Raw genomic sequence first — 107,459 nt, forward strand, 5'->3', positions numbered from 1 at the left:
CCTGGAGCAAACATTTTCACGTCAGCAAGGCAAGTTTTTTTTTACAGTCACATTTGGAGTGAAAAGGCCTTTAGGGTGAGTACATAATGAGAGATTATTTTAATATTTTGGTAACCTGTACCTTTAACCTCTGTTGTGACTAACTGCCACAAAAAGGTAGACTTTGATAATATATATATATTTAAAATTCACTTACAGTATGTGGTTTCTTTTAAAAATTACATCCCATGGACACAGAGGTACCACAGAACTGTCAGAAGATCATGAAGTGTCTGATCTTTATGTTTTTCACAGCAGGGTGCTAATTATTTCATTAAAATGTGGCCAATATACTTGAGAAGTTTCTTGAATTTTCTGTTTGATGCTTTCATCTTTCTGATAAAGAAGGGGTAGGAGAAAAGCATTGCGTCTGTGATGCCAAAAAAAACCCTGCAATTCCTGAGAGAATCCAGGTGGGGAAGACAAACCATATAAATTGGAGGCCCTCTCTTTCATAGTGTTCAAATACACTTTTAAACATGGGTAGTTGTCAAGAAATACTTTCTAAGATGTCCTTGTGGTGTGACATTCTACTTTGATACTATTTAAACAGCATTTTGCGTATTTTATATTATGCATGCAGTTTATATAACATATTTAATTGAGAGACGACACAGAATCTTTCTACCTTTAACAAGCATTTTTCACACAGGAAGTCTATTAAAAATGAACTAGTGTATGCAAAAGTGATTTAAAAATGGCCAAATAAATGTTGAACTGTCACAGAACTTAAAATCTACTCTTTAACTTACACATTCATGTGCTAATAATTTAAATCTAAGTCTTAAATCTTTATTTTGAAAAATTAATGAACATGTTCTGTTCTTGGTCAATTATCCACTTATTTGTTGTCAATGTTTCACCTAGATATCCAAAGTGCTGGTGCTGGGATCTGGAGGTCTGTCAATTGGTCAGGCTTGAGAGTTTGACTTTTCAGGATCCCAGGCTGTCAAAGCTATGAAGGTGAGATTGTCACAAAAATGTTCCCTTAATTTTTGTAGCATAGAGTATATCGGCTTATCTCTTTTAGTGACATAATACCATCATTTGATTCATAATGATATTTTTGGGTAGCTCAGTGGTAAAGACACTGGCTACCACCCCTGGAGTTCGCAAGTTTGAATCACAGGCCATGCTGAGTGACTCCAGCCAGGTCTCCTAAGCAACCAAATTGGCATGGTTCCTAGGGAGGCTAGAGTCACACATGTTAACCTCCTCGTTATCTCGGTAGGGCGCGCGGAGAGTTGTGCGTAGATGCCACGGTGGATGGTGCGGGCCTCCACACACACTATGTCTCTGTGGAAACGTGCTCAAGGAGCCACATGGTAAGATGCATGGATTGATGGTCTCAAATGCGGAAGCCTCCATGAGGACTTAGAGCAAAATTGGGAATTGGACATTCCAAATTGGGAGAAAAAGGAGGAGAAAATCCTAAAAATAAATTAAACCTTTTTGATTAAGTGTTACCAAAATTACATTATAATGACATTAATTGTGAATTGCTAACATTTATTTGTATTGAAAACTTTTATTAATAATTCTGTTGTCAATTTCAAAATATTTCTGTTTCATCATTGTGGCATATTGGTAAACATAAACCATGAGAGCACCACACACAGCAGGGATACTTTCAAAAATAAGAAAAATATATCCATTACAAACTGTATAATTGCTCCAGTGAGAAATCATATAATATCTATGAATATCTGTCTTTGGCGTCTTGTTGTTACACAAATCACTAATTAAGTCAAGTAATTTTTTTATTTATTTAGCGTCTTTCACAACACACATCGTTCCAAAGCAGCTTTACAGAAGATCAGGCATTAACAGACGATAAAACTGTAATGTCTATAATTCCTATGAGTCATCATTGTGTAATTAGATAAAATATGATTGTGAATTGTGTTTAAAAATAAGTAATTAAATAATAATTGTATTTATAACCCCAGAGAGCAAGCCAAATGTGACTGTGGCAAGAAACACAAAACTCTGTAAGATGTTTGTGTAATGGAGAAAAATAATCTGTGGAGATACACAGACTCACTGTGCGGGCCAGTTCCCCTCTGACTAACGTGAATATAATATCAATATTACTTATGTATAGTGCAAGTCATGGTTTAAAATTATTAAACTAAGTAAGTGTTAAGGGTCAGTGTTTAAACATAGATTTTGTATGAACTGTAAGATTAATGACTAATGTCTTTTAAGTCCATCCTGTATTAACTGCAGAAGTTCACATAGGTGCAATTGTCCATGTTATTTGGCTGATAAAGGCTTTTGTTCTATGTATTCCATTATGTGTAGTCCATCATTAGACCGAGGTGATGCAGGCAGAGATCAGTGAGGTACATTGCAGTTCAACCTGGCCGATAATGTTTGTGAGTTCTATCCTAAGTCCAAGGTTCAGGCAATGGCATACTTCCGTACACCTCAAATAAATTATGCTGCACTTTAGCAATAAATAATACTCTAAAACAAGTGAAGCACTTTAACTCCCTTACACTGGTGCAGAAACCCGGGAAGGAGGAGGGATGCTCGTAGCAGAGTCCTCGACACAGCCGTCCAACCAGGGGAGTGCCGCTGCCATCACCTGGAGGACAGAGTTGCCTTACCGCCTGGACGCGAAGAATGGCCACCGTCCGCGGGGCGAGTGGGGACTAGATTCCTTGACCGCCTGGCGCGATGGAGCCGCAGCCAGGAGTGGAGGATTGCCCTGCCGTCCCCCAGAAATGTGGAGGGGTTGTCTGGTTGTCCCAACTCATGTTACATCAAGTGTACTCAGATTTGAATTTGTGTTTTGGCCACACCTGTGGAGTCCATCATGGCCACTGAGGACCGGCAGCTAATTGCAGATAAACTAATGGAGATCAATGAAAAGATCTCTCCCAGTTTGCTGTTAAAATGGTGAGATGGACACCCGCAGAGTGTGGCACTGTTAAGTCTCTTTTGAGATCAGCAAAATGCTTTGAATATAGATGCTGCAATTGGGATGTATATGTTTGAATAGATAGTTGTAGGTAATTATGTATGAGCCTGTTTGTCTGACAGGTGGCAGATGCCTTGAAGGCAGCAAATGAGATTGTCTATCCTGTCATGTTGAGATCAGCTTATGCCTTGGGTGGTCTTGGCTCTGTTCTCTGTGATAATAGAGAGAAGTTAGAGGACACTGCTTGCAAGGTGTTAACTGTAAAATATCAAACATTATTTTAATTCCTTACATACATTTACATATACACATTTCTCAGATGCATTTGATATATTTACTTATTAAACACAGCCTTTTGTGATTCACAGAGCTATCACATGTCTTCAAGTGGCTTTGAATAAATTACACGAGTCATATGAACAACTTTAATTGTGTTTTTATGGTTCTTTTATGTAATTTTTTTAGCTTGACAGTAACGGACATGACTAACACACAGTATCGGATTTGAATCAGGCTAGTCGGACCGATACCCGATCCGTCTAAATGCTTCAATATCGGAGCCTATACCGATCCAGGTATCGGATCAGTGCATCCCTACTAAATACGGAGCAAGGTGCAACTCTAAGGGCCGATCTTTCTATGCAACTAAGTGCATTCACTCCTAAAATCTGACCAAGAGTTCAGTTTCAGGCTTCAGATGATGTTTGGACCACTCAACATGTTTGGTAGACTTGGGACAATGATAATCAGTATATAGATTCAGAATTGTATAATGTTAAATTTTATTTTAACATGGTTGGCAGTGAATTGATGATGCTGGCCATTACTTTTAATAAGAAGAATTTCTATAGCTTGGTATTACTAAAAATTTCACAATTTAGTCCCGCTGTCCACATATGCTGATATAAATTTCAATGCTCTTGAATTATTACTATTTGTTTATTTTTTTGCTTGTTTTTATGTGCTACTAGTTACAAATCAAAAAGGGAAATGGAAAATGCACACAGCAGTCACGCGGGGGTCTCAGAAGGTTAATACAAAGATTGCATTTCTAAGAACCTTACAATGGTCTTTAAAATAGATATTTCAAATATTTCACCTTTTCATCATCTCTGACATTTGTCTTTGACCCCAAACTTTCAAATTCAAAACTCATAAAATTGTGATTTTAAACTGTTACATGCATGGACTGTTTATGACATTGTAGATTTGTAAGAGATTCAGTTAATATATCTATCTTGTCTTCCCATAAGGTGACTCCATTGTAGTAGACAGACTCTGTCCAATGAGGAGATGGCTATTAAGGTGGTGCGTCATCTAGGCATTGTCTTTGGCATCATAGTGTAATATCCAGTACGCCTTGCATCCGTCTTCTCTGGTGTACTGTATCATTGAGGTGAATGCACGCCTCTCTAGAAACTTAACACTGGCATCCAAAGCCACAGGTTGAGACCTGTACACACTGGCACACAGTATTATTGTGACATGGAAGACCACAGAGATACAACACAAATAGTTACACTACCAGTCAAGTTGGTGACTACTTCGAAGAGGCTAAAATACAAAATAGTTTTGATTTAACATTTTTTTAGTCACTTCATAATTTCCAAAATTCCATTTGTGTTACTTCACAGTTTTGATGACTTTGATAAAAATAGGTTTGTCCTAACTGACTGGTAGTGTATGTCTTTAGGAACCTCACTTTTATTTAAATTAATTTAATCAATGTACACACAGATTTAAGAGTGTAAATAGTTTTGGCTTTGTTTGAGTTTTACCTGCGAAACCGACGTTTCCTGGTGCTCAACTGAAGGTGTCAGTTGCACACCGTCTTTGGTTTTGTGATTTATTTTTTTTTGTCACCAAAATATTAAGAAGTAACTGCAGCCAAAGTTCTGGGTTTGTCAAGAGCCAGACTTTAAAAACACCCACCCACCACTCTGTCTGTTCAGTGTGAAAATGATCCATAATATCCTGTGAAATATGAAAGCACTGATCCTGCATGCTCTGTTTGAAGAAAAACAAATTGCATGGAACAGAACAGATTTTGTTATGAAAGATTGGTGTGAAAAGGCAAAAATAGTTTTAATACCTTGTGGGGCAACATTTTTGGAGAGCATTTTTTTGGGTTGTTCTGGAGGAACAACCCAAAATATTCTGGGTTCAATACAAGTTAAGGTCAATCTACAGCATTTGTTGCATAATGTTGATTTGCTACAAAACATAATTTTATTGACTCATCCCTCCTTTTCTTTAAAAAAAGCAGAAATCGAGTTACAGTGAGGCACTTACAATGGAAGTGAATGTGGCCAATTTTTTTAGGGTTTAAAGACAGAAATTTGAAGCTTATAATTTTGTAAATTAACTTGCATGAAATATTATGTTAAAACCCTTGTATTATTTGAGCTGTAATGTTGTTTAAATTGTAATTTTTAACAGTCATTTTGGGGTTGTAAGGTTTGTTGACATTACATCGTCATGGCAACGAGGTTGTAAAGTTGGCTATAATGTTAAACAGAAAAAGTTAGTAAGTGATTGTAATGCACTAAAATCATTTTTACACTCATGTTATATGTTTTGTAGCTATATTTAAAAAAAAAATGTATACTTTAATTTTTAAACATTGGCCCCCATTCACTTCCATTGTAAGTACCTAATTGAAACCAAGATGTTTGCTTATTTTTAATGAAAAGGTTGGGCAAGTCAAATCAAATTTTTGTGGTTGTCAACATTATGCCACAAATTCTGTAGATTTAGCTTAACTTGTATTGAATCTGGAATATTGTCTTAACATTTTATGGCTCTTTCATAGCTCAAGAGACATTGTAATGGAGATTCCCATTGTTTTATTGAAGTATCAACTGTCTCAGATGTTTCTCTTTTAATTCCTTCAGAGAAATAAACATATGCAATAATAAAATATTATTGCAATAATTGTTGACATAAACATGATGTGTTCTTGTAAGAATTTAATGAAAAATGTTCATATGTGAATTGTGGTCAGATGTACCAAGATGCCATTGTTGCAATCGCTTCTGAAACTTACAGGAGAAATATCTGAGTTGCAGGAGAGTAAAGCAAAAGCCTTCATTTAATCTCATTGCAGGAGAAACAATTGAGATATTAAGGAGATCTCATTTGGGATGTTTCTGTCCTATGGGTCTAGTCTTCACAATACACAGTGTTGACCTTTCAATGATCGCAAGTCCCAGTTACTATTATTTTTGTTGCTTGCTAAATATAAGCGCTATGTAGTTAACATTAGCCTAATTGATCTCTATTTCTCAATAACTCTTTCTCAATAGGTACCCACTAGCATTTGTAGCTGCTAAACTGGCACTAGGCATCCCTCTGCCGGACACTGGGATCTGGACAACTTTCATGGAATGCCTCGGGATATCGCAGTGCCATGAAAAGCTTTGGAGAGGTGCGGGAGTTGCCATGGTGACTAAACACTGATGCTTTCTAGCAAAGACTTCAACTAATCCTGAAAAATGTCTTTTTGGCAAGGCAGTTCAGTTGGCGGCCATATTTGGAATGCTCCCGTGCAGCTATTACAACATACTTGAGTGCAGCTCCTATCTACTTGAATGGGAAAGTCCGAAATCTCCAAAATGGTTGGTCAAGATTACAATCAAAGGACATATTTCAAATCAGCAGTAAAATCTTACAACATTGGTGTCATAAATTGTGATTTTTTTTTTACATAAGATTATGCAAAAAAAAACAAAAAAACAGCATGTATAACTAATGCACATGTACATTCTTGAGTTGATTGACAAGCCAATATTGTATCTAAAAGTGGATTAGCAGTTCAGAAAAGTTTCTATATTAAGATTTAACAGCATAATACTTGTAGCTACCTTAAATCGACTGTTTGTTACACAATCATAGCCTGTGTTCATTGTAATGTTACCATTTTCATTTGTGTAAAAACGGGTTAATCCTTTTCTAACAATTATTTCTAATATATTAAAAAGATCTTAACAGACTATGGAGCGGAGGGGGGTGGGGCCGGGTCGGAATATCGCGCGCCCTGTCCCCAATCGGCCTGATGACGCACGAGGGATAAAGGCGGCCAGAGATGATGGTCCGAGAGAGAGAGAATTACGGGCATGTCCGTCGTGTGTGTGCTTGTTTATGCTTTTGGTTTAAGTTTGCATTAAAATTATGATTTATGTTGACAAGCCGGTTCTTGCCTCCTCCTTGCCCATACTTTATCTGTGTTACACAGACATTTATAGATTTACAGATTATAGATTTTTTAAAGATTTATAAAGTACATAGCCTCTGAAATTACATCTAAACTTTACCTGAATCTGATGCAAATATCACAAAACAATTCAACAAAATGTGCTCCAAGTGATCAAGGGCTTAAATGGTTAGTTCACCCCAAAATAAAAATTATGTAAATGTTTACTCACCCGTGTGTTGTTATTAGACAATATGACTTTCTTTCTTTCTTTCTTTTTCTTAACACAAAGGGAGAAATTGTGAAAAAAATTTGTGCTCAGTAATGTCATACAATGGAAGTTTATGTTGACAACCTCTTCAAGCTTCAAAAGGACACAAAAGTATTATTCAGAAGTCTAATAAATTATTCCATGAGACTCATGATTGTTATGAAAGCATATGACGATGTTTGGTGAGAAACAAACCAAAATCTAATGTATTATTGAGTGAAACTGAGACTGCAGGAGAGCAAGTTCAAACAGCCTTCACCCAAAAATGGGAATTCCTAGTGAAAACCTGTTTTGTTGATCTATAAATGGGTGCTCCACAGCGATATAAACAACAGAACACAACACAGCTTTATATAAACTAGAAAATGTCTTGGTTACATCAGGGAACGAGATGTTGTGTTGATATAGCTCTTGAGAGCCCCGAACACCTCTATTCTTTACCTCTATAAACCGACTCAACCCAGAGATTGTAAAATATTGCAAAGGTTTTGAGTGTAGCCCAGTACGCTGCTCTGCAGATGTCTGCTAGAGAGGTGCCATGGGCCAGTACCCACGAGGATGCCACACTACTAGTAGAGTGTGCTCATATTCCCAAAGGGGCAGGTACGGCCTGGACCTAGTATGCCAGAGCAATGGCATCCACGATCCAGTGGTCAAGTTTCTGTTTGGAGACAGCGTTCCCATTCCGCTGTCCATCGAAGCAGACAAAGAGCTGCTCAGAGTATCTAAAGCGCTGTGTGCAATTCAAGTAGGTGCGCAAATCATGCACCAGACACAGCAATGACAGGGTTGGGTCTGCCTCCTCCTGGGGCAGCACTTGCAGGCTCACCACCTGATCCCTGAAAGGGGTCGTGGGAACCTTGGTCACATAGCCCGGCCGGGCTCTCAGGATCATGTGAGATTCTGCCGGACCGAACTTCAGGCAAGTGTCGCTGACAGAAAACACTTGCATATCCCCAACCCTTTTGATGGAGGTGAGTGCAATCAGGAGGGCTGTCTTCAAGGAGAGAGCTTTCAGCTCGACTGACTCTAGCAGCTTAAAGGGGGCTCCCCGAAGGCCCAGGGGGAGGACCGCGGACAGATCCCATGAGGGTAAGAGGCGTGACATGGGAGGATTCAGCCTCAGGGCACCTCTGATGAACCTGATGATTAGGTCATGCTTCCCTAGGGACTTACCGTCCACTGTGTAGTGGTGGGCCGCTATAGTGGCTACATATACCTTCAAGGTGTATTCAGCCTCTCCTGCTGGAAGGAAAGCACTGTCCCGACTGTGCATCTCTGGGGGTCTTTGACTCAGGAAAAACATCAATTTGCGAACAAGCGTCACTTCAGGGCATAAAGCTTCCACATAGAGGGAGCTCTGGCCTTAGTGATCATGTCTACCACTGCTGGTGGTAGGCCATTTAAATCTTCCGCGTCTCATCCAAGGGCCAGACGTGGAAGTTCCAGAGGTCTGTGCGCGGGTGCCAGATGGTGTCCCATCCCTGAGAAAGAAGGTCCTTCCTCAGGGGAATCTGCCAGGGAGTTGCTGTCGTGAGGATCATGAGGTCTGAAAACCAAGTCTGAGTGGGCCAATATGGGGCCATGAGGGTGACTCGTTCCTCGTTCTCCCTGACCTTGCACAGGATCTGTGCAAGTAGGCTCTCTGGGGGGGAATGCATATTTGTGCAGGCCCCGGGGCCAGCTGTGTGCCAGTGTATCTGTCCCGATGGGGGATCCCATCAAGGAAACCAGAGCAGGCAGTGGGAGGATTCCCTGGAATTGAACAGGTCTACCTGTGCTTTGCCAAATCAACTCAAAATCAGCTGGACCACCTGGGGGTGGAGTCTCCACTGAGCATCGCCTGCCGCGACAGCTTGTCCGCTGTAGCGTTGAGGCAGCCCAGGATGTGCATAACCCACAGTGACTGAGGAGGAGATGACTGGCGATTTGCGACAAGCAAGGAGAGTGTACGCCGCCATGGCTATTTATGTATGGTACTGTCGCTGTGTTATCCGACCGGACCAACACATGCTTGCGCCGGATAAACGGGAATAGCCTCCACAGGGTGAGCAGTACAGCCAACAACTCTAGGCTGCAGCCCATTACACACGGTGCCTCAGACCAACTTGGAGGCTTCTGTGGTGACCAAGACACATCTGGACACCTGCTGTAGGGGAACTCCTGCCCGGAAAAACATGAGGTCTGTCCAAGGGCTTAATAAGTGGTGGCAGAGTGGTGTGATAGCTATGCGATATGTGCCGTGGTGCCATGCCCATCTCGGGACTTGAGTCTGAAGCCAGTGCTGAAATGGTCTCATATGCATCACCCGGCGGCATGACCACCGCTGAGGAAGCCATATGCCCCAGCAGCCTCTGAAATTGTTTCAGTGGAACCGCTGTCCTCCGCCTGAATGACTTTGTACAGTGCAGCACTGACTGCGTGCGCTCGCTTGTGAGGCACGCTATCATTGAGACTGAGTCTAATTCCATACCAAGAAAAGAGATGCTCTGAAGCGGGGAGATCTTGCTCTTTTCCCAGTTGACCTGAAGCCCTAGACGGCTGAGGTGCCCGAGCACCAGGTCCCTGTGCACGCACAGCAACTCTCAAGGGTGTGCTAGAATCAGCCAGTCATTGAGTATGCGAATGCCCACTTCCCATAACGGGGCATGAGCTACCTCTGTGACTTTCGTGATGACGCGAGGGGACAGGGTGAGGCTGAAGGGGAGGACCTTTTACCGATACGCCCGTCCGTCGAAAGCAAACTGTAGGACGGTCTGTGTTAAGGTTAAACAGAGTTGTAAAAGTATGCATCCTTTAGGTCTACCGCCGCGAACCAATCTTGATGCCAGACGTACGTCAAAATGTGTTTATGCATTAGCATCTTGAACAGGAGTCTGTGTAAGGCCCGGTTCAGAATTTGTTGATCCAAGCTTGGCCACAACCCACCGCCTTTCTTTGGTACTATGAAGTAAGGGCTGTAGAACTTACCGTCCTCCTTGGCGATTTATGTACGCTACTGACGCTGTGTTATCCGACTGGACCAACACATGCTTGTGCCGGATCAACGGGAATAGCCTCCACAGGGCGAGCAGTACAGCCAGCAACTCTAGGCAGTTGATGTGCCAACCCAGTCACGGTCCTGTCCATGAACCAGCGGCTGCATGCCCATAGCACACAGCGCCCCAGACCAACTTGGAGGCATTTGTGGTGACCACAACGCGTCTGGACACCTGCTGTAGGGGAACTCCTGCCCGGAAAAACATGAGGTCTGTCCAAGGGCTTAATAAGTGGCGGCAGAGTGGCGTGATAGCTATGCGATATGTGCCGCGGCACCATGCCCATCTGGGGACTTGAGTCTGAAGCCAGTGCTGAAACGGTCTCATATACATCAAGCCGAGCAGCATGACCACTGCTGAGGAAGCCATATGCCCCAGCAGCCTCTGAAATTGTGTCAGTGGAACCGCTGTCCTCTGCCTGAATGACTTCAGGCAGTTCAGCACTGACTGCGTGCGCTAGCTTGTGAGGCACGCTATCATTGAGACCGAGTCTAATTCCATACCATTCCACGCCAGTCATCGAGGTAGTTGAGTATGCGAATGCCCACTTCCCATAACGGGGCATGAGCTACCTCTCTGACTTTCATGAAGACACGAGGGGACAGGGTGAGGCCAAAGGGGTGGACCTTGTACCGATACGCCCGTCCGTCGAAAGCAAACCATAGGATGGGTCTGTGTCGAGGTAAAACCGAGTTGTGAAAGTACACATCCTTCAAAATGTGTTTCTGCATTAGCATCTTGAACAGGAGTCTGTGTAACGCCCGGTTCAGAACTCGTTAATCCAAGATTGACAACCCAATGCCTTTCTTTGGTACTATGAAGTAATTGCTGTAGAACCCTTACCCCAAACGCTACCTCAGTGTGATCACTGCCCAGCCTCATTTGTTTGACCCGAGTACTCAATCAAACAGAGAGATAGAGTTAGCAGGAATGTCTCGTCTCCATTCTGAATCCGCAAGCATTTGTGACAGACCTCCGACTGAAGAGATCAACACCTCAGTGAAAACATTCAGTAGGCGTAATTTTCACTGCCAAAATCAAGTCGTTTTTAAATGGCTAGTGAGATACTGGCTTCAATATACTGTTATGAAAATATTTTTAGAATTGTGCCAGTTCATAGCAAACAGGGTTTCCCACCACAATACCTAAAATAGAAACCAAGCGATCTACTGAATGTACTGTTGTTCATCACAGCTGATTAGGGAAAAAACACTTTCATAGAAATATACCTTTTTTCATGTGTCGTTTGCCATCAGGTTAGGACACAGTGTGACTTCAGCTGCCTTCAGCCTACTTTGTCTATCTCTACAGTTTGATTGAGAGCTCAAATGAATAAGGCTGGGTATACAAATGTATATATTCTCCGACTACAAACTCATCAGACAATTTTAGCAATTTCGGTTCTCTTGTTTGTGTGCAGATGTGTGTTGTTCTGTTTTTTTCTATTGCTGTGGTGGACCTGTTTTTAGATAAACACGTTTTTGCTTGTACGCCCCATTTCTCGAGTGGAGGCTGTTTGAACTTGTCCTCATGCAGTCTCATGAATGTGCAGAGAACAATGGGCAGTCAACAGTTTCACTAAATAATGTATTAGATTTTGGTGTGTTTCTGACCCATTATATGCTTTCCTAACAATCGTGAGTCTCATGGAATAATTTACTAAACCTCTGAATAATACTTGAATGCATGACTTTGAAGCTTGAAGAGATGGTCACCATAAACTGCCATTGTATGTCATCACTGAGCACAACCTTTTTTAACAATTTCTCCCTGTGTGTTTGGAAAAAGAAAGTCAAATTCCAAATCCTAAATTCAAATGGTGTGATTACAACACAGGGGTGAGTAAACAATGACTACATTTTTATTTTGGGGTGTACTAACTCTTTATGATGTTCCAGTGCACAGGTTCTGTCAGTAGTAGGCACTTGCGCAACGTAAGCAGTGACGTACTGTACATCCTAGTCCATGAAACGGGGCGAAGTTAGCAAGGGAAAGGCATACAAATTTGAAGTGGAACCTAGACTAGTAACTTTATGGAAAAAATAAGTCAAGTCAATTTTATTTGTATAGCGCCTTTCTCAACACACATAGTTTCAAAACAGCATCTGAATCTGAGAGGGGACAAGGGGAGAGAAACAATGATTAGAATAAGGGGGTACTCCCTGTAACAGTGCAGTACCCCCAACAAAAAACTTTTAAAATTTAAAAGAAAGGGAAAAGGCCAATTACGACCCGGCCCCGCCCTCCACCCTGTCACATAAGCTTAATTCAAGATTTATATCTGAAAATAAGGCTTAATATAGTACACATTTTTGCTTCTCAAATTGATCTTGTTTTAAGGACGTTTCAATATTTTAATTGGAAAACTAAATACTGACTACTGTTAATTCAGTACCATTGATTTAAACATCACAAAAACACAAGCATAGAATGCATCCTCTAATTCTTGCTTCCTCCTCTCACAGGTCATTGCAGTTGGCTGCACCTTTGAGGAGAGCATCCAGAAGGTTTTGCTGATGTGCCACCCCTCAGTGGATCGCTTTGTACCTCATCTGCCTCTGAAGAGAGCCTGGGCAGAACAGCATGACCTGCAGCAAGAGCTCGCCATGCCTTCAAGTACTGACATCTTCTCTCTCACCCAGGCATGTGATCTGAAATTAATGATAGTTCTGATTGTGCTCAGCTCAATGTAGCTGCAATGTTTAATTCAGCCTTTTGTATTACGTTTTATAAATCAATGAGTTTTTAAATTTGTAGTCCTTTGCGTCCGGGATAGATGTGTATGTGTATGATATAGTCTACTGTACTCATTTTATAATACAAATTTTTTATCCTGTTTCAGCTACAATTTTATATACATTTGTATAGAGGTCAAATTGTGAAAAATAAAATTTTCCTTGATCTTTATGGGATAAAAGAGTTTAAAAACATTCTGTAACTTTTAAAACATAAAACTTCCTTCTAAAATGAACATTTAATGAAGCTAAGCTGCAGAAATGTCAGAAACCAGAAAATGTATAATATGACTTCCAAAATGTTGAGGTCATGTGGAGGAAGTGGAATATATATGATTATAACAATATAGATACTATACAAATAGATATATACTGATATATTTGAATAGTGGTGGTGGCGTAGTGGCTAAAGTGCAGGGCTGTTAATCAGAAGGTTGTTGGTTCAAACCCCACGGCCACCACCATTGTGCCCTTGAGCAAAGCACTTAACTCCAGGTTGTTCTGGGGGGATTGTCCCTGTAATAATTGCACTGTAAGTCGCATTCTGCCAAATGCATAAATGTAAATATACTGTACACCCCCTGGTCCTCATTATTATATTGTATAGGATACTGTACCTTTATACCAGTTCATTTTGATGACATTTCCATTATATTCCATGACAGCCTTTTCATTAGTTTGAGTTTACTAGAATAGAATAGAATCGAATCCTTTATTTTGGTCACACATTATACACACACAGTTTTTTGCATATATACAGTGAAATGTATTAGTGTTCACATATCCCAGCTAAGCTGTGGTGCCATGATGCAGCACCCCTGGAGCAGATAGGGTTAAGGGTCTTGCTCAAGGGCCCAACAGTGGGTCTTGAACCCCCAACCTTCTGGTCAGTAACCCTGAGCCTCAACCGCTGAGCCACCAAAAGTTTTACCCTACACATCTTTAGCCAATATGAAATGTGTAGAGAATAAATTACTATGTTCAGACATGGAACTCTGAAGGGTGCAAGCTGACATGTATTATTTAACTTGTTATCTGTTAGCCAATCAGTTCACTCACATGTGATATGTCATACCAACTGGCTCACATGGTGTAAGCTGATATGTCCTGTGACGTGTAATTGTGTAGCCAGTCAACTTGTGTATTCTCTCTTTGCCTAATATTATATTTTCATTTTGCAAGTATGCCAGTTCCACTGCAGTGCTCTGCAATAGTTTTCTCTGAAACCCTCCTCCTCCCCAGCTTCACATGTCTAGATCTGCTACATGGTGATTGTATTTATGTCTAATTATGCAGCAGTATGTCATACATGCTTTATGCAGCATGTCTTGTGTTTTTCTAATGGTGCAGCAGCATGCCCTCATTAACTCAGTATGTCTGCGTATGTTCTAGTAGTAGTAGTAAGTCTCCATAATTTCTCTGCTGCAGCAGCGTTGCAGATTTAGTCTGCCAAGACCAATATCCTATCAATACTTGCTCCCCCCTACATCCGCGACCTCCTGACCCCGTACACTCTTTCACGCTCACTGAGATCCTCTGACCAAAATCTCTTGGCTATCCCTCGCTCCAGACTTTCAACCCTGGGTGGCAGGTCCTTCAGTGCATTGGCCCCCAAACTCTGGAACAGCATCCCACAACCTCTTCGTGACTGTGCTTCTCTTCCTTTCTTTAAAGCACATCTCAAAACCTTTCTGTTTAATGATCATTTCTCCACAACAAACTCATAGCATCATAAAGATAACATGTCTTTGTTGAATTGTTTTGGTTTGTTTGCAGTTGTGTTTCATTGCCTTTCCACTATGTAAAGCGACCTTGGGTTTGTGAAAGGCGTTATATAAAATAAACGTATTATTATTATTATTATTAATATTTCATACACATATTAGCACACTAAATCTTTCAGAGAGTTGTCATGTATGGAAAGAAATTGGTACTTTTATTCACCAAAGTGGCAGTCAACTGATCACAATGTATAGTCAGGACATTAATAATGTGAAAGATTACTATTACAATTTGAAAAAAGTACTTAAATTCTTAAAATACATAAAAAATTGTCTCGGGTTACATGTGTAACCCTTGTTCCCTGAAAAAGGCGGAACGAGATGTTGCGCTGCTAAGCGCTACGGGGGAACAGCTTTAGCTGTGAGCCGAGCTGAATAAATGTGTGGAACACGTCAATGAACACTGACCGGAATTTATAGCCTCGGCTGATGTAATCATTAGATGCACCTGAGGCCAGGCTATAAATGGATACGTCACCAGGTGTCGTCAGATACTTCTTTTTGAAGAGCAGTCCTGGGACTGCCTAATTCGGCAAAGCAGTGCAACATCTCGTTCCGCCTTTTTCAGGGAACAAGGGTTACACATGTAACCCGAGACGTTCCCTTTACAAAAGGCTTCACTACGATGTTGCGCTGCTAAGCGCTACGGGGAACGCAACACCCACACCGCCTCACTTGGGGCTGTCCGGACCCCTACGGTTGTGCAGTGTACTCACAAAAACGCGAGAGGTCTCAGACATGAGCTTCAGATGTCGACTCAAGGGCATAAGAGCCCGGAGTAGCATAAACATCTAAACCATTCAATTTTGATGAATGTGTGCGGAGAGGACCAGCCTGCCGCATCACAAACTTGTTCAGGCATGAGCTGAGATGTCGACTCAAGGGCATAAGAGCCCGGAGTAGCAAAGCATCTAACCCATAAAGTTTGATGAATGTGTGCGAAGAGAACCCTATCGCAACACAAACTTGTCATAAAAACTGATGAATGTGAGCGGAGAGGACCAGCCTGCCGCATCACACACTTGTTTAGGCATGGGCTGAGATGCCGACTCAAGGGCATAAGAGCCCGGAGTAGCAAAGCATCTAGCCCATAAAGTTCGATGAATGTGTGCGAAGAGAACCCTATCGCAACACAAACTTGTCATAAAAACTGATGAATGTGAGCGGAGAGGACAAGCCTGCCGCATCACAAACTTGTTCAGGCATGAGCTGAGATGTCGACTCAAGGGCATAAGAGCCCGGAGTAGCAAAGCATCTAACCCATAAAGTTCGATGATTGTGTGCGAAGAGAACCCTATCGCACCACAAACCTGTCATAAAAACTGATGAATGTGAGTGGAGAGGACCAGCCTGGCGCATCACAAACTTGTTCAGGTATGAGCTGAGATGTCGAATCAAGGGCATAAGAGCCCGGAGTGCAGAACATCCAAACTAAAAAGGTGCAATGAATGTGTACGGAGGGGACAACCTGCCGCATCACAAACTTGTTTAGGCATGGGCTGAGATGTCGACTCAAGGACATAAGAGTCCGGAGTAGCAAAGCATCTAACCCATAAAGTTCGATGAATGTGTGTGGAGAGGACAACCTGCCGCATCACAAACTTGCTGCAGAGGGAGACCTCTAGCCAAGGTTTTAGAGGAGGAGAGCATCACTCTGGTGAGAGTGCAGCCAATCTGAGAGAGACCCTATTAGAGCCTGAAGCCTTGACCTGCTGACGCCTCGTAGGCCCGGGCAATAATGAGGATGCCTCTTTGAGGGCACCCCGCCCACCAAGCCATGGCAAACTGCAGTGGCCACATAGAACCTGGCAGTGGCGAGGCAAGTGCCCGCTGACAGTTCTTTCTACAGAAAATCCAGAACTGAAACAAACTGGCAGTTAGCTGGTTCTGTAATAAGAACTTTAGTATAAGGAAATGCATGCAGGTGCATTTGCGTTACTACGTTCAGCCCCTCCCAAGGGGGAGGGGGAGGGGGGGACTGGGCGACTCGGGGAGAAGTAGAGGAGACATTGCGCTATCAACAGAGGCGAAGAGGTCCTCTTCTGCCCTGTAAAATCTACCCAGATCAGTTCCAAGTGGAGGGAGTCCTAGCACTTGAAATGGTCTCGATAATCTCAAGAGAAAACCCCGTGAACCTCATTTGGTACCCTTAGGGGCCAGACATGAAAGGTTTCACAATTCGGGCCGGGGATGAAATATCGTCCCCTGTGCCTGAGACAGAAGGTCCCTCCTGTCCGGAATCGCCCAAGGCAAGCCGTCGAGGAGAGATATAATTTCTGAGAACCAAATCCTGTTCGGCCAGTAAGGCGCTATCAGTAAGAGGCAAGACCCTTGCTGGCGAACTCTGGCTAAGACTCCCGGGAGCAGAGAAACAGGGGGAAAAGCATACCGACACATTCTGGGCCATGTATGCGCCATCGCTTCCAGACCCAAGGGGGCTGGGTGACTCAGAGAGAAGTAGAGGGGACATTGCGCAGTCTCTTGAGAGGCTGAAGAGGTCCACTTCTGCTCTGTAAAATCTCTCCCAAATTTGTTGTACTACCTCGGGTGGAGTTTCCACTAGCCCCTCGGTATGTTCTGTCTGGACAGCAAATCTGCTCCCACATTTAGGCGTCCAGGGATGTAAATTGCCCTGAGTGACAGGAGCTTGCCCTGGGCCCCAAGGAGAATCCGGCGTGTCAGAAATACAGCTGACAAGAGCGTGGGTCTCCTTGATGATTTATGTAAGAGGCTACCGCTGTATTGTCCACCCGCACCAAGACATGGCAGCCTCAGGAGGAGGTATTTCAGGGCCAGAAATACAGCCATCAACCCCAGACCTTGACTGTGACAACCGAGCTGACGACCCTCCTATCCCCTTAAGCTGGACGACCACTTAAGGCCGCTACCCCGCCCGTCAGGGAGGCGTCTGTCGTTAGCAGTCTGCGACAACAAGACGCACCTAGAGTGGGACCCAAGGCAGAAAACCGGGGTCTGAACCACATAGAAATGGAACGAAGCCTGAGGCGCATAACCCTATTTAGCCCAGGGGTTTTGGCCCTTGGAAGAAATCCCCTGGCTTTTGGCCACAACAAAAACGGTCTCATGAGCAGAAGGTCCAGAGGGATCACCGTGGACGCGTTCAGCCCTGAGACCTGGAAATCGTTGATACTGATAACAGTGCAACCTAGCCTGACTTTGCTCAGGGTGATCTGAATGGACTCAATCCTAGCGGGAGACAGTTGTGCCTGCATAGTGATTGAACTCCATATGATGCCCCGATAGACAGTGTTCTGAGTGGGAGAGAGGACGCTTTTCTTGGCGTTGAGCCTCAACCCCAGAGAAACAGATGAGCTAAGGCGATGTCCCTGTGCTGAACTGCCAGTTCCTGGAACTGCGCTAGGATCAGCCAGTCGTCTCACGTAATTCAGAATGCAGATGCCCCGAGTCGCAAGGAGCCAGCTACATCATGCATTGTGAATGTGCGGGTAAAAAGGGCTAGGCTGAGTGAAAGAACCTGACCCTGGAAGACTTCAGCCCCGAAGTGAACCTCAGGAACTTTCCATGTTGTGGCAGAACTTCTAAATGAAGTATAGAAGTGCGTCATAAGATCGATGGTGACCAGCCAAGCGAGTTGTAGGGCTTGAGACACGACCGTCTTGACAGGCATCATCTTGGACTTGAACACCCACGGGTAGTTCAAGCTTTAGATCTAAGCCAGACGCCACCCCTCACCCTCCATGGGAAGCGGGAAGTATTTAGTGTAATAACCTAACTCTCTCTCTGGAAGGGGAACACATACCATGGCCCCTTTAACCAGGAGATTGAGAGTTTTTTTTTACAAAAAGAAATCCAGTTAACGGTAGTGAGAACACGCCGTTGAAACACGGAAAAGCGGCGAGAGAATTAAATCCTGACGCCGTTATAAGACCCACAGAAAAGGATATATCCGGCAGAAGTTTCCACGCTGCCAGGATCTCTGAGATGGGTATTATATTTTAACACTTCCTGTTGAGGGGTTGTCGGGTGTTTCGCGTCCTGAATAAAATGCAGGAACAGCGAAAACACCCAATTTTGACAGAAGCCTCTGCAACCCGAAACACCAAGAGGTGGCGGGAATGGAGGGGCTTCAAGGGGGTACCGGGAGGGGTGAAGTGACGACGCGTGCCCGTCCCGAGGGAGCTACCCCTAATCTAGGCGCAAGACCGTCAGGGTTTTCTCTTACTAGAATTTATAGTCCTGAGGGCTGGCAAGGGTGGCGAGACTGTCCCCAATCCCTGGGAGGAGGAGCACGACTCACCACGCTTTGCTTTTGAGCCTCCCTTCAGTCAGGACCGAGGTGGGTCTGAGGCTTGCTCGTCAAGCGCAGAACCCACACTCAGGTCGTCCAGGAGGTCAGCCTGGTATGCCTGAAAAACAGCATAGTGTGCAGAGCAGCACCAGCCTGACCTGCTGCTTGATAAGCCCTTCCCACTAAAGTGGAGGTTGTCCTACAAGGCTTTGAGGGGAGAGAGCTTCTTAAGTGACGATGTCGAGCCCGGCAGAGATAGCCCACAAGCGTCTCTTCGACCGGCGGCATCACTGAATACCCCGTGCCTCAGCACCCACGATAGTCGAATATAATGACGTTGAGGGTATGTGAACACGGAAGAATATATATATATATATATATATATATATATATATATATATATATATATATATATGCATATATGGGTCCCTTATATATATATATATATATATATATATATATATATATATATATATATATATATATATATATATATTTTTTTAGGGGTTCTCCATGAGCCGAAGAAGCTCTTCAAGGAGGTTATCAAAGATAGGAAGGGACCCATGAGGCGTTCCCTTTCTTAGACTGGAAGATAAAATCTATCCCCTAATTGGAGCGCTTGGGGGTCTCTTTTTCGCGTGGCAAGTCCAATCTGGCAACCGCACGAGTAACAACATCGAGCAATTCCTCCGTAGATTTTTTATCGCGGACGGAAAGCTCGGAGGCGGAAGAGAATAGCGATCCACCTCATGATCCGAAGAAGCATCGGAGCAGCCGAGATCATGTGAAGGACCAGCTGGGTTTGGGGAGAGAGTGAGAGAAAGGGATCAACCCGTCTCTTGCTCCTCAGCCAAATCCATGCACGCAGCCCCACGAACGATCTTTTCGTGAGTGCTGACTCCGGAAGCAAGCGAGGCGAGCACGCCCTGCTGCAACGCCAGAGCAGCGTGCTCTACCCCCAAACAAACAGCAAAAACTGATGTGTGCCGTCTTCAGCTATAGAGCAAGAAGAGGGGAACACGCACCGTTTGCTTTCAGTCATTCTCTCTTTCTTTTTTTTTTTTTTAGAAATATATATATATATATATAAAATATTTTCTAAACAGAAGAGAAAAATAGAACAACGTTCACTGCACACTGCCTAACTGAATCTATCTCCTAACAGAGGAAAGAAAGTTTTGACAGGGTGTGTGAAACACACAGAAACAGAATCAGCTCTGAAAAAGAGTTTCTGGCGACACCTGGTGACGTATCCATTTGTAGCCTGGCCTCAGGTGCATCTAATGATTACATCAGCCGAGGCTATAAATTCGGTCAATGTTCATTGACGTGTTCCACACATTTATTCAGCTCGGCTCACAGCTAAAGCTGTTCCCCCGTAGCGCTTAGCAGCGCAACATCATAGTGAAGCCTTTTGTAAAGGGAACCTCCATGTGCAACAATGACAGCTTTGCAGATCCTTGAAATTCTAGCTGCCAGTTTGTCCAGATACTCAGGTGGCATTTGCCATAGATGTGGCTGTCTTGTCAGGCACTTCTCAAGCACCTTACAGTCTAGCTGATCCCACAAAAGCTCAATGGGGTTAAGATCATAACACTCTTCCAATTATCTGTTGTCCAATGTCTGTTTCTTTGCCCACTCTAACATTTTCTTTTTGTTTTTCTGTTTAAAAATTGGCTTTTTGTTTGCAATTCTTCCCATAAGTCCTGCACTCCTGAGTCTTTTATTTACTGCTGTACATGAAACTGGTGTTGAGCAGGTAGAATTTAATGAAGCTTTCAGCTGAGGACATGTGAGGCGTCTATTTCTCAAACTAGAGACTCTGATGTAATTATCCTCTTGTTTAGTTGTACAGTACATATGGCCTTCCACGTCTCGTTCTGTCCTTGTTAGAACCAGTTGTCCTTTGTGTTTGAAGACTGTAGTGTACACCTTTGTATGAAATCTTCAGTTTTTTGGTAATTTCATGCATTGTATAGCCTTCATCCCTCAAAATAATGATTGACTGATGAGTTTCTAGAGAAAGCTGTTTCTTTTTTGCCATTTTTGACCTAATATTGACCTAAAGACATGCCAGTCTATTGCATACTGTGGCAACTCAAAAACAAACACAAAGACAATGTTAAGCTTCATTTAAAAAAACCAAGTAGCTTTCAGCTGTGTTTGATATAATGGCAAGTGATTATCTAGTACTAAATTAGCAATGTAGCATGATTACTCAAGGATAAGGTGTTGGAGTGATGGCTGCTGGAAATGGGGCCTGTCTAGGTTTGATCAAAATGACTTATTTCAAATAGTGACAGTGCTGTTTTTTACATCAGTAATGTCCTGACTATACTTTGTGATCAGTTAAATGCCACTTTGGCGAATAAAAGTACCACTTTCCTTCCGAAACAGCTAAATCTGTACATTATTCCAAACGTTTGGCCACCAGTGTGTATATACATATTGAGATTTTTTTTTCTCACATTTTAGAATAATAGTAAAGTCATCAAAACTATGGAATAACTATGGATAAAAAATCCAAAATAAATCAAAAATGTGTTATAAATTAGCATCTTCAAAGAAGTCACCCTTTGCCTAGAATTTGCAGATATGTACTCAACATTTTCTCAACCAACTTGAGGTATCACCCTGGGATGATTTTTAAACACTGAGGAGTTCCCAGAGTGTCGCCATTCTTGTACAGCATTTCCAATGCTAAACAACTGTTTACAATACCAGTGAGTCATGGATTGCACTGGCTTTGCTACTAAGCGAGTTTGTATGAGAGTAGGGCTGTAACGTTTTGTCAGTGTTATCGACAACGTCGACAATAAAAACATTTAGTTACCGAATAGTCGTTTGATCTCATTTAACATAACACAAGATCACATTTAACTCTAATAATGGCTCACGAGAGCAGCAATGCAGCTTGCGTACATTTTCTTTAGCAGCTATACTGCAGAAGAATTTATTTTTTTTTCTGAGAATGTTGAATATAATATATAAAAAACAAATATTTTTTTAAATATCTAAAAATCCTTAAAAAAAAAGATGCATTCACCTGAAAAGCAGCATATAAGATATTTAGACTTGCTTTTAGAGAATAGATCTTCAATATAAGAATATTTTGTCTTGACTGCACTTGCAGAAGTATAACCAAGTGAAAAAATACACTTATATACAAAATACAGATAGATTCTCTTAAAGCAAGTCTAAATATCTTAAATGTTGCTTCACCAGTAAATGTATCTTGGTTTAAGGATTTTTAGACAACTTGATACCAATAGGATTTTATACATTGAATTTCTTTACTGAATTAAACTTAATAAAAAAATTTGTTTTCCCCTTTAATTCAGTGAATGTCATTTAGAGGTATTTTTAAAATATGATTTAGTTCTCTTAATTGTTATTAAGCATATTTAATTATAAGTCTTTAAATATTGTCATCTTATCTGATGTAGTTAACCAATGTCTTTGTTTTAATTGGTTATTTTGTTGTGGTATAGGGCTCTTTGAAATAACTTGGCGAAATGATATGGAACTCTTATGCGGTCAAGACCTGGAACTACTTCATAGCCGTGCATTTATTTGAAGAATAATTGCACACCTTAGAACATCCGTACACCAATCAGAATCAAGCATTCAACAGAATGCATTCAACATATATGATGTTATTTGATGTTTTCTCTTTGTTAATCTCCTGAACATTCATTGAAATTGCCTTTCTTAAGAAAAAAATCAACCTACATTTCTTTGAAAAGGAATGTCATATGGGTGTCAAATGAACATATTGATGCTGGCAGATTTAGGAGGATAAAATTGACCAAATCCTCGCATGACATGAGAAATCAAAAACTCTCAAGACTGGTCTTGCAGTTATCTTACTGGAGTTTGATGTTGGTCTCCAGACACATCATTTAATTCAGACTCCTATTAGGCAGACAGGCCATTAAGTGCTGTGGCCTGATCGGCTAGAAGTCCCCAGTCCCCTAGTGATACGGCAACATCAAGTTACAGTTCATTGGGCTTTGCTCTGTATTCAAGAGACAATGTAAGCTTACAGCCAACAATCAAGAGACATTATTTCTCATTTAACAATGACCCAACAATTTTTTTGTATCTATATTAAGTTCTGTTGGCTAGTTTAGGGACTGCATTGCAAAAATTATTTTCTAAATAATTTTAGTTTTTGTTGTTTTCCAGTAAAATTATTTAAATATAAGACAAGCAAAACTATGTAATATATTAAAGGAAAAGATCATCCAAAAATGAAAATGCTGTCATCATTTACTCAACCATGTTGTTCCATACCAGTATGACTTACTGTACTACTTTAAATTTAAGTCTCAATCACCATTCACTTTCATTATATGCAAAACAAGAGGCAATGAAAGTGATTGGTGACAGAGGCTGTCAGTACCTAATATTCCATCTACTTTAGTCTTCTTCGGAAGTAAGTATTTTTTTTTTTTTAAGTTTAAAACAACATGAGGGTTTCACAATATCGACAGCCATCGACAAACGGCTATTGCACAAACTAAGGCACATTTCTGAAATGGAGCAGCACCTGGGTCAGTGTAAGTGTTGAGAGAGCTTGATAGATGCATTCAAACACTCATGACTGAATTTGTCTTTAAAGCACTATGCGGACGTGGGGTAATGTAATAATTACCAGAGCTTCTCAGTAATTTTAATCATGTGTGTTTTTTTAATCAATTTATCTGGATTTGCGTGCTCACACTCCAGTAAAAATTACAATATGTTTTACGTACTATAAAATGGCCTGTAAAAATAACCCCAGCTAATATTAATCCTGTACGAATTGAAATTAAGACAGAAACACACACCACTTGACCACAAAACTTGTAGCTGAAATGAGCAAATAAGCTAAAATCACCACTAGATGGTGACATGGAGATGTTTTTGAGTAATATTTTAAAGGTAGCCTATTAGTGACGGTCAGATGACCTGTAGTAACAGTACAAGTGGGGTAAATCTTTCAAAATCTGTTAAAAATGGTTATAATCAAAATAAGAAAGAAATAAGATATTCTGTATTGGCTAAAGAAATGTAAGCCTATTTTAGGACCATTAAGATTCTTTTATTTTTGTATTTGTTACATTATGTTCATGATAGCAACTAAGCAAATCTGCTACTTGTTTATTTACTGAGGGCTTACTGTATACATTTTTGAAACTCAAAAATTAACTTTCAATAGTTAATTTTTTTTTTCTTCAGATCTTTACCATTAGTATTTTTACTAGATTTTTTAAGTTAGAGACCACTGTTTTTTAGATTGTTATACATTATCTGGCTAAAGTTTGGTTGCACTAAATTTAATTTATTTGACTTTCTCATGATCTTAAAAAATTAATTTTTGATCTAAAGTGTTATGATTAAATGCTTGAAATTAGTTTCGTAGCCAATTATAATCTGTGCCTAGATGAATTTCTTAAAAAAATAAAATAAAACTTGCTCAGGCAAGTGTCCAGTATACACTGGAAGTCCTTCAGTACTCTTTTAAAAAGCATCCCATGTGGATACGCCCAAAGTGTGCAGAGCTGCATTTAAGACAAAGCGTGGCTATTTTAAAAGGATTGTTCACCACAAAATGAAAATTCTCTCATCATTTACTCATGCCAACCCAGATGTATGACTTCCTTTCTTCTGCTAATCACAAACTTGGATTTTTAGAAGAATATTTCAGCTCAGTATGTATATTCAATTCAAGTGAATGGTGTCCAGAATTGTGAAGCTTCAAAAAAGACATGAAGGCAGCATAAAAGTGTTACATACATACAATTCCTGTGGTTAAATCCATGTCTTCAGATGTGATATTATAGGTGTGGATGAGAAACAGATCAATATTTAAGTCCTTTTTTTTTTTTTAATACTGAAAATGATCCTCCCTGCTCTGTAGGTGGCAATATGCACAAAGAATGCTACTGGCCAAAAACAAAAACAAAAGAAGAATGTGAAAGTGGAGAATAATATAATAAAATTATATTGAATATAGAATATTCAACATTATAGAAATCAAATATAAGATAGCCTTGATTTGTTAAAAAATGTTTAACCACTACATAATTCCAATATTTGTATTATTTTATAGATTTGATGACTTCACTGTTATTCTAAAATATGTAAAATAGTAATAATTAAGAATGAGTTGGTGTGTCCAAACTTTTGACTGGTAGTGTACAGTAGTATGTCCATGCAGAGCTTATAAAACATGAATGTGAAGGGGAAAAATCCTCCAGTTTTTATTTAATTTCCCTTTGATCTCTGTCCAAATGTTGTATTGATTTGAAAATAGTCTTTAGCAAGGATGGTGGTTGGAGACTTTTTGGGAGTTTGTATTTCCACCCATGTTCACAAAAGTTTGAACTATCTGATGATCAAAGGCCCATGGATTGATTTTTATCTTAAAAAATACTTTCCCTCTGATGATTTTGCATATATTTACCAAAAACAATATTTACCCAAGCAGTAAAGAACAATACTTCTATCAGGAAGACTCGCAGACAGTGAAATTTAAGATGAAATGTATTTGATGAATATGAAACAGAAATGTAATGTCTATCTTTGGCATAAGCCCAGTCTGGTGGTCCGAAGAAGTTGTACTCGGAACTGTCATATCCTGCAGGAGATAGGAGGCAGGGGCGAGGAGCCTACCCCTGTGCAGGACAGGACTCAACTGGTGGCGGTGGGGTGGTGGAGGTTGCTGTGTTAGCACACTGAAACAGCAATGTGATAGATTGTGAGCAGATTTATAAAGCGATGGCTGAAACGTGATTGGCTAGGAATTACCCAGCTAATGGTGTGATGATGTACAGCTGCAGATTAATCTTGGTTAATGTTCATTTCAACATTTTGAATGATGTTAAAGAACCAGCTGCTTGGGTGGAGTTTGGCAGGTCACTCCACTAGCAAGGAACAGTTAATGTGAAAGTCCTGGACAGTGATTTTTTGCTTTTGAGTGCAAACTTCTGGAGTGCGCTTAGACCTGAAGTATTGAGTGTAGATGGGGGGGGGGGTGGGTTGCAGAGCATGTGGTTGTTCTGTAAGCAAGCATCAATGCCTTGAACTTAATGCGAGCAACCATTGGCAGACAATGCAGTTTGATGAATAGAGGTATGATGTGCGTTCTTTTGGGCTCATTGAAGACCAGTCTCACTGCTCTGCACTCTGGATCAATTACAGAGGTTTGACTATACATTTAAGAAGGCCTGCCAGAAGTCCACGGCAGAAGTCCAGCCTGGATAGCACAATCGTCTGGATGAGGAGTTGTGTGATTCAGAAATATCAGACTGGTCATCCGGATATTGCGAGTCATCTTTCCTGCTTCTTGGATCATTGTGCGATCTCTACAAGTTAACTAATAAAATAATTAATGTTTAATTTCCATTTATTTATTTATTTGGCAAGTAGTCTTGTAATAGGATGGATAATGAGGAGTCAAATGGTAATTTTCACAAAATAAACACAAACAGAACTCCAACACAAACCAAAGGTGGATTTCAGCCATTCCTGAATTATTTGTTTTCACATACAGTAATTACATAATGTGATTTGAGATGAATCAGATGAAGACATTACACTTTTTGGTTTTAAGCTAAAAATAATATGGAAATCATAAAAAAGACAAGGGTACAATCTGTATACTCAAAATTTATAGCTGTTGACTTCTACTGTAGTCATTGATTATAATGATGAAAACAATGTTTATATATATATAAATAGATTGAGTTTCAGGTAGTAAGACATTTCTGATTAGTGAATCACTCTTCAGAACTCTAGTTCTTCACTGGAAATTTAAAACAAATGACTATTAGAATTCTTGCACTCTATTGGAACTGTTGCACTCTATTGAAATGACTGCACACTATTGAAATAGTTACACAATATTGAAACTGTTGCACTCTATTGAAATGGTGGCACTTTATTGGGATTGTTGCACTCAGTTGAAACTGTTACACTCTTTTAGAATGTTGCACTCTATTGGACTTTTTCAGCTTATGATCACAATTGTTCTGTCCCGCTCAACAGGAGCATGACCTGGATTTTATGGATCCTGGTATTATGTTTTTGGGCTGTGATCCTTATCACATTGGTGAGCCCGAGTCAGGATTCTCCAGCAGAATATTTCCTGTCATTGCCTTTCTTTTTATCTTAACCATCCTCTGGTTTTTATTTCAAACCAACCCATTCATGTATTGTTTTCATTAGTTTTAATGAGCAATTAGTGCAGGAGTGGGTCAGGGCAGCGTTCCGCTCTACTCCCCCACAGGCAGCAGTATGGAGTTTGACTGGTGTGCTGTGTCAAGCATCCATGCCCTTAGACAGATGGGCAAGCATACAGTGGTGGTGAACCATAACCCAGAGACGGTCAGTACGGACTTTGATGAGTGTGACCGTCTGTACATCGATGAGTTGACCCGGTAGTGCATCCTGGACATCACACAGCAGGAGGTGAGAGGTCAAAGTTCAACCCATACACCTGGTGCCTTTGGGTAACTGAAAGTTATTATTTTAATTTCATGTTTGACAAGGGCAACTTAATGATATGCCGATAGTGGTCCACTTTCTGAAAATGTATCTATGCAAAATTTCCTATTAGAAAATGGTTGGTTGTTGCTAGGACTGGGAATTGCCACAGACCTCCCAATTCAATATTACAACATAGCGATTCGATGTGCATTTGTGATTTTTAAAGTATTCTGATTCTGTAAGTATTGGGTATTTTTTAACTCCTTTTTGTCAGAAAGAAATATCTGTTGAAGAACAGTTTGAAATGACAATTATTTTTGCAGGTAAAAGATAGGGATGTGCAAAACTACCAATTTAAACATCCAGTTGATCAGTTGGTGTGTTTTCTGGGCTATTAGTCGACTAGTCAGTGTTAAGGAACTCATGTACTGTATAAGGCCATATGTTACCCAAACAGATGTATTTAATAGGGACATCTGGATGCTAAACAAGTCAAGTAATTTTTATTTGTATAGTGCCTTTCAAAACACACATAGTTTCAGTCCTCATTGTGTAGTTTGATAAAATACAATTGTGAATTGTGTTTAAAAATAAGTAATTAAATAATAATTGTATTTATAACCCCAGTGTGCAAGCCGAAGGCGACTGTGGCAAGGAACACAAAACTACATAAGATGTTGGTCAATGTAGAAAAAATAATCTAGGAAGAAAGCTGGCTCAATGTGGGGGCCAGTTCCCCTCTGGCTAACATCATGAATATAATGCCAATATTAATTATGTATAGTGCAAGTCATGGTTTAAACTAATTAAGTGTTAAGGTTCAGTGTTTAAACAAAGATTTTGTATGAACTATAAGTTTAATGTCTAATGTCTGGATTAACTGCAGAAGTTAACATAGATGCAATTGTCCTTGTTAGTTGGCTGATGAAGGGTTTTGTTGGCAATTAGTTGACAGTCTATGTATTCCATTTCAAAAGTGTAGTCCATCATTAGACCGAGGTGATGTTGGCAGAGATCAGTTAGGTGCATCACAGTTCAACCTGGATGGTAATTTCAGTGAAGTCTATCCTAAATCTAAGGTTCAGGCAATAGCATATGAACATGTCTTATGGTTGGAGTTGGCATCATTTCATCCTCTGAAGTCCACCGTAATAGATGTTTGGCTGGCACCAGCTGCTATTTGTCATCATCACTCAGCGACATGGAGCAGTGGAGTCCAACATGAAGCAGGAATGGAGCTAGATCCAGCCGGTTGTGGTGACCTCAATATAGGAGTCTCGAGGTTGAGACAGGGAAACAAATAGAATACCATTCTATAGGCATCCAATAGTTTATAGCTGGACTATTTATTAAAGCAGTGTCAGAAAGAATGTACAGAATGACTCCTGACAAATACTCTCCACAACACATCACAAATGAAGCAGTGGATTATGCATCATAACAGAAACATTGATCACAGCAGAGGATTTTGAAGTCTAACAGTGAACAAGCGGCACTTTGATGGCTGTAGCAGTGATGCATTACAGGACTAAATGTCAAAATAAAAGAGATGAAACTTCTCAGAGAGAAAACCTGTTAGTTGGAAACTCTGAACAATATAGCTTCCTATATTTTTCTATCAATCATTGTATAAGCATTAAGCTAAACATTGAATTTGTATTTGTTAAATTGAAAATTTATATTTCTTTCGGGAGACAATTTTAAATTCTATGTCTCAAGAATCGATATTTATAACATAATAGTTTTTTTTCCCCCACCCCTAGTTGTTGCTGTGATTGGATGAGCAACACTCAAAGCCGTAAAATAGCCAATACCTGTGACCACACATCTGTTGAAGTCTTTATTCCTGTAAATGTGTTAGATGTACAGAAATTACACATATTGAAGGATCTAAGCAGACCTTTTGGTGAACACATCCCTCATAGAGATGCAACTGATGTCTACACTGAAAATGCAAAATGTGACCTCTTCAACAGCCATTGACTTTTCCATTCAGACACATTATAATTTAGGTAAAGTGGTGATTAAAGCATTGGTTCATGAAGTGTTTGCTGTTTTGGAGGGGATGTTGTGCTCCAAGGTTTTAATAATTCCCCCAAATAAGTGTTCCGATTTATTAACATCACATTAGTTTGCTCAGATAAATCTGAAGGGAGCAGCAAAGCTGGTGTATGAATGATGAATTGGGCATACACGCAGTTGCCATAAGAATACAATACATGGGATCAAAAGGTATATGACGGAAAAATATGCCGTGTCATGTTTCACGGTCTGCTCTTGGGACCAGAGCTCATCTCAAAAACATAGAGAGAGAGAGAGAGAGAGAGAGAGAGAGAGAGAGAGAGAGAGAGAGACATTATGATCATTATGACAGTGTGTAGTTTAAATAATGCCTACAAAGAAAGAAACAGTAAATCATTGTGAATTCATGCAAAGCTTATAGTAATTTATGTCAACACAGTGCTTACTTTGATTACAACATTCTGTGCCTAAAACAAACCTTCTTACAGATTATACTATATCTTGAAGCTAGCTTTCATAAACAACATAATTTCTAGCATTTGTCATTTGTAGTATGTAGTGTATTGTACCATATCATATATTGCATTGACTTTTATGCACAGACTTTAAGTTGGAGTTTTTAAGAATAACTATATCACTTGTCATTTCACCATACCATTGAGACCTAATTGGTAAGAAAAATGTGGTTTTAAAATTATATTTTGGGTTATTTACAACTTAATGTCTATAACCACTTGGCCAGTGTTTGTGGCATGGTGTTGATTACCACAGAAATGCATAGCAGTTATACATTTAAAACGGGAGCAGAAATATGAAGCTTTACTTTACAGCACACACATCTTTCAGTGTAAAATGTTTAGATAAGCTGTAACGTCTATATTCTCTTTTTGAGGTGGGACTATTCTTGGTAGATGAACTTCTGGTTATACGTTTCTGAAATATTTCCTGGAGATGGCGCTTTATGGATAGTTATATCACATCCCTTCCTGGTATCACTTATACTAAGTAAAAAAAATAAGGAAACAGTTTGATAGCATTGTATCTGTGGGTGGGCAGATCTCCAACAACATGCCCCTTCACCTGAATGGAGTGCAGATTCTTGGAACCAGCCCCCTTCAGATCGATTGTGCAGAAGAAAGATCTGTATTCTCCTCCATTCTGGTCGAGCTGGGTGTAGGCCAGGCAATGTGGAGGGCTCTCAGCTCTTTGGTAAGGCCAGTTCCAATTCAGTCTCTTATACTTAAAAAACACTGAATATGCAGTTTCTTTCAGTGGAGATGAAAAGACTATTCACAGTTTAAATGTTTTTATCGAACCACTGTAAAATCAGGATTAAAGAGCTGGTATTTACTAATGTTTGTTGATATAGGTCAGTAGAGTAATATGAATGAGATGTAATAGTTTACACTGAACTATGTTACTTATTAATTTTCTTAATATATCATTCAGTACCCTGTTTATCCCAAGCTTTAATAAATTGTTCACTTGCTTGTGTATAGACGTACTGTATATTCCTTTATTGTTACCAAAAGTGTGTTAATTTTTTAACTGTACAATACTGCCTTATAAAGGCAAAACACAGCAACTACACAAACACTGACACTAGTTTAATTTTTTATTTATTTTAATGTCCAGCCAAATGCATTGTTCATACACACATGGTGATGCACTGATTAAATATGTACATATCTAAAACAAACCCGTCTGTCACAGGATATATCACAGTCTAAGAGAACCAATTTTGGTCATAACTGATTTTTTGACAAAATGTGGAATTAATACATCTTGCCTTTGCATGGTAGAATGGATCAGTGAATAATCAGGATAATAGGGTTGGTGTGTGCTAGAGCTTGTTGATTTAGGTCAGCTGAGTAACATGGATGTGATGTACTGGTGGACACGTCCTTACTTATTCATTTTCTTGTTTAATTAATCATTCATTAATCCATTCATTCCAAGCTTTCAAGATATTGCCCACTCGCTGCTCACCATGAGGATGTTTTCCTAATATAGTTACATTTCCCGACTTTTCACCTTTACACATGCTGGCTTCACCCTAAATACTCCAGAGGTGTGAGAGTGCTTTCAAACAGCAAACATTAGAAGTGCTGAAACATGTTGTCTAGGAGCATGCTTGCTCAGCCGTTAGCTACATCCAGCTTTCTTGCCGCTGGCTATGGAAGCGAAGAGCTCAAGTCAGTGTGATGAAGGGGGGAGAGAGAGGGCATTCTGCCTCATGGCGCTGCCCACTCACCCTCCACTGGCTCGCTGTCTCACTGCTGTGGGTACATACAGCATTTAAATAGTCTCCCTCTTGTTTAAACAAGCCAGGAAAGCAGTAGAAATCAGCAGAAACTTTTGGGAATCTGTGGTTCGCCAAGTGTGCTGTTTTTGTGCTTAGAAAAGGTTAGGAGAGAGGAAACGGTTGCTTCCTTAAGCTACACAGCATTTTCCTCCTTAGTTAAAATCAACATGAAATCAAAATATACCCTGCAGTGTAGGAACGAGCTTAAAAGTGGGGTATAGGGACACATTAAAAATCTTTTTAGCATGCATCCTGAATATTCATCAGATGATTTAATGTTCACCCAGTAGTCATAACTGATTTGCTGAAAATCCTGTAATTATATGGCTGGATACCTTTTTTTTTTTTCTTTGTACTTTGAATTTTGCCTGATTGCCCAAAAACCTTTCACTATCCAGTCAAATGCTGATGGATAAAATCACAGGTAAATGTAAATTAAGACTTGATCTCATTCACTTATGTCATAATCAAATGCCATATCAGATTACGGAAGTAAAATGGGTTGCAAACTGCATTTTACAATAACGTTAATATTTGAGATTTTACTGTAAGGGGAGAAATTCTAACGGGGTTTAACTGATTCTCCATGAATCAGAAGAGAGCACATTTGAGTATCAATTTGTCCATTTCATTCATTCATTCACAGAACACAACAAATTCATGTTTACAGATTTAAAGAACCATTCTGTAAAAGAAAAGGACCTCCCAGAAGCCAAGTCCTGGCTTATAAATAGGGCCCTTAAAGACACATAATTAGTACTAATAACATCACAAAATAATCCACCCACCCAGTACCCATCCACAACAAACAACAACACCATTCACCACAAAATATCCACCCCCCAACCAGCATATATCACGCATCTCATCCAACCCTCAAACAAAATCCGATAGTAGGGTATTCGAGAAAGCCAGATACATTAATAAATATGAATGAAACCTTCAGCCTTGTGGGGTCTATCATGCATAATGTTGTAACAATTTGTGTTTAAGATACTTTTTAAATATATCGAGATAAGGTAGTTCCTTTATAGAATTGTCAATCTCATTCCAGATCCCAGGACCCCTACATGTTATACTAAAGCTGGTACACTTCAGCTTACGCTTTTTCCCTCAGTAATAAGGTTCTCCTTCTAGTGTTGTGGTCATGAATAGATGAGGTAACTGGAATGAGATGGCAAAGTTTTGGATGCAATTTATAAACTACATTATACATAATACATGCATTTTGAAAACTGTTGCACTCAGCTGAGCTTCAAAAGCTTATACCTATAAAAAAGCGGATCAGAGGGAGCATCATGCTTTGCCCATGATATTACACGTATAACTTTCTTCTGTAGGATCTGCAATTTTTCAAGATGGCTTGGATACGTGTTACACCATATAATATTACAATAATTTAGATGTGATTCAAAAAGGGACCGGTACAGTGTTAGAAGAGCAATAAAAGGAAGATCATATCTCAATTTATAGAACAGACCAACATATTTTGACAATTCTTTTGTTAAACTCTCGATATGTTGTTTAAAGTTTAAGAACTCATCTAAATAAATACCTAAAAATTTGATGTTCTCTACTCTTTCAATTACTTTGTTATGTATTTTAATTTGTATCCTTTCAATGTTTACCCGGCTTCTATTTGAACGAAATATAATAAATTTGGTTTTAGATACATTCACTGATAATTTGTTACATGTAAACCAACTATCTACTTTAACTAATTCCTCATTAACAAGCTTTTGTAAAATATCTGGATTTTTATGAGACAAAAAAGATTAGTGTCATCTGCAAAGATAACCTGATGAAAAAGATTTGTTGAACTTATAATGTCATTTACATACAAAATAAAAGAAGTGGACCTAATATGGAGCCCTGGGGGACACCACAAACGGTACCTGTGCATTCTGAATAACTATTGTTAATTTGCACAAATTGCTCCCTATCAAGCAGGTAACTTTTGAACCAGCAGAGTGCCTTCCCTCTGACACCATAGTGTTGCAATTTCCCAATTAGAATTTCTAAATCAATGGTGTCGAAGGCTTTTGATAGATCTAAGAATAGACCAATACCAATCTCACCATTATCTATAGTGTCGTTGATTTTTTCAATGAGATCCAGCATTGCCAAACAGGTAGAGCTCTTTTTCCTAAATCCGTATTGAGATGGGATGAGTATATTCATTTTATCCAGGTAACCACTAAGTCTGTTGTACACAACCCTCTCAAATACCTTGGAAAACGTTGGTAAAATAGATATAGGTCGATAATTTTGTAAGTTATTTTTTCCACCAGATTTATAAATTGGTATAACTTTTGCAATTTTTGTCATTTTTGGTACTACTCCATGAGATAGCGAGAGGTTTATACAATAGACAAGTGGCTCTAGAATTTCATCTGCAATAGATTTAACAATCTTGCTACAAATATCATCCACACCAGCAGTATAAGAGCTTTCCATGTTCATAATAATTTTCCGAACTTCCATTTTGTCTGTAGGTGTTAGAAAAAAAGAATTCAGATAATTTCCTTTTTAAATATTGTTGGTATGAAGCTCCCCCTGGAGGATTTATAGATTTCGAAAGAGTCACACCTATAGAAGTAAAATAGTTGTTAAAACTTTTAGCGAGATCGTCATCATTAAGGTAGTGGTTATCATTATATTTGATATTGATTTCTGGAAGGACAGTTGCTTTTTGATTCGGCTAAGCACAGTATTTAGTACTCTCCAGCAACGCTTTTGATCACCATGAGAAGCCTTAATTAAATCAGTGTAGTAATTCCGCTTCCTTATTCAGTATTAACTTTGTAAGTTTATTTCTGAATATAAAATATTTTTCTTTATTTTCATTTGTTGGATTTTTAATATAGCATTTGTAGAGCTTATTTTTTCTTTTAATTGATTTTAGGATTCCCTTTGTAAGCCAAGTATTTTCATTGCTTCTATCTCCTTTAACAAATTTTTCCGGTATTGTGATATTTATACTGTTGGTTAATTCATTGATAAAAGCACTATAGGCTTCTTCCGGAGTATTCCAGCTAAATACAGAATCCCATGTTTTATGCCTAAGATTGCTCAGCAATTTATCTAAGTATTGTCCTGATAATACTTTTATGCTTTTTTTAAAAGGTAATGTATTCTTTTGTTGTTTCCTGGTCTTAGTATCCATGTCTATGAAAAGTACAATTGGAAAATGATAATCCAATATATAGCATTTACAGGTACTTTGAATGTAGTACGTGCAATAATTCTGCTTGCTAATAACAGTTTACTATGGTAGAGATGCAGGAGTGTTGTTCAATCTATATTCAAGTATTTCTGTGAACTGAGCAAAGTGAATAGATGTGGCCAGCGGTAATTGCCTGGCCTTGTGCCCACAGTGTGTGAATCAAATAGAGAAAAGAGCACAGAACATCCTGACCTTATCTAAAGCACTTTGAGAAACACATCTAAAATGGACTAGGAAAGTGTTTCCAAACCTTTTTTGTCCTACAGTATGTAGTCCCACAGCCCCATCAATAAGCCTCAAAATTCCCTTCGACGTCAAACCAGAAATGTATTGTTTTTTCATGCATTATAGTGTACAGTGTAAGTTAGCATTATCATTACTATTATTAAAAACCCAATCAAAGTGATTCACTTTGCAAATCCAAGTAGCATCTTCTCAAACCAAACCAGTTATGGTAATTCTGTACACTCAGTGAACACTTTATTAGGAACACCTGTACACCTACTTATTAATGCTATTTATCTAATCGGCCAATCAAGTGGCTGCAGTACAATGCATAAAATCACGCAGATACGGGTCAGGAGCTTCAGATAATGTTCACATCAAAAATAAGAATGGGGAAATATATGATCTCAGTGATTTTGACCATGACATTATTGTTGGTGCCAGACGGGCTGGTTTGAGTATATCTGTATCTGCTGATCTCCTGGGATTTTCACACACAACAGTCTCTAGATTTTATGCAGAATGGTGCCAAAAACTAAAAACAGTGAGCAGCAGTTCTTAGGATGAAAACGGGTTGTTGATGAGAGAGGTCAACGGAGAATGCCAGACTGGTTCGAGCTGACAGAAAGGCAATGGGAACTCTGATAACCACTCTGTACAATTTTAGTGAGCAGAATAGCATCTCAGAATGCACAACATGTCAAAAATTGTGGTGAATGGGCTACAACAGCAGAAGACCACATCAGGTTTCAATTCTGTGAGCCAAGAACAGAAAGCTGAGGCTGCTGTGGGCACAGGCTCACCAAAACTGGACAGTTAAAGACTGGAAAAACATAGCCTTGGCTGATGAATCTCGATTTCTGTTGAGGTACACAGTTGGTAGGCCCACTGCAGCCTCGGCTGTTATTGAGGTATTGAACCTCATATTAAAATATTGTTAACTGAATTCCTTGTCAACTCTAAATACAAAATACATTTTTCATTGCATGGAGAAAGTGAATAGGCAGAGAAAAAATGGACTGTCCAAATATATTTAAAGCTTGCCATGAGTTTTGTGACGGCATGTTTGAGGTCTAAATCTAAAAATCAATAAAAATGTAGGTAATTTTAAAACTTTTAAAAGCATAATGGTCTAATTACTTGTTCTTATAAGCCCACTGCAGACTTTTCACAATTGCAATTAATTTTTTTTAACTTTTTATTAATTAAACTTGTCAGTTTATGACAAAACATAACATGAGTGTTTAGATGAGAAATAAAACTTTGATATAATACTCACTTTATTGGAAGGCTGCTAACATATCTGTAAGAAAACTTGTAAAAGTTAGATCACTTCCCCTAACCTTGAATCTTTCTCTTTTGGAGGTGACTCATGTTACACTACACATATTTTTGTCCAATCAAATGCTGTCTAGAATGAGAATGTCCCTCCCCTTAATACTTGCAACCGACTAGCAAGTAATAAGTTGTGGTTCAAGGCTATGGCATATCTGAAGTATTATTGAAGGGGGGGAAGAGCAATTAGATATGATATGATATGATATAATTGGTATTTCGTCAACACAGCACAGAAAGCTGTGCTCGTCATTTCATGGGGTCTTTCTAAATACACGTGTACCTCTCTTTTTCAGGGCGATGCTGTGTCTTTTGCCAGTAAAGTTGGGTACTCCTGCCTCCTGCACACTTTCTACATTCTTAGGTGAGTACATGGGGTATAGTGAATTAAGGAAATAAGCATAGTATGGTATTCCGATTTACAACTGATTCCCCATGTGGTGCTATACATCTCATTGGCAGAGAATTCTGGGAAAATATGTTTTCATACAAAGTGCTTAACTTAAAAGTTCTCCTATATTCATTAGAATATTCCATTAAACACAAATGAAATTGGGTATGTAGACAAACACTGATTGTCAAGAGCAGAGAAATTCCACTCCAGGCTTCTCAAGTATGGCCTGTAAAAACACTGGGTAAAATGCAATTCACCAGCACACTAAGAGGCTCAGATTTGCAGACTTGAAGAGCTAATTTGCACATAATCAGCAGGTGTCTGTTTTGAGAATTCTGATAGTGGGGAAATTAGGTCCCTTTTAAACCTTGTACCAAGAGGCCACACTAAGATTCAGATTAAATTCTGCCATTCCACCATTACCCAGTGCACAGCTCAATCATAAAAGCACTTTCGGAGATGGAGTATTTTTCTATTTGTTCTCATTAGATGTTGCCTCAACGGTTACTGTCTGTTTTGACACAATATAGAGCCAAAATCATTTAAGTCTTCACTAAGTGGGATGCTGTACAGTTAAACTTTATGGTTATCAAGTGGAAAACACAGAGCTCAAATTTAATATGTTATGTTTGAAATCAGATTCATAACAACTGAAATACAGCTGAATGAAAGTAAAGTGGTTTAGCACATCCATTTATTTCTGCTACATATTCAAGTTTGTTCTTACAGAGCTGAAAACTTCTTTATGAAATCTCTTTTTATTATTATTATTTCTAATTTGTCATTTATCTCACACTTCTATCCAAAGTGAATAAGAGTACACTCATTACAGAGTCAGTTGCAGCCATTGTGTCTGGCTTTAGGACACAATGGTGATAGTTCATGTAACACCTCTTGTAGGTTTGAACCTATAAATAATAATGCACCGATGTATTTGCTGCCAATATTTATCAGCCAATTATTGAACAAATCAAAATGTATGTATAATTATTTAGCTGCAAACTTTGTAAAACTGAATTATAATGCAAAATCGAGAAATAATATTAACCACAATATGTAGAATGATTGGCACTTCAAAGAATTGTAATATTTTAGTTCTTTCTCATTCTCACATTAAATAGACGTGACAGTTGTGAAAGTGGCACTTACCTACAGTATAGGCTACATGATGTGGTAAACCATCTAAAACAATTTGAAACCAGCTGACCTTGACTTCTGAGACATCGGTATAATATCCATTAATGCTGCATGACTGATTGAATTAAGATTGAAATCGCATTATGGCCAAGTGTGATTACTAAACTTTAAATGGCTATTTTTCAAAATATAGTTTACATTCAGTGCTTCAGTCTGCACTGTTTCAAGCGGCACCCTCTAGTGGTCTTGACAGCATTATCATTATCTATTATACTAATATAATACAAAATTTATAAGGGGGGTTAATTATATATATATATATATATATATATATATATATATATATATATATATATATATATATATTATTTTGGTTAAATCTTTTTATTTTTCTTTGATATGGTTGACGTATCCATGGAATTGCCCAACATATACATAATATGCATTTTTAATATTCTAATCTATCATATACAGTACTCTGCAAAAGTCTTTTGTTTCACAAAAGCATTTGTCTTAAGATGGTTATTTATAGAAAAGATTAGATTAGAAGAACAGGGAGCCCTGCAACAGATGTCATGACCCCCATATATCATATATCACAATTATGCCATCACAATTTATTTTAGCTGGAAATTCATAAAATATTTTTTATTTTGACAACTATGTGGTATCCCTATTTTTGATGATGCAGTGAATTAAATACTCCACAAATGAAAGGTGCTTAATATTTTTGGGGATTTTGATGGATGCAAAACAATAGATAAGATTAAGAAAGATAAGAAAGTTTATATTAAGTAAAAAGTATGTCTGTAAAACTCATTTTATTAAATAGATAGTTGATTGGATTGAATATGGTGAGTTATTCAGCACTCGTAAACAACTAAACTCAAAGTCTTATATTTCTTAATCAAAACTCCTACAGGAGTCTTGGCTTGTTTTTCACTGCGGTGTTTCTGCATGTTTTTCTTTGTTTTATATTTAAATAGCAGAAAGCAGTCCTGCCCACTAATAACAGTGCACATAAATCTATTGATTGACACATCTCTACAGTTGCATACATGAATAACATAATACTGCTCAATACCACTCTACATCTCACACTCAAGTGTTTACACTCAAGTTTCAATATAACTCCAGTTATATTGAAAGTGTCGGTCAGATTTGCTTTTACAGTTTTCAAGGAAATCGAATGGGTAAAAACGTATTCCTTGAACATTTGTGTATTTACTGCCTTGTGTGACTCAGCTGAGAGCTTGAGAGATGTTTTTTTTTTTTTTTATCTCTGCTCTGTTTTGCTGAGGGTTTTTGGTACCAGCTGTGTTTTAGCATCAGAAGTGTAGCAGGATCTCCACTGCCTGCAGAGCTGGTGCTTAAACTCATGCCTCTGGCTCAGATTCTCAGGAACTGCTGCTCTGACAAAGAACCTGACAGAAACACTGCCAGTTCATCTGGACCGTAGAACACTTTATACTGCAGAGACAAAGCGAGCTGTTGCAGTATATTTCCCACTTGTCTCTGTGTTTATTCTGTTTTGATGTATTAGTGGAATGAAGAGATATTGCTGACTCTCGATTAAAGTAATTTATTTTTTATGCTCTGCTGGCCAATACACACTAGAGTTTATGCTGCAATCGAGAACTGGTCACTGTCTGTGATATTTTAGTGTATTGTCAATATGTAGCACAACCGATCAGATGTAGTTCCAGTACCTTTACCATCTGGTGAATGCTCCCAATGATAGCTGTAGGGCAGAAGCCTGCAAAACCACCCAGAAATTCTCTTTTTGTCTCTTCTTTTTTTTTCTCTCACTATGAAACCCTGAATTCTCGAGTAAAAGCTGATCTAAATATGTTCCTCCAGTTTTATTTTTCTATCTCCTTTTTCTTCGCTTTGACTCTACAACCATCAAATCATGTTTTTTTGTCCCATCTCATTTCCTGATGGGCTCATTTAAAAACAGTTCACACAATTGGATCATGTGTCAGAGTGATGAATGACTTCATGAGAATCTGTTTCTGTTCCCCTTCTGTCACTCACTCGATGTTGTGTTGAATGAAGTGACACAAGTGTTCTTCCAGGGGCGCCAAACGTAGAGAGGCAATTAAACGTAAATTAAACCTTATAAGTGAGCAATCTGAAATGCTGTATATATTGGTGGCATCAAAAAAATGACCACCTTACTCGAAGTGCACAGATGACTTGACTTTTTACAGTTTGCTGATAACTAAGCTAAAGATGCAATACTTTATAATGCATAAAATACATACAAAATTATTTGGTAAAAATGAATTTTAATTAGCTTTTTTTATGAATACTTTTGTAGTGTCTTGGATGGATTTTTTCCCCATTAAGCACAATTCAAGGCATTCTGGTACTGCTTTCTTCGCACATGCCATGCTGCCCTATAATTTGCCAAACTAACATAGCTTAGAAAATAGCCTTCATTTTAGGAGCGTACCTAATGAGGTCCTCAAAATTCTATCTTCTTAGGCAGCTCACTAGGTTTTTTAACAGAACCTATGAGGACCCTCTCTCAATGGCCACTTTATAAAAGGTGCTCTAGAGATGGTTTATTTTTTTAAAGCAGACCAAGCACATTTCCAGCAGCCCTAGTTTTCCTATAGCTCAGGGCCAGTATTGATTTTCATCTCGTCTCCCTGCTGCTCCTCACAGTTTTTCACTTAAGAGGGCAATAGTTTTACTGAGTCCAGCAAAACTGCTTTACCATCTGCTCACCATCATTGAGCCATTCCTGAGTTTACAAGCCATGATGTTTATTTATTTTGAACACTCACTAAGAAAAAGAGTTGAAATTTGTCAGTTTACATGTTTTTTACAAGCTAATAAATTAATGTTTGACAAAGACTTGTAACTACAGAATAAGCAGAACATAGAGACAATAAAAGACTGTACTGCAGTTTATATAATACATTTTTATAACTACATACAATTAAATAGCATATTTATTAACCTTGAATCAAACCTAGATGGACTTGCACCAGAAACCAACAGGTATTAACGTTATATCTGACTTGTGTTGAGCATTTCTTAAATTTAAAGACCCTATGAAATGAATTTCTTTGAAAAGCACAGTTTTCTTTCCTGTGTTGATAATTCTGTGCAAGATGGGGCAGGATATATCAACTGCTTGTACCATGGATAAAATCAATCGAGACAAAATGAAAAATTCCAATTAATGGTTGGAATAGGAAAATTAAGTGTGAGTGATAAACACAGGAAACCATTAATTGCTACTTTCCAATGATATTTGGAGGGTTCATTCTCATTCTTGACAGCATTTTTTACACACAATTTCTATACAGTAGTCTTCAATATTTTTGGTCAATTGTCTATGAAGAGAAAGACAATTCAGATGTTTTGTAAACTTTTAAAGTGGACACTAGCATAGATGGTCATAACGCTAACACATAAGGGCTAAAATCTGTTTTTTTATTATTTTATAATATAAATTATTTTACATTGCTTTAAAAAAAAATAACAACTACAATATATAGAGACTCCAGCCACCATTGTTAAATGCATTTATGGGGCTCGAGCTTCTGACATCAGATCAAATTAACAAGTGCTGTCTAATGCTAAACGTAGTTTTACTAAAATTGTTATTTGTGTCGGCACTAACAATATTTGGCTTCGCCAGTTGGAGATCACAACAGATAATGTTAAAGAGGTGTTTGAACTTACAAAAATTATAACAGATACTGGAATATTCTCTGGCCCCCTCCCTGCTCATTGTAGTGACAATGTTACTAGTAGATTAGTGACACTGAATGTCTGAGTGGTGTCTGGAGAATAGCATAGGATTTATAGACAATTTTTGGGGTAGACCTGACATGCTAAAGAGAGATGAACTCCATCCCTCCAGGGAAAGTGCCGCTCTCCTCTCTAGTAATATGGCTCATAGTCTTAATAGTAATAGTATTTGACTAACTGGGGCCCAGGTCAGGAAGCAGGTAAACTGGTTAATCCAAACGTCTGCTAGCTGCCTTGAGACATCACAAAGTTCACATAGATCAAATCAAATCCCTTTGTGAAAGTCTTTGGTATGGTTCCAAGCAACATAGCAGTATGACAATTACAATAAACATCTAATTTACACATAACAGTTTACACATCTTGTTACACAACACAATATATAATATACACCTAATAATATACAACATACAGTATACACAAAATAAGACACATAGAGACTGTATCACCTAGATATCATAGTTCCCCGAACTACCAAACATAAAACTCTCACTAAATAATTTAGAAAAAGGTATATCTTTAAAAGGAAAGTTTTTCATAATTTTAAGATAATCATAATATAAAGGTAGGGCTACTAAACATTAGATCTCTTTCTACCAAAGCACTAATTGTAAATGAAATTATTAGAAATAGATTTAATTGTTAGTGACTTCAACTAAATGAAATTATTAGAAATAGATTTAATTGTTAGTGACTTCAACATTTACATAGATAATGAAAATGACACATTGGGATTAGCATTTATCAATATACTCAACTCTCTTGGAGTCAGACATAATGTAAAAGGACCAACTCATCACCATAATCATACACTAGATTTAATTCTGTCATATGGAGTTGATGTTGATACTGTAGAAATTCTACAGCAGAGCGATGACATCTCTGATCATTACCTCATCTCTTTTTTGCTGCAGCTAATTTCACTCAATCTACACCACACTATTGTTCAGGTAGAACTATTCTTTCGACCACTAAAGATAGCTTCACTAATAATCTTCCAGAATTGTGTCACATACCCAGTAAGCCAAGAAGACTAGACGAACTTGATATAATGACAGAAAATATAAATACAGTCTTCTCTAGCACTCTTGACAGTGTCGCCCCCCTTCGATTAAAGAAAATTAAAGAAAAAAGTCTCACACTATAGTACAAAATTACACTCTTGCTCTCAAGAGGGCAGCTTGGAAAATTGAGCACAAGTGGAAGAATACAAAATTAGAGGTATTTCGCGGTACATGTAAGGATAGTGTCTGTAACAACAGACAGGCACTAAAAGCTGCCAGGTCAGCATATTTTAGCAAACTCATAGAAAATAAAAACAACAATCCTAAGTGTTTATTCAGTATTGAACCAGATATTTTGTTGCAGCACAATAGTAATGACTTCATTAATTTCTTTACCGGAAAACAGTGTCTCATAATTTTCCTCACAAGCAACTTCAATCCTTCTCTGTCATACGTCATGAAGAGCTATAAAAACTTGATAGCCACAACATGACTGTTAGAATAAATATCAACTAAGCTCTTAAAAGAGGTATTCCGTGTAGTCTTAGAACCTCTTCTTAATATTATTAACTCCTCACTATCCTTAGGGCATGTCCTTAAGCAACATTAAAATGGCAGTTATCATGATCCTGGAGAATTGGCTAATTACAGACCAAATGTACCATTTATGTAAAAAATTATAGAAAAGTAGTGTCCTCCCAACTATGTTAATTTCTACAAAGAAATGGTGTATATATTAACAATTTCAGTCAGGATTTAGGCCCCATAACAGTACAGAGACTGCATTTATCAGATTTATCAAATTACTTGCTCTTATCATCTGATTGCAGCTGCATTTCTCTTCTAGTGCTTTTAGATCTTAGTGCTGCCTTTAACACGATAGATCACGACATTCTTTTGAATAGGCTGGATAATTTTGTTGGCATTAGTGGAATTGCATTAGCATGATTTAGGTCCTATTTATCAGACTGCTACCACTTTGTATGTGTAAATGTGGAATTGTCAAATCAAACAAAAGTTAACTATGGACTGCCACAGGGATCAGTTTTAGGGCCTCTGCTTTACTCCTTCTACATGCTTCTCCTGCGAAATATTATCATGAATCATGGAATAAGTTTCCACTGTTATGTTGACGATACTCAACTTTATATTTATTCTAAGCCCAACAGAAATTCACAATTCTCCAAATAAGCAGAGTGTATCAATGAATTCAAAGATAGGATGACCAGAACTTTCCTTCTACTCAACTCTGACAAAACAGAGGTACTAATTATTGGACCAAAAACCTCTAAAAAATAAGCCGCTAAAATATCATTTGACTCTCGATGGAAGTACGGTTACGTCATCTTCTACAGCAAAGAATTTGGGTGTTATATATACCAATCTGTCCTTTGAAAATCAAATTTCCAATGTTTGTAGAACAGCATTTTTCCACCTCAGAAATATTGCTATGTTGAGACACATGCTCTCTGTTGCTGATGCCGAAAAACTAATTAATGCGTTCATGACCTCATTATTGTAATGCATTACTGGGAGGATATCCAGCAAGTTCATTAAATAAACTTCAATTAGTTCAAAATGCAGCTGCCAGAGGGCTGACTACAACCAAGAAATATGATCATATTAGCATTGGCTACCTGTTAAATGTTATATTAATTTTAAAATTCTGTTAACCAGATACAAAGCTTTGAATGGTTTAGCTCCACAGTACTTAAGTGACCTTCTGACATGCTATATTCCATCATGTTCATTACAATCACAAAATTCTGGCTTGTTAACAATTCCAAGAATATCAAAATCCACAAAAGGAGGTAGATCCTTTTCATATTTGGCTCCTAAACTAGTCTAACCCTAACCTAACCCTCCCTAACACTGTTTGGGATGCAGACATACTCACTCAGTTTAATTTTAGACTAAAGACTCATCTATTTAGTAAGGAAAACACCTAATTTATCCATTAACTCACAAGTATGCTGCTTTATTTAGGTCTGCCGTAACCAGAAACGTTTATTAACATCTATTATTTGCCTTCCTCTCAATAAACGTTTCGGTGTAGACTAGGCAGGGCTCTGGCTAATGCGATATTGTTGATTGTGGCTGCTGTAGCTGGCATATCATTACTATTTTTGCTCTAAATCTCACATATGAACATATCTTGGATATCATTTATTATGTTATGTTTTTTATCTTCCTCGCTCTTGTCCTTGGCATTCATGTCATGGAAATACAAATACTGACATCATGACTTACAGTCTTAAACTGCCATCCGCATTAGACATATGAACACTGTCATGTACTCTGAATCCTCTGGTGGCCGTGGTATATCCATCGCTCACCACGAATCTCCAGTCTGTCTATCGCTCATCTCCCACAGCAATTCCATCTATCTGGACAAAAAGACGATGCTGTAAAACTGCCCGCTGCTCTGCTAAAGTCAGCTAGAGAGGCGTCAATGGTCAGAGCCCAGGAGACCGCCACACTCCTGGTGGAATGAGCTCGTGGGCAACAGCTATGGGTCGATGATCCAGTGGGCGATCCTCTGTTTGGAGACAGTGCTTTCTTTCCGCTGTCCACCAAAGCAAACAAAGAGCTGCTCAGAGATCCTAAAGCTCTGCGTGCGATCCAGATTGGTGCGTAAAGCGCACACCGGACACCGCAACGCTAGGGCTGGGTCTGCCTCCTCCTGGGGCAGCGCTTGAAGGTTTACCACTTGTCACTGAATGGGGTCATGGGAACCTTGGGCACATAGCCCGGTCGGGGTCTCAGGATCACGTGAGAGCAACCCGGACCGAACTCCAGGAACGTTTCGCTGACAGAGAGCACTTGCAGGTCCCCAACCCTCTTGATGGAGGTGAGCGCCATCAGGAGGGCAGTCTTCAAGCTCTACTGACTCTAAGGGCTCGAAGGGAGACCCTTGCAGGCCTTGCAGGATTACGTTGAGGTCCCATGAAGGAACGAGGCGTGGCCTGGAGGTATTCAACCTCCTAGCACCTCTCTGGAACCTGATAATCAGGTCATGCTTCCCTAAGGATTTGTCGTCCACTGTGTCATAGTGTGCAGCTATGGCAGCTACATACACCTTCAAGGTTGAGGGGGACAGCTATCCCTCCAACCTCTCCTGCAGAAAAGAAAGCTCTGAGCTGACTGCACATCTCTGGGTGTCTTTGTGTCGGGAAGAACACCACTTAGTGAACAGATGCCACTTCAAGGCATACCTTGCAGAGGGGGCCCTAAACTGAGTGATGGTGTCTACCACGGCAGGTGGTAGGCAACTGAGGTCTTCCGCATCCCGTCCAGGGGCCAGACATGGAGGTTCCAGAGGTCTGGTCGCGGGTGCCAGGTGGTGCTCGTCCCTGAGAAAGAAGGTTCTTCCTCAGGGGAATTTGCCATAGAGGGGCTGACCGTGAGGTCCAAGAACCAAGTCTTGGTGGGCCAGTAGGGAGCCACTAGGATGACCTACTCCTCGTCCTCCCTGACCTTGCACAGGATCTGGGGGAATGCATACTTTCATAGTCCAGGCGGCCAGCTGTGTGCCAATGCGTCTATACGGAGGGGAGTCTTGGTCAGGGTGTACCAGAGTGGGCAATGGGAGGATTCTGGGGAGGCGAAGAGGTCTACCTGTGCCTGCCTTTATCGACTCCAGATTAGCTGAACCACCTGAGGGTGGAGTCTCAACTCTCCTATCCGCCGTGGTGTTGAGGTCGCCCAGGATGTGAGCGGCTCACAGTGACTTGAGGTGCTGCTGACCCCAGAGGAGGAGATGGCGAGATGCGAGGGGATCGTACCCACCTTGGCGGTTGATATATGCTACCGTCCTCGTGTTGTCTGTTCGAACCAACACATGCTTGCCCTGGATCAACGGCCGGAATCTCTGCAGGGCGAGCAGTATTGCCAACAACTCGAGGCAGTTGATGTGCCAACATAGCCATGGGCCCGTCCAGGAGCCGGCAGCTGCGTGCCCTTTGCATACTGCTCCCAAGCCCGTCTTTGAGGCGTCGGTAGTAACCACAACGCGCCTCGAGACCTGCTCTAGGGAACCCCTGCCTGTAGAAATACGAGGTTGTTCCAAGGGCTGAAAAGGCGGCGTCAGATTGGCGTGATGGCAGCGCGATGTGTCCCGTGGCGCCATGCCTATCTCGGAACTCGAGTCTGGAGCCAGTGCTGAAGCAGTCTCATATGCATCAACCCGAGCGGTGTGGCCACCACCGAGAATGCCATATGTCCTAGGAGCCTCTGAAATAGTTTCAGTGGGACTGTGGTCTTCTGTCTGAACGCCTTTAAACATGTCAGCACTAACTAGGCGCCCTCGTCCTCGTTCACACAACACGTCTCGTGGAAGAGAAAATATGAATGAGCAGTATGCAGGTCCCCATCCTTTCTACCTGTATGTCCAGGGGAGGGGCATGCAAATACCACTCGCCAATTCCCATTGGCCTTTTATCAAAGATCAGAGGTGTCTCGGGCTCTTAAGAGTGACCCCATGTGTCACTACACCGACAAAACGTTGTGGGAGTGACAGATAGGGGACAAATCCCCTACTGCTCCTCTCACTCAGGGTATCCCCTAGGGTTCTGTACTGGCTCCACTACTGTTCATAATTTACGTTCTCCCACTTGGTCAGATCATCTCCATGGTCTCAGTTATCACTGCTATGCAAATGATACCCAGATTTATACATCTGCAGGTTTTGATGAAAAACATGCCATCAGCTCATTAACTACCTGTATCAATTATGTAAAAATTTGCTTAAACAGTAATTTCCTCAAATTCACTGCTGACAAAACTGAGATCATGTAATCTGACCAAACCCTCTAAAACCATTAAGATTCTGTGAATCACTTTTGATCCATCTCTTACTTTTGAAGCCCACATCAGAACCATCACTAAAACTGCTTTCTTAATTCTACGTCACATTGCACAACTTCACGCCATTCTTGGTTTGAAAGATGCAGAATCACAAGTTCATACTTTCATATAATCATGTCTCGACTACTGTAACTACCTCTTTATTGGCCTACCAGCTAAAACTATTGCCGATTACAATACATCCAAATCTCTGCAGCTAGAGTTCTCACTAACACCAGTCATTCTGCACACATTACTCCCATCTTGTTTAGTCTACACTGGCTGCCTGTCTCATGCCATATTAAGTTTAAGTAAAAAATTCTTCTCCTGACATAAAAAGCTCTCAATGATCTGGTACCTTGTTATACGTCATCTGCTGCATCAATACACACCAGCATGCACTCTTCGTTCTTCTGATTCCAAATTGTCGTTTATCGCCAGATCTGTCAATCCATTTTTGGTGGGAGATCCCTCAGTGTTGCACCTAAACTGTTGTACTCTCTACCTCAGAACCTCTGTGACATCTCCTCTATTCCTATCTTTAAATTGTCTAAAAATGTTTCATATCCCGATGTTAAATAATTTTTTAACATTTACTTAATTTACAAATGTTAAACCATAACTTGCACTGCACACAAATATCTAATATTGCCATTATATTCATTATATTCTCTATTAACCAACATCTTATGGAGTTTCGTGTTCCTTGCTACGGTCGCCTTCAGCTTGTTCACAGGTATTTTAATACAATTATTATGAAATTATTTTATGTTTATACATAATTTACAATTATTTTTAATCAATCTACACAATGATCATTCTAAGACTTTATAGATATTACGGTTTCATTTTTTTCTTTTTTTGTTAATGCATGATTTCCTGTAAAGCTGCTTTGAAATGATGTGTGTTGTGGAAAGTGCTATACAAATAAAAATGACTTGATTTTCGAGTGAGTGAAGTTGTTTCCGCTGTAATTGCTGCATTAGTTTCCAATAGCGTGATGAATTTAGGCAAATAGAGAGCAGAAGTCTTGTTCCAGAAGTAAAAATACCATAAATTTTTCATAGGGAAAGTTAATTATTAAAGATCCTGTGAAATCTGAAGCTCCCACAGTGGAGGCTAATTGTCTTTGAAGGGAATAGGACACAGGGATGATCACTGCTGAATGGGATGCACCAACTCGGGAACTGGATGTGAGGAAACTCGCTTTTCTCGAGCTGGTGAGTTTCTTCATATGTTTAATGCAGCCGTTTTTCTGAGGTTTCTTGTGACATGTGTTTTGTGTATCGTGATTTAAAACAAGGATATGTTTTAATCGTTAGGTTCTCATTCATCTGCACTGACATGCACAATAGCTCGAGCCACATCGTTCACAATATCACGCGTTGCGTTTATTTGTAGCCTGGTTTTGTAGAAATGGATCAGTTTGATCCTCAAGTCAGTGGACAAGAGGTCAGACTTCAGGCAGATCGTAAAAAATGTAAAGCACAATGTCTTCTATCTTTGTCTTTTTGTCTGATTTTTCTAAACTTTTGTTTGTAATGGTATGATTTTGTAATGCTATGATTCACCTCAGAGCTGGTTGATTTGGTTAATGGCTTTGAACTATTTGAAAAACTATGAAAGACCATGGAATCCCTATGGAAAAAAGAAAATTATGGGAAAAGTACTTCTGGGACCAAGATGGCTGAAAAAGTGGGTGGGTGCTGTTGCACAAAAATAATAGGTGGGCTTTATCCCACTGATGGGGGTAATCAGCCAATCAATAAGAGATGCTTCCTCCCTCCGAAATGTTATCTGCTTTTGGTGCTGTTGGACAGTGTTACTTTGCTTTGCACACTATATGATCTTATATTTTGTAGTAATGTTTTTCTTTATTTCTGTACATCCAATTACTTTCTCATCCAAATATTTTCGAGGAGGCATTTCTTCCCTTGCCTTTCACAGCCTCTGGAGCTTTACACACAGAACAGGGTCATCCTGTTACTTACATGATTGCAAGCACCAGAACACAGATTAACCGTACATTGTAAAGATGAATGGCTGAAATGTAAGATACACATGTTAACAGCTGGGAGGGTTAACACGAGCCACATTCAACAAGAATCTACCAACTTAAAATTTGTATAACTTCCCCACCCAAATTATTAATTTCAAAGTGTCTGTCATGCTGTCTCGGATAGCCAGTCAACTATCGGAAATTGGATTGAAGTAGAGACAGTTGTTGTTGGGTGGAAAAGTTTCATTCTACATGGCATGGCGCTGAACATGCATTCATGCAAGTAATAGGATGACACTTTGCTGTGTGCGACTCAGAGTGGGGTGGCTTTGAGAGATTGTTAGCCATTCTGAGAAGCATTTCACAAACACGTGTTCCTTGTAAATGTACCACTATGGCCTTGAAAGACCTTTTGAATCAGCTTTTCAATTTGGTATTTTTGGTTACCTTGTGCCATTTCCTGTATTCTTTGAAAGGTTTTAAGCAATGCTATTATTTAATTTTGTGGAAACAGGATCATCCCGTGGTCATCACCAAGTTCATCCGAGGTGCCGGAGAGGTCGAGGTGGATGCTGTGGCAAGATGGGCAAGGACAGAGATCTGCTATCCTGCTAAAATTTGAAAGGAACATATCATATTTTAACATGTTCACAAAACAAGGCACCCTGAAATGTGGCACACAAAAGGCCCTATTTTAACAACGCTAGTGGGTTTGGTGAAATTGCGAGCTTAGAGCGCTAATAGGCTGGGTTAAGTGCAAGTTAAGGCTCTTCTCTGGTTAATGCACTGTGTGCGTCCTTTTATATAGTCCATTCACTGTCATTCACCAGTGCTATAAACAAAGATAGAACATTCGTATGAAGTTGGTAGTGTAATTGGACTGTATGCAATAAATTAGAAGAATAGAAAATTTACTAACACATTCTAACACATAAACTGCACACAAGAATTTCACCTACTGTTGCACTTGTGTACATGGTAGTGTGACAATAAAGTGATTTGATTTGATTTGATTTGATATTGTCTGTTATTTGTGACCTTGTTGAATGTTTGGCATAGTTCTATGATATTTGCATGCTCCTTTTATATGTATGGAAAATGTGGTTCACATCATAATTTGGATGTAGGCCTATGCTCTATTAAATGATTTAGAATGTAATTTTTGTTAATACTTTTCATCTACTGAAACACATGGCTAGTATTAACAGTGATTTTATCAGCACACACTTCGCTTCTACCGGCCGATTATGATTATTTTTTTTTTTATTATTAAACCAAAAATATTTCTAAATTCAAATAACACTTCAAATGAAAAAAATAAGATAAAAATAAAATGGATAAAAATAATGAAATGCCCCATAAATTCTTACCAAATCCAAACATTTTACCCTCTTCGACTTCTTACAATGGTCACTTTAGCAGTGACTTAAAAACCACTCTATGATAAAATAGATCAAAACATCATACATACAATTGTAAATATAAACAATAATAATAATAATAATAATAATTGAAAAGTAAACCATGACCTATAGATAGAATACATTTTTGTATCACAAAACGGCAATTGTCAGGGGCATAATTTGATGTAGCACAATATTTTCAGAGTTTGGACATTAACTTTATTACCATCTGCTGGTGGAATCTCAAATTCATTAACACACAATACACCCACAGTTTTCACGCATCCACCCACTGATAGCGCAAACCCACCCACTTGCACTTTGCACCAACACGATTTTGTGCTTAGAATTGGAGCCATCTTGAAAATTGGATAAGACATAGCACATGGTCATTGTGCGTAGAGCTGTGCTTTGCGATTTCATGAAAATAGAGCCTAAACTGTTAAAATCAGAGTAAAATGATTAGGGATCTTGTTAAAAATAAACTTCACTCACTCGTATTTAATGGTTAAGAAAAGATATGCACAGCGGCAGGTGCCGCACAGCTAGGAACAACACAAGGTTTGGCGGATTTTCACACATTTTAATCATTTGTTTTTTGGCATTTAGGAATAATGGTATCTATCCAGCTTTCTCATTCTTACTTCAACTTGACTGGGCTGGCCAAGTTTCTAAATACCAAAAATGCATTTTTTACATATAAATTTGGCCAATAACGTGTTGTTAAGTTGCAGAAGTGTGGTACAAATCACCTTTCCGCATTAGATTCATTTAATGGTGATTTTAGGTTGTGGGAGCAAGTTTTGGGTGACCTGTCAGTTTTCAAAGTACAATGAACTCTTTTATCTCAGAAGTTATAAAAATAAATTATCAGGCATTCAAGTCAAGTCATTTATATTTGTATAGCGCCTTTCACAACACACATCGTTTCAAAGCAGCTTTACAGAAGATCAGCATTAACAGAAGATAAAATTGTAATGTCTATAAAGTATATGAGTCATCATTGTGTAATTTGATAATATACAATTGTGAATTGTTTAAAAATAAGTAATTAAATAATAATTGTATTAATAATCCCAGTGAGCAAGCCGAAGGTGTCTGTGGCAAGGAACACAACCCTCCATAATAAGTTGGTTAATGGGAGGTAATTGTAATCTGCCTAAAATGTGAAAAGCTAAATGTGGAAAACTTGATTTTGATTAAACGGTCTTGCTGAATCAAGGATCCAAGCTGCAGTGGATACAAGCTTATATTTGTTGTGCAATACTTTTTAGGACAATATGCTATCCCACAACTAAGAATCTCAAAAGGCTGTTCAGTTTTAAAGTAATATGTCAAAATATGTTATATATGTTTTATTTCACATTAAAGTGAGTGAAATCTGTATTTTCAAATATGTTGCATTACAACTTGTGAAAGTCTTCGCTTTGGAGTCTGCCTCAGTTTATCATAGAGTTGAAAACAAACTTTCTGAGCATCTAAAAAAACTGCTTTAAGTTGTACATTTGATTTGTGTAGATTTGACAGGACATGCATAACCTAGACTGTGATTGATGTATTACCAAAATCCTGTGCAAATGTAAATTCTTTAAGTGAGTTATTGCTAGTATTTATATATTTTTTAATGCATTGATCTTTTCTCTTAGGTGAAGACAGCAACCCAGAAAATTGCAAAGGTGTTTGAGACTACATTTTTGGTAAAAGGCAACAACATCATGGTGAGTTATTGGTGCTCGATTCTTGATGGAAAAATATGTCAGTGACTTCAGAAGATAAATCGAGTTTATGGCAAGTGGATTGACAATATTCAGAATCATATTTTGATCTAGAATGTAGTATTTACAATTTTTTTCTGTATTTATGTTTTTCATTATATGATTGATCATAGAAGGGAAGAAATGAATCATGTTAAGCTGTTTGGTTTTTATTCAGGTTTACACTTGAGTATAAACTTGAAGGGCTAGTTCACCCAAAAAAAATTATTCTGTCATTATTTACTCACCCTTCCACAAAAGTAGAACATTTTAAAGAAAAACTATGCCGTTTTTACCATACAATGGCAGTTTGCAGTGATCAGGTGCTGTCAAGCAATAAAATGGACAAAAAGCACTATAAAAGCAAAAACGAATTTGCTATATTCCAAGCCATTCAATAGTTTTGAATGAGGAACAGAATTTAATTTAAATTGTTATACACTTGAAACACATCTGAATGTTAACATCTTTATATCCACTGATGATCTTTAATGAAGTCCGTGTCCAGATTCATTTTAAGATGTGAGCTTCAGGGGAGGGATTATATACAAGGGAAGATAATATTTAGTTCTGTTCATCACACCAACTGATTCTATGTCTTTCATAGTGCTTTTTTTTAATTATTATTCTTTATAACAGCCATTGTCCCTATATTGTCACTCTAAAACTATTGGTATTGGTGTGGACTTCATCGATGTGGCCACCAGGGTCATGGTGGGTGAGCCAATGGATGAGTCCAGCTTGCCCTCCCTAGAAAACCCAATCAATTCAGTTGACTACGTTGGCATCAAGGTGTTAAATTTTAAGTGTGTAATTCTGCAGCACTAGCATCACCAAGGTAATTGCAAAAATAATTGTAACTGTTTTCAAACAGCATTTCCAAACAATCCCCCATAAGTTGGACATACAGATAGTCCTCACCCAAACTCATGCCATTAATTGAGACAGTGTTGCTGTGTCAGGATAGGTGGGGTGCTCAAACAAGCAGAGCAATGTTTTGATAGTTCGACACAGCTACAGTGTTTAAACTTTTAAGGGAAATCAACCTACGATTGGTTTACTTGTTGAATATGCAAATTAATCTGGGATAGGAGAAAATATTTTAACATAGAAAAAACTGCATCACCTGTTGTGTGCATAAACTTCCCAGGTAGTGTCCTGATGCTATGTGCTATTTCTACTGAGACCGCTAGAGGGGAGTATGACTTAACTACATTATACAGAGTAAGAAAGAAAGTAGAATAGAAGAAGAAGAATGAGACCGCATGTATATGCGTTGTGTGTTAAGACGTTTTATTAAAAGCATCACATTCATTTTACCTGGCCTTGCTTCCTCTTGATCTCCTGAAAACATAACACATTTCTGACAAGGCAAGCCACTTACTATTGCTGCAAGGATGGCTTCATCGACTCTGTTTCCAAACTTTTTCTTACCTGCGCTTACCTTACGGTGAACCTGTGATTCCCTTCAAAACGTGGGAGCTTTCGATGTTGAAGGGAAGAGATGGTCAGAGGCCACAAAGAGCTCTTCTGTTGCATTGTCTGGGCATTGTGGGTCAGAGGATATTTTACACGTTACCACAGACAGGTGATACGATGGCTACTACTGTTACTGCTTTACATACTAATTGTTCGCCCAAGCTGACCGTGGTTATGGAATGACACACATTTTGGAAAAGAGTTCAATAGGCTGGTGAGTCTATTATTCAGTACATTGCCACATTAAAGGAACTCTCAACTACTTGTGAGTTTGTAAATGCAGAAGACATGATTTGTGACCAGCTGGTGGAAAACTTCACTTATCTGTGCATCTGTGCATTTGAGAGAGTTGTTACAAGAAAAGTTAACACGCTGTTACAGTTTTGCAGCAAATTGAGTCCACGAGACAAAATGCTAAAGTGATGACGAATACTCAGAACTTACCTGTGCAGATGGTGCAACTTCAAAAGGATTTCAAGGAGCATAGACGTGAGGCAGTGGGAGCTAGATCGAGACCAGCTGGCTCACACTTGGCTGCTCTGTCAGCGACTTCTGCTGTACGAAATTACAAAAACTACAAAACTGTAAGAAAAAAGGACATTTTGCACAGGTTTGTAGAACAAAGCAAACACACACACACAATACTTGAAGTATTAATGCCCAAATATACGCTACTGTTACTCCAAGATACTGATTTAACCACTAAAATCCAGTGTACTGTTGATGTTCAATTTGGTGCAATTCAGCGACCTGTTAAACTGATAGTAGACACAGGCATTTCAGTTTCAGTTCTGCCTAAGAGCACGTATGATGAATACTTCAAGGCAGTGCCCTTACAGTCACCTGCAGTGAGATTAGTCACATACTCTCGTACTCCAATTAGTGTGCTCGGCTGCATGCATTCAACAGTAGTAAAAGTTGATCGCAAATGTTCTGTGAACTTCTACATAGTGGAAAAAGGACCTGCATTAATGGGCATGAATCTCATAGTAGCACTCAAATTGCAAATTGAAGGAGATGCAATTCTGCATGAATCTTGCCCTTCTGAACATTGCTACAGCTTTCAGCGCAAGCTGATCCGCCCTCAGTAGGGTGCATTACAAACTTTATATATAAGGTTAAAGTTGCAGATGCTGTTGTACCAGAAATTAAGGCGTCTACCATTCTCAGTAAGAGCTGTGTCTGCTGAACTGGACAGATTAATCTCTGCTGGAGTTATAGAACAGATTGATGCATCTCCCTGGGTTTCACCTATAGTGGTGACTGTAAAAAAGACAGGCTGCATAAGAATCTGCATAGACCTGAGAGAGCAGAATAAAGCTGCGATAATAGACAGCTACCACTTGCCTCACATGGAGGAATTACTGACTACTTTAGCAGGGTCGACAGTCTTCTCTATGATTGATCTCGAGAGTGCATATCATCAGGTGCCTTTGCACCCAGAGAGCCGCGATCTAACAGCATTCATTACGCACAAAGGGCTGTTTCGATTTTGCAGAGTACCGTACGTTCTATTTTTCCGAAAATGATGGAGTGTATCCTCAAGGGTGTGCCAAATGTGCAGAACTACCTCAATGGCATTATTTGTTTTGCACGTATGGAAGCCGAACATGAAGCTGCCTTAACACAGTGTCGAAACGACTGAAAGAGGTTGGCCTACGGTTGAATGAACAAAAGTGTCAATTAAGGCAAATGAGCTTACGCTTCATTGGACACTTAATTACAGCACAAGGTGTTCAGCCTGATGTGGAACACTTACTGCCAATTGAACAAGCTTTAGCACCTAAAGATGCAGCAACCCTGCGATCCTTTCTGGGCATGCTCAGATATAGTACATTTATACCCAATTATGGTACTGTGGTCGAGCTCTTGCGTGCATGCCTTCGCCAAGATGTGCCATTTCAGTGGACTGCTGAGGCAGAGAAAGTTTTGCTGCTGTGAAGCGATTGTTGGCTGCAAGTCCAGCATTAGCTTTGTACAACCCTGCTGTACCATCCCTTATCTCGACTGATGCTTCGGATTATGGGCTAGATGCTGTATTCAACCAAATTCATCTAGAATTTGACAGTGGAGAAAGAGGCTCTAGCTTGTGTATGGACAGTGGAGGACGTAATTGTGGGGGTGCCGGTTTACACTCAGAACTGATCATCAAGCTGTAACCACATTGCCCTGTACAAAGGGTTCTGACAGGGTCAGAATGCACATAGTCAGATGGGCTACACGTCTGTTGTGCTTAAATTATGATGTTGTCTATCCTGCAGGTTTTTTAATAATACAGATGAATGTCTTTCGAGACTGCCCTTGCCAACTGCTTTGGAATCGGACAACGAAACCAAGCTTGTTGCACTACTTTCAGCTGCTCAGACTTAGTCCTGCTGAGTTTGAGTCTGCTTCCCTGGTATGCTCTGAGATTTCTGTTTTGCGTGCTCAGATTTAAAAAAGGTTGGCCTGCTGTTGCAAAATCACTGAGTCCTATGCTGCAACCGTACTTCAAATTGGGACATGAACAAAAAAAGCTTGTTCACTGTGACAAGAGTCATATACAAATACAAAAATGACTTCTTCACCATTACAGTCAGTACCTCTTCCTGACGCCCCATGGCTTATGTTAGGTTTGGACATAGTAGGACCATTTAAGACTGCAGCATATGATTGTAGATATGCTATTACGCTCATGAATTACTACTCAAAATGGCCTGAGGTTGCATTTACCCCTTTCATCACAACTTCTGGAGTGATTGGATTTTTGAACACTGTTTTTAGCAGGCATGGAAAACCAGAATGCCTGGTAACAGATAATGGACCTCCTCAGTCTTTAATGCATTCTTGGAAGAACGTCATCCACACCAGAACTTCATTACATCATCCTGAGGCCAATGGAGCTGTGGAAAGATTCAACAAGGTTCTTAAGGACTGTGTACAAATGGCCATGCTGCAAAACAAACCTTGGAAGGAGTCTGTTTAGGACTTTCTGCAAAATTACTACTCTACTCCTCATGCAAGGACTGGTACTTCACCATTTGAACTGTAGCATGGCAGAAAGATGAGAACCAAGCTCACTGTTATTACATCTCCTTTCAGCACCTTACGAGATGAGAAAGTCGGACAGTGTGTGTCAAGCCATCAGGAAGAAGCAATACTGTGACACAACACGAGGGGCATGAGTGCCTACTTTTCAAGTGGGTGATAGAGTGCATGTACGCTAACCAACACATGTCCCCAAAGGACACTCAAAATTTACACAGCCATTAGAAATTAAAAAACTGGTGGGTACAAGCATGTATATGGTGTCAGATGGACGACTGTGGCATTCTTCTCAGTTGTCGTTTGTCTGAGATGTCCTGTCACTGGTTTCAGATCAGCCTTCAGCTGTTGTTTCAGTTATAAATGCACCAGGTACAGTACAGAACACTGAACGATGCTCTGCTAGACAGCGTAAGCCACCAAGTTGGTTGAAAGACTATGGGAGTAAATAAAGGTGTATGTCACAGTGATTACAAATAACTGAATGTATGTGTGTACTTCTCATATGGTTGCTGATTACAGTATATTGCTGTAAATGTTATATTCTGATTTGAGGTGTGGAACGTTTCTGAGAGTTAGAAGCTATTTGATGTAATTACAGTTACTTATTACTGTAAGAAATGTAGTTGTTAGTTAAAAAGGAGTACTACAGACTCTCCACATAGGAACATACATCTGAGTTATTTTACAACAGTAGAAATCCTTTATGTTATGGGGGGATGTGGTGTCCTGTTGTTCTGTGCTATTCCTACTGAGACCGCTAGAGGGGAGTATGACTTAACTGCATAGAGTAAGAAAGAAAGTAGAGTAGAATAAGAATGAGACTGCATGCACATGCGTCATGTGTTAAGATGTTTTATTAAAACTATCACATTAATTTTACCTGGCCTTGCTTCCTCTTGATCTCCTGAAAACATAACACACTTGTTAATACTTATTGATTAAATTAGTTACTCAGCTTTAACAGTGATATTTATAGGCTACAACTAAATTATCAGGCCTAAATAAGGGTACTGGTTTGTACCACAAGTTCAGGTTACTGGAGTCTAAGACACTTGATGTCTAAATCGTGTCTCTCTTCTCCCAAAGTAATTTCCTGTGAAATTATCAAGGAGTTACAGCACAATAGCCGCAATGAGAAGCCAATCACAAGGGAATAATCCCTTTCCCCTGCCAATCTCAAAGTTTTAAATACCTTGTTTGGTCCTGAGAGGAATTTTAAACAGCTAACTGGATGTTTCCATTAATGAGAGACATCGTAAGAGATATATAGGGTTTTACGCTCTCTCTCAAGGTTAAGGATTAATTCTCTCTATCCCTTAAATGCATCTCTTGTTCTTTCACATTTCTCTCACTGAAGAACCAGTTTTCAGTTGCATGCCTTTGTATGAAAATATTCCTACTGTTTCTCCTAGACAGAATCAATATTAAATGGAAAGCAAATGGTGACTTTTTCAGGGTCTCTGATTTCATGATTACACGCATCAGTCACTATGTATTTGTGTTACTACATGATAATAAAATGCAAAAAAAGTCTGAAAATATAAGGAAAGTGAGCACAAAAATAGCACTCTGTTTTTCCCAGATGCAGTGGAAATGTAATCTAATCACAAATTTGTTGTGGAGTGGAGTGGAGTGCCCGTGTTAGATGAGCTTCCAATATTTCTATTTCTGATCCGTGTCCCAGCATGTTGATATCAGACACACTGATGAAGATCTGTGAAGTTCTCGCTTGTGTCTGCATCTGCTTTTTAAAATTTAAAAAGTTTAAAACTCTTGTTGTGATGCAGTGGTTAATTGACAGATGAGGGTTGGTGCTTCACTGCTGTCTGGGACACACACAGGATGGATTAGCGTTTAAAACCTCAATTGTGATGTGATCACATGAATTTTTGACTACATCCGTATGTGGTTTTTGTGATCCGACCACAACTTTTTGGACCCCATTTAAACCTGTATTTAGAGCTGACCATTTGTGATCAGATCACCAAAACTGCATCTTAAAGGGATAGTTCCCCCAAAAATGAAAATTCTCTCATCGTTTATTCTTTTTTATTTCTTATGCAGAATGCAAATTAAGATTTTTAGAATAACATTTTAGCTCTGTAGGTCTATTCAATGCACGTGAATGGTGGCCAGAGATCTGAAGGTCCAAATATCATATAAAGGTATCATAAAAGTAATCCATATGACTCCAGTGGTTTAATCAATGTCTTCTGAAGTGATCCAATCAATTTTGGGTGAGAACAAATCAAAATAGAACTCCTTTTTCACTGTACACCTTGCCATTGTAATCTCTTGGCATGATCATGATTTCGAGCTCAATTACACTTCTTAGTGCTTGATCGTGCTATAGGAAGAGAAATCAAGGTAGAAATCATGATCGCCATGGAGACTATTGTCAAGATTTGTTGTGATAAAGGAATTACATTTTGATGCCTTTATGTGATATCTGGAACTTCAGCGTTCTGGCCATCTTTCACTTTCATTCAATGGTACTACAGAGCTGAAATATTCTTCTAAAAATCTTTGTTTGTGATCAGCAGAAGAAAGAAAGTCATACACATCTGGGAAGGCATGAGGGTGAGTAAATGATAAAATAATTTAAATTTTTGGGTGAAAAATGGGATCTTAGATTCAAGACCTCATTAATCTCACATGTGTCACCTCTAGAGTTTCAGAGGAGATCTCAAATATCACAAACTGTGCTCAGATATGACAAGGTACCAAATTCTGCAATCAAAAGTCAGAGATTTCAGTATAAACACAAACATTTCTCATAAAACTCTCCCAAGACAAAATGATCTGAACTATGCAATCCACATTAATTCTATAACTCTATACTCCTACTTTTTGACATAAATGTTCTCATCTAGCAATTTCTATTTCTCCCAAGAAATTTTAAGGGAACCATCAGAGACAAAGTTGATTCAGTATAATGTAACTAAAAAGTATTTTAAGTCTCTTATCCAATGAGACTAGTCTCTTAAGTCAAATGGTTGTTAAAGCACAATAAAAATAACATAAAAGTAGTCCATATGACTCGTGATGCACTATATTCTGAGTGTTCTAAAGCCATACAATTATGTGAAAGCTACTCTGCAGATTAAATCAGAGCTACTTTCCACCAGAAGGCTGTGGTCTGCAAATGAGGGGACTTGGGATACCAACACTGGGGCACCAAATAACTTTGCCAGACTTTCAGCTTCACTGTACCTCGATGATGGAATGACCTTCCCAAATCCATCCATGAAGCAGACTCTCTCGCTGTCTTAAAGAAATTTACTAAAAATGCACGTAACCCTAAACAAGTACTTTTCTAATGCAATTTAAACTTTGAAATGCAGCACTTTTCGTGTTAATGTCTCCTTAAAATGAATCGCTTATGTTGTATCCTTCCTCATTTTGTAATTTGCTTTGGATAATAGAATCTGCTAAATGAATAAATGTAAATGTATGTGAGGGATATGCTGGAATTGTGTCATTTTCTGACACCTCTTCCTTAGCTCACAAACACATATTCAAAGTTGTAGCCTTGTGGTGCATCCTGCCAGCTTCAAAGTCTCTGACGCCATTGGTTCTCGCTCATTTCATGACCAATTGCAGCATGCCATATTTGAATGTGTGCCCGTTCTGTCTTTCTCTCTCTCTCTCTGCCTGCTGTCTTTTATACAGACTGCAAACAGTGCTAATATTGCAATGTCTAAGTATTCCACCTCGGCACATTGTCTATGTTTTATGTTTCCTTGCTTTGCCCTGCTTTGGTAACATCTCAGAACACTCTCTCTCTCTAGCCTAACAAGTCCCCAATGTGAAATCTTTACAGTTTTCCTCAGCTGCATGGATGTATATACTGGACTTGTTATCATTATTTGTGAAGCTCTGCTCCTCAAATTAGCCAGAAGCACAACGTTTTTTTGAGGAAATGTGTCCACCAAGCCCATCCTGATATCTCTCATAAAGTCCAATATAAATTTGCTCACTGACTTTTCTTAAGCTTTCTACTGACATTGTGATTTGATTGGCATACAAAAAGTATTCACAACTTTCCTCTTGTAATGTATGCAGTGACCCGTTGGGACAGAGAAGGCCTGGTTTCCATAGCAACCACCGGCCTTTCAAGGAAACTCTATAAATTGGTAATAAGGAAGACCTCTCTTTTCTTCTTCCCCTAAGATGTTCTGGGATTCTCCTCAGTGCACAATGTGAATTCTCAGGGAAATCAAAGGTAAATAATATATATGTTATCATGGTGAGCTTGAAAACTTGTCTAAAATGTGCCCATTTTTTATCAGTAGTAGAACTTAGTAGTGTCCTTCACCTCCACGGTTGATCTTGGCGACTCCGGCGGGATTTCTGCCACATTAATGGCCAACAATGCATCAATAACAGCACAAATCAAAGCTGCTTGTGTGTATTACCAGCTATGCAGCCTTCTCACACATTTACATGCATAAGTGAGGCTGGCTTATCCAGAGCTGATTAGATAGCTTCAAGGATGAGTTCCCCCTTGTGGCCTGCTGCAGCGAAGGCCAAGGTGGCGTGCTAATCTGTGTCCCATTTCCCCTGTGCAGGTAATGGGAGCTGTCTGCCTCTAATTGGAGAGATAAGGACATCAATTCTCAGGGGCAATCTGCTTGCCACTTCACTTGAGAACAGCTTGAATAGAATAAAAGTCAAACTGCTCCCCTTTTGGACTAGTCCAAAAACATTCTGCATTAAGCACTCACCCATTAATTCAGCATGTGCTGCAAGCTGATTTCTAGGTTCCTGCCTGCTTATATTGAGGTTTCATAACCTCACCTTTGTTCAAATTATCTTGTGGTTTTGTGTCCTTGTGAGTTTGATGTGTCTCCTCCACGAAATTATGTTTTTGAATTTAGCTTATGTGGACGGAGGCAGTTTTGCCCATGTTTTGGCCTGTGGGTGGCAGTGGTGCTGCAGTTTTCTCGTTTTGATTTGCATTAGTTCTCATACAGTATAGGTTACTTGCTGTTTCTGTTGCTCATTTGATTGCAGTCATCAGATGCACTTGAAACCATAGACCTTGCACATGTATTTGTATTTCTTGTCCTAAGGAGTCTTTGTGAATTGAGCAATGCTTCTGGACTGATAAGTGTGACTAAGTAAAAAAAAGTTTGTATCAAATGGCTTGGCTAGATGAACAGATCCTTATGAGAATCTGTCTTCTGAGGTGCTCAAATGTTGCAAACCATTTCACTTGCACGTTCAGAAGTGGATTTGGCTATTAGCAAAAATAATTGATATATATATTCATTTAATATCTCAACTGTTTCTCCTAGACAGCAATGAGAATAAACGAAGAGCAAATGGTAGACTTTTTCTTAAATGTTCTGCTTCTCATATGTTCATCATAAGAACAAAAAATTAATCTCATGCTTCACTAGAGTTTCAGAAGAAGCCCTGGCACAAAATGACCAGCTAACATAATTTCACTAATCATATTAGCAGTACATGGGAAAGTGTGAATGAGTACTAGTCAGGTGAAATCACTCTACCATTCTGACTGGATTATAAGAGCAGACTGATTGCTAGAGGGAAGAAGTGCTTCCAATCATTGTGTTCTTGTTTGCAATGGTTACCTCTAAAGCAAGACATGCAGCCATCATCGCTTTGCATCAAAATGGCCTCACATGCAAGGAAATTGTTGCAAAGAATATTGTACCTGAAAGAGCCATTTACCCGATCATCAAGAACTTCAAGGAGAGAGGTTCAGCTGCAGTAAAGAATACTTCAGGACGTCCTAGAGTGTCCAGCAAGTGCCAGGACCATCTCCTTCTGAGGAGTCAGCTACGGAATCGTGTCACCAGCAGTGCAGAGCTTGCTCAATATTGGCAGCAGGTTGGTGTGAGTGCATCTACACGCACAGTGAGGCAAAGACTTTTGGACAATGGCCTCGTGTCAAGAAGGGCAGCAAAAAAGCCACTTCTCTCCAAGAAAAAAATCATGGACAGCCTGAAATTTTGCAGGAAGTACAAGGATTGGACAGAAGACTGGTGTAAAGTTATTTTCTCTGATGTAACCCCCTTCTGACTGTTTGGGACATCTGGAGAACACTACCATGAGTCCTGTGTTGTGCCAACAGTGAAGCATCCTGAGACCATCCATGTGTGGGGTTGTTTTTCATCCAAGGGTGTGGGCTCTCTCACAATTCTGCCCCAAATCACTGCCATGAATAAAGAATGGTATCAAACGTCCTGCAAGAGCAACTTATCCCAACGATCCAGGAGCAATTTGGTGATGATCCGTGCATTTTCCAGCATGATGGAGCACCATGTCACAAGGCAAGAGTGATAATGAAGTGGCTCAGAGATCATTACATTGAAATTTTGGATCAGTGGCCAGGCAACTCCCAGGATCATAATCCCATAGAGAACCTGTGGTCAATCTTCAAAAGGCGAGTGGACAAGCAGAAGCCCACAAATTGTGATCAACTCTGAGCACTAATAAGGCAAGAATGGATCACCATCAGTCAGGATTTGGCCCAGAATCTGATATCTAGCATGCCAGAGCGAATTGCAGAGGTTATGAAGAACAAGGGTTGACACTGTAAATATTGACTTTTTGCACATATTGAATGTTTTTTTTTTTTTTGCCAATAAAAGCCTTTAAAACTAATGAAATGCTTACCATTGTTTTCCAATATACAGTAGAAACATGTGAAAAAATAATCTACAAATTCTGAAGCAGCAAACTTTGAAACACACAAAATGTATGTCACTGCCAATACTTTTGGCCAAGGCTGTATATATCAGCACCGACGATTAAAAAGAACATATACTGGCATCAGTCAAAAAAAAAAAACTACTCAACCACTACTGAATATTTTCAGTACTACCATTATTTGAATATTTTGACTCTTTGCTAGGCTCCCATGTTTTCGTTGTGAGATGGCCTCCACTGGAGTGGTATGAAGCTTCTTCAGCCATACTGATAAACATTACATCAGCTACAGAATATAGGGAGGCCCCAGCTCATATATTCATCACAGCTTGCAGAGAAACAGCCCTACACATACAGTACATCGAGTCCACATCCAAATTTTCCATCCTCTCTCCAAATTCGGAGAAGTAATTTAAAATTTTTCCACATGGTCCGTTCCATCTGCTCTCCCTGACAATGAGAAAACCATAGAAATCTGCCTGGAGGACAGTAGAGCAGACAAAGTTTACCGTTCAGTGCTCAGTTTCACTGACTAATTTTCAGTATTAGAAATATACAATATACAAAGTACATTATTCCACTTCAGTTGGCGATGGCCTCATTCTGTCTGTTATTTTCATACAGTAATTGCAATATCACACCATTCTACCTCCATTAAGGAAAATATTTAATATGTTTGATTTATTTCACTTTGGCTTTAAATATTGAACTAATGGAGACAAATGAATAATTTATCCAGGAGAATCTGCAACCTGCAATGAATATTTGCAGATGTGCTCACAATCTTGAAGATCAAGATTTTTCTTTCTGTCTCTTGATTTTCATTATTCTCTTTTGCCATCTGCAGGTGGCTTGCTTTGGACGAAACATCTACTCTGCCTTCCTGAGGGCCATACTCTCCAAGGGATTCAAGCTCCCCCGGAAAGGAATGCTCATTGGAATACAATTTTTTTTCCCTTTTCCTAAAGGATGAACCTCAAAGGATGAAGCTCTCACAAACAAAAATTTCCCTTCCTGTTCAAATTTACTCTGTAGGTTTTATCTGAAATTTTTGCTAATTGGATTTCTGCAGTTAATGCAGAGGCAACTGCGATTCGTCCTCCACCACCCAGATTAAGGCGAGTCACTACGCCACCACGAGGACTTAGTGCATTGGAAATTGGGCATTCCAAATTGGGGAGAAAAGGGGAAAAAAATAAAAAATAAAACTGAATGGAAAGTTACATTCACTCCAGGTGGCGCTCGGCCGCACAGAAAACAAATCCTCCATTCATCCGCTTTTAAATACCAGAACGTTTTACATATCATTCTCTAGAATAGTTATTTTTTATAAAAACTGATAATTGCAACAATTCATACCTATGAATGGAAATAAGCTTCAGCAGTCTCTATAAGATTTTTTTTAATTGTCATCCAGTAATAATAAAGGACTGTGATTGTTGCATGCTAGCCAGCGCTGAAAAAGTAACAAGTATCATGTGACAGCCCCATCTATGCTCTGTTTCGGTAGCGTTCAGGACCTCTGGACAATAATTTGGACCTGATTAATGATACTGATAAACTTTAATAAAGACAGACTATTCCATCATCATTTACTAACCCTCGTCGTTCAAAATCATTATTGTTTTTTGAGGGATGAAAGGATTGTGCTTGTGGCTGTCCGAGATCCGAAAGCACACATAAAAGCACCATTAAAGTCGTCTATAACACTCGTGCCTTAGATTTGAATTCTTCTGAAGCCATATGTTAGTGTTGTGAGGAACAGGCCGAAATGTAAGTGTTAATTCATTTTATCACTCATTTGAAACTGGCACGCACATCTTGTTTACATGAGTGCACCTGACATCAACGCTTTGGGCTGTCAAGAGTTGCACACGCAGGATGTGCTGTGGTGCCAGGGTGAAAGTTTAAACAAGGCAGGAGAAAAGGCAGAGGACAAGAAATTGCGTACACTGGTTCTTATGTGCATTTTCAAATTATAATCCGCAATCCAGTTCTGCGAGTTGTACTTCAAGGTGCTGCAGAATTTTGAGCAGCCTTTGGAGTCATGGCTTATTTCCTATGTAGCTACGCACACCATCTCTCGACGTCTGTCGGCGGCGGCATATGTACCTTCATAGAATATTATTGTTTTGAATTTTAGAATGCACCATGTTGTCTGCCAGATGTGTCTGGTGTGCATCCCCCTTTAAGTTACCCTGCCACTCACACTTTACCAAAGTTGTGTTGTGAAATATGTATGAAGGGACAAAACAATTGTGCAATGAGTAGCCCTATTTATGTCTGGGAAAAATGCAGATATTCAGTAGATCGATAATTATCGGGAAAATGTTATGATTACTGATGCTTTAAAAATGCATCGATCTCAAGCCTACTGCTCGTTGATTTCAAAATAACTGAAATCAAATTTTTGCCCATTCTTATGGTTGATATGAACAATAACTGAAGATCTGCATGATTTTATACACTGCACTGCTGCCACAAAATTGGCTGATTAGATAATCTCATGAATAAATTTTCATGTTTTTTGCATAAACAGTTTAGAATATCTTTACATTATTATGTGGAACTAATTGAGTGTGCTCTTTAATATGTAAAGAAACACAAACCTTTAACTACATATTATTTAATATAAAAGTTTAACTTAGAAAAAACTTTATTGTTAACTAGTATAAAAGAAAAGAAGCCTTTTTTGGTGCAAATTTCTTTCAACTAGTATCTGGACTTTCAATTTTGTTGTACGATATCAGTTAAATTTTCATTCACACAGTTATTTTTTGGAACCCACTCAACTTAAATATTTGTATAATTTGTAAACAAGTGATAATAATAATAATTAGCTAATCAAGCTTCCTCCTTCCCGGGTTTCGGCACCAGTGTAACACAGTTCAATGGAAAGGAGGAGGCGAGAACCGGCTTGACGACTTAAATAATATTTTAATGATAAACTTAAACAAAAAACAAACACACACACGTGACGGACATGTCCGTAAACAAACTCTCTCTACCGCACCATCCTTCGCAGTCGGCCTTTATCCCTCTTGGAGGCTTGATTAGCCTGATAAGGGACCGGGTGTGTAGAATCACGACTCGGCCCAGCCCTCCGCCCTGTCACATATATATTTACTTATTAAACACAGCCTTTTGTGATTCACAGAGCTATCGCATATCTTCAAGTGGCTTCAGTATCGGACCCAATACTGATCCAGGTATCGGATCGGTACATCACTAGTATAGGTGTCCCTAATAAAGTGCTAGGTGAGTATACATCTATGAAAATATCTTTGTTTGTGTTCTGCAGAAGAAAGTAAGTCATATGAGTTTGAGATGGCATAAGGGTGAGTATATGATGAGAAAATTATATTTTTGGGGTGAACTATTCCTTTAAAGCAAGATCTTATAGCAATAAGCTGAAGACACAGAGACACTAACAGCAAATAGCCAGTCAATTCACTTCTTGCTATTGTGGACATAAAATAATTCCTACATTTTTAAAACATTGTTGTAGTTTCCTTGTGTGTAACTTTTTGATGTTCACATATCATATTGAGCCTCAACTATGACAGTAAAATTAAGAGCTTTTGTTTTATGTAGCCTCATCATCATTGGCGTGCCATTTTTCATTTCCTTCTGCACTCTCTCAGTTGTTTACCATTCATGCTCTCTCTCAGCGTGGAAATCAAATATCTTGGCATAGGGTCATTGGTGGTATTCAGGCAGCGTTGTGTTCTAATGGAGACTTGGGAACGAATGAAAGCATGAAATTCCCATTCAAAACTAACCTGATTTCTTTGTAAACTACCTGCCTGGTGGCCATACCCAGGGACTGCAGATCTGACACGCTTTTTAAAGTCTGATTACTAGCCTGAGGTTAAGTTTCCATGAACACAGAGCTGTGCTATTGATCTGAAAGTGCTTAGAGGAAGAAGTTTCCTCAAGAAATAGAAATATTCTTTGTCCATCCACACACTGTCTGAGCTTAGGCTTTGATCTTTTTTCTGTCGCTCTGTCTTTTCTTCTTGCACCCCCCACCCCCACCCCCACCCCCACCCCTACATCTCTCCTTTCTTATCTTTATTGTATTTATTTTGTGATTTCCAGCATTTATTCAGGCCTAACTTCGTGTCCACTGCTTCCTGTCCTCACCAGCTTCATGAGGAAGACTTCATGGTGAGTCATAATTGTCCTGGGTGATGCAGCTTAAAGAAAATTGCCCTTACACGATCCAGGCCATTAGTTGAGTCAAATTCGACTAGTCGTGACATCTTTGCACTCTTTTTAAATGATTATGTTGAGTACTAGTATTTATGTTATATTTACATTCTAATTAGCATATATTACAGGTTACACAAACATACATATACACTCACCTAAAGGATTATTAGGAACACCTGTTCAATTTCTCATTAATGCAATTATCTAATCAACCAATCACATGGCAGTTGCTTCAATGCATTTAGAGGTGTGGTCCTGGTCAAGACAATCTCCTGAACTCCAAACTGAATGTCAGAATGGGAAAGAAAGGTGATTTAAGCAATTTTGAGCGTGGCATGGTTGTTGGTGCCAGACGGGCCGGCCTGAGTATTTCACAATCTGCTCAGTTACTGGGATTTTCACGCACAACCATATCTAGGGTTTACAAAGAATGGTGCGAAAAGGGAAAAACATCCAGTATGCGGCAGTCCTGTGGGCGAAAATGCCTTGTTGATGCTAGAGGTCAGAGGAGAATGGGCCGACTGATTCAAGCTGATAGAAGAGCAACTTTGCCTGAAATAACCACTCGTTACAACCGAGGTATGCAGCAAAGCATTTGTGAAGCCACAACACGCACAACCTTGAGGCGGATGGGCTACAACAGCAGAAGACCCCACCGGGTACCACTCATCTCCACTACAAATAGGAAAAAGAGGCTACAATTTGCAAAGCTCACCAAAATTGGACAGTTGAAGACTGGAAAAATGTTGCCTGGTCTGATGAGTCTCGATTTCTGTTGAGACATTCAGATGGTAGAGTCAGAATTTGGCGTAAACAGAATGAGAACATGGATCCATCATGCCTTGTTACCACTGTGCAGGCTGGTGGTGGTGGTGTAATGGTGTGGGGGATGTTTTCTTGGCACACTTTAGGCCCCTTAGTGCCAATTGGGCATCGTTTAAATGCCATGGCCTACCTGAGCATTGTTTCTGACCATGTCCATCCCTTTATGGCCACCATGTACCCATCCTCTGATGGCTACTTCCAGCAGGATAATGTACCATGTCACAAAGCTCGAATCATTTCAGATTGGTTTCTTGAACATGACAATGAGTTCACTGTACTAAAATGGCCCCCACAGTCACCAGATCTCAACCCAATAGAGCATATTTGGGATGTGGTGGAACGGGAGCTTCGTGCCCTGGATGTGCATCCCACAAATCTCCATCAACTGCAAGATGCTATCCTATCAATATGGGCCAACATTTCTAAAGAATGCTTTCAGCACCTTGTTGAATCAATGCCATGTAGAATTAAGGCAGTTCTGAAGGCGAAAGGGGGTCAAACACAGTATTAGTATGGTGTTCCTAATAATCCTTTAGGTGAGTGTATATAGATAGATAGATATATATATAGATAGATATATACACACACACACACACACACACACACACACACACACACACACACAGTGATGAGCCAAAAAATTATGACCTCCTGCCTAATATGCTGTTGGTCCTCTGCATACCGCCAAAACAGCACCGACCCGCCAAGGCATGGACTTGTGGTATATGGCACCAAGACATTAGCAGCAGATCCTTCAAGTCCTGGAATTTGCGAGGTGCAGCTACCTTAGATTGGACTTGTTGGTCCAGCATATCCCAAAAATGTATGCTGTATGAATTTGGAGGCCAGGGCAACACCTTGAACTCTTCATTATGTTCCTTAAACCATTCCTGAACAATGTGTGCAGTGTGGCAGCGCTCATTATCCTGCTAAAAGAGGCCACTGCCATCAGGGAATATCACTGCCATGAAGGGGTGTACCTGGTCTGCAAAGATGTTTAGGTAGGTGGCACATGTCAAATTGACATCCACATGAATGGCCGGACATAGGGTTTCCCAACAGAAGATTGACTGGAGCATCACACTCCCTCAACTGGCTTGTAGTCTTCACACAGTGCATCCTGGTGCCATCACTCCCCAGGTAAACGGCGCACATGTACACGGCCGTCCACGATATGTAGAAGAAAACGGGACTCATCGGAACAGACAACCTTTTCCACTGCTCAAAGTTCCAGTTCAGACTGTCACGTGCCTATTGTATGCGCTATCGATGGTGGACAGGGGTCATCATGGGCACTCTGAATGCTCTGCGTAGCACTGTGTGTTGTGACACATTCCTCCCGTAACATCATTAAAATGTTCTGTGACTTGTACCACAGTAGACCTTCGGTCGCTCACCACTCACCACTGATGACCGGGAGGACTCCACAAGCCTTGCTGTTTCAGAGATGCTCTGACCCAGACTTCTGGAAATAACAATTTGGCCATTGTCGAAGTCACACAGGTCTGTACTGCTGCCCATTTCTCCTGTATCCAGCACGTTGACCACGAGAACGTATTGTAAGTGACGTAAGTCAAGTGTTTTTTTTTTTTTTCTTGACTAAAAACCACTTGACTTGTTCGCTTACCAGACCTTGACATGTGCCCTTGATAGGAGATGATCAATGTTATTCACTTCACCTGTTAGTGGTCATAATGTTTTGACTCATCAGTGTATACACACACACACACACACACACACACACACACACACAACATATATATATATATGGGTAGTTGACAAATGGCCAAGAAAAAGTACTTTTTTTGGAAAACATAACTTATTAAGAAAAAATACATATATTTATGGAGTATGAAAACTGTAGTTTCAGAAAATAGTAGTGGTCACTCATTTTGTCAATGACTTCACATATTTGTTTTCATGTTTTCACTCAACAGTACTGTAAATGTGTCCTATGGTGTGACATTTAAAAAGTACTAAGAAATTATATTCAATAACATAAAAAAAAATACTTGAGAGAATTGTTCACATTATTCAAATTTTTTTTTTATTAAAGTGCTATTTATTTTACATGAAAGTACTAAGTAGAATAATTTTCACCATGAATAGATGAACTTGATAAACTTTTCCCTACAAATGTCAATTAAACATTTTCGCCAACCTTACAAAACTGTTTGAAATTGTACCCATCTAAGAGGAGATATTATTGTAACTCCCCTAATGCCAAACTTGACTCTTTTTTTAAAAGATATTTTAAAATAAGTATATTTTTCTGTTGTTTTATGTTTGTCACACCATAGGACAAAACGTCACACCAAAGGACAAAGATAGTCATTGCATAAAAAGAGTCAGAATATATAGTGTTTATTGTAACAATTATAAAGGAGGACATTTGTTTTTATTTTTCAGCAATATAAACTGTGCAAAACATATCACACCAAAAGTAACTTTGATACTTATAGATCCATCAATAATAAAGCATTGATGCTTATAATATCTTATTATAGGTAGTGATTTAACATATATCTAATTTATTTCTCCTCTCAGTCTCCGTGCACGAGTGTGTTCGGCTGTTTTGAGTAGTGATTTAACATACACTCACCTAAAGGATTATTAGGAACACCATACTAATACTGTGTTTGACCCCTTTCAGCCTTCAGAACTGCCTTAATTCCACGTGGCATTGATTCAACAAGGTGCTGAAAGCATTCTTTAGAAATGTTGGCCCATATTGATAGGATAGCATCTTGCAGTTGATGGAGATTTGTGGGATGCACATCCAGGGCACGAAGCTCCTGTTCCACCACATCCCAAAGATGCTCTATTGGGTTGAGATCTGGTGACTGTGGGGGCCATTTTAGTACAGTGAACTCATTGTCATGTTCAAGAAACCAATTTGAAATGATTCGAGCTTTGTGACATGGTGCATTATCCTGCTGGAAGTAGCCATCAGAGGATGGGTACCGGTGGGGTCTTCTGCTGTTGTAGCCCATCCGCCTCAAGGTTGTGCGTGTTGTGGCTTCACAAATGCTTTGCTGCATACCTCGGTTGTAACGAGTGGTTATTTCAGGCAAAGTTGCTCTTCTATCAGCTTGAATCAGTCGGCCCATTCTCCTCTGACCTCTAGCATCAACAAGGCATTTTTGCCCACAGGACTGCCGCGATACTGGATGTTTTTCCTTTTCACACCATTCTTTGTAAACCCTAGAAATGGTTGTGCGTGAAAATCCCAGTAACTGAGCAGATTGTGAAATACTCAGACCGCCCGCCTGGCACCAACAACCATGCCACGCTCAAAATTGCTTAAATCACCTTTCTTTCCCATTCTGACATTCAGTTTGGAGTTCAGGAGATTGTCTTGACCAGGACCACAACCCTAAATGCATTGAAGCAACTGCCATGTGATTGGTTGATTAGATAATTGCATTAATGAGAAATTGAACAGGTGTTCCTAATAATCCTTTAGGTGAGTGCATGTTATCTGTTTGAAATAATGATAGAATATAGATTAATGGATCAACAGAGAAATTAATGTAATGTATACTTAATTATGAACTCATGACCTACTGTGTTTTCCCTACAAATGTAACCACTTACTTATTAATTTCTTATAAAACACAATATAGTTTATTATTCTGTAATAACAAGCTTATTATGTAACTATTGTTGAACCTGAACCTCACACAGGTCTATTCTGATACTGAATAATAAGCAGTCATTCAGTCACTCAGCAAAATCCCTCAATTATTTTAAGACGTATATGTATATGATGTATATGGCAACATTTCAGTTTGATTTACTTTCTCCATTGTTCTCTTAGGATCGCATCCTTTCTCTGTGGATCCTTTTTAATTTGCTCCCTATACTGTCTGGTCCTCTCTTTTGCACTCATCTCTCCCTCAGTTCTTTCTGTTCTAAAAAAGTTAAGTAGCATTATAAGTAGTAGCACTGTATTTATGTACTTTATATTTGTTTATAGTTGTTACATTATACATTATAGTTGTTTTAGTAACACTTCAGAAAATGTTATGTAGTCTCCAAAAAATGGCAATAAACATTCAAATGTAAGTCATTATTGAATTTAAAATCATCAAAACTGGTCAAAAAAGAATGAAAAGTATGTTAACAAACTTTATCTATTTGTTTTAATAGCTTCTTAAGGAGGTCTTGTCCTATTGTGTGACATCTGTGTCCTATTGTGTGACATCTGTGTCCTATGGTGTGACAGGCCAAAGTGTCACACCAAAGGACATTTCCTGTCACACCAAAGGACATTTGAGCTTTTGTGGCATGTTAATAACCATGCTAATGCTAGCTGAACTGTCATTAGCAATTGGCATGATACATTTGCATAATATTATATAGTCCTGCTTTTAAAAATAAAAATTTGAATTAAAAAAAATAATTTAGGGGTGTCACACCAAAGGACAAAAAAACTTAGTTAAATATTTGAACAATTCTGAGAGAAATACTTACCATGTGCACTGCTCATGGGCTTCATAGGGGTATTCAGTCACATGACCTTGAATGGTTTCTTTCAAATAAATGTAGTTGTCCATGATATTGCCCAACTTAATATCAAGTTATTGCATAACACCAAAGGACATTTTTTCTGTGACAAACTTTATGAAATTCCTACACTTTAAAAAATGTATGTATAGGAAAAGTGATGACCACTTAGTGAAATAGACACTTGCACAATTATGCCAGGAGTGTCCATTAAGATTTTTAAACATTATTTTCTTTATTTATAAAAGTTAATATTTATGAAATAATTTTGTCTACCGTCACACCATAGGACGATTTTGAGATTTGGCTCAAAGTTATAAAAAAATTAAAAATAACTCTGATATTAAAACAACAAATTCATGTAAAACAAGAAAATGTTTAACCATTTACAGTATTCTAAATGATGAAAATGTGAAATAATTTATTTTTTTTCTTCTGTGACGGTGAAAAAGCCACGTCACGTCAACTACCCATATATATATATATATATATAGATCAGCCACAACATTACCAGCCAAACCACATGCCTAATATTGTGTAGGTCCCCCTCATGCTGCCAAGACAGCACCAATAGCATTCTGAGATGCTATACTTCTCACCACAATTGTACAGGGTGGTTATCGGAGTTAACATGGACATTGTCATTTCGAACCAGTCTGGCCATTCTCTGTTTACCTCTCTCATCAACAAGGTGTTTATATGTGCAGAACTGCTGCTCACTGGATGTTTTTTGTCTTTGGCACCATTCAGAGTCAATTCTAGAGACTGTTGAGTGTATATATATATATTTATATATATGGGGATTAGCTTTGGTAGATATTTCACTTCTTAGTTGTTTCACTTTCTTAGCTAAATTATATTTTGTATGAATAAAGAACAAATTTGCTCGTAATCCTTTTGTTGGCATGGGTTTAGCTTTAGGCCACAGAGGGTACAATTGCTTGGCTCAATGCTGATGATGTTCCAACAATCCCTGTTACGTGTCCAAGCCATGAAGGCAACAACACATCCTTACCCAACATCAGCAGGTGAAAACTTCATTAATCATTGCATTTTTATGTCTATTTTTTTAATTGGAATTTCTGTTGTAGGTGCCACAAAATTAGAAGTTGTCAAGTTTATAACACATATGTAAAGATCTCCTCCAAGGGATGACACTTGACGCAGTGGCTCAGAGGTGAGGTTCTTTATTATTAATTATCACAACGTGCACAGAGCACTTTTAAACAGCGAGCTTTTTCACACACAAACACAGTAACTCTTATGTCACTCTCTCTCCCCCATGGAGGCCCTCTGGCTGCCTTTTATGCCGCTCTCCCCGTGCTCACTGAAATTAGAGACAGGTGTTAGACATAATCTAGCTCAGGTGTAAGCTAGATTACCGCTTTTCTCTCCCAGACGGGCGCTTGACCACGCCCCCGCTGCCACAACATAGTATACACTACTCACAGTAACGGTGTTGGGAAGCAAAATATCAAAATATCTCACTAATATATATCAGATTGACAGAATATAGAAATGTAGACTTTTTTTTATGCTATATGCTATACCACTACTTTTTGGAAAAAAATAGCTACATTGGAAAAGCTATACTATTTAGAAAACAGCTGAGCTATGGTCAAGCTTCTGAATAATGCAGTTAGTAGCCTAACTACTTAATTAGATATTCTCCAAATTGTCATGGTCCTGGACCGTGACATCATCGTTCTATGTCTGTCTGGTGTTTCGTTTTCTGTCTATGTGTGCGCACGTCTATGTTTCATGTCCGGAGCATTGTGTCTGGGTTGGGATCCGGACACTTGTGCTCCATGTTCTGTCTGTTATTGACGTGAGAGCATTACGTTTATGTCATCTTGGCGGCATGCACTCACGTCAATTGTATATGTGGGTACGCCTCGTTGCGCTCACGTTGTGCTGCACTCCTGGGACACGAGCCGTCTTCACGTTGTGCTGAGGTTCGTCCACTTCGGTCTGAGGTGTCAGGTTTGTGAGTGGCCGAACTCGCACACAGGTGTTCGTTCTCGTTTTGTCACCTGTTGCGTGCCGTTTGCCTCATGATGTATATGCTCAGGCTTTGTCTAGTGTGGGAACGTGTGGCATTGCTTTGTTTGCCATTGCTACGCATTCTCTCATCATGTCTGTCAGTTGGCATGAACGTATATTGCCTTATTGTCTTAGCGATGTGCGCTCATACCATTTGGGTGTTTGTGTCTTATGAGAGCACATGGCTTTGATTTGTTTCTGTATTGCTGCATGTTTCTTAGTCTTGTGTCATACCACACCTCCTTGTTTGCCTATTATTAGTTCATTAGTCACACCTGCCCTGTCTATTAACCTGTTTGATTTATCTCCTTATTTTAGTCTCCATGTTTGTGCTGTCCAGTGCCAGTTTGTTTTGTTTCATGTTCGTGTTGGTCTCGTCTGTATTTCCCATCCCTAATCGGTCCGATCGGGACTGTGACCAGTTATGTCTGCCCCAGCCCAGCTTCAGTGGGCTGTCATGCTAAGTTCCTTGAAGCATGTGAACATACCCAAAAACCTTTATTTTATGCTTAAACATGTTTATTGAGATGGGTTAGGCTATCCAATAACAGACTCAAAATATTTATGTATAATTTTTCCTTTTATACTGTTGAAAAAATCTAGTTAAATCTAAGCAGGTTTGCTGGTCTAGCTGATCTAACAGCCTGACCAAGATTGTATTCAGCGTGCTGGCTTGCTGGTCTCCCAGGATTTGGATTAGGCTAGTTTAAGCAGTTTTTTTTTTTTCAATAGGGTTTGCTGCATTTGAAATGCTTTCTCTTATTGGAAACTCGCAAGCAACAGTGATATCGTGTTCAAATTACTATTTCAAGGTTGTTATTTTATAGCAGCCCCCTTATCGATGGAATGAAAACAAATGTCATCACCCATTCGCATTGGCGTTTGAGTGATCAAACTAATGTAGTTTGCTTATTTAGCTGCTTGGGAGATTCCTCATTCAGGTTTATTAGTCTGAAAGTAATATAAATATATCAGGCAATTGGCCACCTATTAGCATTAGATTGCTTGCCTGCATTATGTTTATTGCTTAAGCATTACTTATAAATTAACTCTAATTGGAAAAAGCTAATATTATGACCAAACAGCCCACTAGAGTGTTGCCCATTATGTAGTGGTCTAGATATTGATGCCACAATTAAACCTCAACACATCAATTAAACCCAGAGTCTGTGTGGGAGCTAAGTAGGCTACATGTCTCCGTTCATAATGAAGAGAGATTGCAGAAAGGGACAAGCGGAACTGAAATAGGATAAAACAGTTCTAAAGAACAGTGTTAATTTTTACACAGATTTTTGCTTTAGTAGTAATTTTTATCTTTTGAATTGTATTCATTTTTACTCTTACTACAATGACATAGAATTTGAGTGAGCCAAAATAACGTTAAAATAGGCTAATATTTAATAATGTGCAGTATGCAGATTTTTTTTTTTTTAACTGTAACAGTCGAATCCTAAACCAAATGTTCAAATATTATTTATGGAAATATTGTATCAACTTTAGCTGATAACATTTTTTGAAAACCTGATATAAGTCCCATATAGCATATGAGTATAGTGAAGTTTTAGCTACTTAATGTTTTGTGAATTCTTCATGCTTTTAGAGATATCATTTTCTGTATTATTAATTTTCAATGTTTTAGAGACCGCACCAGGGGGCAGTGACCCCTCAGCCAGACCACTGTATCCCCTCTGTCATAATTTTTTAAAAATAACCAATTTTTATAATTTAGTTAATATCTTTTAAATTAGTTTTGACAGCCTGAAATGTTCAACTAAAAAGAAGGAAATTGGTTTAAGAAAAGGAATTTAACTAGGATAAGGATTTAACTAAATGTTGTACAGCGGTGGAGAGAGTACTGAAAAATCATACTCAAGTAGAAGTACTGTTACTTCCCATAAAATATAGAGTTAGTAGAGTAAAAGTAGCTGTTCTAAAAACTACTCAAGTAAGAGTAAAAGAGTAGCTCATTTAAAAGTACTCATGAGTATTGAGTGCAGAGTTGCAAAACCTTTATCCCATTAAAATGAACAAATTATGCCAACATTTAAAATACATCACTTATCTATGATAAACACTACATGGATCTGATTCCAAAAAATAAAAGGTTTTATCTATATGGTTATTGGCACAGTAATACAGTTATTGATTGATTCTTGTCCACTTATCATGACATTCTGTATTCCAGTGTACATGATAACAGAAATGAAAAGATTAAAAAGTTATTTCAGTACACTGATCACCATTTTAAATCTTAATGTATGAAACAATTACATTAAAATCAGTTCATATGTAGGGTCTAAATTGCCCTTAAAGCCGACAGAGCGTTATTGTTGTGCATAAAATTTTCAAACAATGCAAGGATTGCAAAAAATGCTAAATAAGCAGGATCACTTAGAATGTCATGTCCTGCACAATAGAGGAGGTAGAGCAGGCATGGGAAAAGTTTTTTGGTACAGGGGATACATCACATATAAAAAGGAATAATTCACCCAAAAACGCTAATTCTCTCATCATTTACTCACCTCATGCTATCCTGGATGTGTATGACTTTCTTTCTTCTGCAGAACACAAGTTAAGATTTTTGGAAGAATATCTCAGCTATTTTGGTCAATGAAATTGAATCAGTGCTAAAATATTGAAGCTCCACAAATCAAATCAGCGTAAAAGTAGTCTAATCCATGTGCCTCCAGTGGTTTAATCCATGTCTTCAGAAGCGATATGATAGATGTGGTGAGAAACAGATCAATATTTAATTCCTTTTTTACTATTAATTCTCCTCCCTGCTCAGTCAATCTCCACTTTAAATTTAATTTTCTTCTTGTGTTTTTGGTGATTTCACATTCTTCATGCATATTGCCACCTATTAGGCAGAGAGAAACATTTCTAGCAAAAATTGACTTAAATATTGATCTGTTTCTCATCCACACCTGTCGTATCAATTCTGAAGTCATGGATTAAACCACTGGAGTTGTATGTATTACTTTTATGCTGCTTTTATGTGCTTTTTAGAGCATCAAAATTATAGCACCCCTTCACTTACAGTGAATGGATCTACAGAGCTGAAATATTCTTCTAAAAATCTTAATTTGTGTTCTGAAGAAAGAAAGTCACAGACAGATGGCATGAGGGTGAGTAAATTAATTTTCATTTTTGTGTGAATTATTTATTTAAGTAGCACATGGGGGACCACATTGTCCTCCTTTTGAGAAATAATGTTCAACATTGATTTAGTTCTTGTATCTTTTAATCCAAGAAATAGTTGAAAAAAAAACCACTCTCTACATCAGGGGTCAATATTATTAAAAAATGAACAATATTTTCAAAAAATATTATTATTAAAAATGTCACCGTTTTATTCTGTTACATTCATACTTTTAAAGCTACTAAAGTTATTCAGCCAAAAGTAGTGAGTGGCTTTCTCGTTTCCTTGTTAATGTTGTTTGATTAATAGCCTTTTTATGACATAGCCTACTAGACAGTGCTCTATTCAGTTACATGTACACTTCAAGTCCGACATTTTGATGCAAACATGCTTTTTGTCCCGTTTAAATTTACTTTAGACATAAACGACTGCATTTACATTAAATCCTCATGAAGATGGGCATTGGCGGAATTATGAAGTGTATTTATAAAGAATTATGAAGTGTATTTGATCATTTAGGCACATAACCGCATTAGTGCTCAATCATTAGCCACCTATCAATCAAACAATGCGCAGCTACAGACGTCAGGAAATAAGAAGTCAATCTTTTATATTCCATCTAGATTAACCAACCAGTGGTGCTCTTGCTATTGTGATTAATGTAATGAACACCCCTGTTCTAGATGTAGAACATAGGCTTAATATAGAAAACTACTCAAAATTTTGATCAAGGACATCTCTCTTTTTTCCGATAAACAACTAGATAATTTTATTGCCCAGCCCTATTGGTCAGTTAAGTTTTTAAAGTGGGGCTTAGTGAAGAGTCCGCTGACATTCTAGCATTCTTATGCACATCACACATTCACTTAATACACATTCTTATGGTTCTGGTATCTCTGTTTAAGCAGTCACAATTGTACATTTGAGTCCATTAGATTGATGGCAATCACAGATCTGACACATGGGCATTGGAAGCACAAAGCAGGCAGATGGCACCTTATGCCAGCCAGATGAGGGGGCACCCATGTGGCAGTGATAGAGTTCATATATAAGCCATTTCATATAGGCTAATGGACATTCATTTACAGCATGGCATTTTAAAGCATTATGCTAATATACTCGATTGACCCTCTGCTATTTTGCAGCTGTTGGATCAAAAGAGCACTGTGTTGTACATCCACTAAAATGCATGACAAATGGACAAATGGATGAAAACCTGTTATTTTACCATGCAGTGGAATGTATTGATGAAACACCTGTCTAATATACTGTAGGTTGGCTATATAATGTAAATGCTATCTAAACATGGAAGAGTGAGAACAGGTGCTTTTTTTTGTATTTGTTGTTCTTGATCATACCAGACAGAATCTGTGGGGGGAGGTCGGTAAAATAGATTTAAAAACATGTTCAAAGAACTGAGAGTACTCCACTCATCAGTTGCTGAAAACATAATCAAATGTAATAAATGAGAATACAAGGGCCCTGGGAAGCTCAGTGGTAAAGACGCTGGCTACCACCCCTGGAGTTCGCTTGTTCGAATCCCAGGCCATGCTGAGTGACTCCAGCCAGGTCTCTTAAACAACCAAATTGGCCCAGTTACTAGGGAGGGTAGAGTCACATGGGGTAACCTCTTCATGGTCGCAATAATGTGGCCTGTTCTCGGTGGGGCACATGGTGAGATGAGCGTGGATGCCACGTTGGATGGCGTGAAGCCCCCAAGCTTGCTATGTCTCCATGGCAGGGTGTGCAAAACCTACATGTACTTCTTCACTCAATAACATTTTGGAATTAAATTATTTATTGTTTGACATTATAATTTGATACAGTATTATTATTACTTTGAGGATTTGTTGTATACAATAATAATACATTTCTGTTTTATTTACTTTACTTTCACCTTGAGCTTATACTCTGACACTGCAGTGTATTTTTCATCATGTTGCACAAGGCTGTATTTCTGTAGGCTAAGCATCATGGCAACATGTGTAACAGTATTGTAACAGTTAATATACAAAGCACAGTGACCCCTCAGCACATTAGAGCAGAAGAAAAAAATTATATTTATCAAGCACTGAAACTTTGCTTGGTGCAGAACAATCTGGAATTAAACATTGTAACAGTCACCTCTTTGCAACCTGAACTTGTTCAGAACATTTAATCTTTGTGACACCTGCGCTAAAAACAGTCTAGACGCAGCATAATGAATGAAACCCGGCAGCATGAGTCTTGACGTGTTTTTGACAACTAAAGTCCTTTTTAACTTGACACAGTGTCTGAAAATGTGTCGGTCCTGCACGAGACCCTGAAGAAACAGCAAGATGCGGTGCAGCTGTCAAGGATGTTCGACCAGCATGTGTTTACATTGGAAAACAATGGAAAAACAGAGCAGATGAACGCAACGGCCCCTAACTCATCAGTTTGTGCATGACTGTGATTGAGAGTGTGTGGCTGAAACAATTTAGGAAGACCTGTATATTTTTTCTTAAATTACAAACCCGAACCCAAATTCCTACTTGGAACAACTCATCAGACCTCTAACGTGAACTGTTCTGAGACCAATAGCGTACTTGAGCGTGTAAGCAGAACAACGTCAACCCTCTAGCAGTTTTTGCAGAGCTTTCCTACCTGGGCGGGGGATCCCCCGACATCCGGGGCCCCACGCAATTGTGTAGTTTGCATGGTGGTTAAAACCTCTACTGGCGACGAGTGCTCAGAACATGCAGTACATTTGCTGTTCAATCATTAATGCAGGTTTAGACTTCCTCAATATCTCTCTCAGGCTAATTCCTTACATGCTCTGGGTTCGAGAACAGATCAAATTATTTAAATTAGCCTAAACTCTATTTCTTTGCTCTGTTTATCTTGTGAAGAGTTTGAAGTGTCTGGCTATGTTCTTTAAGCAACTGGAGGTTAATTTGTTTTAGTCAATGGCTCTGATTAGGGGCTCTACAGATGGCAGGACTGCACTGATAGCATCCCTTTTTCACAGACCTGTCAACTTCCATTAAGAATAAAGAACAGAACCAAGTGTCTTGTCATTAGGGCCCATGAGGAATGGACTACACACTTTCAGAACTACTGCAACTTTCAATACCTCAGCCTTAAAGAGCAACATGCAGGTTGAATTTATAACTGAATTAATACTTTATATTGTCTGCAGAGGTCTTTTAAAAACACATATGTAGAAATTACTAACGAAATCTCATTTGATGTAGAGATTTTGATGAAAATGTGCTAGGCTCTGGAATACGCCTTTCCCGCTATAGCAACGCGTCATATGACGTAGGGCGAGGCAAATAAAAGAGCTCGTGGTCAGCTCTCTCATTGTTGGGTGTTGATGTAGTTAGAGCAGTAGTGAGAGACAGAAAGTTTTAGATCGAGTTTTAGAGAAGCCATAATGTTAAATTATTGTGTTTGTGCTGGTTGCATGAATTCCAGCCTGTCAGGACATCGTGTCCATCATTTTCCTTCTAGGAAAAACAAGGCTTTAAGGTCTTGGGTGCGTTTTGTGCAGGTGAAGGGAGCAGACTTCACTGCTGCGTCTGTTACCACACACTCGGTCGTTTGTGGCGCACATTTCACACCGGAGAATTATCGACCTGGAGATTTGTTGGAGTCTCGGATGGGATTTCGGAGTAAGGACCACGTGAGGCTGATTACTGATGCTGTTCCCTCGGTGCATTCGATGGAATCAAGTCCACCGTCAAAGTTTACACCGGATTTTGGCGCGGGCGGGACTGGAGGACCAAGTGCTAACGTTAGCAGACATTCTGTGCGACGAAAACGAGGACTTAGCAGAGTAAGTCTTACTTTTAATTATTTTAACTCTTAATTTGTGTAATTTCGTAATAATAATAGTATAATATTTTTATTTATAATATATTTTTTTATAATATTAAATATTTAATATTTATTTAGTATAATTATACAGAGAGAGGGGAGAGAGACTGAGCTTTAGGACAGGTTGTCGTAACGTAATTGTCTGCCTTCTGAAATGAATTTAGTAGTTTGCACAATGCTATAGCTATTGGCAGGAAGCTAGCCCAACTCTCCCGTTTCCCCCGCATTTCAATTCAAACTGTTCTCCCGCCGCCCTCCCGTCTGATTTTGTATCCCCGTAGACTAACGTTATACTCTCCAGTAAATTGCAAGGTCCAAATGTATTATAATTATAGGCCTGTGGGCCACCATAGGCATGTTCGTCCACACCGGAGAACTCGGTTTCTTCATTCGCATCCATTGTAACCTGAGCTTGAACTTGACCAGACTCATAGACCGTATAGACGCGGAAGTTATTTTATCACAATTTATCTCAAAATATCGTTAATCGCTAAATATATATTACTCCAGTTCAGAAAATCTAGTTGTTTTATCATCAACATACACTATGCTATATAGGGGTGTCCAACCTGCATGTTGCTCTTTAACTTAATAGACCTTTCCACTTTCAACACAACCTAGGGAGAACTCTCAACATTAGTAAAAATTGGCCTATAAACAGAACCTAGGAGAGGATAATATTGCATTTACCAGATTCTGGTCATAGCCAGTACTTTTAGGAGTTTAAGAAATATGCTATCGAATAATCAGTTTCTGTATATCAACTCTATTCTAAATACTAGCTTTAAAACCCAGTGAGCTGCCTTGCTCCCTACAGCAGGGCTCTAGAGGTCTGCACAGGCATTAAGTTGAAGCCCAAACAGGGCACATACCTGTGTGATCCAACCTAACCAATAGTCAAATTTGAATCCCGAACCCCAAATCGCTCACTCTATTTACACTTTCTTCTCCAAGCAAGTACATTTGTTGCAATAGGCTTAAATGTTATATAATAATGAAAGGCAAGATTCTTATCATTATAGTGACTGTATACTGTACATTCACAGTATTAAGGCACAGCGGCCTCTCGGCACAGAAGAGCAAAAGAAAAAAAAACATTGACTTACCATTTATCAAGTGCTGAAACTTTGCTGAGTGAAAAACAATCTGGAATAATTTGTAACAGTGTAACGGTCACATAAAGTCCTCTTTGCAACCTGAGCTTCTTTATTTGCGACACCTGCGCTAAATAAAGCATGATGCAGTGGAATGGGTGAAACAGAATGCAAGTGTCTCGATATGTTTTTAAAAATGTATTTTTTAAGTTGACACGGTGTCAAAAAAAATTGGTGATCCTGCACGAGAAGCTGAATAAACAGTGAGACACAATGGTCAAAGATGTCTGTGTGTTTACACAGCAAAAATATTGAAAAGCAGCACTGACATAAGCAAACGCACATTCGTGTGAACAGCCCCTGACTTACTGGTATAACTACTAGTATAATTCAGGTTATACAGTTTGTCAGTTTCCGTCGAGCTCGGGTGGGGTAGCAGGCCTCTATTAGGATCGTGAGTGTCATTAAACCTGATTAAAAAACAAACAAACATATAAATCATTTAAAAAAAATACTGATTTAAAATTTAATAAGGCAGCATATCCGCATGCCATACAAAAAGCACTCCGCACAGGAGTCTCAACTCTCAATTGATTGCAACTGAGTTTAGCGTTAACACGACTTGATTCTCTCAAGAGCATAAATATACCTAGAAAACACAAATGTAGAATGATATAATATTTTCATTATTATTTTATGAGTACTCTCAGAGACTATTTTGACATTTAATGAAGTACAAGAAGGCCTATATTTATTATCAGCATTACTCTCATTACATCTTGGATTGGACACATAGTTAGCTACCATAGAATCTGTCCAACATTAGGTATCATAGGAGGCAGCATAATTAAGTTGCCTACCTTTTTGAACAGCCTTTGTGTTTTAAGCGCACCTTTGATGCCTTAAAAAAGCTCACTTGGTTTTAGAACAGTGCAGCTGTGTACCTTTTTTTTTTCTAGTAAATATATAGAAAAAAGGTACACAGTGTGTGCCTATGGCTGTTTTTCAGCAGCTAAATTGCTGTAGAATGGTTGTGTAGAGTAATAACTTGTGGACCCTTGGGGGCACTTGGCACATCGTTGCTGACAACAGTGTCAAAACAGATCCTTAACCCTCTTCATATTATTACCACTTGAAAATGAAAAGAGAACAGAGGCGAAAAATATTGCAGAACATAATTACCATGAAACATTAAGGGGTGCGTGATATTCTCCTGGTCATGTGAGGCCTCTCAGAGGATCCCAGTGTGCCTTGATATTCTGTGTTCAGTGAGAACTTTTAATTATACATGAATGAGTTTTACTGCTGCCTCTCAGCGAAGACCTCTGAGATTAGTGAGCTGTATGCTGAGCTACCAGGGGTCATGATTAGCTGGTCACACAAGGCTGAATGTTTGATTGAATTTAGCTGGTAAAATTAAATGTTGAAATGTGATAGGATAGAGATTACTGCATAAGAAACTTATATAAAGCATTTGGTAGATTGGAATGGAATCAGAGCTGCTTCGAACCCTCTGCAGGGCGGCAGTATTTTATATTGTAAAAAGCAGAGTAACAATGATTAAATAGCATAAAAGTAAACGTCATAAAAAGAAGCATAAAGCATAGACACGTCTGTGTAAGTAAAATAAAATGGCATGCGCAAATGGCTTACTTTGGTTCCAGTGTGTTTATAATTGCACAACTCCCTTACTGTTTAGCTAAGGATCTGTTTACAGAGGATATGTGAAACATGTGACAAAAATTGTTTGTTGTCAGAATATCAATACTTTATTGTGCGGTTAAATATTGTGATATACTTGATTTTTTTCTCCTGCCTGTAATCTTTAGGTTCAAAAGGAATGAACGACATCATGTAAAGTGTGTTAGCTTGGCATTCAGTGGCACCCCAAGATATTACTGGCTAAGAACACAGATTACAAAGAGACTGCCTCTATGACTCTGTTATATAAACAACTATGTGTGTGATTAATTGTGGTTCAACTGAACAAGGATATGTAGACTTCACCTCAGGGAGGAGATTGCACTGCCACTCATTTGCAATTGCCAGAGGCAAGGTATACTTTTTCTACGCTATTTGACATTCTTTGATTACTGCCGTTTAGATCTTTGGATCATACATGGACCACATAATTGTGATTTTTCAATCACTTCACATTCATTAATTTCATAGTTCATTCACTTTATTCATGTTGAGGCTTTTCCTTTTTTCCATCATCTCGAATGGCAGCCATTTTTATAGAATGTCCTGGTTTACAATCCATGAGATTTTCTGTGTCATTGTGCATTTCCATAATCAGTATCTGTTTGTTCAACATCTCTGTGACTAAATCAGACTTTAGTTACAACGGTTTTAAAGCTAAAACAATGTGATGTGACTGAGCTGGTGACAGAAGACAGTCCCAAAATGGCTCTGTTCCTGCCTACAGTACAGTACAGTGACCAATTTTGAATGCTCAACATAAATGCTTTACATACATCCAGGGCCACAGACTGCGCCTAAAACGGTCACATTTGCAAATAAAAATATTAATTTGCGAGTGAAATTTTTTGCTGAAATCGCCACTGGCGACAATATAAATTTACTCATTATGAATTTTGCATAAAATGTCTTTTTACTTAAATAACATATTTTGTTGTGTTGACATAATAAAATGAGATGCTGCACATGAAGGTTTCAGTGAAAAAACAAAAACTGTTTCACAGAGTTCAAATTCATCCAGAGCGCCAAAATACGCACTGGGAAAGCGATAATCAGCTTTCCACGTAAGAAAAACATGTCAAAACGAAAAATATCAGACTTTTTCAAAGAATCCTCATCTCAGTCGAGCACAAACGTTGATGGCACACATGCTAATATAAAAAGCAGGCTCCAATTGTGCCAGCATGAGAGAGATAGAAAACGACGGATACACTGAGGATCATCTTTCCGTGTCAATCAATGAACACCCAAGAAAAAGTGCAGAAAGGTTTTTTTTAAATATCTTGGATTCAAGAGTTTGCATGGCTCAGGTATGATCATCGCTCACAGAAAATGTTTTGTGACTTTTGTTCCAAAGCTGGCAGAGAAATTGCAGGGAAAACAGATTTCATTGCCAGAACGAACAATTTCAAGAAAGAGACTGTTAGAAAACACTGCGATAGTCAAAAGAATATGCTCATGACCATGTAATCAAAGAGCAAAGAGTGCTCCACAAAAAACACAGTTAGCACCTGCAGTGTCTCTTGCATGCAAACTACATGACGAGAAAAATGGAATGAGCTAAAAATGTAATTCAAAACCATCAATATCATGGGTCGGGAACCCTTATTCACAAAGGAGCTGTAAGATTTCTAGGAGTTATATATTACAAGAAATTAGACACAAAGATTTTCTTTTTTCTATTGAAGAAACGTGATTCTATTTTTGAAGAAAAGACGAAAGAAAAGCCACAGATGCGCATCTATGCCTAAGGGGGCAGCGATATGCAGAAAAAAGACCACAAAAAAACAGCGAATCAGACACAAGCATTGACGGCTTTTCTTTTTTTCTGTTCTTAAAAACATAATAAAGTGTGTTTCTTCAAGCACGTCTTTTTGACTAACAGCATTTCTTGTCATGTGTCACTCCGAGATGTCTTACAGGTCACCCACCTGTGGTGGGTAGATGAGCAAAATAACTCGTGCATGAAATACATTTAGACCAGGAGCTCGCAAACTGGATTGAGCCTTGTTGCATTTTGCAGGTGGCGAGTGCTATATCACACCCTGGGTGCACATAAAAAATAACCAACGTTCATAAAATCGCTTGTAGTAAATCATTAGTTATACTGAAACGAGGCCCAGAACTCTATGCGTGTGCATGTATTGGGGAAGTGCTTTCATTGCACACATGAACAGCGGCACTCACTGCGCACACATATCAATTCAGATGCACATCGGCGGCTTTTCTTTCGTCTTTTCTTCAAAAATAGAATCACGTTTCTTCAAAAGAAAATCTTTGTGTCTAATTTCTTGTAATATATAACTCCTAGAAATCTTACAGGTTGCCATCCACAGTGGCTGGTACATCAGTAAAATACTCTGCATGAAAATACTCGTTGTCCAGGAGTAGGCTATACGGCACATTTGGGAGAAAGGAAATCAAATCAAGCTTTGCAATCAAACCCACACTTTCTGCAGGAAAATGATCTCTTGAAAGTTTTAAATTATCATGTGTTGGTGAATGGTGAGACACACAGCAAACCACTTGATTTTGAACAAAGAGCCACTTGTGGCATAGGTTCCCGACCCCTGGCCTGTATGATTGCCTGTGAAGAGCTGCCTTTAACAAATTTACCTCTCAGATATTACTAATAAAGAAAATGGACTGGATGTGTGCAAGACGTATCACAACGACACAGCATGTGCTGAGTTTATTGGATCAAAAACAAGAACTGACAGACGCTCAGACAGCTAATTACGTCTATTATCACTGACTGTGGCACAGACCTTTCTGGGAAGGACAATGTTATTGCATTCTGCAGGCACATTTCTGCTGGTGTAGCAGTGAGTGTTTAGTTGAGCTTGAACACAGCCATGCACATGGAGTAAAATAGATAAAATAAAATAATTGTTTGGCGATGCTAAACGCACTGATCATGATTGGTGGCAGGAGAAATGCCTTTGGAGCATATTGGGCCAGCGTTAACATGGGTGCCTCAGGTGGAGTAGGTGCACTCCTAAGAGGAGAAATAGGAGAAAACATTCTTTCCTTTCACTGTATGCCACACATTCTCCATCTATTGTCACGATTCATGGCCAGACAACGTCCACACTTTTGGAGAAAATGACAAGCTGCTGAAATGGTATCAAGGCATCTTGCTGAAAAATGGATGTGACATCAGTGCTGTACAGGCAGAATGGAGATTGCTGAAAACTCTTGTAAAAGTCCTACTGACAAAAGAGCCCTATGGCTTAGATTTCCAGAATGTTTTGCATCTAGTTGAGATATTGCGTTCGGAATTTCAGCTGCTCAGTGTAAACGTGGCTTTTCAGCTCAAAAGAGGATAAAATCAAAAGTACGCTATTCACTCCATGTGTCAAACTTGGAAGACTTGATCAGGATCAACACAGAGGGCCCATCACTTGAACAGTTTGATCTAGAACCATGTGTCATGGTTTTCTGAAAAAAAGAGGAGGAGGCGGCCAAACTACACTCGATGGCCAAGTGATGCTGACATAATTTTGGTCAGTGACACTGGCTCAGATTCTGTGTAAAGAACAATTTTTGTGACTATATAAAGTTCAGTTCCTAACACATCCACAAGATGGATGAAAATTCTGACACTGTAAAAGGAGGGCATACGTACACACATGACAGGATGACTGAAAGTAAGCCTTTACTGTGACGTAATGAAGCTAGGAAGCAAGTTGCAAGTTGACAATTAGTTTATTGACAGTCAAATTGAGAAGATAGGGGAAAAGTCCGGGGTGATGGTCTAGTGGCGTAGAGTCTCCAATGGTCAGATGATCGTGGTGAGAAGAGTGAAGAGAAGTGTTGAACAGACACGCTTAATCCGGTAACAGCAAACAGGACACCTAAACAGGGACAACGAGAGAACTGGACTGGAACTCTGAAGAGCTTAACAACACCGACATCACAAACAACGATCTGACAAGGAGATGAGAGAGTGGTGAGAATTTAAAGGGAATGGGAATGAGTAACAGCTGGTGAGAGGAGTGATTGTGCAGAGCGCTAATCATGGTACAAACAACACGCCCACACATTCACGCACCCACACAACACACACTAAGAACAAGGCACGAGACAAGGAAGAGACATAGGATTAAATACCGCGGATAGTACTCCTTCCCCTAGGAACGCCTCCTGGCGCTCCCAGGCTCCCTTACCTGCCGATTGTAGTCATCGATAAGGGAGTGATCCAGAATGTCTCTGGTCGGTACCCAACCTCTCCTCCGGACCGTAACCTTCCCAGTCCACCAGGTACTGAAATCCGGCCCCTCCGCCTTGAGTCCAGAATACGGTTGACCGAATAGTAGGTTCCCCGCCTACGAAGTCGCGGGCGGGGGAACCGAACCGGGCGGGTTAATGCGGAATAAAAGACGGGTTTTATTTTGGATACATGAAATACGGGTGAATTCTCCTGTACGCTGGAGGAAGGTTGAGGCGGACTGCCACCGACTAACGCATCTTGGTGACAGCTTAACGGGCCAATAAATTTAGGTGCAAGTTTATTAGATACGGAACGTAGAGGAATGTTCTTAGTAGAAAGCCACACTTTTGACCAACGACGATACGGGAGGCCTAGACCGGTGGCGATCAGCTTTGGCCTTGGTGCGTGACCCCACTTGGAGTAGAGTCTCCCGGCCCTAGTCCAAGTGCGGTGACACCTCTGGATCTAAGGCGTGAGCGGAGGGGACCGCGACTCGGATTCCAGACTAGGAAAAATAGGTGGCTGGTAACCTACACTACACTCAAACGGAGATAGGCCCGTGGATGATACTGGTAACGGTTGTGGGCGTACTCAACAAAAGACAGTTGCTGACTCCATGAGGAAGGATTCTTGGATACCAAACATCGTGAACGCTCTTCCAGATCCTGGTTGGCTCGCTCAGATTGACCATTGCTCTGGGGATGAAACCCTGAGGACAGACTAACAGTCGCTCCCAGTAATTTACAAAATTCTCGCCAAAATTTGGACACAAATTGGGGTCCTCTGTCAGAGACCACATCTGTCGGGAGGCCATGTAGCCGAAAGACGGGTCAATGACAATCACCGCTGTCTCCTTGGCAGAGGGTAATTTGGGCAAGGGAATGAAGTGGGTCAGCTGAGAACCGGTCCACCACGGTTAAAACTACCGTGTGTCCCTGTGAGGGTGGGAGGGCGGTGATAAAATCTAGAGCGATATGGGACCAGGGTCTCGATGGCACCGCAGCTGTTGAAGTAACCCGCCTGGGGGTCGATTGAACTCTTACCAGTGGCGCAGACTGAGCAAGCCAAAACAAAACTGTGAACGCCACGTAACCATCAAAGGCCACCAGAATCGTTGCTTGACTAAAAACTTAGTTCGATTAACTCCTGGATGACAAGCCACATTAGAACAATGTCCCCACTGAATAACGCTGGACCGTGAACCCTCCGGCACAAACAAACGGTTCGGTGGGCACCGAGCCGGGCGCACTCCTTCTAAGGCCGCCTTGACCTTCGATTCGATCTCCCATGTGAGTGTAGAGATGAATAGAGTCTCTGGTAAAATGCACTCGGAGTAGACGGGCGCTCGAGTGATCAAAAATACGCGATAAAGAATCGGGTTTGATGTTCTTGGAACCCGGCGGTACGAGAGAGTAAAATCAAAACGACCAAAAAAGAGCCCACCGAGCCTGCCTGGAGTTTAATCTTTAGCTGTGCGAATATATTCCAAATTCTTGTGATCGGTCCAGACGATAAAAGGTACCCCGAACCCTCCAACCAGTGGCTTCATTCCTCCAAAGCTAACTTGACTGCCAACAACTCTCTGTTACCAATGTCATAATTACGCTCGCCGAGGACAAGCGATGAGAAAAAACGCCGCAAGGGTGTATCTTGTCGCCTGAAGGAGAACGCTGGGATAGCACTGCGCCTACCCCCACCTCTGATGCATCGACCTCCACCACCTAACTGACGGATGGATCAGGGGTTATCAGGATGGGGCTGAAACAAAGCAACCTTTCAGTTTGGCAAACGCAGCCTCAGCTGCGCTCTGACCACCTGAACGCTGTTCTGGGGAGGTCAGGGCGGTCAGAGGTGTGGCTAGTTGACTGAAATTGCGTAATGAAACGCCGTAGAAATTGGCTAACCCCAGGAATCTCAGTAGGGCCTTACGAGACTCTGGACTTGGCCAATCTACCACAGCCTTGATCTTCTCAGGATCCATGCGATTCCTCAACCGACACGATGTACCCTAAGAAAGGAACAGACTGTGCATGAAAAGCTTATTCTCCGCTTTGACAAAAAGCCCATTCTCTAGCAATCTCTGAAGCACTAGCCGGACGTGCTGCACATGTTCCTGGAGAGAAGAAGAAAAATCAATATGTCATCCAGGTAAACATATATGAACTGATCAACCATGTCTCGCAGCACGCCATTGACGAAGTGCCTGGAAGACCGCTGGGGAGTTGGACAGTCGAACGGCATGACCAAGTATTCAAAGTGACTCCTGGGGTGTTAAAAGCGGTTTTCCATTCATCCCCCTCCCTGATGCGGACCAAATGATAAGCATTACGTGAATCCAATTTCGCGGAAGATGGATGCTCCCTGCAACCTCTCAAAAGCTGAAGACATCAACGGTAGAGGATAAGTATTCTTTACCGTGATGTTGTTCAGCCCCCGTAATCAATGCAAGGTCGCAGAGATCCATCCTTCTTCCCCACAAAAAGAATCCCTACTCGCTGGAGAAGAGGAAGGGCGGATGAATCCATTAGCTAGAGAATCAGAAATATATTTCTCCATAGCCTCCTCTCTGGAATCGAGAGTGAATATAACTTGCCCTTAGGCGGAGATGTACCTGGCAATAACTCTATGGCACAGTCATAGGGACGATGTGGAGGGAGAGAAGTCACCGAGACTTACTGAACACCTCCTTCAGGTCCAGGTACTCCATGGGCACGCTAGATAAATCCACCGCTCTTCCTGAAAAAACAGGGACAAAAACAGACCTAACAGGCAGAAACAAGACAAGACTTATGACATTGAGTGCTCCACGCTGACACAGACTTAGACTGCCAGTCCACTTTAGGGTTGTGATGGGTGAGCCAGGGATGACCAAGGACTATGGGGGCAAGAGGAGTGTCCAGTATGTAGAAGGAGATGGTCTCGTGTGATTGCCTGACGGACGAGAGTGATGTCTTCAGTGGCTAGGGAAATGGTGGGAAGTTTCTGGCCATTGAGGGCGTGAACAGCCATCCGGTGAGTGAGAGACTTGAGGGGACTTGGTGGTTGAGTGCAAAAGTGTAGTCCATGAAATTTCCTTCGCCCCAGAATCCAGAAGTGCTCGACAGTCGTGGACGGTGATTAGACCATTGAAGACTTACCGAAGGAGGGTAGATGTGGATGAGGTCTTCGGCGGAGATCCCACCCGATAGTAGCCTCATACTTGCTATCGGGCGGATCCTTTTAAAGGACAGTTGTAGGCAAAATGTCCAGCACCACCACAGTACAAACACAGTCCCTGGGATCTCCGCTTTCCTTCTCCTCCCGGAAAGCCGGGCTCACCCACCTGCATGGGCTCGATCACAGACGGGCTGAACGCTGCCCCCGCCCAGAACATTGACCGCCTAATCCTCTCAAGGGGCGGTTGGTTTGTACTCGCTGTTCCATTCTGGATAACCTTGCGCCCACTCTAGCCAAGGCGATCAAATCGCTTAGCTTGGTGGGGAGATCCATGGCGATATCTCCTTTTGGACGCCGATCAGCCAGCCCATGCAGGAACATGTCCCACTGGCGCCTCGCTCCATTGGCTCTCCGCCGCTAGCGTCCGAACTCGATAGAAAAGTCTGATACAGATCTCTCCCTGACGCAAGTCGGCCAGCACTCTGGCTGCCTCTCTACCGAGACAGCACGGTCGAAAACTCGCCTCATCTCCGCTGAGAGTGCTTGAAAAGAGGTGCAGCATTCATCTTGATTCTCCCACACCGCCGTTCCCCAAAGGGCCGCTCTCCCAGAAAGTAGCGCCAGGACAAAAGCTTACCTTGGTTCTTTCATCACAGAATGTTCTGGGTTGTAAAGAAAAATGCATTGAGCATCGTGGTTAGAAAAGCTCGCAAAAATTAGGTTCACCTGAATATAGCTCTGGAACCGGTAGGCGGGCTCCGACTGGGAGGGGGCGCTGGTGGTGGTTGAGGAATCAGCGTGCGCGGTGGCGAGTGGGAGCTCGCAGAAGTTGAATTTGCTGGGTGAGTCCGACACCTGCGCTCACTAGAGCCTGGACAGCCGAGCCGTGTCATTGAGATTCTTCTCCTGGTTCTCCATACGAAGTCTGCTGTTCATCACGTAATTCTTCTAGGCTGTCTGAATTGTTACCGCTGCTTCCATCTTGTGGTCAGATCGCTCTGTGACGTAATGAAGCTAGGAAGCAAGTTGCAAGTTGACAATTAGTTTATTGACAGTCAAATTGAGAAGATAGGGAAAAGTCCGGGTGATGGTCTAGTGGCGTAGAGTCTCCAATGGTCAGATGATCGTGGTGAGAAGAGTGAAGAGAAGTGTTGAACAGACACGCTGAATCCGGGTAACAGCAAACAGGACACCTAAACAGGGACAACGAGAGAACTGGACTGGAACTCTGAAGAGCTTAACAACACCGACATCACAAACAACGATCTGACAAGGAGATGAGAGAGTGGTGAGAATTTAAAGGGAATGGGAATGAGTAACAGCTGGTGAGAGGAGTGATTGCGGCAGAGCGCTAATCATGGTACAAACAACACGCCCACACATTCACGCACCCACACAACACACACTAAGAACAAGGCACGAGACAAGGAAGAGACATAGGATTAAATACCGTGACATTTACAAATTTCAAATTTTCCGATTTTTCAAAAGTTAATTCTTATGTGGCACTTATTTTCTTATTGGAGCCAATGGCTCCTTAATTTATTTATTTTTTTTTTGTCTGGAGCCCTTGACATCTATACAAAACATATAGGATACTTGACTAACAATTGATTCCAAGTATGTTTGCAGGTAGCATGTAGCTAAGCTAATAACGCAATTTATATGCATAAAAATACATAGCACAAACAAACATTGCATAAAATAGTCTTTGTAATTATTCCGTTTTATGAATACTGTTCGGTATTGAATTATATTTCCAATTGAAGTTTCTCTGGTTTATGTTGGTTATTGTTTGTTGGTATTCCAAGTCTTCTGAGCCACTGAGGTTTGATGTTGACCCTTTTGCTTTTTTAAACTTTAAAAGGAGGACTGCTGAAAAAGAAACCAAGAAGTCTGTAACTGCCATTTTTAACCCTCCTCTAGAATGGATGAGTGACGTTGCAATGCCCCTCACTCGCATTCCTCACCGCAGGTGGGAACAAATTGAACTGAAGCTCATTAAGGAAAGTGTCGTGACTGACTGTCTAACCTTCAACAGTCTCACGGAGGGTCTCAGAGGCCGGTCGGCTGCAGTCATCGCCGTCCCTGTGCTGATGGAGTGTGCAGACTCATCCTGAATAATGCACGGCACAAGCCTGGGTTGAAGTAGGCCTGCTGTTTGTTGAAGAAAGTAAAAAAAAAGCCCACTAATTGACATTGGTTTCTCATGCTGTGCTAATGAATTATCCATTGGGCAGGGTGAGGCGTGGAGCATGCCATCCTGTGAGACGAGCTCAGGAGTGGCTAACAGATAAATTATGTTTGTTTTAAAGTGCTGTTTAATTTGTTTGTCGATTATGTTCCTGATGTCCATTTCTCATGTCAGCTGGAATGAGATGTCCAAGTAGGTTGGTGTCAAATTTCATGAGGGAAATTAAAGGATACGTCTTACATGTTGAAAACATGACATTACCATGATGGTACATGTGTGGAACTGTTGAGCTGTTGCGTCTATCAATGCAAAATTTCAGAGGACTGAGTACCAATTAATATCACATACGCTGCGTCAGAAAACGTGTGCTGTCACAGTTATCTGCCGGCTAAACTGTAAGTTCTTTTAGGTATGCATGAGAGTAGTATGAACAGATTTCGGACATACTTCATCCAGGGATGTGGGCACTGTCTCGTGACCTGAATATATGACGTAAGAACAACAACCGAGAAAACTGTCTGCTCTGGTTTTGTTAAACAAGCACAATTTAAGCACAAGGAACAATTATCTTGTTATATATAGCACTTACAGTTGAGAAGAGCCATCAGACTCTCGATTCACCGCCGTTCTTTTAAATCCAAAGTTTTGAAGGTGACGTCACCTCAGCTCCCGAGGGCTTATGGGGTGTCCAGTCGATCCACTCTTCAGAATCTCAGTGGAAAATAGTAGGTCATACTGGTACTTCTCACTCACTGCTTCATGAATACTGTGGATTCAGACACACTACTCCATTGGCATACTGTTTGTGGCATATTATATAGTAGGGAAGTATGTATATTCGGTCGCAGCAATAGATTTTATTTTTAAATAATTTTATATAATTTAAAATACCACATATTAATAATAATTTTGATGATTTAAAAAAAACGATAAATTATGGAACATTGTGAGCAAATAGAGCACGGTCTGAAAGTCTGAAACCAATATAAAATGTTATTGTTTTTGTCACGAACACAGGTGAAGATTCCTCAATCGGCCACCGGATGTCTCTCTTGCCTGAGTATTAACGCTGGACTACATTTCCCAAGTTCCCGCATACCTGGACTGATTACGGCACACCTGTTCCACAATACTCAGACTATTTAGGCCCTGTGTGTTCCTTCACTCATTGTGAAGTCTTGTTTAGCCCGGCTACATTTCTGAGCATTATCATTGTTGTGCTACCCGTGTTTGACTCTGCCTTTGGATCACCTCTTTACGATAGTTTGCTGCCTGCCTGCTATTGACTTTGCCTGGACTATTTCTGTTGCTGTTTGCTGCCTGCCCCGATCCTCTTCCTGTTTAACCTTGTTTCTGCTCTGCCTTTGATATTGTTGATTGCCCTGATTATTTGACCCTTGCCTGTCTGTTCTCTGAACTTGCTGTGTGTAATAAACCACACATGGATCCCTCTAAACCTGAGTCCTTGTCACAATTTTAGAATTTCTTAGTAATCTGTATGTCCCTCCGCTTTGAAGATAATCTTGTGTGCTTCAATGACAGCAAGGAAATCTGACCTTTTGTTCAAACATAAGCAATGTCCTATTCATTTTGTCATAAGTTCTTTTTTAAAAGTCTTTCAAACTTTGAATCCCAGATTTTCAGTGTGGTCTCAGACTTTTGGACCCCACTATATGTATATATTGGCGATGGAATATTATCTTTGGTTTAACCCTTGTGCATCAATTAAAAAAAGTTACACATAGATTCATTATGGACAAAAATGGCCATGTCCAAAAACTGTCATAAAAATATTATAGATTTATATTCTTTTCTACTTTCACTGACATAATTTTTTTAACCAGCATCAGCTCTAATCATAATGACCAAACATTCATTCATTTTTAGAATTTTAACCCTTTAAACGCTGGTTTGTTTACATAATGCCACTGTTGTTTTTTTAGGAAAAAATGAAAAATAGTAATTATTTTCAATTTAATAGATGCTAAGCAGAATTTTTTTTCTTTGATTATTAGAGCCTCGGATATGTCAATGATTAACAACAACATTCATTTTGATGCTTTCATATTTTTTATGCAGTATCAGATTTTAAAAAAAGCTACCACTCAGGTCCATAATGGACAAAAATGGCCATGTCAAAAAAGTGTCATAAAAATATTATAGAATAATATTTTTTTCTACTTTCACTGACTTATATTTTAACCAGAATCAGTTCTAATCATAGTTACCAAACATTCATTTATTTTTAGAATTTTAACACTTTAACAACAACATTCATTTTAATGCTTATACAGTATCAGATTTTAAAAAAAAAGCTACCACTTAGGTCCATAATGGGCAAAAATGGCCATGTCAAAAAAGTGTCATAAAAATATTATAGAATAATATTTTTTTCTACTTTCACTGACTTATATTTTAACCAGCATCAGTTCTAATCATAATTACCAAACATTCATTTATTTTCATAATTTTAACACTTTAAACGCCGGTTTGTTTACATAATGCCACTGTTGTTTTTTTATAAAAAATATAATAATTATAATTATTTTCAATTTAATAAATGCTAAACAGAATTTTATTTTTATTTTTATTATTAGAGCCTCAGACACATACAAACCACACTCTGAAATCCATACCAACACACTCACACAATTATATATTCATAATGTATCTAATTGGCTCTATAATATGCATAAGCCAAAAACAGCAGAAAACAACAACAAAAGCGATGATATGCCAAACCTGAAAAAATGGCACGATCTGGTAAAAAATATTTAAAATGTAAATTTTGAAGCCTTGCCAACATAATTAAAGCATGTTAAACAAGATTGCATAATTTTATAGTTAAATGGCTCTGGGATTAAAAATCGCAGTTTTAATGGGTTTCAATGTGCCATTTTTGTCCAAAACGACGCTAAGAGGGAGTATTTTGTGCAACTAGTGCAAAAAATATTTTTTTAAAGAAAATAGGGTGAAATATTAAAATTCCAATAAAAATTCACACCTGTGGAACATTTTATGCAGTTAGCATTAACACAGACAAAGTTATCAAAAAAACAAAACTGAAAAAGCCAAAAATGTCCACAAGGGTTAAGTAGGAGCCACTCTCCTACTTGGATTAAACAAAATTGGCCACCTCACAAGCAGTTTCTCTTTTTACATCACACATGCATTGATCTGGTTAGATTTCCATCCAACAGACTGCAGAGGGATAGGAAATTCCCTTTCTATGCTGTGCTGCATATTTTTTTAAAGGAAAAGATCTGACAGTTTCCTTTAAATACATGGGTATAGGAATGTGCTAATAATCTTTAATAATTTTGAAAGATTTTTTGTTTCCTTTGCTTGGCCCAATTAAGCATCTCTTATTTCACAGAAAGTAGTAGCAACTCTAGTATAGATCTCAAGTATTTCACATGCAAAATTATTCCACTGTAATCAAATGCTCATAAAGTAAATTATACTGCTATAAAAGTAATAAAAAGGTGATCTTTAAAAAAATAAAAAGTAATGGTTTTTTTTTTATTATTTTATTTCCATTCAAAGCACCATATACATTGCAGTCAATGTGTTTATAATGTGTCTTTAATATGAGAAATCAGTGTGGAATATGGACATCAAACACATTTTACCCTGTGCATTTATTGCCCACAATAGGTGCCACTATTCTTCCTCCTCTCACCTGTTCGTCTCTGAGGGCTGTTTTCTTGCAACTATGGCACTTGATGAACTGTGCCAGCTAACAGACCAGGGTGGATAATCAATATCAGAGAGACTACATTCTCAAGAGTCGTTTCCTAATACCAGTCAGGTGAGAGACCCCCCTCCCTCCAGACATACACCTCTGTGGTCTGTAGCTTTCTGATATTTTTTTTATAACTGTCTTATACACGTAGAGATTTTTCTTTATTACACTTGCAATACCTTGTAACTGGGGGCCCCCAATTTTAAAATCATATCACTGAAAACGCTATGTTGGTCAAGTAGTAATCTGCATGTTGGAAATGTTCTGTCACTCTCAATTTCTATGGTGGTTACAGCCCTGAAATTGTCAAATAAAATATTTGACCAAATATTTGCTAAATGGCTTCTGAATTCATCACATATGGATGAAGGACGAGAGAAAAGATGATTAGAAATTAATTACAATGAATACTGAAAAGTATCATATGTGACATAGTTATGTGCTGTCTTTTCTCTGAACAAATAGTATGGTCATATGACCAATGTGCAATAGCCTCACTTTGTGTCATATTTCTAATGATTTTGCTGCTGAAACCAAATTAGGCAATATTGTGAATATTGTGATGGTTTTAATGCACATTTTTAGACATTAAGTTTCCTAAAGACTGTGTCATTAGACTAATTCCTTCCTTGCATGGCGATTTGTGAGTAAGAGAGCATTAAGACAAATGTTTTACTATAATATCTCTGATGTAAACTTGAGAACATAAAAAAAATCAAATAATATTAATAGATTCCAAAATGTACGATTAATTTGCGTCAATCAAAACTTTTTCCACTGGTCCTCATTTCACATTTTTCATGCATTAAAATAAAATAGATTTTTTTTAAATATGCAGTATGTAGTTAAATGTTCATGTTTATTCATTTTTATATTGATGCATAATAAATAAATATTATGCTTTCTTGCATTATTTTAGTGTAAAACTGTGGAAAACATGACTTGATGTTTTAAAAACTAGATTCTTACTGTGATTCTTACTTCTTTACTTATATACACACACACACACACACACACATATATATATATATATATATATATATATATATATATACACACTACTGTTCAAAGGTTTGGGGTCACTTGCCTGAAATGTTTCCCATCTTCCTCTTTTTACTTTATACCACCTTTAACCTTAATAAACTAATGTAGTCATGGTAAGCAAAAAAGTTTCTTTGCACAGAAAAATATTCAGATGTACTAACCAATCAGTTAGGCTTGGCATCATGCTGTTGTGAGGTGAGCTTTTGTAATCGGTTAAGTGAAGCTTAATAAAATGCGTGAGTGAAAAAGGTGCTTGCGCCGGGCCTGTTGTTGATGGTTTTGTATATCCCTCTAAAGCTACTCAAGCAGGGCTGAGGGTAGGCTCACTTTCAATATTTATGAAATTGTCTCTGTGTGAAATTGTTTTTTGCCTAATGGATCCTTGCATGACTGCCCTCTTTAAAAGACACTGGAGTCACAAGAAAGAGGAGATGAAGAGAGCAACACAGTTGAAGAGAGGGATGATAGAAGAGGAATGGAGTCATGGAGAAACAATAGGGCCCTCAAACCTGAGCCTAGAAATATTAAGAGGGCATTCACACATACAGTAATCTGCAGCAAAAAAGTTACCAGAAGTCCTTTATTTAGGTGATTTCTGTTGAGATGACTGACAGCAACCGTTGGCAATGCAATGTAGGAATGTACTAAAAAAAAAAAAACAATTTTCTTAATTTGTATTTTTTTCAGTAATAATTTTGAATGATTTTTTGAAACACGATAAATGAACTTGAGAATTAAAATTAGTATAAGTATTAATCTAACAGAATAAACTGAGGTTTATGAAACAATTGTAAAACAATAAACAATAAAAAACAAAATCTTATCTTGATTCTGGAGTCAATTTATACTTTAATAAAGTTTATATACAGTATATGCTAGAACACAGGGCAAATATACAGAAAAAAATGACTTAAGTTGTGTGTCTAGCAATGCAACCAATTTGAAAGAAGCTTAAACTTATGCAATGACACAATGCTACCAATGGGAGGGAAGACATTAGAACAAAGGTGATCCATTACCTATGAGATACAAGCTGAATGTGGGCCAGATGGAGAAGTTAATGTACAGTAACTTTGAGAAATTTCTCTGTTCTTCAAGATCTGATTTTTCTCAGCCTAAAAAAATTACGCATGGAAAAAGTTTGAATCATGCATTTATAATTGTTTTGTTCATGAAGGGCCTGGGGTGAGAGGAGGCCCGCAACGGTTGCCTAAAAGAAACAATAAAAATGACAGCAGGCCAGAGGAATGCACCGGCGCCCCCTTAAAAATTCGATTGGCCACCCCAGGTGCCCCCCCTATAAGATGTCTTGTGATTGGTTCATTTTACGGCCAATCAGTTTATAGACTCTACTGAAGTTCGTGATTCAAAGTTTTTTTTTTTTTTTTTTTTTAAAGCTTAATAAAGTCATCTTTATTGCCAAAAAAAAGGATACAAATCACAAGTGACTTATCAAAATATACATAACAATTTTCTCAAATAACTACTGTTATCCTTCAACAACACAAACAAACAAGGTACATCAACAAATCTCTGAATATAACCTCAATTGTTCAGCCATAGGTTGAGCATAGCTAGTACAAAGAACAGAAAACACACTATGAACAAACCAATAATTAAATAGAAAAAAATAAATAAAATGAAAAAATAAATAAAAAGGGACTTTTTAAATTAATTTAAATGTATCCAAAAGAGAAATCAGTTTAAGGGCTTTCTGATTTTTAACAAATTTTAAAGATTTGCACAAGAGTTTAACCTCATTCATCCAGTGATTAAAGTTGGGTTTAGATTTAAACCATCTGCATTTATGAATGAAAAACTTTCCAATACATAACAAGAAATTAATAACAAAATCAATCTTTGTTTTCCAGACAAACACCAAACCTAATTAACTTCCACGTGAGAGGTGGGAGTTCAACCCTCCTAGACCTTAACCATTTCTGCACCTCACTCCAAAAGGGTTGCACCAGATCGCAATCAAAGAAGACATGCTCTAGATTTTCAATATTTGTTTCACAAAAAACACAATTATTCACATAAAAATTAAATTTCAATCTTAAAAATTCTTTAGTAGGATAAATCTCATTTAAAATTTTGAAGTTCACCTCCTTAGCTTTAGGAGGGAGAGGAAAAGACAAATAATGTTTCCAAATTTTTTTTATTTCAACCTTATCAAAATCTTTAAGCACGTATTCCCGTCTAATTGGGTTTGGGTAATAAGCCTGTAAAAAAAAATTCTAATGACTCTATTTGTACATTTTTTATCACATAAATCATAACCTTCTAAGGAGAGCTGTCTCAGTACTGAGGACATTTTGGAGTACAACATGTCTTCTTTAACCATTAATCTTAACGGAATTGGTATAGCTCTAATCATTCTATTAAAAATATTAACGGTACACTGTACTTGGAATTTCTCACAAAACTCTCTATACAGTAACAAATTTCCATTATCATCCAAGAAATGGGCAATAGCCCAAATCCCTTTAGATATCCATTCTTCAAGATATACAGATTTTCTGCCAAACTTTATATATCTACTATTCCAAACTGGAGTGTTGTGAGGAGTGAAGTTATGTTTGAACAATAGTTTCCAATAGAGCAGCACTTGCTGATGGAAGGCTGAAAGTTTAACTGGTAACGAGGTGCACTCAAAGTCACAACATAACAGAAAGTGTATTCCCCCCAGTTTGTTAAAGATAGCATTGGGGACAATAAACCAAAAGGAGTGGCTATTTTGAATGAAGGATTTTAACCATTTCAATTTCAAAACACCATTCATAATGTCAAAATCGATAGCATTCACCCCACCGTCTTCATATTTTTTAATCATGTCCTCCTTTCTAATGTACTGACACTTATTTCTCCAAATAAATTAAAAATTCACCTTATTTATTAATTTAATCATTTGTGTCGATATGGGAAAGGAGAAGGCTGGATAGATGAGTCTGGACAAACTATCCATTTTAGATAAAAGAACCCTTCCAAAAATTGTAAGATCCCTCTGCAGCCATCTATTCAATATGGACTTACATTTATCTATGTTATTCAACACATTTTTATTCTCCATAACATCTTTATCTTTAGAAATAATAATCCCCAAATATTTAACTTCCCTTTTAATTTGTATATTAGATAATGACTGCAAAGGAAACTCATGCAGGGTTAACATTACACATTTGTTTAGGTTTAAATGTGCCCCGAAGCTTTAGAAAACTGGTTAATCGAATATAAAGCTAATGGAATGTGATATTCATTCTTTAGAAACAATGTTGTATCGTCAGCAAACTGGCTTATAAGTATATGTCTATCCAACACTGAAAGACCTTCAATACCATTATTTTTAATCAATATCGATAATAACTCTGCAACCATTATAAATAATAATGGTGAGCTTGCCAGTCACCACCGAAACAGAAGAATCCAGCTGTTTTAGTTGAGGTCTGCCTTCTTTCTTTTTCGACTGTTTTCCTCTCGTTCTGCTACTGTTTTTATTGTTTCTAAACTAAAGACTGTTCTTTAATATATATTAGCAGAGCACAATGTAATGGTTCCATATTTTATTTTTAAACTGTGGTGTTTTCATTTGAACTGTTACAGTGCTAAAACTTTAACTCTGTGTTACTCAGCTTTTTTGTAAATTAATCTGAAAGAAATGTTGAATGAAACACTATGATGTTTTGGCCAAACCATTTGAATTATTACAGTGGGGGGAATTGTTTTTTTTTAATTATTATTATTTGAAAGAGATTGTGAATAAAACTACTGTATATTGTAATGGCCAAACTAATTAAAAGAAAATAGTTGACATTGTTTCTGCTTCTGGGTTTTTAGAATTGCTCATTATTAAAATTGCTTTTATTTTATAAACTTGTTAGTTTTATGAAAACACAAAAAATAATAAACACTGGCTCTCAAATTTAACTTAATGGATATATACAGGGATGACAAAAAACTAAATTAATCAAAAATGTGCTTTATTACTACATTTGTTTACAAGTAACTTTATTCAAGTTAAAAAAATAATAAAATCAATAGGATTTATGTAATATACTGTAGAATTTAGCTTTTTTTTTTTTGGTCACTGGCGGCAGTGCCCCAGCATGGCCACCCCACTGAAAATATTCTCCCTGCAGGTAGGGGACCCGGCACTGGGGCCTGCAAGATCCAATTTATGCGATTGTCCATTCCAGAATGTACATTTTTAGTAGCAAGAAAAAAAACAAATACTTTCCAAATTACAATGGCATCTTATTTTTACCAACTATACATCCCATTTGTGACTAAATCTTCAAAAGCCATTTTCATAGCAAGTCAGGGAATCCAGCAGTAAGAACGCCTATTAGCGATCACTGTAAATTGCTATGAACGTGGATTAATACTGTACAAGAGGAAAAAATAAAGTAATAAGTGAGCAAACAGATCAGGAATTTGCTAAATACAAATATATTGAAGCCATGTAAGAATACTGACACGTATATGAGCCCTGAATTGTTTTACCCAAGTGTACAATCTGCAAATTTGTCAGATTTCAAAAAATTCCCTAGACTTTTTCACTCAGTCATTTGCTTCAAATGGCCAATCTGTAAGTTGCACAATGAAGTCAAGAGAACTCTGACTATAATTTCCTTTGCAGGGGGACAATTTTGAGAAGAAAAGCAGTGTTCCTGCATGGAGGGCAGCAGAGGTTTACCAGAGAGATCTTAACACTGGTTTTATCGTCTGGGACCCAACCAAACGGCTAGCTCACTGTAACAGTGATATGGATGCCGGGGAAATTAATACGTAAAAGCTGCCTGGACAGAATGGCATGCTCTGTATTACCGTGGTACATTAAGCAATAATTGGAAGGACCTCCTGATTATGAAGTCGGTCAATTTGGCTGGGGTGCCACATCTCCCCTCTTTCACAGATGGTTAGGTTAGATTAAGTGGAGGAAAATCAAATGTATGGGCCCTATCTCATCGGGCAATTCTGGAGCATCTTACTCAGCAGCTTTGGTAATTTAAGAGGAGGATGGGGCTCCATGGATCCATATGTCTGCCTGTGACATTTGCCAGACTGTCTAGTCTAATTAGCTTTCATGGCCCATACGCACAGGGCATGTTCGGCTAGATTCCCATGGATCGATGTGCTTCCAATCGCACCGAGACATCAACCTATCCCATGAGCCTTTTAAAGTGAAGGCTAGTAAAATATATAGAATGTGTTCAAGGAAACTCTTTTATTCAGGAAAAATAATACAATATTTTCGATTTACGTGTTGCTTTCAAAAATGTCAATTTTGTCAAAATTCATGGCTACTTTTAAATGCCCATCAATGGAGAAATAATTTTTATTGTCCCCATAATTGTTCAACTAAATTGCATCAACCTGCAAGGTCTAACTAAACTATGCAAACCATCCAAACCTCGATCCCTTAGGCCTGTCTTTGGTCGCTCAAACATACAGTCCCGCCCCAAACATCTGTTATTGGTTAATCCAATGTTGCTATGCCAGGCTGGTCATGACGCTTAAGCACACCAATGTTCTGATAGAGAAACAGTACTTACTTTTATTTTAGAGCAATGAATTTAAGAATGGCTTGCTTAGTTGTGTCATGTTGAGGTTGTGGTGGTTGTAGATTGGTTGCATGCTTGTGACAAGATATCTTTATGAATTGTTGTTCCAAAATGTCATACGGCTGCCAAGTACCAAAGACTGAAGATGAAATGCTGTAATGCAATATGTGGTCTACCCAAGAGTCCATGGCCCACAATGTCTGCTCCGGTGCTCCATGTTCAATGGGAAGAACAGCAGAAGGAATCTCTTCATTATACAATCGCTTAAAGGAGAGGAATGCCTCCAGAGAAGGAGTGGAGGGAATGAGGGAGTGAAACTGACAGACTCATCCCTCTCTATCTCTCTCGATCCATCCTGGTGGCTCATGACAGCTGTCAGCCAAGCAGAACACCTACTTCAGTCAGGTAATTCATATTCCCTGCCTGCAACCCGGTTGAGGTGGGGTGGGAAGAGAGTATGTTGGATGGGGAAAAGTGAAGGATTGAAAAGGTGATGTTACTTGATTTTGCTTATATATATATATATATATATATATATATATATATATATATATATATATATATATATATATATATATATATATATGAATATACAAGATGACTAGGGAGAACATGAAGGTTTGCTATAGAGAGAATTTTAAAGATGGGAATGAAAGATATTAAGTGCCTTAACCTGGTTGCCATCACCAAATTAAGCATATTCAGATTTCTAGAAATTAGAAAGCTACATATGCTTGTATTAATCAGACTTTTGGGTCATGCAAATATCTTATTTGGAATTTCCAACGTAAGTGAATATTCCTTTATGTCTGTGTATGTCCAAACAAAGGTAATTCTGGGTGATATTAGAAACAGTTGTGAAAAGTCAACTACTGAGTTAGGAGGAGACTCGTTTTTGTAAAAAATGTAAAGTATTAATTGAAGTTGTCATTGGTAAAAAGCCTCATGACATACAATAAATTGCACTCTTGTGTGGTAGGTATTGTTAAGGATGTGAACAAGAAATAATGATTTGATAAAATTGAACTCTAAAGAATGGCAAGAGTGAGCATTTCTTGTATTTCTTGAAGTGTATAGCAGGACAAGAATGTGCATGTCTTTGTTTATTCAGATTATGCTTATTACATGTATACAGCAATATTCCAATAGCTGTATACAGGTTCAATAGTTGTTCAAAATAAAAAGAAATCCATAGGACAACAATGGAAATGTTATGCAAAATATTAGCCGCATTCAGTTTCATTGCATTTTTTGTCACTTACAATGAAAGTGACTGAGGCAAACATTCAGCCTAATATTTCCTTTTTGTTCCACAAAAGAAAGAACGTCCAACAGTTTTGGAAAAACATGAGTGTGAAAAAAATTACACTTGTGTAATTCATTTTTGGGCAAACTATCCCTTTTACTAGGATATTGACCTTAATTGAAAAATGATGCGCATGTAAACATGGTCCCTGAAAGTGAAGAAAAATAATGCTTTCCTTAAGACTTTCCTCAATTTCCATTTGTTAACTTTAGACATTGGACATCCCCACTTGAGATCTAGGCAGCAAAAGTGGGTCTGCTCTGCCTTGCATGACCAATAGTTGATACAATTGTGTGTAATTCTCCATAATGGGAAGGCAGGCTCAAGGCTGTTAGCAGTAATGAGAACACGGTATGTGCTCCTGGTCAGCACTCTCTGATGTTCCCTTCTTTTTCAGCACACACACACTCAACTTCAGAAAAAAGCCTGAATAGCTGATGGATACAATTGGCGACGGCAACTAGCTTATAATTTACATCATCCTCTCAACACCAAACTGTAAGAGCAGTATTGTATTTTTTTTATTAAGTGGGCAAT

General features: G+C 39.1%; 1 pseudogene; it reads left to right on the top strand.

Annotated features, from left to right (window-relative positions):
- The first annotated feature begins 2,860 nt into the window (after positions 1 to 2,860).
- LOC127658835 (carbamoyl-phosphate synthase [ammonia], mitochondrial-like) lies at positions 2,861 to 74,915 on the top strand (annotated as a pseudogene).
- Positions 74,916 to 107,459: the final 32,544 nt, after the last annotated feature.

The sequence above is a fragment of the Xyrauchen texanus genome, chromosome 18 (assembly GCF_025860055.1).
Source record: "Xyrauchen texanus isolate HMW12.3.18 chromosome 18, RBS_HiC_50CHRs, whole genome shotgun sequence".
Classification (NCBI taxonomy): domain Eukaryota; kingdom Metazoa; phylum Chordata; class Actinopteri; order Cypriniformes; family Catostomidae; genus Xyrauchen; species Xyrauchen texanus.